Source organism: Juglans microcarpa x Juglans regia, chromosome 5D, assembly GCF_004785595.1.
Source record: "Juglans microcarpa x Juglans regia isolate MS1-56 chromosome 5D, Jm3101_v1.0, whole genome shotgun sequence".
Taxonomy (NCBI): Eukaryota; Viridiplantae; Streptophyta; class Magnoliopsida; order Fagales; family Juglandaceae; genus Juglans; species Juglans microcarpa x Juglans regia.
In genome coordinates, this window is record NC_054602.1 from 14692993 (window position 1) to 14837171 (window position 144179).

Below are 144179 nucleotides of genomic sequence, written 5' to 3' on the forward strand. Positions count from 1 at the left end.
GTTTTACGTATCGATTGAATAAAATATCTCTTAATTTTATTCAATTTATTTCTTATAAGTTAAATTGAAAACTAAGTTATTTTATAGATAGAGTTGTCCCATTTGGATTAAAAGTTGATCTCAATTTATCTAATTTAATTATTACAATTTTCTTAATTTTTTACATAAAATATAATAAACAGTCCAACTTTCATCTCAATTCATCTCATTTCAACTCACTATCTAAATCTCACTTTAGGTGCGCTTTGAATAGTGAGATGAGATGATATATTTTAGATGAAAGTTAAAAAATGAATAAAATATTATTAAAATATTATTTTTTAATATTATTATTATTTTGATATTTGAAAAAATTAAATTTTTTACTATAAGGCCCCGTTTAGAAAAGTTGTAATAATTAGATAAAATAAAATATTTTCACTATCCAAACAGAGTTTTATAATAAACAATCTAATTTTTTTAAATCTTCAAAATAATAATAATAATAATATTAAAAAATAATATTTTAACAATAATTTATTCAATTTCAATTTTTATCTCAACACATTATATCTTACCCAACGGTACAAACGGTACCTAAATATCACACGGACACGTTCTGCTTCAAATCCTTATAGAAATTAGAATAGGATCTTAATTTGTGAAACCAGCCACGCTGAAAAAGGCAGAGCCTTTCCGGCAAAAAAGAACGTCTTCAAGCTTGGAGAGGGTTTCTTTTTTATTTTGTTTCATCCCGTCGCCTAAGTAAAGTCAGGTTACGATTATTGCCTTCTCCTCGGTTTTGACGCCCCACCACTAGTTCTTAGAACATTCTCTAAAATTTAAATTTTTGTAAAATTTGAAGAAATTAGTTCAATATACTCTATCCAATAGATTATGTATTTATAATTATTATTGAGTTTGTTACAATACCATTTCTACATCTATGGTATACTATTCACACTTGTATAAATATTTAATTCATTTATTTTTAGTTTTTACTCTTATTTATTTCTTTTTCTACTTTTTATTTTTTATTTTATTTGAAATGAATAAAATATATTAAAAAATATAATATTTAAATAATATAAATAAAAATTAGATAAGCTGATGTATGATATATTGTAAAAATTTATAAAATAGAAAAAAATAAATTTTGGTGATTTATATTAAACGGATGAAGAATCCATTGGACTGCTCTTACTTTATTTGGCTCTATATCTACTCACGCTGCAGCTTTCTCCTGTTTCCACTCTAGCATTAGATTACCAGGCCGAATCTATGCCACAAGGTACTCTCCTCTTCATTTACCTTGATGGGTTTACCAATATAATTTTGAAATCCAGGTTTGTTTTGGTTAATGTTATTAATTTTGGGTTCATGTACATATGACAGATCTTCCCGTGTTTTATTTCAATGCGGAGACGAACCAGTACTTCCCAATTGAAGACCAAATACCCGGCTCTTCTCGTCCTTCTTCGTCGGCTACTGCTAAAAATTCAGCCCAAAAGTCCACACGGGTTTGGCTTAAAGAGTTTTGGGTATATCTATGTCTGCACTTGTTTAATGGGTTATGCTACGAAAGTCTTGCATATCAACGAATGTGTTTGATTTTCCAAATTTTGTTCAATTTGCACTTGTTAAAATCTTGAATAGCATTGATGCTGTGAGCTCGGTTGGGGTGGATTAGCTACAGTTTGATAAATTAATGTAATGGCATGCATGCATTGAGGGAGTGCTCTTCATTGATTTTCCAAATTTTGTTCAATTTGCACTTGTTAAAATCTTGAATAGCATTGATGCTGTGAGCTCGGTCGGGGTGGATTAGCTACAGTTTGATAAATTAATGTAATGGCATTCATGCAGTGAGGGAGTGCTCTTCATTGGAGTGATAAAAAGAGCTTGTAGGCTGTATTTTGAATCGTTTTGCTAGTTGAGAAAATTAGACGTATTAAATTGTTTGTTATAATATTGAGTCATATAATTATGAAAAAATGATATTAAGCCTGTTGATGTCGTATTTCGCAGGCCTGGGCGACTTGGTGTTGGCAGTGCTGTAACCTGCATAGTAAAGAAGGGAGACCTCGGGATCCATTGCACTTCCAATACTCAAGTTAGTTTTGATGTAGGAGATAAAGAGAAAATAATAATGAAGATGAGTGTAAAAGCTAACCTCCTTGTTGGTTGCAGGTGGTATCTATTTATATTTGCCGACCTGGTCTCCATGGTAGTGGGGTGTTGCATTGTAGGAGATCGTATACTTATGCTGCCTACTCGCCGAGCTATACTTATGATGTCTGCTCGCCGAGCTATATAGCATTTAGGTTCGCTGTGTGTAGCCCGAATTCTAGGTTGCATTGAATGCGACATGCTTTTTGCTCTGAGTTCCTCCTATCTCATTAATGTGGCGTGTCTTCCTCTTCAAGCTTTATTCTCTGCACTTGAATGTGGTGAACCTTCTTCCCTAACTTTCTACTAGTTCATTAATGCTCGATGTGAACTGTCTTGAATATTTTTGAGTTGCATTGAATGCGACATTCCTTCTTCCTTAAGTCTTTCATGTATCTTCCGACTAGATTTTTTATGTGAACATGGCCCGACCTGGATCTCATACCCAGGTTCCGACCCAAGTCTTCCCAGTACGTTTGGCCCTGCCCAGATCCATATTTGGGCTCTGACTTGGGCTTTACTTGTAGCCCATCCTTGAGAAATAGATGGCGTAATTTGGATTGGTCTTGATGTTGTATGGAAAGATCCTAGACTTTATTATTTAGAATCTAGAGTAGGGATTTCACTCAAGGTTGAGAAGCTTTAACATGTCAGGGTAAAATTTATGTTGAGTTGATTGGTCCCATGTAATACAAACTTATAAAATTCTCAGTGGAACTTAACGGAAACTCGTTGAAGCTTTGAGAGGCATAAACTCAACAAAGGGTTCATGATTACTTGATTGTGGGTTAGGCATGTACGGTAATAGTTATTATTGAAATTGTTTGACAAGTTCTAGGAACAAAAATATTCTAGCTATTTAACTTTATTTTTTGATAAGTAAGAAGATATTTTATTGTTATAAAGATATGCATAGTCTAAGTACACAGGAGGTATACATGTGATTACACCTATTTAAGAACTAGAAACAGTTATAAGGAAATCATCGAAACTGAGACCATTTAAATCTATAGCAATGGTCCACATAAATAAAGTCTTCCAGAAAAAACTCTTAAAATCTTCTAAGGAGCGCTTACGATCCTCGAAATTTGTTAAGGGATTGCAACTAATAAAACTTAAGCATAATGTAGTGCATAAGAAGATTAGATTACCTCATGTTAGAAGTAGAAATCATCTAGAATATGACTTTTGTTGTGAACATAAATAATGGTCTCTGTTGGTTTATATTAACTAGGATAATCATTTGATGGCATCCCTGGAGGGTAAATCTGGGGGCTTCTGAAGGGATATTATAGAATATGTATTGACATAAGGAGCTCTATGATAGAGTTCTTCGTTCTAACTAACGTGGGGGAAACGTGGTAGAGAAACAAGTGAATTTAAGAAGGAAATTGTTTGGTATTTAGTGCTTCTTTTTTCATAGATCCATGTTTTAGTTTCTATTTATCTGATATATTTTATTTTGATATTTACTAGCTCAATTTTAGAAATTCTAAAATGTATAATTTTATGATAAGTTAGATAAATGAATCTTAAGCTAATCATGTTTGGGGTCCGACAATGGTCTAGAGAGAGATATATCCAAGTCTGATAATCAGAGATAAGTTTAAAATTGAATAAGTGCAAATTGAACAAAATTTGGAAAAATTGGAAAAATTGTATAAGTTTGAGCTTTAAAGTGAGATTTATAGATAGCCAATATCATATATCAGTATAAGATCAAAGGGAAAAGTTGTAATTTCTGCCCCAGAAGCTAGAGAGGATATCGAAGGTTAGGGTTCCTTCCCCATAAGAGATATCTTGGAAGATAGAGTTGGTTTCAGAATTAGAGAGGGTAATCTCTCTTGAAGAGATCTCTTGGCGCCAAAAATCAAGAGCATTGTGGTTAAAAGAATGAGACCGAAGTACGAAGTTCTTCCATAGAGTAGCTAATTCCCATAAGAGAACTAATACCATTGAGATGTTACATATCAACGGTGTGGATTGCACGAAGGCTCTTGTGATTTGGGACCATGTTGCTGATTTTTTTGAATATTTGCTTACAAAACAAGAGGGGTGGAGACCAAAGCTTGGTGGACTAGGTTTTGAGTTTATTGAGCCGCAGACTGCTTCCTAGTTGGAGAGGCCTTTTGAGTAGGTAGAGGTTTATAGTGTGGTCAGAAGAATGGTCAAAGACAAGGCACCAAGCCCAAAGGGCTTTTCTATGAGATTTTTCCAAACATGTTGGGAGGTTGTGAAAGAAGATAAAATTAGTGTGTTCCAGGAACTGTTCTAGGCCGGAAAGTTTGAGAAAGGCCTAAATGACACTTTTATTGTACTGTTTCCTAAGAAGAGTGGAGCAACGGAGGTAAAGGATTATAGGCCCATTAGTCTCGTCAATGGGGTGTACAAGATTATTTCCCAAGGTTCTTGCAAATTGCTTAACAGAGTTATTGGGTAAGATCATTACAAAACCACAAAATGCATTTGTAAGGGACAGACAAATTCTAGACTCAGTTCTTATCGCCTATGAATGCTTAGATAGTAGATTAAAATCTGGTTTTGCATGGATGTATGTAAGCTAGATATGGAGAAGGCCTATGATCACGTCAACTGGGACTTTCTACTCTATTTGCTGGGGAGATGCGGATTTGGGGAGAGATGGTGTTTGTGGATCAGATGGTGCATCTCAACAGCAAGATTCTCAATTTTGATAAATGGCAGTCCAGCTGGCTTCTTTAACAGTTCCCGAGACCTAAGACAATGAGATTCATTATTCCTACTGCTCTTTGTAATCATTATGGAGGCATTTAGTAGGATGACATCGGCGTTGGTTATTAAAGGCTTTGTGGCTGGCTTGTCGATTGGTGATTTTAATAGGGGTCCTATTAATATTTTTCACTTACTATTTACAGATGACACACTAGTATTTTGTGAGCCAGATCCAAACTAGCTACGGGCATTGAAGGCACTACTACTCTGTTTCAAAGAAACGTTTGGTTTAAAAGTGAAATTTGATAAATTAGCATTAGTGCTAGTTGGGAATGTAAGCAATATTCGGCAATTGGCCAACACGCTCGGATGTAAGGTTTCCTCTCTCCCTATGGAATACCTAGGACTTCCACTGGGGGATGCCTCAAGGGCTTTATCAGTATGGGATACAGTGATCAAGAAGATAGAACAAAAATTAGCAGGGTGGAAGAGGTTGTACTTGTCAAAAGGTGGCCGGATGACTTTAATTAAGAGTACTCTCTCTAACTTATTAACATATTTTTTGTCTCTATTTCCAATTCCAGCTTGTGTGGTGGCCGGATCGAAAAACTTCATCGTGATTTCTTATGGAGTGGTGTTGGGGGATGAATTTAAATTTCATCAAGTCGGTTGGGACAAGGTATGCAGGCCAATCTCCTCTGGTGGGTTGGGTATTCAAATATGAGAACCTTCAATCAGGCCTTACTGAAAAATGGTTATTGAGATATAATATGGAGCCGGAAGCCCTATGAAAGTCAGTGGTTGACTGCAAGTATGGAAGTTTGTGGGGTGGCTAGCATACTAAAGAGGTACGGAGCTTATGGAGTGGGATTTTGGAACTCCTAAATTAATTTAGAGTTTTGGATTGGAACCCTAAACTAATTTAGGGTTCCAATCCAAATTTCAAAACCCTAAAAAATAAATCCTAGTTGATTTTCTTTTGGATTTAAGTTTGAATATAGCTGCAATAACTTCCATATATAGTCACAATTAAGTACTTGTGTGCAAACTATATATAAAAACCAGAAAAATAATTATAAACCAAAACAAAATAAATAATTTGCTACATTTCCTCATCTACTTTTGTAATGTAAATACCTTCCACCATGTCAATATAATCAATTTGCTACAAATCTTATCCTCTGCACTTTTCTTGAGACTTGGTTCATGTATGTACCATGTACCTTGTAGTTTATGATCTCTACATTGCCATTCAAAACTAAATTCATTTTCCTAGATTTTCTGGAGCTCAATCCTTTCCTACCGGCCCACGTGATCGAGATTTCTGATCTGTAAATTTTCAGTTTGTTGTGTATGTAAATAAATTTGAGGCAGCTTGAGATGTTTTTCCTTTCTTTGGTAAAGCCGAACTAAAGTCTTTCATATCAGTGACCTTTTCAGAAGTACTATTGACCATGGATGGTGATGGACTTACTTATACAAAGCATTGAATCAGCTAATTTGTATCTCAGTTACCCAAATCCCATTAACTCTTCTCAGAACTATGATTATATTCATTCTTTTGCTCTGGAACATATGTTTTTGGGTAAAGACAACAACTTATTCCACTACCTTGACATGTGTCTCTTTAAGCTGGCCTTTTCTCCTACCTCCTTACTCTTGATAAATATACGCTTATAATATTTTGTGGTTAAAGAATCATACCATCATGGTAACAAGAAATATCTTAAAGTAACTTGATATTAAGATTGCAAGCAAGAAGTCTTTGCACCTGAAAATTAAGAAAAATAAGCAAAAAGTCTTTGAAATTATGTGTTATTTTAAAGGCTCTTTGCATTTATATGAAGTCTATTTTGGTTGTGCATGCTTATTTTATAAAACAAATTATAATAATGAAAATGTTAGTGGCATGTTTTGATTGTTAATCTCTGTGTTGATTGTTGATGTCAGTGGTATGTTTTTGCTTTAATTTCATATTTGTTGCTTGTTTTGGAGAATGTCTTCATCTACTCCCTCAGATTTTAGTCATAGTTGTCCTGCCCCTACCGGGCCTACGCAAACACCTAACCCTACACCCAACACTAACCTTACAGACCCTAGTCCTAACCCCACGGAACCTTTCCCTGCTCCTAAGCCCACACAAAGCAAGAAACTTATTTCCATAGTTTGGTCTCACTTTACCAAATTAGAGGATGGTGACTCCAATAAACCTCAAGTAAAGTGTAACCACTGTGGTAAATTCTATAGATATCACTATAGGAAACATAGTACATCACAGTTAAAGGTGCACTTAGAAAAATAATGCAAGAAGAGTCCAATATTGAGATCCTTACAAGAGAAGAGTCAATCTAGATTAGAGATTTTACTAAAAAAATGGCAGACGAGAGTAGTGAGGATTATACGTTGAAGGGGTATACGAAGTATGACCTCGATGAGTGTAGAAGAAAGTTAACTCGAATGGTTATTATGGACGAGTTACCTTTTCAGTTTGTGGAGGGGAGAGGGTTCCAAAAATATTCTAGTTGCTTGGAACCTAGGTTTAATATTCATTCTTGCCACATTGTGGCAAATGATTTTAAAAAATATTACCAAAAGGAGAAGATTTGTTGAGGGGCTAATTGGCGGGTCAAGTTGTTTGTCTCACTACTGATATTTGGACATCTATCTAAAGTTTTAATTTTATGTCTTTGACTGTGCATTTCATTGATTGTGATTGGACACTACATAAGAAAATTGTGAAATTTTGTCTAATTTCTTATTACAAGGGTGAGACGATTAGGAAGGTCTTGGAAGCCGCAATAAAGAAGTGGGGTTGGCACGAGTTTTCACGGTTACAATTAATAATGTATCGTCTAACGATGTCGCATTGGGATATCTTAAGATCTATCTTAGAAAGACGAATAAGAGAATCTTGGGTGCTACAATGAGTGCGGGCATAATATCCAAGAAGAGCCTTTGTACTGATGTTCCTACAAGATGGAACTCAACCTTCTTGATGTTGGAGGCGGCCCAAGAATATAAGGCAGCTTTTGAATTATTGGGTGATGAAGACATTCAATATGTCAGATATTTTGATGAGCACTGGGGATTAGGAAAGCCTATTGATGATGATTGAGAGGTGGTTGTTATCTTTGTAGATTTTTTAAGGTTTTTCTACGATGTGACATTGAAAATATTTGGTTTTTTATACCCTACATCCAATAAGTTCATTCAACAAATATATAAAGTAAAAGAAGAATTTGATGAGATGTGTATGAGTGACCATACTAGGATGCGGGAGATAACATTGATGATGAGGGTCAAATATGACAAGTACTGAGGGGATTTGAGTAGGCAAAATATTTTGTTATATTTGGCTGTTGATCTTAACCCCCAGCTCAAGATTGATGGCATAACATATGGTTTGAGACTTGTGCACGAGGCTGCATGGGCGGAGCTTATTGGAGGCATAGTTAGAGACACATTCAATAGATTGTTTGATGAGTTTACCCTGATTAGGGGTGGTAGCGCACCTACTCTTACACTAGTGCCCTCCTCCAGAAGCCGGGGCGGGGAAAAGGCATAGGTTGGTGCAGGCTCCAATAAGTCGGAGGTAGACCGATATTTGGCAGGGGATCTTCTCCAATATACAGAAGGGTTTAATATATTAGCTTGGTTGAAGATCAATGTCGTGAAGTTTCCCATTCTTGGAAAGATTGCCCGCGGTATTTTGGTCATCCATATTAGCACCGTAGCCTTAGAGTTGGCCTTTAGTATCTGAGAGTGCATGTTGGATCCATTCCGAAATTCTTTGTCCCCTACCACTGTGGAAGCATTGATTTGAATGCAGAGTTGAACCAAAGGGACTCAAATTCATGTTCTGGATGTTTTTGACTTTAATGAGGCTGACAAGGAGAAGGGTGGTGATCTACCTGGATCTGGTAATCGTTGATTTCATTTTATTATTTTGATTTATTTTATTTATATTCATTTCATCGATATTAATTTCAAATTTAATTGTTGTAACCATACATGATACAACATCTACCTCTGTTGCAGTATGACTTCACCATATTGGACCCCGACCCACCATTGCCATTTTCCATAGGTTTGTACATACTACAATTTGTATTGTCCCTTAATTTTTTTTTTCGTTTTTATATAATTTTTGGTATCTAATTGTTTTTATAATCTTATTATCATACAATCATATGTGCACTTCAAGTCTCAATCCTAATTCCAAGCCGAAATTCAAATGATATATTCTCAATGTCGCATCTTGATCCCCATCTCATCTTGGTTAGTCAGATTTTAATTTGTAATTTTTTCATTTATTTTTTGTTTATAATTCTAATTTATATTCTTATTTAATTGTTAATGTTTCAGATTTTATAATCTCATGACTCATAGCAGGCAGTATTAAATTCTATTTTAACCCTTGGCCACCCGCCTCAAATGTCAAAGTCAAATTCAAAGTTTCCCATTGTAACTTCTATAATTTATGTTCAATTGTATTTAGATTTTACATATTCACTTCTTTGCAATGTTGATACAATCACAATGCCCCTTTTATGTTTGTAATTTTATAATTATTCTCTCTCAATTTGTATTATTGTAATAGTTTAGTTATTATAGTTTTATTATAAATTCTATTATTGTAAATTGTAATAGCTTAGGAGTTAGGACTTAAGAGTATTATACTAATAGTAGTACTTTTTTAATTTTTTTCTCTTAATTTGTATTTTTTTTTGTAAATTCAATTTATTGTTACTTAAAAAAAATTATAGTATTTTTTTTATTACTGGCCCAAAATGGCCCAGAAATACTTTTTGGCCCATTTCAGTGTTTTGGGCCCATAAATAGCTTCTGGGCCCATGGCCCACACCCCGGTATCTAGGCGGGGTATCCCACCCCCGCACCACGGGGACAGGTGCCAGAGGCAAAAATCATGCCCCCTCAATTGCGGGGCAGGGGTTAGGGAGGGGTGCCCCCGCATTGTATGGTGCGGATAGCACCCCTAGGAAAATAAAAAATTTCCGACATCTTCTAAAAAATGCCTCAAAATGTTATTTCGAGAACTTTAACACCATTCTAGACGGTAAAAACCGCCATTTATTATCGTCGAAAAAGCAATTTTTCTTGTGATGACCCATGACGTGTTTCAATATATCGGATTCCCCGCATGTGCACTGTGGATTTACAGGCCATCAGGTAACAGTGAGGAAACTCACCCCGGCATAAATATAGCTTCTTTGCATGCAATGAACAGGTGACAATTTCAACTGCCAACTGAAACCCAATGTTTTCTTCTTTTCTAAGAAAACCACAAGTTAGATCCTTCGTTTTATGAGTAGTGCTAGGGACCAAAAGGCAAAATCTTTAACAAACTTTTTTACACCTTTCTTTTAAATGTGGCAATTTTATAAAATAATAATACTCCTCCAACTGTGGTTTATAAAAATACCTTCCACTTTAAATAAAGTTATACAAAAGGGGTATGTTTATATCATTGCACCTTTTCATAATAGATTTAGTTATTTTCTTTTTTATAAAAAAGTTCAAGCCCAAAAAATAATTAAGAATTTGATTAGGGAAAAAAGCTCACAAAAATTTTCATTGCCGGTGATCCAGAATTTAAGTAACAAAATCTCCAACACAAGCCAAGGCTTTTAAATGCAGTTACAAAAATTATTCGGAATTAACTCGAAATATATCTGAATCTAAATAATATAAGCAGAGTAGTTACCAGACAAATCCACAAGAAAATTCATCTCATCGCCATAGCCTACTTATGAAGCCCTTCTTGTCTTTCTTCATCCTATTTTCAAGAGATGGGAACTCGATAAAATTGTAGGCAAGGTCAAGAACAATGGGATTGCGTGGGATTGCTTGGAAGGCAGGAGGGAAGACTTCAATGCGCGGAACACCTTTCGTATTCGCATCACCAACTGCAGACTCATAGGTATCGAGTTTCTCCACAAGGAATTTCTCCGCCTGAAAATAATATAAGCCAAATCATAATTGTCACGACAATCTTAGAATATATCGATGTACACAGAGTTTGTAAAAATACCAAAGTGCATCCTGTTACATGGAGATGCATGCGCACGGGCGTGCAAACAAGCAAATATAAAATGAAGCGAATCATATCAATTTCTTTTTTTTTCTGACGAGGTTTTTTAGGTGTGTGTATATATATGTAGCATGTATACATATGTATATATATCATATACATATATATACATACATATGTATATTTCTGATTAGTAACGTGATTCATATATATATATTTTTTTTATAAGGATCGTAATACATATTACTTACTAGAGCAAAATGCTTATATCCATCTCAAAACGAATGCAAATGAGCTTGAATCAAGATTTCTTCTGTACAAACCCCCAAGTTATAAAAGGATAAATCTCCTCCCGAGGCAGCATTTTGGTTCTGAGGCTCCTTTATTTAAATGTTGAGAAAGAGAAAAATAGAAGGCATAAAATACCTTCTTGTCAGCTCCTGTTAATGAAATATTAGAAATTCTTTTTGAGAGATTCTCTGGAGCCTTCATCTCCTCCATCATCCCCTTTGCATGCTCTATACAACTGTTGGATCTGCACTCCTCGCACAATATCTTCAACTGTTGGATTCTCTGCAATACGAAAGATGGATGCATTACAGATATAAAAAATAAATAAATAAATAAATAATTCCTTTGTACGCAAGCCATCAGTAAACAAATCTGAATCCTAACTCAAAAGTCATCAATGTTCTAATTTATTATAAAGCAGCACATCATAAAGAGGACTATAATGTGCACACACAAATACAGAAGTAGATAGATAGCCAGAGATGTTTATACAAAAACCTGATCGCTCCCATTTGCAATTTGGAAGTTGTGAAGGGCTTCCTCGGCAAGAGACCGAGCACGGCAGTATAATGCATATGCTTCTGCCCTCTTTCCAGACAAGCTGTAAGATTTTGCTAAGTAGAAGCACCTACAAATTACCAAAATCAAATACAAATCAAATCTCTGGTATTTGTTGGCGAACTAAAGACAGCCTGATCATTTTGAGGAAACCCTCAACAAGATAATAGCACAGAATGCAATATCTTCCAATTGGTCCAAGAAGATAAGGACATTTAGATATATTTGATTCCATCATTAGCTGAATAGGTCAAAGTACCATCTGCAACAAAATAGTACAAAGAATTGGTTCCCTGTCTAATCCGTGAATATTACCCTCTGATCTAGGCAAAGGTAGAATGGCACATGTTTTTAATATGGCATTTTTTTCAAAACAACTGCTTGCAACTAAATCCAAAAAATGTTGCATTTTCGAAAGGTCCTACAAAAGCATGACAAAAGATGGCGGGAATTTTTTAAGACAATAAACAATTATGGAAGATCAATCTAACATCCAGACCCAAAAATTAAGGGCTTTATAAGTTTGGGCCAATTTGTTGAGGCTGGAAGGAGGATTATTTTATTGGGCCCATTGGCTCATACACATTATTTGAGGATCTAGTATAAGGAGATACGATTGGATATGAAATTATGGACCTAGATTCAAAATGGAGTAGGTTTGGCCCATTAGGCCCATAAATGGATGGATAAGCCCAAGTATTTTCTTACTGAGACTATAATTTTTGTTGTTTGTTTTTTTAGGAATTCATTTTCGATAAATTAGGTATTTTTATTATGTTGGGTCTCTTTACCAGGCACAGCTACAAAAGTATGTAACACTCCTAACCTACTGGATGGGGGCGTTAAAATCAATTTAAATATAGATGCACCCTTCTAATAATTGCATGGGAAGAAATTGAACTCAACAAAGCATGTTCAAGCTCAGTAAAATAGAAGGCTCAGAATTCAAACCTTTCTGCTCGGAAGGACAAACTTTTAAGCGCGCACTCTTCAGAAAATGACAGTTCTTCTGGTTTTCTATCTCTTCCAGAATTAACCAAGTCTGAAAGATCAGTCGTATTCTGCAAAACATAACAAACAGTTTCAAGGTTTTTCTATTAAATCAGAGGCTGGCATCTATCAACTTTAGTATTTCGTCAAAATATTGTTATATGAAGAAAACCTAGTAAAAACCAGACGGAGATAGCTAACCTGCAGTAAAAGATCATACAGGCGTACAAGTTCTTCAGGTTTGGTAACTTTCTCACTTTTGTCATCACGTCGCCTAGTAAGTTTACTCTTTGCAATGCTAACCAACAACTGGTTGCGCTCAATGGTTCTTTGTCCTAAGACAGCACTAACAGCCTTATCAAGACCATTTAAGTCGTCTTTCACATTTTCAGCATTACCTGAACTGGCCTAAAACATACACTGCCTCAGGAAAGGAGTCTAAAAGATGTAAAGTAGAACATAAAGAAATCCTACAGATTAAAGAGGGAAAAAATGGATAAAAGATACCAATACATTGAGGGAAAAATGCAACATAAATAAATGGACCTCACTTTTTGGTAAAACAATGATAAAATTAAGTCAACTTTCCCTACCAAGTCACTACGAATGCAGCTCCTGGCCTCATGATATGCAGTAAAAATTTTGTCAAAGATGGCTAGTCTTCTCTCTGCCGAGAGTGAATCTGCAGAAGGACCATGCAAATCTTTCTCCAATTCTTGAGCTGAACAAGTTTGTCCCAAAAAAAAAAAAAAAAATTGAGAATGTTGTGGACTTAAAAGCAAACAAAAATGGGAAAAGGAACAGTCAACCTTATTTTGCATGTCTATATCGTATATACTATAGATATAATTTTCATAGTACAAAGCTCTACTTTAATGGAGCCGCATAATCAACTATCTCAATATATTACTATTAAATGACAAGTGTAATAAAGCAACATTATCCACTCTCCATTTGTGTTGTTATTAAATAAGAATTAAATAATACATAACATTAAGTTGGACTTATAAATCAATATATAACATATCCAATTAGATTTTACTAATTTTTGTTTAAATTAAAATGATTAAACATAATATATTTATTAAATGAGAAAATACACAGACCCCACCCAAAGAAACACTACCATACAATTTGTAATGTCCCCCTTCCAAACTTCCAATTTCAGCTACGTCCACTCCCCCTTAACTACCAAGAACTTGCAAGGCATCTCCTTTCTCTATAAAGACAAAAGTGCCCCTAAGAATCTCTAATAATACAAAATACCCCTATTAAATTTAAATAAACTAAATGAAAAAAAAAAGTTTGAACAAAAATTGTGAATTTACTACATAATACCTCAAGGTATGATAACTTAGTTATATGGAGTAAATTTTATTTAATAAATTGAGTTATTCTTGTGCGTTGCACAAGTCTACGAGTAGTTTTATAAAAGTTGCAAGACACCATCCGCCACCTTCTTATAATCAATTCGGGCTATTACATGAAGAATATCAAAGACCCCTATTAAAGCTTAATACAGTAAAAAGCAAAAGATGCAACACTAAATTCCTCTTTGAAAAACTATCAGCATGTTCCATGTAAAACATTCATCAGCCTTACAAACTAAACCTCATCAAAATCTACTACAAGGCTTAGTCTTATACCAAAATTTAATCTTCAATAAACTCCTTTCCAAACATGATCGTTTCCAACAGTTCCAAAGATTAAAAAATAAGATTTGGCAAGGTTGAATAGGAATTTTTGCCTATGGTGCTCTAACAAACAGAGTCATGGGCCGAATAGCAACATTGTAGGCATTACTACTTGGCAATGCAGCAATGTTAATGGAAACTTCTGATTAGGACCATTCATTTGAGCACTGAATTAGGCCTTCTGGTTCAGAAACATTATCAACTAGACTTATCGGTTGTCAGTAAGTGAAGATGGGCTAAAGAAGCAAGCATAAAAAACTAGTCATAAATATATTTTACCAAATCATGAAAAACCCAATTCATGCCGGAAGTTTGATGAGGCTAAAAGATTCTTCATAAGTATATACCAATTCCTTTACTCCAAAATTATGGTGCCATTCCAAATTTCTACACCAACCTTTTAAAATGGCGACCCTAGTTTTCCCATTGGATATTGGAAACCTATGACCAAGCCAATGAAACTCTGTCATGGACGCAGCTTGTTGAGATCTTGCCTCTGCCATAACAGCCTGAAACCAAGACAACCAAAGAAATCATCAAGAAACCAAGACAGCCTAAATCATAAATACTCTCTCATTTAGTTGAGTTGCTGACTTTCATCACAAAAATTCGCTACAATCTCCCATTTATCTCAAGGATTTCATAGCAAATTACAGCTCTCTGCTCATCTCGGCAGAAATTGAAGGTAACCATCACTAAACTTTATTTTTTCTGGTAGATTCTTGCATCTTTGATGAAAAAAATTGAAAGAAAATAAGTTGGGATGTATTTATTTTAGAATATAAAACAGTTAGTGTTCTGAATTTTGAAAAGAAAATTTTAGATGATCCCTTGATTGGTTGGCTGATGGTCAATGGTGTATATCCTTAACAAGTTTACATATTGTGTTTACGTAATGATTGCCAATGATAACTTAAATAAGATCTGAATCTACCGGATTTGGTTCTATTAAATTGAGGGGCGTAGAAGGGGCCTGGATGTAGAAGGATTTATTTTTACGTAAAATAGAACCAATTTCAGATGGGATAAACGGAAAACACCATGTCCAGCAGTGTGTTATAAATTTAGTATATTGTGGTCCCCTTGTTAATCTCATTAAATATGTACGAGTATTCCCAAATTAAGTTAGAGGTTGTCCAACTGGCTTTAAGGCTAAATTTATAACACTTCACTGGACATGGCTGGCTTTGGTTTAGGTAGGAGTATTCCCAAACCTATTCCCATTGTAACTAATATCCATATGTTGGCTTTGGTTTAGGTTCCAAGTAATTACATCGTAAATTGAAGGAGCATTTGGTTGATGGTATTGTGAATGCAGTAACTTCTTAATGAGATTTTATAAAATCTAGTTACTCTTGCTAATTTAAGTTCGTGCACATTGGGTTCAAAATTTCTGCATGCTATTAAATTCTGTTTGCATTTATCTTTTTATGCTACTTTGGATATGCTATAGGAAAATGACAAATTGTTTTTTCTATTGGCACCAGGTGTCCGGGAACAATGTCCAAACTAATCCCGAGGGTGCACAGGCCCTCAGTAAGGAGTTTCTCACAAGTGCACCTTGGGTAATTCAAGGGAAAAATCCTCCGGTTCGATGGCCCCTGGATGCACAAATTTTTGTGAACCATATACGCTGGTCATACTTCAAATGTTCTTGTATAATCTGTTGGGATTCTATTTTGGGAGCCAAGTGATATATTTATCCATGTACCTATGACCTTGATGTTTGTGTGATATATTGATGCCTTTGTGCATCTATGATGTCTATATGGCATATAGATATATGTGTGATATAAACCCTCTTCATGGTATCGTCATATCTGTGTGGTATTTTAGATGTCCTCGTACATCTATTGATGATTTCCAATGTAATGTGGTATGGATAGTGTTTTGGCTTAAATTTACTATTTGGGAATGATGTTGGATCTCTTATATTATTGTGGTCGTAGAATATAGGTATCATTAAAATTGTCATTTTCCCAACCCCATTAATTATGTTACTAAGCGCATGGTAGTTTAGTTTTTGTATTTCTTACTCTTTCAGAGAATTCATCTACTTGAGGTTTTTGAATAGGGTGTTATCAAATTGTTCGGCAAGGTGGAGCTACTATGTGACGACCGAGGGTTTAGATAACTAATGATTTGATTTTTTATCACCTAAATATCCTTATGTTATTATTGAAGTCATCGAATTGTAACGCTCCAATGGAAGGCCCAAATCACATGGCCTATACTCCAAAATGATTAGTCAATGATACAACTAGAGCCCCATTGAAAATTATAAAGAGCAAGAATTTCTCATTCTCAAGCAATGTGGGATCTCATTCACCACCTACCATTATCCTTATCATATGGGGTATCACAATCTTCCTCCCTTAAATTCCCGGCGTCCTCGTTGAGCTTGTCCGTTGTAAGTGGCACGGCTCAAGTCCTATATTTCTGGTTGGGATAGGCTCTGATACCATTTGTAACGCCTCAATGGAAGGCCCAAACCATATGACCTATACTCCAAAAGGACTAGTCAATGATACAATTGGAGCCCCATTGAAACCTTATAAAGAGCAAGAACTTCTCCTTCCTAAGCAATGTGATATCTCATTCATCAACTACCCTTATTCTTATCGTATGGGGTATCACACGAATTGTGCTTTGGATTTATGTTATGTTATTGGATTATAGTTGCTCTAACAAATTCTTTGGGAAGTATCATATTGGAGTATTTAACTTTAGTCAAGTGTTGTTGAGAATATTTGCACTGAAATTATCGCTTGAGAAATTTGTAAACAAAGCATAGGTCAATATTTCGGACAAGACTCCATTCGTTGTAAAGTTGAGGCGTTACAGTTTATCCCACAAAATCAAAACCATGTAGCCCTTGCTTTGGTTGCAAACAGGTTGGGAGTGGTTGGGTTAGGTCTTACTTCCATTCTTGAAGCATGAAAAAAAATGGAAGTTTTCATACTAATAGTTAGAATCATAAGTTCTAAGTCAACCAGATCATGAGAGAAACTAATCTCCCTCTCAATTAGTTAACATGATTTTGATATCATGTTACTGTAAATTATTTCTTACAATTCCTTCTAAGAATGAGAAACTAGAAGTGACTAAGTTCAATTTTCTGAAACATCAACAAAATAGAATCATGTGCATCAAGTCCTTTAGTTGAATTTAACAAAAACAGGATCACTTCCCACTAGAAAACTCAAGTTGGGAGTACTCTACAAAAGCCCAGGGAAGATGCTTAGAAACACATTATTTGAAGCAGTTTCACGAAGACAGACATGTTGGATCAACTTATCAACCAAAAACCAGAAAAAGTGTCAAACTGTCTGGAAGAGACCTAAAGAAAGATATATGCATCCTGCAGGAATTGCCTTTGAAGAGAATAAAACTCACCTCCAATTTAGCTTTGAAAAGGTCCAGGGCAGGACCTTCCATCTCATCAATTTGCAGAAGTTCGGATGCCTGTAGATTTGATTCGCCTATTTTGTGGAGGCAGTAACGAATACTAGGCTCTAGCTCCTCAACACGCTCTCGACACAAAACTTGATTCTCTAGGTCTCCATATTTGCCTAGTTGCTCGTAAACAGCCCTATAATAAGATTATTATTTAGGATAACTAGCCACATGTCCATCATTGCAACCAGAATATGAATGGTATAAAACTTGTGATCGACTTAAGGTATCCCCAAGGTAAAGTTTAGCTCGGCATCAATTTATTCCATGTTAAAACCATAATTTATTGAATGAATTTTGAGGAATAAACTAGTTTTTGACAACAAAGTAGCAATAGTAAATGTTAGCATACACATTTCTGACAGCAAAATAGCAATAGTAGATGTTTGTATATTTATATAGACAAGGATGCACCTGGCACTTTTGAAATTCATCAATGCCATGTCCCAGTTCTGATCTCGTTCAAACAGCAAGTTCCCTTTCATATAGGAGGCATAAGCCTACATACCACAAAATTAAACTTAGCAAATGAAAATGGAATAATTCATGCACTTGATTAGAACATGATAGTTCTCAAACATGGTCCATAAACTGGGCAACGATTAGAAGATGGAGAGAACATGGCAACCAATTATACACAAATGGGCAGACAAAGCATATAGTTTTGAATTCCTACATGCCCCAACACATAATACTCACATCAGCACTACATTTTCAAATCTTTTTTTTTCTCTTTCTAAAATTTGTAAGCTTTTAATTGCTCACAAGAAACATTTTGAGGAAGCTCGACAATGAAAATATACTATGGACAGACCTCAGATTCTAATGAAGTTCTGGAATCTCCCTTGATTGCACACAAATGAGAAAACAGCGTAGCCCATTTAACTGCCTTCCTCAGCCTACCAATCAAATAGATGCGCTGACGAGCAGTTGGACCATCTGGAAGCTGTCTTTTCTCCATGGCATGGCTCCATGCTCTCTCTGCCGTATAAAGAACGAGATGAAGAAACCTATTTGAATCCAAATACTGTAAACAGTTAAACTTAGAAGGTCAATAAAACAATGACAGTTCCTAATGTTTAGAGCAGCCCAATCCCCAAAAAAAAGTTGTTTTAAATACCAATTTCATCTACGTTGTTTGATATTAGCTTAGCAAGCAACCACCATCAGCCGACTACATTGATTTATGTACAGAACAATTCCATTAGCACAGTCTCAAACAACTTAATTTATCCAAATAGTTATATTAAAGTCGCTTAAATGTTAATGATTCTGTTTTAAAAATTAAATTCCTTCTTGTTGCATACTTCTACTCATCTCAACAACCAATAGACAAGATTTGAAAAAAATAACAAATTTAGAAAAGAAATCATTTAAAGCATGTGAAGTCATATAAACTTGGTTTGACGGGACAACGGATGCACACCTAACTTCAGTCACGTTTGATTCAGTTACGGCTCTCCGCGTGTATTTACCACGACCATGGGTGAATTTGAGTGATTTATACAACCTCCTCAAACGTGCGGTGCAATACCTTCTGAAAATCAAAAGTATCACTTTCGTTACCAACTATACGGGATCAATTAGTGAGGAAACTAATTAAACAAATTAAAAAATATATATATTGGCATAGACAATCAAAATGCATAATTAAATAAGTTTAAAATGAAGGTACCGATAGCGAGTATAATCGCCGTGCCGCAATCCATGCTGCATCTGAGCTGATTTCAACAACTGCAACACTGAACAATACAATTCATATAGGTTCAGAAATTTGATAATACGTTATTATGCGAATGGTTGTCGAGAAAATCATGGAAAATGAAAGGAAAAAATAAAATTTCGGACGTGATAATAATAAATTTGTTGATTAATAATGAAATAAAAGTACCTAAAACGCAAAGAGAAGAACATACCGTTGATTGAGAATTTGGGGCTGACTTGATCGGGAGCATTGGGCTTTGGATGGTCTATTTCCATAGTCAACATTTCGATCTGCTTCCCAACAAGCTCTAGAAAAAAGTGAGAGAGAGAAGGGGGACGGAGAGAGAGGAGAGAAGAGAGAGAGTGCTACAGGGTGACGAAGAGAGAGAGGCGGACGAGCAGATTTACCGGTCGCTCCGCAAGGCTTGGGCTGCGGCGGTCAGCAACAGAGAGATGGCTGAGAAAGATGAGGGGCGTTCGGCGCAGGAGGTGAAGAAGCCTCGATTTTAACGCACTCTGCACACCCACCTCCGTGTCAGCATATTTGAAATGCCGATTTTGCCCTCACTTAGGTGCCACTGGATTACGAGATGAATTAAAATGATTTATAAATAATAGTAAAATTATTAAATTAATATAGATTACGAGATGAATTGAAATGATTTATAAATAATAGTAAAATTATTAAATTAATATCAGATAAGATGATTTTTAAAAATTTTATGTGTTTAGATTGAAAATGAGATAAGATGGTTTTAACTTTTTAGAAGTGAGATAGATGTGAGTTTCATAAATTATTGTATAGTGTTTATGATGATTTTGTTTTATTTATAAATAATTAATAATAATTTATAAATTACCTATCCAATTTTAATTTTTTATAATATATTTCATAGTAATATTATAAAATGACAATATTTTTTTCTAATCAAATTATTTTGTAAAATATCAAATGGAAATATTAATTATTTCTAAAATTGTTAAATAATTATTTTTTTATATATATAATATTTTTTTATAAATAAATTATACTTAAAATCATTTTCCATTTTCAAGTACTAATGGTCATTTTGCCCAGCTTTTGACCGTTTCGATTATGGTCAATAATAATAAATTAGATAAAATTACACCATTAATTCATAAAATCACTTTATTTTATAATTTTATTATTATAAAAATTACGTATGGACCAATCATTTATTAAAATAAATTTACGTATAGACCTTGTAAAATTTGCAACGCTAATTTGTAAAGAAATTTGCTACAAACTTTCTCATGTATGTAAATAAGTAATCTATCGCGACACCCATATTAAAATCAAATTGCTTGTATGATATATCATCAAAATCTTAAAACAAATTTTACATAAATCACAATTAAATTCAAAATGTACTTACAAAATTGTAATAAGTTTGAATAAGCAAACTACATCCTTACAATCCAAATATTTAGTATATACATCTCACCATGAGCAACTTACCATTCAATCATCCCCCATGTCTGCCCACATAAAAATGACAATGTCATCCCTAATTGCAGCCATAGCTCGGGCTGATTCTACGATCATGTCAGGATGATGTACTGAAGCTACGGCTTCACCAACCGCACGACCACTTGGACTAAGCTGCTCGGTTCTCCAATAGTAGAACAAGAAATCGTTTAACGTCGTCATTCTAATAAAATTGTATAACATACAACATGCAGTGATCAGGAGCCCTTGCATCCCAACTAAATATGTGGGCATGAGTCTTAAAATTTTAAATCGTAACTTCAAGTCCCAAATGTACATTTTATTACGTTACGAATGGTTGAATGACGATGATTAAAATAATCATTATATCCCATAAATTCCTGCAAATCCTAATGGTCACTTCTATGATATCTTTCTCTGAGATAGGGGGCATAAATCCTCAAGTACATGGGAACGCCGAATCGACTAGATAATAATAATCTGTTTTCCCATAAACAACAAAAAAAACTAGTTACTTACCAACCATTTCCAGAGATGTAACAAAATACATATAATGACAAATAATTTTTTAACAAAAACAATTAAATAATATTAGATATTCACCATCCAGAGGCCATGGAAATTGGTTGCGGGCTTGACTCAATGCATCGATGAATATACGTGCATCATGCATGGTTTCCTTCCAACTAGTGTATAGAAATGTGAACTTCATATCTAAGTCACATACACACAAGACGTTTTAGGCAACTCGTCCATGCCGGTCGCAAAATGCCACACGTACCTCTTCAGGTACAATGGCACCAATGTATCGTTGCAAACGAATAACCCATCTTATTATGCTTGTGTACGTTCAAATAATTAATTTAAGCAAAATTACTACGTAATCAAAATTATAAGTTATTATTTATGATAAAGTGCTTCCTTAAACTAAGGATAATTTCTCGGGTTGGCTGCGATTGTTGGGTGCACTATGGATGTGCGTGTTGGGTGAATAAGATGTGTCCCAAGCCTACACAGGGCCTGTGTGACTTCCCTTACATGCCAATTAATAGTTTCTGTTGAATGTTGAAACCGCTGAGCCACGATGCGTTGTTCTTCTTCAAGCACCACTACTGAACTGAACATGCCTACATGTTCCTCGATGGTCACCCCTTTTCTAGTATCCCTCAAAAACTCATTGTTCCATAACAAGCCACATTGTGTGCGGAAGGCACCAACCTCCATTTGGAATAACTGGTGACAATTCGTCGAATTTCCATTCAAAACTTCCAAAATATATTGATGTCCTTAAGGCCGATATTATGTTGTGGCTGTCTAAGAGTCTGTTGCTCTCAAATACCGAGATTCCCAAAGAAGTCCATGATCTCAATCGTGCCTTCTGCAAATTCATCACTACTATCAGTCGCACCCCCATTAAGGAAGATGTCATATACATTGAGGTTTGAGTCCATCGAGGAGGTTCCCACTGACCAATTTGCATAATCAATGTTATGGTAGGGGTGTTATCCGCATGGTGCGGAGCCATCAGGGAAGATGTCGTACGCATCTAGGTTTGCGTCCATCAAGGAGGTTCCCGCTGACCAATTCGCATCATCCATGTTATGGAATGGGTGCTATCTGCATGGTGCGGAGTGGGGGCACCCTGGTTTTCAACCCCGCCCTAAGGAGGCCAGGGCGGGGCCTCTAGCCCTGGTACTGGAGGTGGGGTTGAAACCGCACCCTGCCCTGCCCCTGCTGAACCTAGTAATTCATTGGGTCTATAATTTTTTTTTGGGTCTATAATTTTTTTTAGACCTAAATTATAATATAATATAATTATAAATTTTATTAAAAAAAATATAAACTCATTTGAGTTGTATTTTGGATTGCCTTTGCCTTCTAACCCAACCTTTATATAGGAGGTCAATACAATACAATAGTCATTTTTAAGCAATGTGGGACTTACTGTCTATTAACTTGAATTCAAGCTTTTAACAAATTGTATATATCTATATACAATATATTTATATAAATTATTTATCTAGGATGATAAAAAATAATATTTTTTATTATAACTATGGAAGGGTGCGGAGCAAGGTGCAAAGCGAGGCCCCGCTAGGGTCAGCCTGCCCCTCTCCCTCGCTAGGAGTCCTTCATGCAAGGCGAGGGCCCCCGCCCCCGCATTGGCGGTGAGAGGTAGCATGCACGCCCATGCGGGGGGCAAGGAGGATTGGGGCGGGGTAGCGGGGGGAGGCCCCCGCTGCCCACCCCTATGTTATGATCAAGTTCTAATATGCTCTACCACGGTCACTGTTCGCAAAAAAGGTTACAAATTATAATCTATATAATTCCAACATTATATTTTAATACAGAAAGCATAACTATATTTCTATTCTTATTCTCATCAACCATCCAAGATATACTTGTCAGCAAAAAATATTTTTAATAAAGGTCGCATTAATACCAAATGCATGTTATGGAAAAAGTTGAACACATCACAACTACCAATAACAAACTGATCAAACTATTACAATAGCAATAACATAAATTGATAAAACTCATACAGTAGCAATAACATAAACTCATCAAGTACCAATAACATACATATGGCCTCATAAAAAAATAAAGTAGCAGTCACAGAAATAAATAAATGATAAAGCAATTATCCTAAATACTCCGCAACAATTTCAAACCCAAAGTTCCCTCCCATTTTCGTCCATCGACAAGAAGGCTCGCTGCATAGTAGGATCAAGTAACTCTTTCATTGCACGATACCATATTGGCCCTCTAGTCTCGAGAAAATCTCACTGAGCAATTTCGTATAATGACTCAGTAGATCGTAAGCTCCATCGCTGCCCTCAGCAGGCTCTGATCCTCTATTGCACTTCACTGAAGACATAACACCAACCTCCTCATACAACTTACATCGCGTGATCTACATGCATTTCACCTCCTCGAAGGCCGCAAAGATTTCTTGATTGAGCTAGCTCATTTTCTTCTTATGCCTACGTGATGAATGTGTTGATATACCGCCTGAAGGTGACCTCATCCCATCAACTCATTCATGTCATCAATCTCAATGCGCAATCCCTGTCGATTGCCCAATGCAGGAGGGCGTCAAGCTTGCATCTCTGAATCAAGCCACCGCTTGTCGTCACTATTTGGGGGCAGTTGTGTTGACGCATGTTGCAAAGTCTTGTATGCAACAGAAGCGCCGAATATGGTGCACAACTCCTCGTACTTTGGGTAGCTGAAAGTACAAAACCTCCCCCATTTCGATTTAAGCTAACATTTTCATAATATACACACATGTCAATAATAAATTCTATAGTGAAAAAACTTGTTTGGTGATATAAAGATGCTTAGTAAGTTTATTTTTTCCCTGATGGCATTTTCTCAGCACTTATCGCTTGCCATTACCGTTTTCGTGTTGGGATCGCAATCCATCCCAGTTTGGCTTAATAGATCGGTAAACAAACGTTATAGGCCCTTCAACCTCTGGAGTTTGCCGCGAATCTGGTTCACGTCAAACACCTTTACACCAATAGCAGTGAGCCGCTCAACATAAATTGTATGCTCTCTATTAGTGATCTTTTCAGCTCTTAATCTACCTTGAAGAGCGTCTTGGTAGAGCATGTCAATGAGTACCTTCTCTATGCCATCGCCCCAAATTTCATGATCTCAGATTGCATTTTCTCGATCATCCATTTTGAATAGCTAAGGAATTGGAAATATAACATAAACAAGTATTTGTTTATAAAATATGCAACGTTACAAGCAAAGTCAAGTAGTCTAATGGTAGTGTAAACATGAAAAATATAAATCCTCAAATAGGAATGAAAGAATTTATTGAACATAACAAATACTTTGCTATGAAAGCAACTTTATTACAAATATTCCTTAATAAGAGTAATGATCCGGAATTAAAATAGTTCATACCTATTGAGATGGAGGATGTCTGCCATAGGAGCGTAAGTAATACCGCTAGAAGAATAGAAAAGACGGAAGTTTATTAACAAAATTAAACTTTAATTAAACTGACCCCCCAACAAAATAATTACTAATTCTAATAAGTTATGCTTTAAACAAATTTTGCTTCAACTATGCTTTTGTTTCTTTCTTAGTAAAATAGTTTCTACCTACGCTGTAGGAACCTTTTTTTTTTTTTTTTTTTTGCTTAATTAAGAAAGAAGTTTTATTAATAGCTTTTTTGAATGCAAAAGGAATGATTGTCATGTCACCATATAACCATTTTGGATTGCAGAACTATCTTTATGTTATTTTATCTGTTTGTATTGCCTGAAACTTTTACTTAGTCATTGTCAATTTGGCATAAATCACATCTAGCAATATTTTGTTGGTGGGATGATTATGTATTTTTCTTATAAAGTGCAAGTTTGGTTAAATTTTTTTAACTAAGTTGAATTTCTTACAATGAAATAAGTGATTAAGCAATTCTCATTTTACTTAGTTAAAAAATAATTGGTTAAAACAATTATGGAATTTGCAAGTGAGGGATATTCCTTGTGGTACTATGAGATAGATGTAGATCTATGAGATAGTGCTTGTTATTACGTTTGTAAGCTGTCTAATGTCTGGCATTCTGAGTTTATATGGGCATGGGCTATGATCCACATCTCAGTAATGTATATAGTTTTTCTCAACTATAGGGCACTATGTATGGTCCTGTATTGTGGCCAAATTAAACTACCTACATGGTACCATATAGATATATAGTGGTTGAAACTTGAGGTTGATACTTTTATTTGTGCATGATCTTCTTTAGATATGAATTTAGATCCCTATTATCTTTCTTCCTCGCAAACATCAGTGTCTATGCAGAAAAGTATGATCATACATATATATGTGCAACCATCAATGTCTGTTCATTCTCACCTTGACATGAGTGTATGCATATATGATCAGTTGTGTTCATTATAGTGCCCTTTAGCAATGCATATCATTCGTCTTGAGTCTTTTCATTATTCACCCATTGTCCAGCAATAATAACACAACACATGTTTCAGAAATTGTGTTCATACATCATTTTTTTTTGAAAAGAAAACAAAAACAGAGAAGCAATGTTTGATAAATGTAGCAGTGTTTCTTATATAAAAAACGCTTTAGTACGGTACGTCTGCTTGTAAGGCTTTATTAGCCACCAATACAAGCCCACCATGTCAGCCATTTCACACAAAAGTCATAAGAGTGATCACACCGAATAAAATCACAAGTCCTTAATCTTTCTTTCTCACTGCAAAATGTGGAGTCCCTGGAAATTCCAGACCCTGTCTCTCTCTCCTCAAGCCCCAAGTCCCATGAGCTCTCCATTAAATTCCTTTCTTGAGTTTCTCTCCCTCAGTCACTCCCTCCCTCTCATCTCAAGCAGAAATAAAACGAAAATTGGAAAAGAGTTGGGGAGCTCATAAACGATGAAAGTGGCGTCTAAGCGGCAAATTCAACAGGCAAGTTACAATTTTTCATCCCCAAACTTCATACATTTAAAGCCCCTATTTAGTGCCGCACAAGTACACCATTTAAATAGCTTCACCATGCTCACGATATAAAAAAGAGACCTCTGCAACTCAATGACACTCAACATTGAAGCCAATTGAAAATTAACTTTTGACAAGTTAAACCCAAAAAGCCATCATCAGGGTCCACTATGAGGATGAAATCCATAGTCAGAGGCACTTTTGGCCTTCTGGGTGTGCTTGTTTGCTTTGAGCTACCATGTCTAGACCATTCAAGCTTGAGATGAGGAGAGAGCAATTGATAAAGGAGAAAGGGAGAGCTCTTGGGTCTCAGGCTTAAAAGAGTGTTTTTCATTTGAATCTAGGCTAAATTCAGTGGATTGGGTTTCAACGAGAGAGTAGGAGGGTCAACAGGAGGGAGGCTTTGGAAAAGGGGAAGGGTTATGGGAGGAGAGGTGGGGCAGAGAGGGAGGGGAATTTTTTTTTTTCCCCGTTATCAGCTATTGTGTAGTTATATGAAATATGAAATAGAATATCTACGTGTCAAACACATATTGGAGGGCTATTATTTGAGGAAGAACGGATCAACCGGTTTGAAGATTTTCTCTTCCTATATTCTTTAGTTCCATGTACTTGATTTATTTGTGCTATTGGTAGTTGCTTTCAATACTTTTTTCATTGTTGTTCTTTGATATTTATTTTACAAATTGAAGTTCTTTTTTTTTTTTTAATCTCTTTGAATTGGAATGGACATATTACAAGGTGATGGGTTGGGAGCTATGCTGCTTCTAGAGGCATTTTGATGTTGTAATATCTTGGACAATATTGTGAATTTTGATCATGTTGCTCTTTTTCCTCCATTTTGGATAAACTATGTTGGATTGGTTGTGAATAATATTGAAAGAGAATGATCACTCACAATTCATATCATAACCACATCACAAATTTCATCACAACTCAGAACATCACATCACAACCCAACCCAAAACATCATAACCACATCACAACACAGAATGTCATAACCACATTTCACCAGAACATGATAACCACATCATTTATCAACACATAGGATCATCAAAACACAACATAGAAATTCAGTAATTGTAGCCTAATAAAATCACCAAAAAATCAGATTTACATACTTAGAAGGAGCGTGTCCTTGGAGACGTTGTGGTGACAGAATGAGACCGAGGGAGTCCTCGTCTAGATCTGAGGATTGAGGTGCGGTGTTTGCAGGGAACTGGAGGGCTAGGTTTCATTGTGTTTGGCATCCTCTATTTGTAATGGGAAATGGCACCCAAATGTGTCAAATTGTAAACAATAGTTTCAATAGATTAATCAAATTTGTTTGAATTCACTTAAGGGTAAGGGCAGGGGAATCTTTGTTACATTTGGGTTCAGGCCACAATAACGTACAGAAGGCCTTCGATGGACTGAGTTAAGAAGGGACTTACCAAGCACGTGATGGCAGACTAACGAGTTTCTCAGGGTCCTTGGCTTGCCTTCGCATGCTCTATACGACAATCAACAGTTGACTAGAGGGGCTATATTGAAGGAGTAGAACCATCTGAAAAAATGGGGGCAACACCGTATGACTTTCCCAGTTGAATCTTGGATCTCTCTCAAGAAGGCCTTCAATGGACTGTGAGGAGAGAGGGAAAAAATTCACGGAGATGAGTTTCTGTGAAGACGACGATGATTTAAGACTCACTACAAGAAGAAAACTGGGAGGTTGTTTTTCACAGAGGAGCTCGATGCATCAATCGGTCTTACGGTCCTTCATGCTTTTTCGCTGGAAAAGTACTCTGCAGGCATTGTTTCTTCTGAAAAAATATAGAGGCACAGTTATTTGTCATCTTGTAGAATAAATTGAGATCGTCTTCATACCCATGGTTTGGTTGTTTGGATAAGAAAGCATTCCTCTGTACAGAGTGAAACCATCTCATCTTCGAATCCAAACAAGGGCTTAACAATCCTTTCTTTTTCGAAAGACATTTTATGCAACCTGGAGGTGAAACCGTTGCCCCTGTCGGAAATGAAACAAGGCGTTTTGTATTTTTTTTCCCTCCTGGATTTCAACACTCGTCTCCCTCCATTTGATTTCAACCCCCAAACCCCTTCAGCTTCTCCCTCCATTTGTTTTCAACCCATAAACTCCTTCAGAGCACTCCAATCTCCCTTCATTCATCTACAAGTGATCCGCCTCCTTATCGTCATCTTCAGCACTCCAGCCTCCCTATGAAATCGACGCCGAAATCTCCCATTCGTCTTCCCCAAGCAGCCAAGACCCTCTACTTCGTCTTCCCCACGAAATCGAAGCCTGAAGCTGAAATCCCTTCATCTTCCCCACGAAATTGAAGCCCAAACCTGAAATCCAATCCCTTCGTCTTCCCCACAAAATCGAAGCCCGAAGCCAAAATCCCTTCGTCTTCCCCAAGAAACGAATCTCTGAGGACTCACAAGAAGATGACGAATCTCTGCCTCTCCCTCATATTCCCCACATCTTCCAAGCCACAAAGCCCTCTTCTGAAACCCTAACCCTAAATCTCGAAACCTAACCCTAACCCAAAATCCCGAAACCCTAACCCTAATAAAAAACTAGAGTTTATGATATAGATATTTGTTTTTGGTGCTGAGACTAATTTGGATGTGCCATTTATTATTTGAAGACCTCTTCATTTTTACCACTTAATTGACCACTTTGTTTTACTTGTTGTTGTAAGATAGAGAGGCATTAAGTCACTAAAGGAAGTATCTCCAACGAGCCTTAATGTTTCTCTAGACTTCTTTGGTCGCGTTTAAGATATTTCTTGTGCAACACCCCACACTACTATATTCTTATCTAAGAACCCTGCTGTTTATCTTCATAATGTTGTTAGCATTAGGTAAAAGTGTTTAATTATGTGAAATGAACCTTGGATTTGTGATTTGTAAGTTATAACTTGGATTTGTAACTTGTAACTTGGATTTGAATCTTGGATTTGTAACGTGTACTTTGGATTTGAGCTTGTAACTTGGATTTGAACCTTGGATTAGAACCTTGGATTTGTACTTTGGATTTGTAACTTGTAACATAGATTTGAACATTGGATTTGAACCTTGGATTTGTAACCTTGGATCTTAACCTTGGATTTGAAAACCTAAATCACCTTGTGATTCTGGTTCATGTTAAAATGTCATCATCATCAATATCTTCTTCATCCTTTGTTAAACGTACTTTTGGTCAACCATTATACTTCTGTCAGGTTAAAGCCACATTAAGATACTCAAACACTGCAAGAAATCCAGGACGACCCTTCTTCAGGTGTCCAAAATATAACATAGAGGTAACTACTTCATTTGAAATGTAAAAGGTTTAATGAAATGATAATATTATTTGCATCTAACATTTATTTTATATATAAAATGTTCAGAGATGACCATATTGCAAGTGTTTCAAGTGGACAAATAGTATTCATACATAGAAGTAGATCTCCAAAAAGAAAAAAATGAACTGTTAAAGAAGGAGAAAGAGTTCGAGAAGATACTCAAAATCTAAAAGAGTGAAATTGAGCTCCATAAGAGAGCGGATGATCCAATAGAAATGATGAAATTTTGAAGGAGTTGGTGCTTCTTGAGCACCAAGCTAAAATAAAGTGTTCACGCACACTGCTCCAAGTGTATTGGGCTTTTGTAGTTTTTGTTTCATGTTACTTGGTAATATCTTGGGGATTTCTAACTAGTAGTTAAATACTCTATTGTTTGGACCATATAATTACAAAACTGAACAATATTTATTTTCCTTTTTCCTCATATTTCTTTGCTTATGCATGATTAATTTATCTATAAAAGTAGGTATTCGTGTTATTAAAGTGATAGCTTGTCAATGAAAACGAATATTAGCCTTTGAAAGTTTTGTCAGGTTTTTTTTTTGAATGCTAAAGCAGGTAATGATGGAAATTATTATAAAAGCTTTCAAAAACTCCATAAATGGATACGAGTATAGTATCAATCATCATTTTTATATTTAATGAAGTATTTTTTTATTTTTTGGATTTGCCATGTGCTTGAATAATAATATTAAGGTTTATTAGAAAGGTGAAGGAGACTATAGATATGGCATATAGAACCGAGTATTTATTTTGATTTGAATGATTTACTCGCACCTTGCAAGTAGCGAAATTGCTTCACCAGCTAGAACCTCATTGAAGGTTTCGGGTCCTTGGGACTGATAGAGTTCACCGAGCAAATCTGTCGAGGATAATTTTCAGATTGCATCTAAGTGTTAGAATTTGCAAGGGACCATATTTTGCTTCTTTTGGGATTAAAGGAAATAGAATTCTAGAGGTGGCCTTAAACCCGGATTTGGTGATGGGATGATAACTTTTCTTTGTCTGTAATACATTCAATACACAAAAAAGTCTCTAAAAAAATTCAATACACAAAAAATATTCATTACACAAAAAAGTCCCTAAAATACATTCAATACAAAAAAATTCCCTAGAATACATTCAATACACACAAAAATATTCAATACACAAAAAAGTCCCTAAAAAACATTTAAAAAAAAAAAATTCCCCTGGAATACATTCAACAAAATATTCAATACACCAAAAAGTCCCTAAAAAACATTCAATAAACAAAAATCCCCTGGAATACATTCAATACACAAATATTCAATACGGCCGAAATGTCCCTAAAAAACATTCAATACACAAATTGAATCATATCATTACAGCGGTTGTGATCCATCCAACCCAAAGTGCACCAGTTGTGATCCATCCAACCCAAATCGTATCTATAAAGAATAAAATGCAAATATTAATATCATATTGATATTTCTATTAAAATATCAAAAAGTTGGGTTCCACTTACACTTTCTTGACTCTAATCAAAATGTCAAAAGCTGCACTTTCTGGAACAGCCTGGTTATAAATACTCATTAAAAAACAGCCAAATACTGTAATTCAAATATCAATATATAACTATTAATATACCTGCCCGTGTCCAATATTGGACATATTCATCTCTGAAGCCTGAAGGGCCAAATAAATTCCTGCAAGTGGCAACCACTAGTGTATCTCCTCCATCTCGCTAATAATCAAGTAACAAATAACAACACAAATTTATCATATTTGCATTAATAAAATATAAATAAACATGTAAGATGGCCAAAATGTGCACCTGTTTGCATTTCCCCTTTATTGGTGTTTTCTTCGTCTTTGCTTTAACTTTTCGCATATTTTTCTCTATCCTGAATGCTCACCTCAGATGGGGGTCAGCCTTTCCCTCTCACAACAAGTGGACTGAGTACTTGCTTTGAACTACCAACTGTAGTTGTGTCCTTTGTCGTACAACCAACATTGGAACCTGTTAGAGTCATCGATGGGAGTTCTTGGTTGTCATGATATAAGTCAATCGTTGCATATAACTTATTAGTTGCATCCTCAGTATGCTCTTTCGAATCCGCCGCATGAGTAATCATCTGATAACAGACATTCAACATTCTTGAATATCTATTAGCATCTGCCTGGTGATCCTCTGCGTCATAGCTGCTGTGGATTAACGTGTATCTCCTTTTGATGTCCTTCCTCCATCGATCTAAAATGTACCTATCTGGCAAATATTTTATCTCATTACATTTAAATATAGCCAAAATGTGGCTACACAATATCCCACTCATCTGAAATAGCTCACATGAACACTTTGCAACTGCATCTTCCTCACTAAAGTCCACATAATGTAAACTAGTTTAGTGAAATCTTCCACACAAATTTCATCCTCTACCAGATAGGTCTTTACTGCACCATTCCTCTTAAGTAAAGCTGGATCCATATCGATAATGCTGATAAGTTGCTGCTGAACTTCCCTAAATTTAGCATTCGTGTACAAATCTTGAAATCTCTTTTCAATTGGAGATTTAGATATGCAAGGAATTGTGTTGTTAAATGAGTGGAAGTCCGCGCTATTTTCATTTTCAACACGTTGTCAAACTGGTCGACAAACTCTTTCAAGTTTGTCTTAGCATGAACATAACCATCGAAAAAGGCATTCATGCTCTTGCTCTGCTGCGTTGTACTCATTCTAGCCCAAAAAAATGATTTCAAGAATGCCTGTACCCAATGCTCACGCTCAACGTATAAGCTTTGCAACCAGGCATTCTCATGCAAGTTGTATGTGGTGATTAACTGATCCCAACATTTCTCGAACTCTTCAACACTTTGGGTGTTGTACACACATTTCATCAATGCATTTTTCAGCCCATTTTTATAGGAACCATGAGAGCCAAAATTTTCGTGAACTTCGTTCAGTATATGCCACAAGCAAAATCTATGTCGGCTTTCTGGAAAGACAATAGCAATTGCATTTTTCATCGCTCTGTTGTAATCAGTGATAATAGCTTTCGGAGCTATACCATCCATACACTGCAACCAGGTCTGGAATAACCACACAAAGGTCTTTATATCCTCTTTGGAAATCAATCCTACTCCCAACAGAATTGATTGCCCATGGTGGTTTACACCAACAAATGGTGCAAAGGGCACCTCATATTTATTCGTCAGGTATGTGGTGTCGAATGTGACCACATCACCAAAATATTGGTAAGCTGCCCTACTACGGGAGTCTGCCCAAAAGACATTTTTTAACCTCCCATCATCATCTAAATCCATTAATGCAAAAAATCTAAAATTTTTGTATTGCATCCTACAAAAATACTCTCGAAGCGCTCCAGCACCACCTTTCCCAAGTCGTAGATGTCTTGCATTGTCGATATAATTACGACAATCCTTTTCCAAAAATGGGAGGTTCTCGATTCCACTAATGCCAACGATAAGAGATCCGAAGCTCCTATTCATTCGGATGCCAGCCAAATCATTTGTATCTAGGACTTTTTTTACAGAGTCACTCACTTCTCTATTATATCGAAAGAAGCGATATTTCTTTGGACTAAGGCTGTGGTTATGGATATTATGAACTGTAGTCAATCGAAACTTTCCCTCAATTTTTAAGGCATTAATCTTTGCCTTACAATCCGTCTTTCCTGTAGGACGTGGTTTGACAACATTCATAGTCCTATTCCGGGCCTTCCCACCACGGGCGCAACCAAGAGTGACATATCTAACAGTCTCATCCTCTCCCCTCTCACTTCTTCTTGTCATCATCCCAAACCCGCATTTCTTAGCATATTGCTTATAATAACTCATTAAATCTTCAAGAGAATTAAACTCCATCCCCGACTTTGGCTCCTCAATTATATCACCACTATCCATTTGCACAAACTGAGATGTCCCGGCACTGCCATTCTTGGTTTCCCGTGAATTTGGTCTATCCTCATTACTTTCTTCAACATTAGAGGATGTACATGGCGCTTCAGTTGCCCTACAATTGGGTGTATTATCCTCTGTACCAACTATTCCACTCGTAGTAGAGCTTGTATTGATCGGATGACTCGAAGGTTCCATGCCATGTTTAAATAGGTAATCAGCATTCTGCTAAAAGCACAAAAAAAAAAAAAAGTGCAATTAAACTCCCGAAAAAAGCCAACTTATAATAAATAAATAAAAACACGTAATCACCACATGTATGTTGATTGGATATTGGTTGCCATCTAGATATGGCAAAAAAGCTAGTGACCACGCAGGCACTGGTCTAGAGTAACCATGCATGTAATTTGCAATGTTTGGACAAGTTGATAGCATGTCCTAACATGTTATTGGATAAGTTATTGATGTATTTTGAAAATCAATACCAACCAACTCAATACATTCCAACAAATTTTTAAATAATATAACATACCGCGGTTGGGGGATTTGAGCTAGATGGTACTAGCGTTGATGGGTGTTCTTCCCCGTTTCCCATGCTGAGAGGGAGACACATGCATTGTCAATATAAATATCTTAAATAATATTAAATATTGTATAAATATTGTATAACTCGCACATTAAAATATATGACATTAAAATCCAAGTAAGAAATATAACCAATCTCAATCAATCTAAATTTGCACCATAAAAAAAGTATGAGTGATACCATATGTGATCAAAATTTGGTTACAAAATAGTGCATTTCAGTACCAATTAGTGCATTTATATATTTATTATTTGTTCTGTGAAGTAGAGAGAGAGATAAAATATAACATGGAACTTTAAAAAGCTGGTCAAAAATTAACCAAAGGAAGAAAGAATGACACAATTCTTCCAAAAGAGAGATTTGTTTTTTTTTTTAGTCAAAACTTAATCATGTTAGCATAGTTTAATCATAAAGCCATTGATTCGATACAAAGAAGAGAACATGACAATACTTTTAACGCAGAAAGAATAAAAGGAGATTCAATAAATGTTATCATGCTTCTAATTCAAATGGTACTAACTACCATTCTCAAATAGCTCCCATTCCAACTTACTTCAGCTATCTCCTTGACCCCAATTGCACTTTCAAACCTCCATGAGCTTTGTTTTATTCTTGTATTCTATTGAAATTTGCCCAGGATAATAAAATAAATAAATAAATACATGCTTAATCTGCATAGCCAGTGGCAACCACAACAACTTCTAGACATCATATGAATGTTCTTAAATCAATATAGCATAGACTCGCAGAGGAGGTAAAGACATAAAGATGGTTCTTCCAGCTCAACATGCTCATTAAATTCATCACATATAACTTCTAATTTCAGGTTAAAGGAAAAGAGATGGATAATCAATTTATGGAAGGGCAACTTACCCTAAAACAAGATCAAAATTCGCAACCCCAGAAGTCATATTCCTAAAACAAGATCTTTCACGTGAACCGACAAACCTAGCCTGAGCTGGAAGGAACACAAAATTCTCAAAAGCCAGAAGCCAAAGCCCCACGAAATGGGGCGTTCGACACGAACAACTTTAGAGTCTAGACCCAACTCTTAAATTAGACAAAAGCCAGTTCTGAGAGACAAACCCAAACCAAAACCTTGGCTGTGCCGAAATTCAACACTGTAATCTCAAAGTCTACAAAACAAAGAACCCCAGAAGCGAACATTTTACATCAACTACTCGAAACTAAAACCTACAAGACAAAAGCTAAGCTTAAACTTAAACAAGCCAACTTACCATAACCCTCAAAAGACTTTCTAGTGAGTTGCTCCAAAGAAAAACTCTGGATGCAACCGAGGAGATCTGGAATATATGACGATGGCGACCGCAACAAGCAGTTTGGTCCTACCACGACGGCGACCACAGATGGAATGTTGGGATCAGATGAAGACGCCACTATCTGGTTTCGTTTTCAAAAACACAACGACCACTCTGTTTCAACCGATTTCCCTCCATTTTTCTTATGTTTCAGTGGATTTCTTTTTCATTTTTTTAATATATCTCAGCTGATGTGCCACGTCAGCCGATTCCCCAGGGGTTCCCCACCCCCGGTTGCCTATAGCAAAACTGTTCTTTTTCACCATCTCTTGAGCTACTCAAGAGGTTTGAATCTGAATCTAAGCTAGGACTCTTGCTCAAAGTGGGTCTGTGTAGGGGTGGGCTCGACTCCGATGGAGTCGGAAAGCCCACCTTTGACTCCAACCAGAGCTAGGAGTTCTGATCATAATGTAATTGGGCCAAGGCTCACTTCTAGAGGAATCGAAATTAATACAATTCAAACAAATTAAACAATAATAAAAAAAAAACCCCAAATTTTAAAAGCCCTAAAAATTGAATTTGATGGAAATATAACAATGCATCAACAAATCAAAGTAGGAATCCAACTTAAGGCGTCACAAAGGCTGAGGAGGAGTAGGCTAATGTGGGGTTGGGCTTGTGACAGCATTACAGCAACAGGAAGATGGTAGACGGACACAAAGATTGATACAGCGAGAAAGAGATCGAGAAAGGAAAGAGTGCAAGGGAGCAGAGAAGAGGGGGGGGGGTCAGTTTTGGACCCTCTAGCAGAAAATGACTTCATTCCACTTGAAATGGAACGATGTAGTTTCACGTTAAGGTTGAAATTTAATTAGATGTAAAACGACACCGTTTTACATCTGATCTTTTTTTTTTTTTTTTTTTTTTTAAGTTAGAGTTTGGAGTCGGAGTTCAGAATCCATACCGGAGTTTGGAGTCTATACGGGCTCCGACTCTGACTCCGAATTTCGACAACTTTGACTCCATTGGAGTCGAAGCCGGTGGAGGATTTACCCACCCCTAGGTTTGTGGGTGAAAGCAGCTAACTTAGGGCCAAAAATGCCCATCCCACACAGCCTCACTACGCCCTTGAAGTCACCCTTTTCTCTTATATTTGGAGATGGAAAATTGAGGATTCTCACCAATTGCTTTTTTTTTTTTTAATTTAATGGTTAATGAAGTATTTTTTTAATAATTTTGTGAATTTTTTTAAAATGTATAAGGGGTTTAAAAAAATGTTTGAAAAAAAAAACAAAAAACAGAAGAAAATTTTGGTTGTTCGGTGAGAATTCTCGGTGGTCATCACCCATTTGGAGATTTACTTTAGAATTTTAAGACAAATACAAACCATTTATCTCTTCCAATGCAAACATTTTTAAGGGATTATTAGTTAAATTTTAGATTGCATAGGCATTTGGCTAAGCCAATGCCATTGCTCTTATTTGCTGTGAGTATTGGTTTTTTTTTATTAATATAATAAATCAAACTCAGCAGGTGTGCGGTGTGGTGAATATAAAGTGGCTTCCTTGTAGTACCATTGGGAGGGGAAAACAGAGAGAGAAGGGGAAAAGTGAAGGGGGGAAAGGAATTAGAGTTTGGGGTTTCTTGGATCCAAAACCACGTTGTTTTGAGAGGGATGTGCAGGATTTTCCCTAAGGCTTTAGGCCTTGCTGTGGGTTGGGCTTGGATTTCACATCCTCCCCTCTTATAAAAATTTCGTTTTCAAAATTTGCTTCTCATAACTATAATTAATCCCCAAGGACTTAAAAGTCAACAATTTCTAGCTCTACTTCCATAGGTTCTTCCATTATGACTATAACTAGTTCCTCCAATAGCACATCTTGTCTAAAATCAAATCCTAAGGCAGGGCATACAATCCAAAATCTCCAATTCCATAAAGACATATCCTACAATACCTATGGATCCAAATGATTATTACCTCATAATTTAGATTACATTGTCCAATGTTGATGCTTAAGCTTCAACTTTATAGACTCTATTGTACTCAACACTTTGGTGACCTATCAGTCTCTTCTTAAGTTAACCATTAATGACCATAAATTTGCACTGCAACAGGATCAACCCACAATAAACTGTGTAGACTCAAATTTTAAATTTTTAAGTGATCTCAAGTCACAACTAATTCCTCAGGATCATCGTGAAAGTTCACTCCAACCCATCAAATCATAAGTACCACGGTGGTGTGATGCCTGGCTTTAAGAAGTTTGGTTTCTCGAAAATATTTTACAAAAAGTGAAGGAAACCCCTGATTTCTAACTATTTTAATGTGTAACAACTCATTCCCTTAGGTTGGGAGTGTTACGTACTTTGCCAGTAAAGGAACTCAACAAAATAAAAATAACTAATTTATCGAAAATATTCTCATGGAGATAATTGAGAGAGAGAGAGAGAGAGAGATTTTTACTGTGAAGTTGAGGGCTGGTGCAACCACTGACTTAGGGTGGCACAAACAGTGTGGCGTTGCAATGCAAGGGGAGGCGGCGTGGTTCATAGCCAACTAGGCAACCGTGCGTGCTCTGGTGCAGCGGTGTCTCGGCTTGTGCCTTCCGTCATTAGTCCTGTCGGTTGCCTGGTCTTCAGAGTCTCACATGGGTGGCATCCAGAGACGACAACAATCTGTTTTGCAGTGTATAAATACGGGCTGTTTGAAATGCAACGGTAACTTGGGGCATTGCAATGAAGGCAGCAGAGAAGCAACGGAGAGGGAGGCGGTTGTTGACTTCGTGCGATGCAAACCTTGGAGAACAGAAAAAGAGGGAGGGCGTGGACTTGCCGTATGCGGGACTTCAACGTGGCTGGGTTTCGGGGAGGTTTTCGACGGTGCTAGGGTGGTTGCTTTTGGCAGTGGTTCGATGACCATGCGGCGCCTTCGATGGTGGCATCAGGTTGTAACGTGGAGGCCGTGAATAACCAAATAGGTTGTGGTGCTAAAGAACTGTGGAGGCTGTGACTGGAACCCTAGACCCACGAGAATGGGGCTTACCGGTTTTGATTGGGTCTGACGGTAAATCGGATCATGGGTTTTTACATTGCTTCCACGCAAACAAAAACACATCATGATTCGTTTGTACTCTTTTGAATATTTTAGCATGAAAAATGTTATTTTTTCTATTTAATTTTTCTTCTCATTTTGATATTTTATATTTTTTTTATTTATTAATTAAGAAAGTGACTATTAGTGTATTAATATTTTTTTATATTTTTTAAAAATATTTTAAAATGATAAAAATATATGAATAAAATATTAAAAAGATAAAAAGATCAATTTAACCTAACGGTCACTTGGATCAGGCTACTCTGAGCGGCAGAGTAATATCGCTCTTTCAGAATATTTGGAAATAGTATTAAAATAGTTTGTAATAGTATTGAAATAGTTTATAAGTAGTGATAAAATTATTTGAATTATGATGTTTTATTAGATTTCACCTCTAAAAAAAATAGAGAAAAAGTTTAATAAAAATATTATAAAGTTAAAAAAATTGTTTGAATATAATTTTTGTTTTAAAACTTGAAATAGTTGTATTCTTTTTGTATTTTGTTTGAAAATTTGAAAAAATTATATTGATTAGGTAATGATTAATGAAAAAATTGAAAAATTAAGATTGCAAAATATTTTATGTTTAACTATGTTTAAATAGAAAATATATAAAAATATTTGAAAATATATAAAATTACCTTGTTACACAAATAATGCCTTGGCATTTTCTCTTTGGTCCTTATTGGGACTCTAATAAATGGGTTGACTTATTTATGTTTGAGTACCAAGAGTATCTCATGTATTCTCAGAATATTTTATTACTATTTATTATTTTATTATTATTTTTCATATATTTTTTACTACTATTTATTACTTTTTATCATTATTTAATATTTTATTATTTTTTTTATTACTTTTTCAATACTATTGATAACTCTCACTACCCAAACTGCCTTGTTTGGATTCATATGTGAGAAGATACTCACTCTGTACAATAAAGCTCACTTCTATACAAACACTTGCGCGACGTGAGATGATTTTTATGTGTTTTCAAATAAAACATTTAGGAGTCGTTTGAATTCAAAATACAACTTATCTCATCTTATCATTATAATTATTTTAAATTTTTACATAAAATAAAATAAATAACTTAATTTTTTTAAATTTTTACACAAAATATAATAACAATTTAATTTTTATTTTATTATTCACAAACCATCTCAACTAATTTTTGAATCCAAATCACCCCTCCCTCATATGACTGTTGTTTTTGGAACTTTTTCAGAAGCCCAGGCCACTCTCCTCAAATTTTAATGATATATGAGGCGAAAAATTTTATCTTACAGTGTTGTAATAGATTACTTATTTTTCAAATTTATACACAATTTTTTTTAATAAATTATTGCTTGATACATACTTTTGATGATAATAAAAACATAAAATAAAGTGATTTTATAAATATTCCATAGGTATTTAAGAATGCTGTAAATAAAATACATTTTTATTTGATATTTTTTTTATAGAATTTGATTTTATAAAAATATTGTCATCTTATAATATGATTATGAATTACATTATATAAAAAAAAATGGATATTTAATTTAAAAAGTTATTATTACTTATTTATAAATAAAACAAAATCATTATAAATACAATACAATTATTTGTGAGACTCACATCTATCTCCGCTCTAACAACTTAAGACCATCTCATCTCACTTCCAATCCAAACACATAAAATTTTTAAAAATTATCTCAACTCATAACTCACAAATCTCATTATTATTTACAAACTATCTCAACTCATCTAATCTCATTTCTCAATCTCAAAAGGCCTAAATACGCTATTAGGCTCGTTTAAATCCCAATGAGCCATATCATGAATCCAAATAAGTTCAACTTGTCAAATAAATAGTTCTTGGCTTTTAAATAAATTATTGGGCTTAAAAGGTTTGTTTGTAAATATAAACTATTTCATCTCATTTAAAAATTTTCATTAATTTCTAAATATTATTCAAAAGTAATTAACGTAAATACTTTTAAATTTCAAATCTTAACTCTTTTATCTAATTATTACAATTTTTTAAATTTAAAAAAAAAACACAAAAAATAATATAAATTTTTTAAATTTCATAACAAAAAATTATATTATAAGAATATTTTAATTTTATAATATATTAAATGAAATGAGATGAGATGATATGATATATTTTATTGAAATTTAAATAAAATATCATTATAACATAATTTTTACTATTATTTTTATTTTAAAATTTGAAAAAATTAAATTGTTTATTATATTTTGTGTGAGAGTTTGTAAAAGTTATAATGATTGTATAAAATAAGATAATTTAATTTTATGTCACCAAACCAACCCTAAATTCAATAATTATTCACAAACTATTTTATTATTATTTACACTCATCTAATTTCATTGACCAAAAGATCCCAATATGAACTGATTTTCTCACAAAAGATGCTTGCATAACAAGATCTTCTTCGTCCTTATTCTTCATGAAATATGACAGATCTTCCCATGTTTTATTTCATTTTCACTGCGGAGAAGAACCAGTACTTCCCAATTAAAGACTCAATACCCGGCTCTTCTTCGTCCTTATTCTTCATCGGCTACTGCTCAAAAATCAGCCCAAACGTCCACACGGGTATGACTAGTTTTGGGTATCATGGAGTTGCCGGTGTTGTTACTTCTTGTATCCATGGCAGGGTACTGGGTATATCTCTTAGAAGGGCGCTATGTCTGCACTTGTTTAATGGGTTATGCTACGAAAGTTTTGCATGTCTACGATTGTGTTTGATTTTCCAAATTTTGTTCGATTAGCACTTGTTAAAATCTTGAATAGCATTGATGCTGTAAGCTCGGTTGGGGTGGTTCGGCTACAGTTTGATAAATGATAAAGGCATGCATGCATGCATTGAGGGAGGCTGTATTTTGAATCGTTTTGCTCGTTGAGAAAATTAGACTTATTAAATTGTTTGTTAGAATATTGAGCCATATATACATTTTTTTGTCTATGTTACTTAAAAAAAAAAAAAAAATTTTTTGTCTTTGTTTTGATCGGTGAAAAATGAAAAATTGTGAGAAAAAGATGGCGCAATTTGGATTGGTATTGATGCCGTATGGAAAGATCCTAGACTTTTTATTAGAATCTAGAGTAGGGATATCACGCAAGGTTGAGAAGCTTTAACTTGTCAGGGTACAGTTTGTGTTGAGTTGATTGGTCCCATGTAATACGAAGTTTTAAAACTCTCAGTGGAACCTAACGGAAACTCGTTGAAGTTTCGAGAGTCATAAACTCAACAAAGGATTCATGATTATGAATCACTTGATTGTGGGTTAGGCGGTAATAGTTACTATTGAAACTGTTTGACAAGTTCTAGGAACAAAATTCTGGCTACATTACTGAAAGCATCTAGGTGAACGTGGATGCTATTTGAGAAGGGATTGCAACTAATAAAACTTAAGCATAATGTAGTGCATAAGAAGATTAGATTACATCATGCTAGAAGTAGAAATGATCTAGAATATGACTTTTGTTGTGAACATAAACAATGGTCTCTATTGGTTTGTATTCACTATGATAATCATTTGATGGCATCCAGCTTGGAGGGTAAATCGGGGGGCTTCTGAAGGGATATTATAGAATATATATTGACATAAGGAGCTCTATGATGGAGTTCTTCATTCTAACTAACGTGGGGGAAACGTGGTAGAGAAACAAGTGAATTTAAGAAGGAAATTGTTTTGTATTTAGTGCTTCTCTTTTCATAGATCCATGTTTTAGTTTCTATTTATCTGATATATTTTATTTTGATATTTACTAGCTCAATTTTAGAAATTGTAACATGTATAATTCTATGAGAAGTTAGATAAATGAATCTTATGTTGATCATGATTGTGGTCGGACAATGGTCTAGAGAGAGATATATCCAAGTCTGATAATCCAAGATAAGTTTAAAATTGAATTTCACATTGGTTGTTAAGTTTGAGCTTTAAATGGAGATTTTTAGACAGCCAGTATCATAAATAAGTATAAGATCAAAGGGAAAAGTTGTAGTTTTATCATGATTGTGAAGGAGGTAAAAGAGGAGGAACAAAAAAGTTCAAAAGCAAGCAATTATTACCTTGATTCATTTAGTGAATCCTCTCTCCTTATCTAGGATTTGCTACACGTGGGTGTTGTCACTATTTATAAAAGGAATTTACTACGTATCATATCCATTATTGATATCCTTTAATTTTACCAGTGTAGGCCATATGAATTGAGAAAAAAAAGATAAAAGAATTACAAAGCAAGCACTGTGATCTTTAAACATGAGATAATAAGACATGTATTATTGTATCATAAAGTGTTCCAAAACATTACTAATTTAAACAAGTTTTTTGAGCCCCTAATTTCATATTTTCCTGTTGATCTGAGTATATATAACATAAATTTATCATAAAAAGCTGACTTCAATCTGAATGTAGCTATGTCCTTGTCATGCATTGCCGGGTCTGGCCTTGGTATTAAGGTGATGGTTTGAGTAGTATTTTTTGTCAAGAAAAGGTGTGGACCCACGACAAACTAGTTTTCTGGAGGGAACATTTCCCCTGAAAACTTATATTGCCTTTGTAATGAGGTAGTGCATCATGATTCATATGAAAGCATGAGACAACCATGAACTTTTCTTGTAAACTAAACAGTTGAGTAACTAATCTTTCATTGACCACCAAATGGAGTATCACTAAAGGGTTTGTGAAGTTGTAGATCGATCAAAATTAGTATGCGGATTACAGAGATTTATGGTGGCAAACAACCCTGTACCCCCCCATGCCAATGAATCCTGCTTATATGATGTGGGTTCTAACTTCAAGGGAAAGAAATGATGTGTGCAGTTAATTATTCGAACTTACTGCATCAACTATATCTCTACCTCTAATCATTGGCACAAAGGTCTAAGACCTTTCCTTTTAGTGAATATTTTATTTGATTCTTTTATTTTTATGTTTATGAATAATAATGCTTGCTTTTTAATGTGGATTCATGACAATTGTTTTGTATTCTCTTGCCAGAAATTGAACTTGCATCCAGATGTCCAAATTCAAAGCAGCCTCTGCTCTGCTTTTTTTTTTTTTTTTCTACATGCTCTTAGTAATTGTTATTTCTTCAATTTTACTGAAAATTTCCCACACTTGGTCCGACTAATTTTATCACAGGAAATGGACTTATGTTGGGAAACTTGTGTAAGAGCTTCAAAGCTGCTTCAGGTTAGGGAGTTATATGGTAATGTTATTCCATTCAAAAAAAGAAAGCACAACTTCATGTTGTATGTTCTTTGATGATAGGCTTGTATTTTTGAATGTATTGCTTTTCCAGTTTTTATTCTCCATGTTTAATTTTTTATTCTCACTTTGAAATCCTTTTTTCTGAGTTTTCTTCACTCGGTAACAAGTGGTACTTATCTATGTTTTGTCATGGACTAATTTATGATGGTTAAAAGTATATCAAAGAAGAAGGCCTTGAGGTCTTTTTTGCTGTTCCTTGTGACGTCGAAACTTAAGCTATTGCTTTCCGTCCATATGCACAACGTCAAACAGAGTCGGTCATCTTCCACAATGTCTTTAAAAGAATCATAAACATTGTCTTCTAAGTTTAGGACTCTTAAAAGAACCTTCTTTGTACTAGATGACAATAGTTCCATTTTGTCCGGTCAACACCAAAGGATATGAGGTAACGTGATATGATTTTTTTTACTTCCCTTGTGAACCCACTTTTGAGGTGACAATTTGTACATGATGTGGTAATCGTTGCAGTCCTTCATGGCCTTAGTGAAGTTGGAATCGTTAAGTCGTCTTAGCGACGATTATGTATTATGAGTTGTGGCTATCCTCTTCTTCTTAACTAGGTGTCTTCTCTTGTATGCATCATGTATATTTGGGCATTGCCTATACTTCTATTTATAAAATTTTTACTTATATATATATATATTTATAAATTTATTACTTATGTGTGTGTATGTGTGTGTGTGTATACTAGTAATAGGGTAACGTCCAGGGGACGTTTACCTAATTTAGTTTTACTTTTTTAAAAATATTTAACAAAATTTCATCATTTATTTAATAATGAAAGATTAGTATTTTATAAATTAAATTTGATAGTTTATTTATGATATGATATTTATATTTTAATTATCTATTTTAAATTAGTTTAAATCAGTGTTTAAATTTCTACCATTGGATCAAATTTAGAGACTTATGATGAAGGGTTGGATTTAAATCCCCAAAACTTTCCTTTTCCCCTCACTTTCCCTTTCTCCCTCTCTCTCTCCTTCCGCTTCAGCAGCCATGTCTTCCCTCTCTCTCACCCGATCTCCTCCCTTAAGCGGCCGTGTGCCACCGTGCTGCGTCACCGACCATGTCACCGGCTTCCCCTCACGCTGGCGACCAAACCCCACCGTCGAAGCCCTTTGGCAGCTCCTCCCTTAGCCGCACGCGAGTAACCCGAAATGGGTCTCAATGCACAGGTTCTTCACCCTTGCGCCATCGTGGCTCAGCCCCAGCTCCACCAAGCACCACCACCGAGTTCCCCTCACGTTGTGGACCACTTCCATGAAACTCACCACCCGTAGCTCCTCCCTAGCCCCACCATGCAGCGCCTCTACACGCACGGGTTTCTTCCCGTAGCGTTGCCGTTAGCCAAGCCTACGCCACCGCACCACCGCGACGGCCTAGATCCGCCGCCTACAACCCATGACACCACCACCAGCCTTCCACAGCACCTCCCCTGCTCCTCCATGCCCAGCCAAGCCTCTACCTCTCTCATTTTGTGATTTTGTAAATTTGTAAATTTTGTGATTTTGTAGAATTAGGATGATTTACGGTGAGTTTGTGATCATCCTATGGTGATTTTGAGATGATTTATGGTGAGTTTGGTCTGTGTTTGTTGTGCTTGCTGTGATTTTGTGATCTGTTGTGGTGATTTTGTGAAGAATATTGCTGTGAGGATGTAGAGAGAGACGAAGAAGAAAAGCGTAAAATAAGAGTGCTGTTCATTACTGTTCATTGGGCGATAGACGCTTTTAAGTATAAGGATATATATATATATATATATATATATATATATATATATATATATAAAGAGTTGTGAGTCTTGTGACAGATGGCCTCAGTGACAATTTGCTCTATAATGAGTTGTCTCATGAAGACGTCTTCGCTACCTAATAAACTGAAAATAGACTATGCGATAAAGAAGTTAAGATTAGATGAGACATTGGTATTAGATTTTTGGGTTAAGTATATAATCGGTCCCTGGATTTTACACCTTATCTTTTTACTCCTTTGGTTTTCAGTTTTACCATTTCAATCCTCGAATTTGTAATTTTTTTTTATAAATAAGAACCTTCTGCCAAATTCCCGTTAGAAAATCTGACATCTAATGTGGCACACCATGTGGTTAAAAAATAATTAAAAACGAAATAATAATTTTAAAAAGCTAAAACTATTATAAAAACACGAAATCATTTAAAAATATAAAATTAAAAATAAATGAAAACCTGAAAAAGAAAATCTAAAAACCTGAAACAAATTAAAAATAAAGCCACAAGTCATACAATAGTTGTAAAAACTGAAAAAAATTAAAACAAAAAAAGAGTCATACTATATTTTTAGGAAGAAAAACTTAAAAAAGAAAAACAAATTCAACTAAATTTTTTTTTAAAAATCCAAGAATAAAAAAATATAATAATTAAAATTAAAAATGACAAAGAAACTATAACTTTTGAAAAACAGAGAAATATTAAAATAAAAAATGAAAGAAAAGGGGTGACTGCGTGGCCACCCTTGCTGAATGTAGGTGCACCGAGTTGGTCTACCCAGGCATGCACCCGAGTTACCTTAATCTGGGCGCCACCTGAGTTGGCCAACCCAGGCAGCACAACCTAGGGAAACCCAGGGACTTATGTACTTGAAAAATTTTGTGCGATTCGTGGAGTTGTAATTAATGAGTTGTGTTAAAAACTTTACCATGTTTTAATCATTATTATCTTTTAAACATTGCAGGTTTGGAAGTATAGTGAAACAGATATGATTGCCGATGGTGCTTTGGAAAAGATACATGTTGATGTACAAACACCTGAAGGCCTAACTGAAACAGATGCTTTATTAACGGGTGGTGCAAAAATGGATGCTTGAGGTATAATGAAAATGTAATGTGGTGCACTTATGCCTGTATGCCCTGACAATTATGCAATATTTATAGGACATTCCTTAACAATTGAGGTTCTGCAGTGAGTTATGGCCACTTGAATTAATAACTGGTCTTCTGGATTCTATGGTGCTATGATAGGAATACTTCTCAAAAGACTCTAGGAAGAGTATTAAGTCATACAAAAATTGAAAACCCATGCACTGTTTTTGTTTATGGAGCATTGGAAAATGAAACATGCTTTTTTAAGCAAATGAATATCATGACTTATGTGAGGCATGCGACGTGTGGTTCAGGTAACTTACTTATTTTTCTAGGTGGGAGAAAAAATCAGAAGTGTCTTTCTTGTTGGGAGTATTTCATATTAATGGAATAATGCATCCGTCTATTGCCTATTTTTTCTTCCATGTTAGGCTAGTAATATATTGTCCAAAGAGATAGAGTGACCTATTGGATACAATTTAAAGAAATTCAGATGCTAAATGCAGCCTGTGATCTATTATCATGTATAGTATAAGATTTTTTTTTTTTTTTGGCAAGTAATAAGATTTCATTAAAAGGCCCGAAAGGCACACTTTAAGTATACAGGAAGTATACAAGAACTGCACCTATCTAGAAGGGGAAAAAGTAACAAGAAAATCTTGGAAGTTAAGCCTTTAAGGTCTATCAAGGCTGTCCAAAGGAAGAGATTGTTGAAGAAGAGGGTTTTGAGCTACTCTAGCATTTGTTCGCGGTCTCTGAAGCCTCATTCCTTCCCTCTAGATACACCATGTGAAAGAAATATGAGGGTTGCCGCTAGCCTTCTCCAAGAGTAAAATAGGTGCACTAATCCTGAAGGCACAACCCGAGCCATTCCAACCCAACTGAAGAAGTCACTCCACAGGTCATAGCAATCTCACAATGGAATAAAAGATGATCCATGGACTCCCTGCTCCTCTTACACGTAGCACCAGTTAACCACCACAATGTGTCTTCTCCTTAAGTTGTCAATGGTGAGTAGGCCTGCTACTAGGGCTGGGCTCCGACTCCGACGGAGTCGGAGTGCTCGTTTTCGACCTCCGACTCCGACAAGAGTTGGAGCCAAATTGGAGCTCCGACTCCGACTCCGAATTGGAGTCGGAGTCTGACTCCGATCGGAGGTCGGAGCTCCGACATAAGATCGGAGCTCGACGTGCGCTCGACGTGGCGCTCGAGCGGAACTCTTTCAAAGAGGTTCGCTCGACTTCCGCTCGACATGTCGCTCGAGCGAACCTCTCTGGAAGAGGTTTGCTCGACTTCCGCTCGACATGTCGCTCGAGCAGAACTCTTCCAAAGAGGTTTGCTCGACTTCCGCTCGACATATCGCTCGAGCAGAACTCTTCCAGAGAGGTTCGCTCAACTTCCGCTCGACATGTCGCTCGAGCCAATGTTCAATATAACGTGTGCTCGACTTGCGCTCGACACCTCGCTCGAGTGCAAGTGTATAGTAAAAAAAATTTCGGAGTCGGAATCGGAACTTCTTGGAGCTCCGACTCCGACTCCGACTCAGACTCCGAATAGATATTCGGAGCTACTCCGAATTCCGACTCCGAATTTCGATGACTCCGACGAAGTTGGAGTCGGAGTCGGAGCTGAAGTCGGACGGAGTCGGAATTTTCAGAATTTTGCACACCCCTACCTGCTACCTGCCCTCGGCCGGTGGGCAGCCCGCCACCCTGCCCCCTGTACCTGCATGGATAGGGGCTGAGTTTGGTCCCCGTCCCCTTCCCGCATGGGTTGGTGACCCCACCTAGATGCCAGGCGGGCGGATTGGCCTAAGCACTGTCCACCTAACGTTATAGTGGTATGGGAGGGAGGGAGGGCAAGATGGAGAGCCCAAGAGATCGAGCGGCAATGGCTAGAGACCAGCGACGACGAGAGAGGATGAGGAAAGAGAGAGGTGTGTGATGTCCCGGGGGGGAGAGGTTATATGTAATGTAATATAATATACATAAACCAGGGCGGGCGGGTAACACTCGGGCGAGGCGAGTGCCCCACTCGGCACTTGCCCCTGTTTCCCAAGTGGGGCTAGTGCCAACCCACTGGATGTGGGCGGACTATCCCGCCTACCTTAGGTTGGTCAAGCATGAAATGCAACCCTTGGAGGGGCCTTAGTCCTCCAAATGCTTTTCCATGGAAAGGGATGGCGATTGTTATCATGAGAAGTAAGGACATTACAGGAGAGCAGACAAAGAACATCCCTCTCTTGTTAAGAGTCAATTAAAGCTTGTCTACATCTCCCTGTCTAAACCTAGTAGAATATAGTAGATTAAAGAATGCATCTCTCTCCCAATCATAAGCCGCTCTGACAAAGTTGACATTCCACATAATAGAATCACTAGATATCTCCGTATAATCCATCACAAAAGTATCCTTAGCTCATGCAATGCTGAACACCTTAGTAAAAGCTTCCTTGAGAGCCCTATCAACGTAGCACAAATTTTTCCAGAAACTAATGCTAATGCCATCTCCAACCATCAATCTACTATGATAAGAAAACTTCCCCCATCCCTTGTGAATTTCTATGCTCCAACTCCATGACACCCTCCTACCTCGTAAGAGCACCAATTGTTTTATAACTCAATGTAGAAGCGTGCGCTTAATTGCAAAGTACCAAGGCTGACGCACTTTGCATAGCGCTTCACTTACAAAAGTGAAGTTCTTTGCTTACCAAAAACAAATGATGTTTACATAAGTGTGCTTTTAGCTCTTTTTATGCGAGCTTAAAGAGTAGAAAATCACACTTTTGTCTCCATTGGTTGATTGTAATTGATTTTAATGCATGACCTTTCTAGAATTTATTGTATCACTAAACTAGCATGCATAGGAATATGTCCCATATAATTAGGCTCTTGCCTATTCTTATGATCAATACAATTTTGTTTACCTATAAAAATAGGTAAAACTCGCTTTTGTAATTTTTAGAACTATATTAAATTACTTAAGTCCCAAAAATTAATATTGAGAAATATTCTCAAGTATTTAGTTTATATTGAAGATCATTTACATATCATGGTGCCACATGTCATGTGAGGTGTATATGCTTTGAGTTAATTGGCTAAATATGTTACCACCTTGCTTTTGAAACCTTTTTTTATTGTGTTTGATGGATATTTTATTATACGTCATCTTTAATAAGGTGTGATGTACTTCAATTAGGCATGCACTTGTGCTTTATGCCTAGGCTTTAGATGATGTTTGCACTCAAGTGTGCCTAGCACTTTCACCAACACTGACTTAACTTCCACCATAGAACACCATAGGGCTTCCCTTTCCATGTAAAAAAGCCAGCCATTTTCCCAAAAGAGCACAGTTAAACACTGACAAGTTCCTTGACTCCCAACCCTCTTGAGGGGACCAGGGTGCAAATCTTGGGGCACCTGAAAAGATGAATCTTTGCTGCATCCTCCATAGCACTCTGCAAGAAATCCCTTCGAAGCTTCTTTAAGCATTTTGCAGTGCTCACTGGGATAAGAAACAAAGATGAGTAATCTATTATCATGTATAGGGTAAGATTTTTAAGCATGTTGTTTACCAGCGTCCTGTGTACTAGGGACCTTATGATATATTTTCCCTTATAAAAAAAAGTTGTTTACCAGCATCATATAAATACTGAGTATTGGTTTGGGACCTTAAGCATACACATCCAGTAGAAGGAATGTTGTTTTTCTTAATCCTGCCCCTCCAAGCTTAGGTGCAAAAGCTATATCTGTGCTATCGATTAGTGCTTTGGAGATTCTTGTGGTATCATTTAGTGTTTGGAATAAATCTATTTGCAAGCCTCTTTATTGACACACCTACCACACTGTTGATGTGGAAGTCTACGACATCAACTTATATGAAAAGGGTATTAATAGTTTGACTCATTTTTATGAATATAAAGGGTCCTGTAGCAAGAAGTGTGCTACACTCCAGACTTTTACTCTAGTGTTTAACATATAGTGTATTAAGTGTGCCATATTTCTTTGAAGTTTGGGGAACCATCGTAAATCGTGGTAAAAGAAGTGTGAAATAATTACCCATCAAGATGTGTACTTGGGCTCTACCTTTTTATCTCTTCTCTAAGGTACTTGAGTTATGCCTCTTGCGCTTATCAATAAAGATTTATTACTTACAGGAGAAAAGAGTCTCTTCTCCAAGGTTCTCTTTGTATAAAGAAGTTTTCCATCAATGGCCTTGTGGTACTCTAGTCCTGCAAATTGGTATCTGATGCATGTTTTTTCTGCCAAAGTTTCAAGTTTTCATTGGTTTTTATCATCTTTATGTGAAATTTATACATAATAAGTCCATTACATGTTATTGCACATGAAGTTTGGTACTCTTGCAGTTTTGTTGAAGTTGGAAAAGTTAGACCACATTTTGATTACGAGGTAAAATGCATGCCAGATCGTGCTTGACCTTTTATCAAAGAAAACCAAGCAGAGTATGGTACAATTCCTGGGCCAATTCGCAGATCTGCAAGAGGTTCACTTCGAATGGGATCAGATGTGTCTTGCATAAAATTGTTTGGAAAGCAATCTACCACAATAGAAAATGATTCAAGCATCTGGGATGCACTGTATCCTTCCATTGTGTCAGGCTTTGATAAGCTCTAATTATGTTGCTTCTTGTGTTGCTGTCTTAGTGCAGCTTGTTTATTCCACTAAGGCCTCGTTTGGTTACACGGATGAGTTAAGATGAGAAATCTGTGAATAATAGTAAGATAATTTGTGAATAGTAGTGAAATAGTTTGAGTTAAGATTTTATGGGGTTTTGGGAAAAGAGAGAAAAAAAGTTGAAGAAAAAAATTATGAAGTTAAAAGAGGGTTAGAATATAATTTTATAATATTATTTTTGTTTTGAGATTTGAAAAAGTTGATTTTTTTGTGTGTTTTGTTTGGAAGTTTGTGAAAGTTGTAATGATTGGGTAATAATTAGATAAAAAAGTTAAAAATTTGAAATTGAAAAATGATTGTGTTTGAATGGTTGTTTGGATGTTGAGATGGGATGAGATGATTTCAAAGGTTTGTGAAACCAAACTAGGCCTTAGTTTCTTGGAATTTGCTGTATTTGATAAACTCTTATTATGCTGTTGCTTATGTTTCTGTCTAGCTTGTTTATTCCAGATGTCAATCTTTTCAGTTTGATCCAAAATTTTTGTCAAATTTGAGATCTATTGGGGGTGATGCTGCCACCCTTGGATTCAGAAATCTATTTCTGCACTTGTAGTTCCTTGACATAGGAAAACAGAGTAAGTAATTTGGGATCAGAGACATCACATGGATCTCTTTCTATTGTTAAACTCATTGAACCGTTAGATCTCGATTGGAGTTTTCCTGCCACACGTCGAAGAATGCGTGATGTTGCTTCTTTCAATTGTACCGTCTGGACTGCAGATTGCAATTTTAATTGGAGTCGAGCAGTAATTGGCAAGTGTTTTTTGTTCTCTCTCTCTGATCTCTCTCTCATATGGGATAATATTTTTTAAATTTAACTTCATGTTTCTACTTTCCATTGTGCTTGTAGCATAAGTGTAATCAGTTAGTTTTTTATTCTTCACATAATTATATATACTTCATTTTATAATCTTCTATGAGGTAACAATTGCATCAACTTGCAATGTAAATTTTTCGTGTCCTGAAATGTGAACTGGTGGTGAAGGAAATTTAGTGAGGAAATGGAAAAGGTAATTTTTCACTAGCATTTTCTTTGTATAAGTGCTGAAAGTTTATTTATCTTGGTTGTCACAGGTACTAATCTAGGGGCTGCCTTGGTGGATTTGGAAACTGGTGATGCATCATGGGTGTGTCGAAGTAAAAGTGATGTTTTTGCACTACAATTTATTCACTCGGTAATTTGTGTCATTTGAGGTTCACAAAGTATGCATTTGATTTACCTTATGATATACAATTTTACTTCAATGGATAAAGCCTTTGGATCATGCTGGTTTTATATTTCATTGTACTATGTGCAAATGTGAGAAATTGAATGGACATGATATTGTATATAAAGCTTTCACCATTTTCATAATAGTAGCACGTATGTCTGAGGAGGATATTTTGGCTTCTGCGATGATGTAATTTGGAAAGGTTCTTATAAGAACTGAACCAACTAAATAACTGGTGAATAGAGGGGGTCAAAGTTTTAACAGGGCTTTGACTTTGATGTCAGTATGATGTGATAAATGTATGACAGATAATAAAATATGTTTTTGGTTATAAATACTGCTTAATTGGTAAAGTGAAAAATTTGATATTTGGAATGATGATTAGGTAGAATATTTTCTTTTGTCCACGCGTGATTATTATTATTTTTAAATTTCTTGCAGGGAAATGCTCTCTTATGTGGACTCAGGGATGGAGCAATTGTGACAGTGGATGTTCGTGAAAAAGGGGAAGGGAGTTCTGCTGCACTTATTAGTCATATACCTTACTCATCTTCGGATAAAACTCTTGGAAGTTCTAGTCGACAAGTGTTTGAGGTATCAAGGATTTTTATGGGTTGCTGAACTAATTGCATTGCCACACTAGTATATTCTTATTTGATCATTTTGAGAATCAAAATTTCTGTTACAAATATTGTTTTTGAGTGTGAACATTTTGTGTGAAAAAATTGTGGATTTTAATTAGGTCTCTTTCCTATTACTAGGTTGCGTTTTGATGTTGAGGCAATCTCAGATGATTTGAGTTGAACTGTAAATAGTAGTGTTTTGTAGGTCCCATTGAGATGTGTTTGAATGTAAATAGGTTGAGATATGTGTTTGAATGTATAAAGTCAGTTGAGATGAGCTTAACTTTTTTATGGAAGTTGAAAAAGTAGTGGGTCCCATCAATGATTGGTTTGAGATGGATTGAGTTGATTTCAACAACCAAACATAGCATTGCTGTGTCTTGGAGTATGCATGAAGTTTTCTATAACAAGTATTTCCATACTCTGAACTGAGTCCACTTTTTCCCTTCCCCAATTTTTTAGTTTAGTTTAATCTTTATTGTTCAGAGTTTGAGAGGTCACTGGCAAAACTTTTGGTGCTGCAGTGATTCTGTTTTCTGTGGCTGTTTACCTAGGTCTCCGTATATTTAAAGAACTATCATCATGATGAGATTTCGGATATAATAGAATTGATATCTTGTTTTGCAGCTCTTTGGAAACATATATCCATCATATACCGTAATAATGCCTTCATCTATTTCTTGGTTAGTGGGCTAAACACCTAATGGACATTTTTTCCCTTCAGTTTGGTATCACTTCAGTTCGATGACCATTACTTCTTGGCAAGCTCCATGGATGGATCGGTTAGTATTTGGTTTCCATTGTAATTCTTTTTAGGGTATGTATGCTTAACAAATTTTTGCTAGGAGCTTGCAACAAATATTGAATTGTTCTCGTATTACTTGAGTGCTTGCATTTAAGCATTTAATGTGTGTAGATCATATTGTCTGTTAATCAGTGTGTGAATATACAAAGTGAGACTACTGCTAATCTATAACTACAATTCCAAGTTGTTAGAGGACATGTTTGTAATTAGTATAAGTGTGTGAGTGTATAAGTGTCAATTGTATGTAGTGTATATATACATTTGTACATCAATGAAAGTAAATGTGATCTTTCCAATATGAATCTACATGGTATCAAAGTGTAGTGTACGTTGGATTGATCGTGTACGGTGGTTCACGCCCAAATCGATATGGTGGTTCCGTTTGAAGTGGTTTCCAGCCACTCTCTGGTGTCTTCTCAGGTACTGAGCACCATGGGTGGACTCGCCGGCCTTGTCTGTGGTTACCGGAATCGTCGTCGCCGCTGGAATCGATACGGTGGTTCCCTTTGTCATCGGGACCGAAAGTGTTTGAAGTGGTTTCCGGCCACTCTCTAGCTTTTTCTCCAATATTGGGCACCAGGGGTGGACTCACCGGCCTTGTCTGTGGGTACCGGCATCATCGTCGCCGCCGGAAAGGGCCTCCGTCGCTAGCAAAAGGTTGAAGCCCGGAGTGTTTCGTTGTAGGGATAAGCTATCCAATCCTTGAGTTTGAATAGCCAAAACTTGGAGTAAGAGTATATTCCTATCCGAAATCACACCTGTTTGGTAACACCTATACGGTATTCTTATCCTCGTTTAGGATAGTTTATTCTTGTTTCAGCTCAGTTTTAAACCGGTACGTCAGACCCGAAACACAGCCAATACATCCCGAAATAACCTGTTTTAGACCCGAAATAGGCCGGTTCAGACCCGAAACATCCCGATTCAGAACCGAAACAGTCCAGTTCAAAACCAAAACAGTCCGGTTCAGACCAGTTCAGGCCAATATAGGACCGAAATTGTGGTATTTGGGTTGTTTTTTTGGGTACTTGGGCTAAGTATCTACATTTCCAGATTGTGTTTCTTGGATTTTTTAAGTTGAATTGTGATTTTTCTCAGATATTGTGTGGAGTTTCAATCTCCAAGTTCAGTTGTGATATTGTGTGGAGTTTCTCAAATATGACAATTAAATTGAGTCACAGTTATATGATACGGTTACCTCTTATGTTGCTCCTAGTGGGCATGGAGGCCGAGGTGGTAGAGGTGCATGTGGGGGACGTGATGCCAAAGGTAATCGCACTCGAGGTCGAGAACCTCATAAGTGTACCCATTGTGGTCGCACTAACCATTCGGTGGACTAATGTTGGGATCTACATAGTAGACCATCTGGGTCTGCTAATCAAGCCATTTGCCAAGATACTACTGCATCACAGTTAACTAGCTCTAACTCAGGTATGATTAGTATATCGAAAGATGAGTATGAGCGGTTTTTGGGTCACACATGAGCTTCATCCACCACAGCTACTCTTACCCACTCAGGTATAGCATCCGCATGTCTTGCCTCATCCATTCAAGATCCGTGGATCATTGATTCAGGAGCTAATGAGCATCTGATTGGTCTGTCATCTGTCTTATCTAAGTTAGATACTGTGACATCTCCAAAAAGTGTTACTCTCGCTAATGGTTCTCTTGCTATAGTTACAGGCATTGGATCCACTAAGCTCATTGACTCTATATCCTTGTCATCTATTCTATATGCTCCTAGTTGTCCCTTTAGTTTGTTGTCCATCAGTAAAAGTACTCAAAGTCTTCAATGTTCAATAACATTTTATCCCTCTTCATGTGTCTTTCAGGATCTCAAGACGGGAAACAAGATTGGTACGGGGCATGAAGCTGGTGGCCTGTATTATCAAACACATTTAAGTATTTTGTCACATTTATTGATAACTACTCTCGTGTGACATGGGTGTTTCTGATGAAGGCAAGATCTGAACTCATTTCCATATTCAAAGTGTTTTGGCAAGAAATTAAAACTCAATTTAAGAAAAAGGTTCAGATTTTGCGTTCTGATAATGCTAGAGAATATCTATCTAGTGCCTTTGCTACTTAAGTAAGTAGCAAAGGAATTGTTCATCAAACTTCATGTTCTTATACACCCAGCAGAATGGGGTGGCTGAACGCAAAAATAGTCATTTGTTAGATGTAATCCGAGCACTTTTACTGCACCTGCATGTTCCTAAACGTTTTTGGAGTGATGGTGTTCTTACTGCTTGTCACCTTATTAACCGTATGCCTTCATCAATTCTCGATGGTTCCTCTCCTTTCTTCATCTTGTTTCCTTCATCTCCACCATTTACCCTTCCTCCAAAAATTTTTGGGTGTGTTTGCTATGTTCATAACTTTGGCCCAGGTTTTGATAAGCTTGATCCACGTTCTACTAATTGTTTTTTTGTTGTTTATTCTCGAACTCAAAAAGGATATCGTTGTTATAGTCTTGTTCTTAGACGCTACTTCACGAGTGCTGATGTTACCTTTTTTGAGTCCATACCCTATTTCTCTGACACAGTTTCGAGTGTTGAGTGTGATCATCTACCATTACCTACTCTTACACTTTCTCCTCCTATCGTGGGTCCTCCACCCCCACCCCACCCCACCCCACCCCACCCACCCCCTCCCCCAGTTCATCTACAGGTTTACTCGTGTCGCTCACGACTACCCGCTTCCATGCCTTCACCAATTGTGTCTCCATCTTCGGATCTTGAGTTACCTAGTATTTCAGAGACGCCACCTATTGCTCCCCGCAAAGATACTCGATCTTGTGTTACTCAACATCCGATTAGTCAATTTGTCTCATATCACGCCTTATCTCCTTCATTCTCATGTTTTACCTCTCAACTTTCAAAACTTTCTGTTCCTAAGACAGTTCAGGATGCTTTATCTGATCCGGGATGGAGGACAGCTATGAAAGATGAAATGGATGCCCTTCACCATAATGAGATATGGGATCTTGTTCCACTACCACTTGGTAAGCAACCTGTTGGCTGTAAATGGGTATATACAATCAAATTTCATTCTGATGGTTCTGTGGAACGTCTGAAAGCCCGCTTGGTTGCTAAAGGTTACACTCAAACATATGGCATTGATTACGAGGAGATTTTCTTCCCGGTTGCCACAATCTCCTCTGTTCGAGTGTTAATCTCTCTTGCTGCTAATTTAGACTAGCCCTTATTTCAGTTGGATGTTAAGAATGCATTTCTGCATGGCAACTTGCGTGAAGAAGTTTATATGGAGCAACCACCTGGGTTTGTTGCTCAGGGGGAGTATCGAGGTACTATATGCAAGTTAAAAAATGCATTATATGGTTTGAAACAATCTCCTTGAGCATGGTTTGGGAAGTTTTCTGATGTTGTATTGGCATTTGGTCTCCATAGATGCCAAACAGATCATTCGGTATTTCACCTACATAGCAATGCAGGTCACATTTTGTTGGTTGTATATGTGGACGACATTGTAATTACTGGAGTGGCTCTGCTGGAATTGCTAGGCTGAAACAGTGTTTACATGATCAGTTTCAGACAAAAGACTTGGGCAAGCTGAGATATTTCCTTGGAATTAAAGTTAGTAGATCTAAAGAGGGTATCAACCTATCTCAGAGGAAATATGTACTTGATCTTCTGGAAGAAACCGGCATGCTGGGTGCACGACCTATTGACACCCCTATGGATCCAAATCGTAAATTCTTGAAAGAGGAAGGTGAGTTGTTTGGTGATCCAGGTAGGTATCAAAGACTTGTTGGGAAATTGAATTATCTCACTATCATTAGACCAGACATATCTTATGCAGTGAGTGTATTGAGTCAATTTTTACAAATGCCTAGGGTCTCACATTGGGATGCTGTAATTCATATGCTTCGTTATCTTAAGCGAGCACCTGGCCTTGGATTACTGTATCGACCAAATGGACATCTTAGGGTTGAAGCCTTTTTAGATGCTGATTGGGCAGGATCTGCTTCAGATAGAAGATCTACTACTGGATATTGTACCTTTGTAGGAGGTAACTTGGTTACATGGAAGAGTAAGAAACAAGCAGTTGTAGCTTGGTCTAGTGCAGAAGCTGAATATAGGGCAATGGCTCACACTACTAGTGAGCTGGCATGGTTGCAACACTTCCTTCAAGAGATTGGGTTTCCAGCTCCTACTCCTCTTCAATTATTTTGTGATAATCAAGCTGCAGGCCTTTTGTGAGAGGACTAAACATATAGAGATTGATTGTCACTTTATTCGAGATAAGATACTAAGTGGTGACATTGCTACACCTTTTGTGAAGTCTGCAGATCAACTCGCAGATGTGTTTACTAAGTCTTTGTGTTGGAGTCGGTTAAAGCTTTTTTGTTTCAAGCTAGGTTTATATGATATATATGCCCCAACTTGAGGGGGAGTGTTAAGGGACATGTTTGTAATTAGTATAAGTGTGTGAGGGTATAAGTGTCAATTGTATGTAGTGTATATATACATTTGTACGTCAATGAAAGTAAATGTGATCTTTCCAATATGAATCTACACAAGTAAACTTAATTAAGCCTTGAACCCATCTAATTGTCTCAGCAGTATGAATCCTATCTCAGCTAGTTGGTTAAGCCATTTTTATTCCCTTCATTGTTATGTAAGGTCGAAAGCACTAGTCTCCCAGCTTTTAAAAAGGAACTACGTTTGACAAAGAACATAAATTAAATGGAGAAAGGGAAAGGGGTTGATTGAAGGTTTAAGGCCTAGTTTGTTTTCAGAGATGAGATGAGATGAGTTGAGATTAAAGTTAAAAAGTTGAATAAAATATTTTTAAAATATATTTTTAAATATTATTTTTGTTTTGAGATTTGAAAAAGTTGAATTGTTTATTTTATTTTGTGTGGGAATTTGAGAAAGTTGTAATGATGAGATGAGAGGTTTTCAAAGTTTTAGATTTTAGTCTTGAAAGCAAACCAAACCTAAATGTGTTTGACTATTCAAATAACGAACTAACAGACGGAAGGACTCATTTTCAATAACGAAAGGATGGACATATTTTCTTAGCCTCTATTTATATCCTCTTTCATTTTTGTGCTGTACTGTATTTGTTCCTCTGGTCACATGGACCATGATTTTGGTTATTCTGTGAAATGATCATCATTTACCCATAAGTCAATGCTGTTGTCTAAGATATACCTTTTCATACTTGCAACAGCCTTTAAAGATATATATATATATATATATATATATATTATAAGTATAGGCTTTCTGACAAGTTTTTTTTTTTTTTTTTTTTCTTGAATCTCTTTTCATGTAAGTTGGATTATGTTTCTTGCATTGCTCTCTCTCATGTCTGATGACGAAGCAGTTATTGTGGCTGGTTTAAAATAATGTTGATCTTTTAGTTCAAACTGATTTCAATGTTCAGTCTCGAACTCTTGTTATGGTTGGTCATCAGAAAAGAGAGGGAGGGAGAAAGGGAGAGATTTTCATTCATAGGCTTCCATTCTTTTCCAGGTGAAATTATACGATCATCGTCTAATACAGAGAGGGGCTGTGCAATCTTTTGAAGGTCATGTTAATTCCCGTACTCGTATACAGGTTGCAGTTGACCCATCCGATAAATTTGTTATGTCAGGTATTGGAGTGCTAGCTATTTAACTGGTGAGGGTCTTAGAAATACGAGCTTGTCTGACGTTATATTCATTTTAGGTGGGGAGGACTGCAAATTACGGATCTTGAGTATCAAGACTGGGGAATTGCTCTTTGAGGATAAGTTCTCCAATTCGGTCCCTTCAACCGTGTGCTGGCATAGAGCTGAAAGTATGTGGATTTTTTCTTAGTTTCTCATTCTATTAATTTTATCATTTTTAGATCCTTATCGTGGGTAATGGATATTTTGTAGGGGTAAAGGCTCGTTTGCTGTGACTTATCTAGACTGTCCAATTTATAAACTAATTGTATTCAACTCCTGTGCAGGATTGCTGGGTGTGCAAGATGAAACGCAATGGTATAAAGAGTGTATACAACAGCAGGGCTATGGTTTAAAAGCTTGGCTTGGATCTCATAAAGGACTGTTTTACATGGACTGGTCTGGAATTTATAGTGACGCACTAATGTAGTTTTTAAGTGTCTAACAGATAGATTCTGGTTCTGAAAAGCAGTTCCCCTTGAACATGCAAATCACCAATTGCCGGTGGATGGGCACAACAATGACAATACCAGCAGCAAAGGGGGCTGCTTTTTTTTTTTTTTTTTTAAATGTCGGGGAACCTCTCCAAGGCAGGGCCATTCAGACCCACCCCTGCAGAGTAAACTCCGGTCCCATGCACCGCACCGTTGAAAGTTTTCCTATACGGAACTTGTTAAATCGCTAGCTTTTCACCAGGAGGTGTGACCCCAAATGATTGTTTGCATCCAACAGGTGTTGAACCTTGGACCTTGAAGGGAGTGATATCCCAAGACCAAGGCCTTCATCAAGAGGGCATTTTTGAGCAAAATCACCAAGCGATGCCATGTTTTGGTGCCAAGAGAGAGCTATGAATGTAAGCAAGGGTGTAAGAGTAATGACTTGGCCCAATTCAACTGAGTTGTTCACTTAGGGTCTGGATTGTATTAACAGATAGCAATGGTTATAAATGGCTAAAAGTATCTTTCTAATCTCCAATTTTCCCACTTCTTTTCTTATTTATATAAGAACAACTATACAATATCTTTCTTTTTAGGTGTCTGTTTGCTTTTTTGTTCTACTTCTGTGATATGTTTCTTTAATTAAAGAGTTGCTTTGCCTTTTTCACCTAGCATATGATCTCATTAATTGGGCCCAATTTAAGTAGGTCACAAATTTTGTCCTGAATTTGATCAGATTTTACCCCAACCTTACAGTCCAAACATACTGTCAGCCTCGCAGACTGTGATGGTAATCACTAGTCACAAGTTTTTCGCTTTTAGTACAGAAAAGCTATGGAGACCCTTTAATCACTTTTACCAGGAAGGGAGCTAGGCAGACAGTTCTTTTCATCTCTTTCTGATGACTTTAGACTGCTGGTGTTTTTTAGGAGAGTTATTTATTTATTTATTATTTTAAATCTTAAGGCTATGTTTGAATGTCAGATGATCTCAATCTATGTCAAATCAGTTATTGATAGAATTTATTATTTTTTGAATTTTCTATAAAAAGTTAAACTCATCTTAAACTACTTTATATATTTAAACATATATTTCAATCTATTTACATTCAAACACATTTTAATGGAATATACAAAACACTGCTATTTACAGATCAATTCAAATCATCTTAGATCACCTCAACATCCAAATGCAGTGATCTAAGCCTACAGCTAACAGCAGTATCTCTCTCAAGTGGCAGGTCAAGTCATACACTGCTGCAGGATCGGTTGAGTGTTTGTTACAAAAGTTTATTTTGTGTTAAGAACTGACTCAAAATCAAAAGTTAAGACAGAATGATGCTTTGGTTAATGCCAAAAGCAAACCACCACCTTACCCTCCTCTTCTAGACATCTAAAACCGAGAAAGAGCGATGGAAAAAGGCAAAGACTATCAAATTTTAGGTGTCTCTGTCTTGACTAATTAAAACATGCTTTCGGGAACGTTTTCAATATGATGGAACTGGGTGGATCGAACATAATCTTGTTATTTGAAACTTTTTTCTTTTGCTTTTAGGCAATCCGCGGGGATGACGTATATAATTTGAGGAGTGCTTATGTAAAAGTGAACTTACATAATATATAATTACGTAGTTTAATGTGCTATATTATATATATTTTATAATTTAAATTATTTTATAATTTAACGTGTCACATCAATAAATGTTAGTTTATAAGTTTGTTTTTATAAAATTTCTGTGTAAATCAAGCATTTCTAATAGACAAAGAGGAAAGCTCATGTTGCCTTGCATAATCTATTCTCATTGTAATGATTATAAACTTGTTAATTTGCGTCATTTTTTCAAAATTGATACATGAATTTCAATAACTCGCAATTGGGTAACTTTTTAGTCTTTCGTTAAAAAATTAATAGAAGGATATGTGTCAACCAATTAAAGATTGACACGTGGCATCAATATGCCACATCACCCAATCAAAGGCTGATACATGTTGCAGTATTACTGATGTCACGTGAGAATTTTATCACTAAATTCAGAAAGCGTTTCATCTTATCTCATCATTATAACTTTTTCAAATTTTCACACAAAATATAATAAATAATTTAAAATTTTCAAATCTCAATTTAAATTTTTGAAATCCCAAAACAATAATAATATTAAAAAAATAATATTTTTACAATATTTTTTTTAACTTTTATATAAAACTATATAATTTCATCTCAAAATCCAAACCAACCCTAATTTTCAAATTAGAGATTGACGAATTAGGTTCTTAATTAATTGAAAATTTCTTAAAATTCAATATCAATTTTATAAAAATTAAAAATCGACATCTCGAGTACTTATAAAAATACAAAGAATTCAAGCAGTGAATTAACCCTTTTTTTTTTTATAATTGAAAGTACACTACATAATTATAGGTGTAACAGGTGAAATAAAATTTGCACGAGGTTTAATTAGTACTTAATTCGTACAAAAATCATGTAAAGGAGCATCAGTACTACGGCACGTACACCAAAAATCAAAGACACGTATCGCTCGTTAAAATCAAATGGACAATGACAGCCTTCCAACTAGTTTATTATAACCAATTTACAATTTATAAGATCATAAAAATATTTTTTAAAATTATTAAATGCTTTTTTTTTTTTTTTTTTGGCTTTCATGATGAGTCGAAGTTGTATTCAATAAGTAATAATAGTTTTATCAGGGAATAATTGTATATTATAAATTGCTGTTTGTATCAATATTTCAATTCCATAAATCCCCCAAAATGTACAACTAATTATTAATTCCTTTGATCATATATCTTACTATATATATGATTTTGGATGTGTAAATAATCTATATAACCCATATATATATATATATATTTGCATTTAGAAACTCAAATTTCAGGCCCTTTATTTTATTTGCTTTGTTAGTCCTAAACAACAATGTTGTATAGTTGTTTTAAAAAAGAGTAAAATTTATTATTAAAAATTAATTTTTTTTATTTGAGTATCTTATGTATTTATTTTTTAAAAAATAATTATATAATGTTTACACATTTACGAAAATATCCTTTCTAGATTAATGAGAATGAAAATTAATAAGGTGGAAAATGAGAAAAGGATCAAAGAGACGCGACTTTCCTTTGCATGGATGCCAGCTCCGTCCGTATATATATATTGCTTTGCACGCAAAACAATGCATCATGTTGTTATCTTCCCCCAGCTTTCATAATTGCATGCAGTCTCGTCCTCAACAAAAAAGCTTAATACCCACACATTTTCGAATCATTATGTCCCTCCTTTTCTTATGTTTTTTTATTTTTTATTTTTTTTATTTGAAAAAAACTATATTTCTCACGGCCCTTCAAACAAACACTATTCTTAATGGTTTTGCTAGCTAGTGAAAAATTAATGGTAAATTGAAAGCTTTTAAGTTTCAATTTTTTTATATATGTACTGAAATTAATTAATAAGAGTTATTCATTAATCTCTGTTTGATCTCTATTTAATTTCCACCTATTTTTCTTATTAAAAAAAGTATCTTCTTGTTATAATTTGCATGTGTTTGACATTCATCTAATTTTAGCCTAGCCTGCTCGATCATCAATATCATGCCGTACATCATCGATATATCGATACTTGAATGGATTCAAGTCCACAATACGAAGTAAAATATATATTTGAAATATTGCAAAAGTATATATATAGAACTCTTTAAAATAAAATACCCCAAAAGTGGTATAAAGAATCTTTGAGCATCAAACTCTTTATATATATATATATATATATATATATAGAAGAACTCATTACCACCTGCATATATATATATATATATACATATAATCTTGTTTGTTTGGCCGACACATTTTCAACATTCTAACTTGTCTAAGACTTTGCTTGTGCATGCGTGATTCCAAAGTTATTGATCAGAACCGATAAGTTTGCACGCATATGATCTTACACACAAAAAAAAATCATATACACAAAAAATCTCTACCTAGAGAACCAAAGTTCCACATACCTAGCTCAAAAAAGGAAGACTCAAGTGATGCCTGCCATGGAATCATGACATGATGATCAGTACGTACGTACATGATTTGCCAAGATCATTAAAGTACAAAGAAAAGAAACTCTCAAATATCATCATTCTATAGTCATGACCAGCTAGTCATTATGAGTTTCAAATCTCTCTTTTTGGGGTTTTGCCCTAATTGCCAGTTTATTTTTAATTTAATTTTGCATGTCTTTTCCTTTTGTACTAGTAAAGAACACCCGTCTTTTCTTCTTTCGGTCATCACGAAGTCGTAAACGAACAAATATATATACATATAAAGTAATGGAAACAGACCTTGTCTTGTCGGCTAGCAGTCAAACAAGTGTTTCTCACAATCATATAATACACAAAATCAAACAGTCCCAGAAATCAAGAAATACCATATACACATAATATTGCATATTATAATCATAAGTACGTAGTATATATAAATCCATTTCATATGCGACAGAGAGAAGGAGAAGGAAACACATGATAGCTGAAGGAGGGCGGGGAGGCATAATGATGACTATTGCACAAATGAAGAAACCAAGGATCAATACTAGAATCTGATATACATATCCTCATGTTTAAATGATTGGTAGGTAGGTAGGTTCTGTTTGGAAAGCAATAATAAAAATATACTGTAGAGATATTTCACTATTGTAGTAGTAAGCCTAGCTAACTGTATATAAACTGTAAAAACCCGAACCACGAAGATGGAGGAAACCAATTTTTCAGTCTTTTTTTTTTCTCTTTTTGGCTCTCTGTATCGATCGCTCTCTCTTCTTCTTTTACTTTGTTTTGCTTGCTTACCTATTCGAAATGGGGTTTGGACCACTTGGAACTTCATGTTCACCGGCATAGAAGGTCTTTTCTTGCCACGGAAATGGCGATCTGCTAGCTTGGAATTGGAACCTACCCCTCCTTGGACCCGATGAACGGACATCATGGATGACTGTCGATACGCTTTCGCATGTCGAATCGGTCTTTGACTTGCCAACGCCATGTTTTCTTGAAGAAAATCCCATGGTGTTTCTCTTCATGGCTCCATCTCTAAAGGAGGTAAGAGGTGGGAAGCTATCATGTTTCATGTCAGCCACAGTGGTATCAGAGATAAGTAACAGAATGAAGAAGAGGCCGGCGAGAAAGTTAAGATAGGGAGAGACATTAATGTTATCAGTAGCCATGCAAAATGAAATCTATATATAAAATCATCCAAGAGGTCTTAAGTGATCAGCATCTAGCAAGGTATATATAACTTGGGTTGGTTATGTGAAAGCTCAGAGCTCAAGATGGCAAACATACCTCATCTCATTTTGAGACTAATGCCTTGTTCAGCTTATTATAAGCATTCAAATGAGAGAGAGAGTAGTTCAAAAGTAAAAAGTGGAAAAGCAAGGGGTGGTGAACTGCTTTAACAATACTTTTGAGGTGATGAGACGACATATTGCTTTATTATTAACTACATGAGAGAGACGACATATTGCTTTAACAATACTAAGGTGTAGTTTGGGCAGTGGAGTATATTCTACTCATATTTATTATTTTATTATTATTTTTTATCTATGAAATATTATTATTATTTATTATTATTTAATTATTTTTTTATTATTATTTACAAAATATTTAAAATCATTTCACCATTTAAACGCAACTTTAATAACCCTGCGGAGGTGTCTGTGAGGAAAAAAAAGTTTAGAGAGAGAGAGAGAGAGAGAGAGAGATGATCTTTAGTTGACATTTCTGACAGGGAGCGCACCCTTGGAAGCAGCCCATAGTCCCCCAGGAGGAGGACCAGGTAGAGCCCACATTCATACAGAAAGGGTCCGTTTCTGCAGACACACATATGGAGTCCTATAAAATCAGCTTGTACCTGTCACACACACACAGAGAGAGAGAGAGAGAGAGGAACAGAAGAAAACAATTATCATGTTAATCTTGGGGATCATGTGTTCAAATGCTCAAGCATTTTAATATCAAAATTAGAAACCAGTGACAGCTTCTTGCTCAAGCTTTACATATAATTTGTCTATGGAATCTCAGGTAAAAAATAAAAAATCTACTCAATCGCCAATTCGTGATTTATATGTAGGATTGTATGTGTAATACTGTCTAGGGTGCATATTAGAATAATAACTACAGAGATGAACTACACTTATTCTCTTAAGACTTATGAAGAACAAATGATAATTTAACAATATTAGTCATGTTTTGACTAGTTTTAGATATGGTTTATATAGTTTTTATTTTCGAGAATTGATGTTACATTCACAAAGAGATTTTATAAAAATAAATTTATAAACTGACATAATTTTATATAATACGCTAAGTATATTTTATAATAAAATTAATTTTATAATCTGACGCAACATAATATGATACATCAATTTATAAATTTACTTTTATAAAATTTCTGTCTACTAAAATATTTCTCCTCTCAATAACAAAGGAAAGCAAACCTAAAAGCCCAGAAGGGAATAATGGCTTCCTGAAGCCCAAGACCATTTTATGCCCAAAATGAAAAGTCCCTAAGAGGGTCCTTTTTCTAATCCTTAAAGAAAGCATTCTCGTAGAGATTGCTATCGGCCTAGTTAAGACGTATATACCAGTTGTGGAGAAACACAAAGTCCTCTCTAGCTGAAGGGTAACTAGTAGTATTAGACAATTTCAGTAGTCAATTATACTTGTCTCAATTTTAGCTTGTACCTTGTCATGGAGTAACGTCTCGTACCAAAACTCATGCACATAGCAACAACGAACAAGGTGATCGATTAAGCAACAATTTGCATTTCTCAACTTAAAGACTCCAAAAAAAAAAAAAAAATGGAAGACGTTATCATTGAAAGCAATACGGCCAAGTCTATAGTTATTATTCTACAACATTTTGAAAATGATGCCTCTGAATCAATAGATTCTTATGTGGCAATCCCACGTAGAGCATCAATAGCAATACAATCATGTAAAAGAACCAAGTTAACCAAAACAAAGCTTGATCATCTGCAGGCAGAAAAGAGATTATTGACGCGAGTTGACGAAACTGCACTTGGTTCGAATTTCGCCTTCATGTGGGCCTGTGAGGACTTGGACATTCCCAAGCTTGGCCATGGAAACCCCAAACTGGTAGAAGAAAAGATCAGAGGGTTGATCAGCCAATGCGCTAACAAGTGGTGCAGTCCTTGAATCGATATACAGCTTTGCATCTGTTGATAAGAGTCCCATATTCTTTGGAAGATTAGCATAGTACTGAACATCAAAGGTCCTTGGGGTTGTAGCATCGAGGTCAACGTACTCTGATGCCCATCTGCATTTTCTTTTTAAGAAGTTCAAATACCGTGCATTAATGGATGGATCTGGTTTTCCAGTCCCGCTGTAGTTAAAGATCCTGTTTTGTATTGAACCGCATGAAGCCCTTCCAATGGTGTGTGCCCCTGAAGACGAGCATGATTTTGTAAGTGATATATAATAATTTTCAATTGGAAAAAGAGAAATGATCAATCTGTTTATCTTTTATCAGCTTTATATGGGAGAGTTGGTTCACCTGAAAGAATAGCTAAATCAACAACATTGAGACCCTTGAACTGGAAAAACTCGATGAGAGAAGTAATGCTTTCGTGACCCATTATTGGAACCTCTTCAGCTTCTTTGGCAAGAGAAACCAGCCCATCTTTCCTCCCGTATTGGACCATCCAATACGGGCCTCCAGCCAAAACAGTGGCATCCCTTGCAGCTGCTGTCAGAATATCAGCGCAAGACACTGTTTGTGGGCACTTCTTCTCTATCTCCGCTTTGATATCATCGACCACTTCGAATCCTCTTAATGTCTTACTGACTTCGGCCCACCTTTCACTTCCCTCATGGTCTAGAAGTATGGAAGCGTCGCAACCCTACGTACGTACGTACGTTGCATATGTGACAAAGAAAAATGAATGAATATTGCAGATCACATAGTACAGACATGATTAACTTGACACCAATATTCAACATAACTTTATAATTATATGCATATCTAACAAATTAAGATGAAGCATTAATATTCTCTCACCCTAACAGAGCAGTCATGAAAGTGCAGCCTAATGAGACTGGCAGCGAGGGAGGGATCCTTCGCAATCCATTCTTTTAATTTAGCATTGATAATGGCTTCAAGATCTGGACATTTCTGACGATAATAACCAAAGGAAAGGCAGTCTTCGGAAGGCAAGCTGGTCTCTGGCAACTTGTGAATCTTCAATAAATAATCATGATGATCACCGTCGTCGAGCTGGGCAGAGGCCGATGAAAACAAGTACTGAAGACCAATTAGGAGGCCGATGAAGACAAATGAAACTGGTGAGGAATTCATGATATTCACTACCACTTCAGGCAGTACTAATTAGCCCCAGGCCAGGTAGGAGATGATCAAGAGTACTGTACTAATTAATTATGTATCGATCTAAGCGAATAAGTATATATAGCATATTTAAGGTAAAAGAAAGATGTGCATGGGATTTGTGTATAATTTATACCAATCATTCAGTAGTAGATCGACGACGTGAGACGCACATCTGCAGCTCGATCCCTTAAACAAACATGACATGCTAGCATGTACGTACGTAGCTAGGTTTGACAATATTAATTCCATTAATTGTTTGTTAACAAAATGACATTGACGTCGCATTTCTTTGTCTTTATGTCGCATTTAAGAAATAATAATGAGGCCAATGACTGTTTTTTTTTTTTCGTGGAATAATAGGCTAAAAAGGGATCAACTATTAATGTTTTATAAATGTCTGGCGTCTGCAGATCGAACTAATTTCTTTCTCACAATACATAACATGATATATATTATATATATGAGAGTGAGTTGGAACGGAATAATTAATTAATTAAAAAAATAAGCACATTAATTAATTAATAGTATTCAAAATTTCAAATTATTAGGTTAAAGCTGGGCCTGTATATATATATATATATATATATATATATATATATTTATTTATTTATATATATAAAGTGACTATGAAACGGCAAATCTTGTTTTAACAGTTTTTATTGTTTTCCCATTAAATTTAATGCCGTTCGTCCAAATCCATTCGTCTACTGTGAATATAACGGGCGTATGGAAGTTATTATGGATCGACTATTATATTTGAATTAAACTTCATTAAATATTGTATTTTTATTGATAATTTCAAAGCAATAATTTATTGGTTGTTTTATGACCATTTAAAAATAATTTATTGATTGTTAATTTTAAATGACAGCATCTGTACTATTGATAACTTAAATTATCATCTGAATTTGAAAACAATAATTTATTGCCCTATTTATGAAAGAATTTTCACTCATTCAAATTATGAGAAATGAGACAAATCCATTGAAATTGTTAATTCTAAACGACGCAATGTTGATGCCCTATTTATGACTCATGAAACGACTATATTTTCACTCATTGAAATTATCAGTTTATGGATTTATATTTAATTCAAGTCATATATATTCAAATTTAACAATAACTTAAACTAAGTATTTAAGTCCATCAAACCTTTTATCTGTTATTAATTCCTGTCAATACATCTGCATGCATATGCATTCTGACATTTATTGTATTTACTATATTAGACATTAATCTCATCTAATTAACGTTACAATTCTCCAATTGACAATTACATATTAAAAAAAAATACAAATGAATAAAATTTAAAGAATAACTCATACAAACATATCAAGTACACCTTCATAGCCAAAGTAATCCCCTCTATTTCTTCTTAAGTTTGTATTCATTTTTGTGCTGTTGGAAGCTACTAGAGATTTACTCTGGTTGAAAGTATTGATCTATATTAATCAGCATTTTTTAGTTCTTCAAATATATGGTTTATGTTTATCTTCTTTTCTAAATCCCAAAATCAAAATTCTCCCCTATTTTGGTTTCAGATTGATGTTGGAAGGTATTCAAATTTTATTGGGTTTAAGGTAATCACCCTATCTTTATTAATTTGTTTTATGTTAATCTATTTTATTAATCTGTTTTATTAAATTATACATACATAAATACAAATATGTATGCATATACAGATATGATTCATCATTCATTATTTTGTGTGGGCTACATATTAGTTTTTTCATAGTACTTGAATTATTTTCCTTTTATTTGAATATAGTATACCAGAGAGAAATAATCATATAATAAACCCATTTCAGAAACATCCATTGTAACCTTGAGCACCGTGTGTAAAAAATATGTAATAATTTTTATCATAAATAGCAAGATCTTGAGCAGAGAGAGGAAGAAGGATGAAGCTTCAAGAGAGGGGGGGCAGGGGGAGTAGGTTTGAGAAGAAACAAAGAGTGAGAAAGGGATTAAGGGATGAAGACTGAAGAGAGAAGAACATAAATGAGAGAGAAAAGAGCAGGCTTGGAAAATTGAGAAAGGAAACAGAAAAACTGAAAAGTATCCAACAAGACAAATACTATCATATGATGTTCTCAATCAAATGATAAAATATTGTTGTATGTGATATTGCAATATGTTTTTGCTAGATTCCAATTTCATAGTATTTTATCATTTGATTATTTATTTAATTGAGTGAAAGAAATTATTGTTATTTATTTCTTTCATCTTGCTTGTGTAGAATAATATACAATAGTTGAAACAATCATTTTCTTCATTAACATATTGAGATGTGGTAAGATTCTGTAAATAACTTTTTAAAAGAATTTAGAAACGAAAATATAAATTTCTATAAAATTTAAGTTTGTAAATTATTTTTTGAAGACCATGGAAAACAACCTGCAAAAGGAATCATGTATAGAGATTTACCAGAAGGAAAAAGGAAGAGATCCATAGAAATCAAAGAGAAAGATATGCTAAACAACGAGTATCCAAAAACGACTCGATTCATATAAATGATTTCACATAATTTGGTGATGATGTTTCGATACATTTGTTGGCGATCATATGACTACGTCGATTGCTCGATATTCAAACAATGATGTCCAATATACAGAAAACATTCAAGACTTTAGTCTTGTTCAAAGAGTATCAAAGAGACAACGAAATTCTGATATTCATATTGACATCATTGAAGAGGATTCGTCTCATGAAGTATGTATTCTTCCTGGTGTTGATATCTGTGCCATTAATTCAGAGACAAATTCATCCATAAACAATGTCTATGAATCTTCTAATAAACTCTTTATCTAGCAGATTCTCTAATCATTTTTCTATATTTCTTATTCAACAATCATTCTATTCTTTTTCTCTGAGATTTCGGAATATATTATACAAATAGGATCCATATGTTGTTCGAGAGGAGTCAAGTTACTAAATAAATATACCGACACCTTGTAGGGGTAAGAAACAAATATAAAATTAGTTGGTTCTTTTAATTCAGTCATTAAATCAATATGACAAGTTTGTGTTTGTTGCCTTATTTTCATTTTTTAACAAAATAGGTCAGTCGCATCACCGTTCTACTGGATTTAGACAATTGTTGAAGGTAGTGCCAGCTGAACCATATTCTCTGCCATTACTACACAGCTGCATACATTGTAAAGCAAAACGATTCCACCATGAAACAACTGGCTTTTGTTGTGCTAATGAAAAAAATGTTTTAGCCACAAATGATGTTTTTGATCAGTTTTATACGTTGTTTACCTCAAACACAGATGAATCTATACATTTTAGGAGATACATTCGAACTTATAATAACAAGTTCGCTTTTACATCATTTGGAGTGAAATTTGATAAAGATCTTTGTAGGAGAAATAGATAAATTTATACTTTCAAAACTCAGGGACAGATTTATCACTACATCAATGATTTGCTTCCTTCAAATGACGTCCTTCTTATCTACAGGTGTATTTCTATGATACAAAGAATGAATTAGAAAATCGCATTTTGATTCAAACAGAATGAATCCATCAATTGCAACTCAACTCATCGATATTCTTCGCATCATTTCATATTCTATTTTCTTCACTCTCTTGGTGATTTACCAGATTTGAAAAATCAAATAATTCATATAAGATCAGATGCTGGCTTAGATTAACGTGTATTCAATGCCCTCACATCCTCACAAGTTGCAACAATATGGATAGAAAATGATGATGGAGATCAATTAAGAAAACATGACATTTTTGCCTTTAACAATTCTGGTAGAAATCATATAGTTCAGTACTATTTTAGGTGTTATGATCTATTACAATATTCGTTATTATGTCCTTTTGGCGATATTGGATGGCATTAAGGGATTGAAAGCGTCAGTAGAGGAAGCAGATATACATATAACGAAACAAACTGATTAATAAATCCTCAACAATCAGTGACTGCAGAAGAATTACTTGTAAGAGAACAACGATGTTAGATTGCAGTATTAATATTCAAAATTTTCATTTAGTATGTACGTCCAATTTAGTAACATTTCACATTTAACTTTTGTAGCATTAAACTGACAAATGAATGGTCCAATTATTTCATGTCATGAATATTATTGCTATAAATTACAAATAAGGGAAAATATCAGATCAATTTTGCTGCTTTCTGATCGACTATGGCAACAATTTGTAGTAGATATGTATATTAAGATCGAGACGTCAAGATTAGATTATTTTAGAAACAAGTAACAATATATTCGATTAGAGTTATATCAAGGTATTGTTAATACCATTACGCTTGTAGAAACAAATGCTTCTAATGTTGGAAAACGGATTATACTGCCTTCGTCATTTATTGGAGGTCTAAGAGACATGAGAAAAAGATATATAGAAGCAATGACTTTAGTTCAGCGTTTTGACAAACTAGATATTTTCTTAACAATAACGTATAATCCAAACTGGTAAAAAATTACAAATGATCTAAGTCTGCATGAAGAGAGTCATAATTGACCTGATTTGGTTGCTTGAGTCTTTTATGCAAAATTAGAAGAATTAAAGAATTAATTATTCAAGAGGTAAATATGATAAAATCGCAGTATATGTCTACGTTATTGAGCACTAAAAAAAAGGTCTTCCACATATGCATTAGCAGATATATCTGATAAAAATACAAACTTGCACCTGCATAACACTGTTATTAAGCATATGATGCATGGATCATATGAAGTCTTGAACCCATCAAATGTTTTTTTGAAAAAAATGGTTGTTGCAAAAGTAATTATCTAAAGAATTATGCATCTGCTACAACTATTGAAAATTATTACTTCTCAATATATAGGCGTTCAAATAATGGAATACCTATCAAAGTCAAAAGCCAAAATTTAGATAATCGTTGAGTTGTTCCATATAATCCACATCTGCTCGCAACATTTGACTGTCACATTAATGTTGATATTTGTTCTACAATAAAAGCAGTCGAATATTTTTATAAGTACATTTATAAAGGGCATGATCGTGTTGCTTTCAACTTGATTTTTGAACTAAACTATCAACTAGTTGAAGAGATCTACAATTCTAAATGGCTCGATGGATTGTTCCCCCGAAACTATGTTGAGAATATGGCTTTATTATTAATGAAACATATCCAACAGTGTATAGTTTACATTTACATCTGGAGGATCAACACCCAGTGACTTTTTGAGCAAATGAAGATCTAATCAACGTTGTCAATTTATATCGTTCTAGAAAATTGATGTTAACAAAATTCTTAACATTAAATCGAGTAGATGGTAATGCAAAGAGATTACTAGATAAAAAATTTCCAAAATATTATGTTTGAAGCCAACAATACAAAGAGTGAACTCCTCAAAAAAATAAAACAGTTGTAAGTCGTATTATTATAGTAAATTCATTTGAAGGTGATAAATATTATTTTCTGATATTGCTAAATCATGTAAGAGGACATTTGTCCTTTGAAGATCTTAAGACAATTGATAGTGTTGTAATCCCAACATTTAGCAAGGCAGCAACAATGTATGGTTTGCTACAGAGAGACAATAGTTTAGAAGATTATTTACATGAAGCATCTCTATATCACATGCCGTCCAGTTTGAGACGGTTATTTGTAACAATATTAGTTTATTGTAATCCAACCAATCCGAAAAAGTTTTGGAAATGTTTTGAGTAAGATATGTCAATTGATTTCAAATCAACAGAAGATTCTATATCAAATGTAAGAACCCAAGTATTGAGCTAAATCACTTTTACAATTGAATTAATGAGGAAAGATATTAATTCCTACCATCTTCTTGATGACAACTTTTTTTTTTTATGAAGAATAATTTTAATCTAGAGAAATCGATGATGAATTGACTGTTGAAATTTCAGAAGAAAATATTGCTGCATCAGAATCTCCTAATAGTGAACAACAACATGTATATAATGCAGTGCTAGACAAAATACTTGCAAACGAAAATGCTTCTATTTTTGTATATGGCCCAAGTGGGAGAGAGAAAACATTCCTATACAAGGCACTACTCGCAATAGTACGATTAAGATAATTAGTAGCACTTGCAACTATTTAATCAAATGTTGCTGTATTAATTCTCCGGGAGGTCGAACAACACATTCACTTTTTAAGCTTCCACTTGATATTAACAAAAGAAGCACGTGTTGTGTCAGCAAACAAAGTGCCCTGGCAAACCTACTTCGTGCAGTAAAATTAATAACATGGGATGAGGCTCCAATGACAAGAAAACAACACATAAAAGTATTAGATAAAATGCTACGAGACATTAATGATTCAGATGTAACATTCGATGGAAAGACTGTTGTTTTCGATGGAAATTTTCGACAAGTTTTACTCATAATTCGTAAAGGAATAAGACAAGAACATGATAATTTCAGTTTAATTTATTCATATTTGTGACCTACATTGACCACTTTCCAATTAATTGAAAATATAAGAGTAATATTGGATCCAGTTTTTTTATATTATGTGTTAAAAAAAGGCAACGGAATGACACCAAACACAGTTGATGAAATTATAAAAATTTTGAATGAGATGCTTGTTCCCTATGATGATAACAACACTTATTTAGATCATTTAATAGAATACGTTTTTCACAATATTCATGAATATTCAATAAATATTTCAATTATGATGAATCGGGCCATATTAACACCAAAGAACGGTTATATAGATAAAATAAATGCATTGTTAATTCATAGGTTCCCAGGTGAATTTCAACGATATTACAGTTTTGATGAGATAATATATGCATCTGAACAATCAGTTATAGAAGATTTCTTAAATACTCTAACCCCTAATGGATTTTAGCCTCATGAATTATTACTCAACAAAAATTGTCCTATCACTACTGCTTAGAAACATTAATTCTTCAGAAGGGCTATGCAATGAAACCCGTTTAATTTCTCAGGCTTTTGATCTAAATATCATAGATGTAGAAATTACAGGTGGACACCATATCGGAAAAAGAGTGTTCATTCCATGGATACCATTCTTGCCAAATGTTGATGAAGATAGTAATTTTTCATTCAAACGAACTTAATTCTATAAGATCAAGTTTTGCAATATCTATAAATAAGTCAAAAGGGCGGACATTGAATTATGTTGAGATTTATTTACTTCAGCCAGTTTTTTCACATGGTCAATTATATGTAGTTTTATCAAGAGAAAAAATAGCATCTACAGTGAGGATTCTAATACGATCAGTGTCCATTGAACAACGTGAAAAAAATTACACAAAAAATATTGTGTTTACAGAATTACTAACATTATCATGTTTGAATTAATGTTATATATGTAACTAGATTTAATTGTATAGTTTCAATTTATTGTCTATTATAATATTAATCTCTATATGACTAATAGTCTGTCATTTAATTAAATGTCTTCGTAAATTGTTTTGGAAGTTCATGAATTTAAATTAAGATTTGTTATACTTATGCATATGATATTTTTGTATTTGAAAAGAGGAAAAAATGCGGATAGTGTATACATCCATAAATGATATCACTCTAAATACAAATAACTGAAAAATTAAGATGATCGTTGCAGAGAAGTCACCTAAGCGAATAAGCTAACGCACAATAGTGAAGTACCAAAATCTGACATTAATTGCTCACTTAAAGAGGTAACGACATCATTTGGATCAACAACAATCCAAGAGATATATGTTATTGATGAAAGGTAAAAAATTCTTATAACTTCTCATTTCTTTTAAAATTGAATTCCAATATTAATTTACAAAAATTCTATTAATTCTTTTAATTATTTCAATTTTGTAGCTTGAACCCCATATGTTTGACTATGTGGAATCGATTTGTCTAAGATGAATGTTAGAAAATATAAAAAATTATTGAAAATAAACCAATAATACTTGAAACAAAAATATCTGTTCAATCAAATTACTGTATTTATAATAATTTAGCAGCTTAGATATTTTTTCATATTGTATATACTTGTATTAATATTGATCTCAATTTCAACAAAAGATTGTCTCTGTCATCACATCCGTTAAGTACATTTACAATCAATCATCTTCTTCATAAGGCAGCTACAATGAAGCAATGGTAATTCTCGTAAATTAACAATTACATATTAATGCATTTATATTAGAGTTAATTATGTGATTTATGTAATTTACCTTTATATTTCATTTCCTTATATTATTCTTCATTTCTAAATTTTAAGGGCGGATAATAATGATTTGATAATTAAAAGTATTATTGCAAGATACTTGATATTCCCATATGTGCCTCTGTCATCTGTTGGTATTCAAAAAATTGTAAAGAATTGCAATATCGCAGAGTTGATGAAAGGTTTGCAATCCATGGCGGTAAATATTATTTTATTAGTAATAAATTAAAAAATTTACACAAGCATTTATTCTAAAAATTGATTATGATTTAAGGTAGAAAACAAAATTCTGGATAGAGGTGAAAATAAATGTGATTGACTTAGTCCAAGTATTTTATTACATGTCATGTGTTGGTTGTAATAAAGAAACTGGATATAAATACAATGAAAGTTTCATTTGTATATATTGCAAAAGTCAAGGGGTTTGCAAACCATGGTATGTGTCTTACAATTTTAATTTATAATTGATATCCAATTTAATTTAGAATTTAACACCATTCAAATTGAAAATAATGTATTCAATGCATTTAAAGTGCTAGGGCATATGTTGAACTAGACGATAGTACTGGAAAGTTAGCTACTACTATGTTTGGTGAAGTAGCAGAAGAGGCATTTGGTTGTTCAGCAGTTGAGTTGATGGAACATGCTGGAGAGGTATCTCTTAAAATTTTTATTCAAAAATTGAGTTGGTTATAATGAGTTAATTAAAAAAGAAATTGAGTTTTTATTAATTATGTAAAGCTATTCAAAATTTATTTTGTAGGAACATCGACCATATATTAAAAGTGTTGTGGAGAAATTATCAAAAAAAATTTGGATAATTCAAGTTTATGTAAATCCAGAGAAACTAACGGAGAAAAAATATAGGCATTTTAATGTCCTCTCTATTGAGGCAATGCAAGATAAGGAAAATGCTGAATCGTCATTCTAAAATCAAAATTATCTCAAAAAACTTTCATAAAACTATGAACGATATTTATTTATAGGACCATGTTATAGCTTCTATTAATGCTCTTTTTTATAATATATCACAACGTGTAATTATTTATAAATTACATAAATATTACATCGTTATTTAATTAACCAAAAATATTATGTCCTTATTAATAAAAAATTAGTTCTTAACAAAAAACATTAAATATAAACTAAGCAACCTTGCATTGCATGTTGCTTTCACCTAGTAAATATATATATATATGTATATATATATATATATTTTCATCTGGCATGTGTTCTAATTCTTCATAGCCCACATGTAGGCCAATCCTTTTAGACGGCTGTTCGTCTCTAATTAATTAATGAGGAAAGCCAAAGGCGTGTGGCCTGCATAATCTCCAGCCTCAAAATGGAGGTATGGGGTTCGAAACCCTTAAAAAAGAAAAAAAAAATAACAGGGGAACAATTACGAGGGTTTCCGCTCTCTTCGTCTGAAGCATTTGATCACTAGGGTAATTAAGGACGTAAAGGATGAGAGGCCTACCACTAATCTTTAGGCAGCCGATCTGTTTCGCACAGATAAATTATCAAATAGGAAAATGATAGTTCTTATCGCTTGGTGTTACAAATTTTTTATTTAATTTTTTTTTACTTATTAATTAAGAAAATATTTTTAATAATATTATAAATTTTTTTATTTTTTTTAAATATTTAAAAGTGTTAAAAATATGTGTAAAAAAAAGACTATTCACAAAATCTACTTCAACTCATCTTATCTTATCATTACAATTTTCTCAAATTTCTACACAAAATATAATAAATAATTCAACTTTTATTTTACTATTCACAAACCATCTCAACTCATCTCTAAACTACTCCTGATTATATTTAACGTAGCTCCCTGGAGCGGTGGAAGTATGTAGCACCATCCTTATCAAATAATATTAATGAAATGACTTTTCCTATAATTTACAAACTAGGTATATATATAATTGGATTCGAGACATAAGGGGATGATTTTACGAGAGAGAAACAGAGATGTAGATCCTAATTATTGGATTCATTTATCTAGGATAGGGTGTAATCGTGTAAATTAGTTGAGATCCAGTACGCCAAGATGATATACATGAGAATTGCGATAGATGTTGTTTCAATTCAGAGTATATATTGAATGATTTGCAGACTAACCTGGGTGAAGAACACCAGCTTTATAACGTTAACGTGATTTGAAGCCAGCGAAACCAAAAACCCATAAATTCCTACAACGACGCGTTGATGCATCAGTTCATCCAAAAACCCATAAATTTGCTCTCAACTATTGTTTGAAGCCAGCATTCGGAAAACCCATCGATCTAATTCTGTGAGTGGGTTTCTTATAATTTATTCACCGCATATCCATTAACCCACATAGCTGTAAATTTGTAAGCAAGCGGTGATATTTGGCATTTCCTGTGCCATACATGCTCATCGTATGTAAAATCCATTTGAGATTGCGGCGTGGTAATCGAATTCACCGCATGTTGAAGAAAAAAAAATTGCGGGCATCTCGATCTTTCATCGTATGTAAAATTTCAGAATTTGCGACGTCTACAAATTCACCGCAAATGGGAAGAAAGCTTCTTTCCGCCAGCTCCAAAATCGTCTAATTTTGGATTTTACGGACCTGCAAAATCGCCATAAATGGCCCCAAATTTGCGACGCCTCCTCACCGTAATTGCTCTTCTCCCAAATTGGCAAGGCGATTTTGCTGCGAGAGATGACATGGCCGAGTTAGGTGCAGCAATTGTTGCCACCCATGATTTATCACCGAAACTCCACTAAGCAGACGTTTTACTTTCAACCGATTAGCGAAAAGTGATTCTCGCAGTTTCTGAAAATTTGCTGCGAGAAAACAGGGGAAATGCGGGGATTTCGCTCCCCGCGAGAAGGGAAATTTCCTGTAATGAGTGAGTAGTGTGTAGTTAAATTATAATCGTTTAGTTTTTATATATTTAAACTTGAGTTGAACTCAAATTTATTATTTTTTAAGAGAAATGTCATCATTCATTCATTTATCAAAAAAAATTTACATCCATGACCTGATACATGCAGGGATATTCTCATATCAATCATTTGGAGCTCTACCAGTATACTACTTGGCTGGTTTAGACTTCACTGCTGATACTTTTTACAGACAAACGTTCGAGAGACAACACTCTGCCTAAACAAAGATTCAACCTCACCCTTCATAGAAAAGAAAGACTCAACCTTTATAAACAAACCGTCCAAGAGACGAATTTATTTTTTATTTTTACTATACAATAAGGAAAACAAGAACTCAAATTTATTATTGAGTCATATTTATAATGGGAAAGAATTGATTTATTTATTGAATAAGTTAAAGCTTATTAGTGAGCTATTTAATTTTAGTAAATATATTATTTATATGTTATAATATCCTATACTGTTATTGGAAAATTTTGATAATTAACTTTGAGTTTTTGTCAATAACTCATTATAGTTTATATATATATATATATATATATATATATATATATATATATATATATATACACACACACTCTATTATAATAAGTGGCTATTTAACTGTGAATTATAAATTTTCTTGTTTTTCTGTTAGGTCTTGTTTTACTAAAAGACTCTTAAAATCCTTGACCATTTGACATATAGTTCTCTTGTAGAATTTAATAAAAGATCATGTTTTACCAAAAGGTCATTAAGATCCTTGATCATTTGACGAGTAGCTCTATTATAGAATTTAATAAAGGATTATGTTTTACCAAAAGGCCCTTAAAACCCTTGACCATTTGATATGTAACTCCCTTGTAGAATTTAATGAAAGATCATGTTTTACCAAAAGGTCCTTAAGACCCTAGACCATTTGACGTCTAACTCTCTTATAGAATTTAATGAAGAATCGTGTTTTACCAAAAAGCTCTTAATAGAATATACTAATGATTAATATTAATATTGAATATTATTAATTTGATTAGAATATAATTATTATTAATATTTTAATTAGTAAAACTATAAAATGTGATAAAAATAAAAATTAAAAAATTAAAAATATTTTATTATTATATAGAGAGTAAATAGATAATTCAATATGGATGCAGACCAATGCTCATACTTTGCTGAAGTTTAATATTATTTTTTGTCTTTTTTTAACCTTGTATTTTCTTTTCCCATACTAATAAATTACTGACTTTTTCACTTTTTTATTTATTTAAATCATTATATCATGTACACCACGAGGCTAACGCACCCAAGACCGTTTCCTAGTGTGTGTGTGTATATATATATATATATATATATATATATATATATATTTATATAAATGATTAATATATTAATGTGTGGGAATGCATAAGCAACTGTATCTCCATCTTTCTCTTTTAAAGCCATCACATGTCGAGCTAGTCAGAGATCCCGATTGGTGAAAATTATTATCTACATGCGGAATATATATGAGTTAGTCTCCTTAATTGATTTTAGAAACCATTTGCCACCCTCTTTAATCATCTTTTAGAATATTTTTTTTTCCGTTTATATTGTTGGAATCATAATTAAAAACCTTTTAATAAAAAGTGTTGAAGAAATAAGATATTCACAAGACTGATGGAAGAAGAAGAGATGATCACAGTCAACAGAAAAAGAGAGACGTACGTACGATAGATTAAGGGGGCTTCAGCATCGTATTCTTCTTTAATTTTCTTCTTCCTATATATATATATATATATATATATATATATTATATATTTATATTCTTCTTCTTCTTGCCACTTCCTTGTAGCTTGTAACAGCGGGTCAAAATTGTAACGTAGGTCACAATGCTCAACCATGTTAAAATTAATGGTACGTTAATGTCTATTTTACTTTATGCATATTAATTAGTTGGTGTGGCGATGGATGCGTCATCCAGTCTTGAAACTGATCATGTGGGACATGATGAAATCGGTAAAAATCTCCCAAGTTAATACTGATCTATCATCTATTATCTGATCTTAGGAAGTTTCGTTGGTTTACTTTTCAACAAGAAGAAAGCTGAACCAGTCCTAGCCCTATCCGGGAACAGCACCCACCCCCAACCGATCCCAGGTCATGTCATGTGAATGATGAGCATAGGAGTTTGAAGCTGATCGATCGAGCAGGCCTAATATTATTGCTAAAGCTAACAGCTTAATTGGATATTCTTGACTCTGACAAACTGCATGTATGTCTCTATATGTCACTTGATGATTCTAAGTGAGGGAATGCATCAAATCCAAACTTGGTACAAGTTGAATAAAGCCGGTTGTTGTTTCTACGGCCAGTTGGAAGTCTAGTCTGGTTTAATTTCACCATGTGAATGGCGAATCCGTGGGGCCAGAGACAGTGAGAGCTTTCTTGTTAAGGCCTTTTGTTTTCTTGTCAAGGCCTTTTGAGTGTAAGTTCTTTAAAAATTTGTAACCTTAATTCTTTTATTAAAATCTATTTCTTAAAAATATTTCATACAACTTGAGTCCGGCCTAAACCTTAATCCTGCTAATATATCTAGAAAATATTTCCATGATGTTTTCTCTTTCTACAAGTGTTTTCTCTTTCCCAAAACCTTAATCTGCAAGTGTAAATCATGATCATACAAGTGCATGTTTCCTCTTTACCTAAAACACTTGCATATTAAAAGTGGTGTTATGAAACTTGTAGATTTAGCCTCCAAGACCCACCAAAGAAAGAGAAAACACTTGAAGTTGGAAGAGATGAAATAAGATGCTAAAGAGAGAGGAGAAAGGAGAACAGAAAAAGGGAAGGGGATTTGAGTCATTGACTTCAAAGTGGTCGGGGGCAGTTTTGGCCCTTTTGGGTATTGGCCGGTAGGAAACTTTTTGGGAAGAAAGACCTTTTTTTTATCTCAATAATTATGGTTTGCATTAAAATGAGACTAGAGGTAGAAGAGGACGTAGTGAACCGCTCCAAATAAAAAACCCATCGTAGCATGGGTAATACTAGATATAATCGTGAAGTTTGTAAATATTGTACAATCATTTTGAAAAAGAGTGAGATCCATTATTAATTTTTTTTTTCATGTGAATCTCATATTTACTCACTTTTTTCAAAGAGATTGTGCGACGCTTACGCATTTTACGACTGTAAATATAATTTCTCATAGAATATATATGTTGTAGTTTTATAAAATAAAATAAAAAAAGCAAAAAACCAAAGGTTTAAGCTTTTTTCCATGAAAAAAATAAGGAGAGAACTATATATATATATATATATATATATAAGAAGAAGGCAATTTGTTATGGTTCGATGGGTGGAATACGAAGGTTTCGATTGGAAGCTAGCCACAATCGATAAGGGGCATGCTAAGGACGTGTTTCGTACCCTGGCTGACGAACTCAATCAACCTACAATACAAGAAGAGTGAGGGTTCGGTGATTAGGTGACATCTCTGATGCCTAAGTTTATATGAACACTTGAGTTTGAGTTATACCTATATTTAGGCTGTTATATCCCCCTCTTCAGGTTGGCCTGATGTTTTCCTTGTGCGTGGAGTTTCCTCCGATTGTTCTGGATGTATTTAATTCGACGACTTCTGTCAGAACCTTGGGTCATGTTGCCCACAGTAGGCAGTGAGGCACTATCCTTCTTTGGGTGCCCTGTCAGGGATGAGATTTTTTGCATGGATCTCCTTCTTGTGACTCATATTGGGTCATTTAATGCAGCGTGACTCTCTACGAATTATCTGAACAGTAGCGTGTGTCTCTATGAATGTTGGCCCATCTTTTTAAGCCAATCTGGGCCTTCTTCTCCTTCACCATTTGCTGGGCTAGTAATACTTGGTCTTTGGGCCTTTCAACGAGGTGGACCGGGCCCAGCCCGGTGGTGGATGAATATGCCCCAATCGATTATTTTGGCACTTTCATGAACGAGTTTTACTTTCAATATTATAACTTTGAATAATTGTTCGATCGGAGAAAGTAATTAAGAACATATAATATAGAGGGTAACTTAGTAAGATAGACAGAATCAGACATTATAGATTTTCAATGGCTTCCTTGCGTCTCTCGTGACTATCTCAATACGCGTATCACATGTGTAGACGAATATGTAGTATTACAGAAAATAAATCTTAGAAAATGTAGGCTGGATTGGCATGCATGTAGCCTCGAGCTGGGTCCAGATCAGGATTTGATCAAACCGGAGAAACGGGGAAAGAAAAAGACAATACCGATTTCTTTGCCATAAAGGTTGATGATCACATGCATGCGCTAATTTTACATCAAAACATGAAGCACATCTAGCAGTACCCGATCAAAGTGGATATATATATATATATATATAATAATTTCTCTTCAAGTTAACTTATTTTAAATTATGAACGTACATCATGATCACAAGATCATATTCTCACTCATGAATAAATAAAGCCCTCCCCCCCACCCACCACTAATCCCCTATTAATTAAGTTTTTTAATATATTCATGAGCTATATATATATATATATATATATATTAGATTAATAAGATGTTGAACCACGAGGGTACGATTATTATTCGACAACGCAAAATGAATTAACTTGATCGATCGGCCGGGGACTATTAATTAATTAATTAATACTTCATGTCCCTCTTGTGCAAATCACTCTATCTAATTGGAGTAGTCATTCACTTAATCTCATATCAATCAATATCTGTCTAATTGTGAAGGAATTTTTTGAGTTGATTGAGGGTCCAAAGTCTTTTAAATATCGTCATGATCATCGAGTAATTTGTCTCATTCTCTTGGACAAAGCATCATTAATTCAAAGTTTAATATATAATTAATATCATATAATTAATTATATATAACTAATACCCAATTAAGCCAAAGCAATAATTCCTCCAATTCCCTCAATATCTCATAAGATTCGATCCACTGCATTATTATTACATGCGAGCTAGCATATATAATTGCTTATGGATTAAATTAATTCTTCATGGGAATCTTGGTTGCTAGCAGCTGCTTGTTATATATATATATATATATATATATATATATATATTATCAATTAGTTGAAATTATATATATATATATATATATATATTGAACATTAATCTTTGGAAAAGAAACCTGCTACAAAATATCATACAGGAAATTAATTTTTGTTGCAATATCTTTGAAGTGTCACGGCAGAACTTCTTACCATAATATGAACAGGAAATAATAGGGTCTTGATCAGACAAAAATGCTTTGTCATTTTGTCACTATAGTCATGAAGCCAAGCCCAATGTGAACCTATTCTCATAGGTTCATGTGGCTAAAGGAATCTGGACCCATCTCCAAGCAGACAATATTAGTCAATATATAGTGACAGATCAAGAGTGAAGTAAAATTTGAGTATTAATTCTCATAATTTTAGAATATAAAATGATATATATTAAGCCTTACTTCAATACTGTATAGTACTTACTACGTGTTTATATCTGACTTCTATTTTACTGTGTTAATTTAATATCCTATGAATAGGGGTTAGCCGTCAAATCAATTGCGGTACGGTGCTCAATTGCATGTGGATTATTTTAGGTGGAAAGAGATAAGAGATGGGAACAGAGAAAGATGGTAGGAGCAAGACAAAGAAGGTCAGTAATTGTTGGCAAATTGGTATTTGTCAGCTTAATTGAGTCATCATTAGTTTTTAATTAAGCCGTAAATCCCAGGAAGAAAGTATCATCATATACTGATGCATGGGCTGAGCACCCTTTTAGGGTTGGAAGGACAACAAATGACAGCTACACTTTACAATTAACGTACGTCTCAAGCAAGAAAATGTAAAAAAAGTAGGAAATCAAATTGAAAAATATTATTTTTGCCATCAGTCAAACATACTCTTGATCATATATTAAAAAAATACTCTTCATTTTCAAAAAAGAAATATTCTAACTATAAAATAATAATTATATAAAATTAATTCTATAAAATAGTTTGATATGATTTTTCATATTATAAAATTATTTTTATTATAAAATAAATTTAACTGATCATAAAATTACTTTAATTTATTATTTTTCCGATTAAGTATTAGATCGACTGAGCTATCCTCACCATTATCTGTTGAAGTAGGTTGGATTTGCTTGCCCAAAGCAAGGAAAGAGTATAAGAAACATTAAGAACATAAGAAACATTAAGAACTTATTATTTAATAGCAGAGAAGTCGATAATTGAGTGGGCAAAACAGAAAGCTAATGCATTTTGGAGTAGGCAATAGGGTTACATGCAACCAATCAAACAGTTTTAAGGGCCACAAAACAACACCAGGATTTGGTAGCTTAACTTAACCCAATACTATACCCAAAAGACTCTACCTACAAAAAAGCTTGAAACAACACTATTTTAAAAGAGTAAGTTGGGAGTTTGGATGGTTTTGTGCATACGTGGGGAATGACAAAGGTTTGTGGGGGACTCCATTGACTTTGTAAGAGCTCCATGCAAACTACAATATTTTCTAAACTGCAAAATGGAAACTCAACGGCTCACTTTTTCTTCCTTTCTTATCAAAGGGGGGGTCTCTGTTATTTTTGAGCTAACACACTATTCCAAGCAAACCCACAAATATCAACCCCTTGTCGGTCACCCAACCACTGTATCTTCCTCAACGTAACCCCTGTATCACCATTACTTCATATCTAATGTGAAGGCTCTCTGTTTTCTCTCAGTTGTAGATATCTGACCATCTCGTTTATTGAAAATGTTCTTCTTTTGACCCATTTTGACGTTCACATGTTTAAGTCTCTCTCTCTAAATAGCACAGGAGAAGTTGTGCGCTCATTAATGTAGATTGCTGCTGTTGACAGACAGACTTGTGCTCTCATTCATAGCTATGCTCTTATCTCTTGTTATTTCACCCATTTTAAGGCCACTTAAATACCCTGAGAATACCGCTTACCACCGCATGCAGCTAGCCATCAATATACCTGTGTGCACAGTTCAAGAAACATAGAAATAGCCCCCATGCAGTCCCAGCTAATTACTCTCGATCTCTTCTTTTCGACGCGTCTTCTCTCTCAACCCGAGAACTACAATCCAATCCTGTTGTTCGTCTTTAATGGCTAGCAGACCAAATTAATTAAGCTCTCCGGCCCACTCATCCAATAAGCCAACTTCAAACAAATAGGATCCAGCTTTCTATATATATAGTCGTAAGCCATTTGCTTCTCTTTCAAAGCTCTTTGTTCTGAGCTTCTTTACTCCTCCAGAGTCCAGACGGTTGATAGCTTGATATTGTCATTGAAATGGCTACGTTAGGACGATATTTGTCGGTTATTTTTGTTAATCTTTTCATGTGTTTTACATCTGGTTGGGTTGTCTTGTGCGTGGAGAAGCTTGATGGCAGCTCAACTTTGGCGGTTCTTTTGGAGGTGAAGAAATCATTTGTGGAAGACCCAGATATAGTTTTGCATGATTGGGCTGAAAGCAACCCAAATTTTTGTACATGGAGAGGGGTTTCTTGTGGCTTGGACTCGGTGGATGGCTCAGTTCAAGTTGTGGGTCTAAACCTTACTAGTTCGTCACTCGCCGGTTCAATATCACCCTCCATCGGTCGTTTGCAAAACCTGCTCCAACTTGATCTTTCCTCTAACCGCCTCTCGGGTCCCATTCCACCTAATCTCTCTGACCTTTCTTTCTTGGAACTTTTGCTTCTTTTCTCCAACCAGCTCACTGGCCCCATCCCAACTCAGCTCGGCTCACTGACGAGTCTCCGAGTCATTCGTCTCGGGGACAATGGACTCACTGGCCCGATTCCCTCCTCATTTGGTAAACTTGTCGATTTAGTCACTCTTGGCTTGGCTTCATGTGCTCTCTCGGGTCCGATACCCACAGAACTCGGACAACTCGGCCGAGTTGAGAATCTGATTCTCCAACAGAACCAACTCGAGGGTCCGATCCCTGCCGAGCTCGGAAACTGCTCGAGCCTCACGATCTTTACTGCTGCTCTCAACAGTCTCAATGGGTCAATTCCAAATGATTTGGGTCGTCTCAAGAATCTTCAGCTTCTTAACCTGGCCAACAATAGTCTCTCGGGTGAGATACCGAGCGAACTCGGTGAACTGGGCCAACTCGACTACATGAATCTCATGGGGAACAAGCTTGAGGGTCCACTTCCAAAGTCTCTAGCTCAGTTAGGCAATCTACGAACTCTCGACTTCTCAATGAACAAGCTCAGTGGACGCATTCCGGAAGAATTAGGAAATATGGGTATGCTAACAAGCTTGGTTTTGTCAAATAACAATCTGTCCGGTTCGATACCAAGAAATATATGTTCCAACACAACCAATCTGGAGCTCTTGATGCTAGCAGAGACTCAAATTTTCGGTGAAATCCCATTGGAATTGAGCCAGTGTCCATCCCTAAAACAACTGGATTTGTCCAGCAACGCGCTCAATGGCTCAATCCCAGATCAACTTTACAGTCTGCTTAGTCTAACTGATCTGTTGCTCCACAACAACAGCTTGGTGGGTTCAATTTCTCCATTCGTTGGGAACCTCAGTAACCTGGAGACACTGGCACTGTATCATAACAACTTGCATGGTACTCTGCCTAAAGAGGTTGGTGTGCTTGGGAAGCTTGAAATCTTGTATCTTTACGACAATCAGTTGTCTGGGGAGATACCTTTGGAGATTGGGAATTGTTTAGGCTTGCAAATGATTGATTTTTACGGAAACCGTTTCAGTGGGGAAATTCCCATCACTATTGGGAGGCTAAAGCAGCTGAATTTTCTTCATCTAAGGGAGAACGAACTTGTGGGTGAAATTCCCGCCACCTTGGGTAACTGTCATCAACTGACTATTTTGGACTTGGCAGACAACAATCTCACTGGTGGCATTCCTGTGACGTTTGGATTCCTTCGAGCACTTGAACAGCTCATGCTTTACAACAACTCACTTGAAGGTAATCTCCCTGATACACTGATTAATGTAGCAAATCTGACCAGAGTGAATCTGTCGAAAAACAGATTGAATGGTAGCCTTGCTGCATTGTGTAGTTCACGTTCTTTTCTTTCTTTTGATGTCGCACATAATGAGTTCGACCATGAGATTCCTCCCCAACTGGGAAATTCACCCTTCCTTCAGAGGCTCGTACTAAGGAACAACCAGTTTACGGGGAAGATCCCATGGACGTTGGGAAAAATCCCCAAGCTCTCATTGATAGACTTCTCTGGAAACTTACTAACTGGGGCAATACCAGCTGAGCTTTCATTGTGCAAGAAGCTTGCATATATTGATATGAACAATAACCTTCTTTCTGGACCGATACCGTCATGGCTTGGAAGTTTGCCTCTGTTGGAGAAGCTGATCCTCTCTTCCAATTTATTTCTTGGGCCTCTTCCTCGAGAAGTTTTCAACTGCTCTAAACTGCTAGTTCTTTATCTGAATGGCAATTCGCTCAATGGAACTCTCCCTTCTGAAATTGGGAACCTGGAATCACTTACTAACCTCAACCTCGACGGAAACCAGTTTTCTGGGCCAATACCTCCGGCAATAGGTATGCTAGGCAAGCTGTATGAACTTCGGCTTTCACGCAACAGCTTTAGTGGTGAAATTCCAATTGAGCTTGCTCAGCTCCAGAATCTTCAAACCATTCTAGACCTCAGTTACAATAATCTCACTGGCCATATCCCACCTTCAATTGCAACACTTTCAAAACTCGAAGCACTTGATCTTTCTCACAATGAACTTGCTGGAGAAGTCCCTTCCAAAGTCGGGGACATGAGCAGCTTGGGAAAGCTCAATCTCTCTTATAACAATCTCCAGGGAAAATTGGACAAGCGATTCTCACACTGGCCAGCCGAGGTATTCCAAGGAAATATACAACTTTGTGGAAGCCCTCTTGGTGTCTGCAGTGGTGATGTTAGCAACCAGCAGTCAGGCTTAAGTGAAGCGTCAGTGGTGGTCATTTCTGCAATATCGACTCTGGCGGCAATTGGCCTATTGCTACTTGGGGTCTCCCTCTTTCTGAAACACGAACGAGAGTTCAAAAAATCCAATGAAGTGAAATGTACATATTCATCAAGTTCTTCCCAAGTACAGCGAAGACTACTTCTCTTCCAAAATGGTGGAGGAAGGCGAGATTTCAGATGGGATGAAATCATGGAAGCCACAAACAATCTAAGCGAAGAGTTCATGATCGGGTCTGGAGGTTCTGGAAAGATTTACAAAGCCGAATTGTCCTCGGGAGAAACAGTAGCAGTAAAGAAGATACTGAGGAAAGATGATCTTCTACTAAATAAAAGTTTCACAAGAGAGTTGAAGACGCTTGGGAGGATAAGGCATAGGCATCTAGTGAAGTTGATGGGTTGCTGCAGCAACGAAGGAGCGGGTTTGAATCTGCTGATATACGAGTACATGGCTAATGGAAGTGTATGGGATTGGCTGCATGGACAACCGCTGAATAGCAAGAAGAAAACTATCCTTGATTGGGAGGCAAGGTTAAGGATTGCTGTGGGATTAGCTCAAGGAGTGGAATATCTTCACCATGATTGTGTACCAAAGATTATTCACAGGGACATCAAACCAAGCAATATCTTGCTAGATTCCAACATGGAGGCACATTTGGGCGACTTTGGGCTTGCGAAAGCACTAGTCGAGGATTATGATTCTAACACAGAATCAAATACATGGTTTGCTGGGTCCTTCGGCTACATGGCACCAGGTATATATATAAGAGTTCATGCTTTGAGTTAATGTTATATGATTCTGATTTTAACATTACTTGGTGATGATCCTAAAAAGAAACATTTGCTGTGTATTTCAGAGTATGCATATTCATTGAAGGCAACAGAAAAGAGTGACGTTTATAGCATGGGTATTGCGCTCATGGAGCTCGTCAGTGGAAAGATGCCTACAGATGATGCTTTTGGTGTGGATATGGACATGGTGAGATGGGTGGAGACACAGATTGAGATGCTAGATTCTGCTCGTGAGGAATTGATCGATCATGCATTGAAACCACTCCTGCCTGGTGAAGAATGTGCAGCCTTCCAAGTGCTTGAAATAGCCCTTCAGTGCACAAAAACTACCCCACAAGAAAGGCCATCTTCCCGGCAAGCATGCGATCTCCTTCTACATGTGTTCAACAATAGGATGGTCGACTTTGGAAAGATGAATACAGATCCTTGCATATAATTTTATGACCAGCTTGCGCATGTACATTGCCTACATGAATATCAATTTAGCACTCTTTAAGATTGGTGGATTGAGAAAATTGGAAATATAAATGTAGAAGTCCAACATTCTTTATTGGCTTAACATAATTTTGTGACAATACATCCACTTTTAAGTAGTTGGTTGACATGACATACTTCCACATGAGTATGTCAATATACATGATTGCAACTAGCTTTTTTTCTTTTAAAATTTTTGCATCACATATTTGTCAAAGAAAAGCATTACAACTACAAAAAAAAGATCTCATAAAAATAAATCTATAAACTGACATGAATTCATATAATACGCTAAATCTAATTTACAATAAAAGTAATTTTTACAATCTAACGTATCACATCAAATCACATTAGTTTGTGGCTAAAGCAGTTCTCTTTGTTAAATGCTATATAAAAATTATGAGTTCCACTCTGCCATATATATATATATATATATATATATATATATATATATATATATATCTGAGAAGTGGTCTACTGTTGCTAACATGAAAGTGTGTTGAGAACTCCATCTAATGTTCCGTTGGCAATGTTGAAACTAACCATTAGAGAAGAATCCTAATAGGTGAACACAGTCCATTCGGCTCAGCGTCAAAACCAAAATTAGTGAATTGATAAATCAGAACAAAAAACAGATGATGCACTTAGCTCTTGCTATCCAAACTATGCATGCAAGAAAAATCCATTTCACTACCAATGTCCCCAGCTACTTGCGTCTCCCAAATTTAACAATAGTACATAAACTATCGCACTGCAGTCACAAAAGCTTCATCATTGACTGGTAGAAGCCTGGCATATGGCAACCCTGATGTATAACAATTTTATAAGAACTTCATAAAATCCCCGAAACTAATCATTCTTCACTCTCACTCTATGCCTGCGATTTTTAAATTCGAACTTTTCCATTGAAATCTTGAGCTTCAAAAATTATCTATAGTATGACCTCTCTTAAGTGGCATCACAAGACTTGGTTTACAAAACAGTTTTCCTTGAAAAAGCTAAGTGTTGCCATTATTGATGAAGATTTTGCATTAGCCAGTCTGCAAGCATCTCAAAGATTTTGCATAGCAAAAAGTAAATTGACTTGGAAGAGTTCTCTCAGCCTTAAAACAGACCACCATTGCAAAGTAAACAAACATCTACAACTTGAAGACCCTCAATTTCTGTGAACAAGAATGCCTTGTCTGAAGACACCACATCCATGGAAAGGCAAGCTAATCATCATCTTCATCTGAAATTGACAGCAAAAATCACAAGATAAATAAAGAAGTTACAAAAGACAGAGAGGGGGAAGGGGTGCTAAAGATTTACAAATACGCACTTTCATCTTTGTTTTCTGAACTAAAACATTTTATAAATCAAATTGTTGGACCATAAAATGTCCAGAATCCACACTATAGTAGGCGTACCCAATGAAACAGACAATAATTGAACTTCCAAGTGATTGAAACAGTTAGGTTTATAGGGTGGACAGTAATTTCCAGAGGTATTTCAAGCTTCCAGAAGACGGCCTATTTTAGGCAATTAAGAGATGGAAGCATTAAATTGATAGGACATAAAAGCAGTTATGAGTTTACACTCTGCTGCGATGTCTCTCGTACTTGCCATGTTCTATTGGAATACACAAAAACAAGTAAACTTCTAGGGCCTCTGTAGTCTGTATGTTTATTAGCAAAACTTACCGGATGTAGGTTTGAGATCATGGGTTAGCACAATACATGCAAGACCTTTTGGCATCATATTAATTTACAAGTCTAAAATGAAAATAAAAACTACAAATTGTTTTAAGGCCACGGAAGTGTCAAAGGCAAAATGCATAATAATTATGGAGTATAATATGGAAAACTGAATACATAAGAATGTTGCGAGGTACCAGAAGAGCGCCAAAAGTAATATGCATTTCACTTTAAGAGTATAGAGTTAGGCCATGAATGCCATAACCTCACCCTCCACCTCTCACTCAAGGAGCAGGTGGCACCATTTGGTCCAAGGACCACTGAAGCAGGTATAAACATCAATTGTATCTTTTAGTCTTAATAAAAAAAAGAAAAAGAAAAGAAAAACACAGCACACTCTAGTGATCGACATAAAGTATGTATAACTTTTAAAAAAACTCAGAAGTACCATCACCACTAACACCAGAAGAGATTCTGGAGTTGCTAAAAAACGTAGATGATTTTGAAGATTACTTCAAAACACTTGAGAGCAGAACAAGAGTGAATTGTAACTTTCAAACACAGGTCTTCATTAACCTTCTATTAGCACAATGAATCAAAGACTGGTAGACACTAGTCTATCGGAAAGAATCTGAAACACGACAAAAATTTTATCAGCTAGAACAAACCATATCTACCTAAAAACTAATATTGATTTGAACTTGAGAACAAGCAAACAGCACCCGTAGTTGCTGAAACATAGGCATTCTATATAAAACTAGAACACCACCGAATCATAATTATAACATTTCTCACGGTAGGGAATCAAAGTGGGACTAATTGGAATGCTGAAACTTGCAGCTATTAAGACGGCATGATTCCCCCAAAAAAACTCTTTTTTTTTGCCAAATTCAAACACCATCCGAGCATGTCAAACGTGACAGAAACATTATCAGAGAACCCAGTAATAAAAAGGCGCTTTAGATGGTGAGGCTTCTAGCAAGACACTGTGATGTGAGAACATATGACGGCAATTCAATTCTGTGATGTAAGAATATGCAGCATCGGGTTTAACCCATAGGAAATTAATTGAAAAGAAAATCTAAAATAGCAATAAAAAAAGAAATTACCGAAGTAGCGGCGCTCGTTGGCGGCCTTGGCTTTGGCGAGCATCTTGTCGAGGTCCTCCTGTAGTTGAGCGTCCCATTTAACGAGCTGGTTCACGAACACGGCCCCGAGTCCCATACCCACCACGTGTTCCCATGGATCTAAAACACAAACATCAACGTTATCATCAGCCCCGGGATTACCGATAGAAATTGAAACAAACGGGAGAGAGAGAGAGAGAGAGGATGGCTAGCGGGAATCGGAGACTCACGGCGCATGTAAGGAAGTTTACGGAGAGCGTTGGAGTACATCTGGGTGCCCAGTCCCAGAAGCGCTCCGACCATCGTCGCACTCCAAGCCATTTCTCTCTCTTTCCTTTTCTTTCTCTCTCTCAGCAAACACTACGGGCTTCGTCTCGGCTTACCGCACCAGGCACCACACCCACTGCACGCCACTTGACTAGTCTCTATGCCCGCACCAGATCTGGACTTGGACTCGGATCCTCACCCGAATCCGGGCCAATCAATCTTTTTTTTTTTTTTGTTATAGAAAACAGAACTCTATTTACGATATAATTTGTACTTATAATTGTAAGTACATAACCATTGTATGCCAACGTGTTAACGATTAAAATGGTAAATATTTAAAATTTAAAATTTAAAATTTAAATTAAAAAATAAAAAAAAAAAATTGATAAAATGAGATTGTCACTTAATATATATAACATGTATAATATTATATGTAAATTTGGGCGTATATGTAGCACTACTAATAATGTAACGATTCAGTTGAATAATATTTCTCAGAAAAATTTTACTGAGCCAATAATTGGTTTTAAAAGTCCAAAAATATTTAATTGGGCATATGTCAGACTCAAGACAAACTCGTTATAATTACTAAATTGTTGCCCATGAAATGAATCCAAACTCGTTAGGTCCAATGCCTTTTTCCACTTTCTACTAGAATTCATGTCCAATTCTCTCCCGAAAGTGTTACAACTTTACAAGTCTTAAATTTCTTAAACCAACTCCTTTGCATTTACTCAGCCTCATGCATGGTATGTGCATCTTATTCTTCTTCAAGCCCTAGTTTTAGTCCTCTGTTTACCTTCAGCACACCGCAGCCTCCAAGGGACCACATTTCATGCATATGTTATCTCCCTTAGCTAGGATTGCCGCAGTGTATGTATATGGTCGTTCATCCTCACGTTAATGCCACACATTTCCTGCATAAAAGACCCCGCGCTCATTCACCAACAACCATGCCCAAGTGCATTCACGAAACCACAAAAAAAAAAAAAAAAACCATCACCTTCAACGTAGGACTGCTGCTGTCTCCACCAAAGTCCACACCGAGCCTCTCAACAACTACCATCAACCTCCGTTATTCAATCCACACGTTGCACACCCAAACTGTAAGCCACTTTAATTTTCACCGAGAGCCAAAGCAGCCACTAAACCTGCTCACGCAATGCAGCTACACCGCAAGTCAACCACACGGAAAACCACCCAACCCCGTGTGCGTGCAACCCTGCACAGAGAACCACCAAGCTTTGCACTGTCCAAAACTCAGCCCTTTCCGCCACACATAACCGACGCAACCCATGCATGAACGCCCCCTGTTTTACAATACAAAAATAGAGCAACGTTTCCCAAACCGAGAGCAAGCCAGCTGCATGTCTCCCCCTACACAAAAAGTGCCGACCACCGTGTGGGTGGCCTCCGTGTCTCAACAAGCTGCCGTTGCACCATGGTTTCGTTGAAGAATTAAACAACGCTGCCACCTGCTTCTAAGACCCAACTCCATGGGCTACCAATCATAGTGCCTCCTTGCTAAAAAACATGGCCACAACTCCACCCATAGTCATGGCCAACCCTTCTCTCGGTGAATCTCTACACCTCCCTTTCTCTCTCTCTCTCTCGCTCTCTAACTCCGTCGGCATCGTAACAGGCCAGATTTTATTTTTATGTCATCTGCCGCCTTACTACTCTCAGATTTTATTTTTTCTGTATTTTCAATATCACATAACACCCTGAAGCGCCAATAGATAGCGTAGTCACACCGACGAACCTAACCGATTACCGCTCCGAGAGTTGTTAAGGTACTCTCGAACTCTTGCCTCGTTACCTTTGTTAAATTCGTAGCTATTGTAATTGTGCCCATTGGAAGTTTGGGTTGCCCGTTGTATGTGTTTGATGTTGGGATTGGTAGTTGAATAATTTCATGATTTATTGGTATTTGGAGATTCCTGAATTATGATGGTTGTGGTTGGAGGAGGAAATGAATGTGTATTGTGACGTGCGTTGGGGGTGAAATTTCAGCGATTCGAGGTTGTGCTAATTTATTTGTGGAGTAGTTCAATGGATGTTGTGATTGGGCCTTAACAAAACCAAGGCACCATGAACTATTTTGGTTTATGGTTGTTTGCTAGGCTTGTATTGGACTATAGTGTGGACATTAGGATTTTATTAATAATATGGCTCTATGTTAAATTCAGATACTTATATATTAGTGGTTTTGGATTAGGTCAAGACACAAATTTTGTTCGAGTTCAAAGCTTAGATAGTATACTGCAGAAACCAGATAAATGGTGTTTCTATGCTAAACTTTGCCAAAAATTGACTGAGGTCAATTTTGTAAAAATCTACATATTTTGTTATAAAAACAGCCTTAGTTATTTTCCGCACTAGCCTATTCTAAACTTTGACATCTGACATTTTATTATGACTAGAGTAAACATGAGTTGATTTTTGCACTCTATTTTTCTACTACATAAATCGTGAATATGAAATTTGACATAGTTATCCGATTATATTATAGTATCTTATCAGTATACTATTCCTATTATTGCATCACATATGATATTATCTGATGTCTGATTTTGCCATGGGTGTAAAATGGTGGCCTTCGATCCTGACCTCACCACAGGTGTAAAATTTGTGGCCTCTGATTTCTGAGTGCAATCACTTTGTTAGCTTAGTGATGTTCTATTTGGCTATCCGCAGAATGCAAAACCCTACCATGGGGGTAAACATGGTCTTTATGCTATCTCTGATGTTGTTCAGTATATTTGCACTAAATGTCTCTACTACATATATATGTAGAATGATTATTGAAATAAGATATTTCTCGAAATATTTCAACTATTTTGATAATTGTCTGTCTTATGCATTTTATAAATAGCTCATGTTTACATACTAGTATAGGCTCACTGCTTATTGAGTTGATAATTCACCCAATTATCTTCATTATTTTTCAAATAATTTGAATGTTTCAGCCGAAGACCAAGATTAGAAATCATGGACGAAATTAGTTGAAGGTAGTGGAATAAGTGATAAAGGTTACAAGAGTTTATAAAGGGATTTTATTAAAGAAACTAGTCATTTTTTTTTTGTGTTATTTCGGGATATTGATGTTGTTACTGAAACTTGGTGGTGTTCCTAGTTAATTACGTTGGAGTAGTTCATTAATGTTCATGTAGATGATCGTATGAGTGGCACTTGGAGCCGGTCGGGTGTGTAATGTTGATTTATACCAGCCATTAAACAGTTGTCACGTGCAGATTTCAGCTACATTGAGAATAGAACAACATGCAACAGATCAAATATTCACAGCAGATCAAGTCACAGAGAACTTGCAGCAAACTGCTTATCTCCACTAGTTTCTTTTATCTCCCAAAAACTTGCAGCAAACAGAGAACTTTCAAAGTCACAAACTAACAATTGTTTAGCAAACTAACAAACTACTTCCAGAAACAAAAACTAGAGTGCTATGTATGTATGTATGTATGTATGTATGTATGTATGTATATTGAAGCTCTTCCTTCACACTAGCACCTCCTTCATATGGTATTGGTTTTTTACTAAATTTAATTGTTGTAACAATTTCTACTCATCACATTCACGAAAATGCATGCAAGCTCCAGATCGTAATGGCTTTCCTTCTCACCCCATGATACATTATCAAGCCTTTAACTAGTATTTCTCCTCCTTCCCCCACCATGCTTCACAAATAACTACGAAAATCCCTTAAGTAAAAGGAAAATTTGCACAACACTAACCGTTTCAAAATTCAGACCCATTTTCTTGATGTCATTGAACATCCCACCCCTCTTTCAAAATCCTTAGGATCTTTTATAATACTTCTATAGATGATAATCTTCCGTAAAATGATAAGAAAATACACGCACACGCATGCCAATAAAACCAAGTTTGTATGATCAAAATAACATGAGATTTTAGAAGTAAAGAATTTCACTTTCTGCCCAGATATGAAGATTTCGAATCTTAACATCTTGCAGTACTTCATTTGCTCAGCAATCAAACAAAGGATTAATAAAATCATCATAGACTGCAAAGGTTTTACAAACTATAGCACGTCCAGTTGAATCGCTCAAGAACCATATTTGGGCCACCAGCATTCGGGTTCTCCACCGATCAAGAACCATATTATTGCCTCTCTGTATGCAACTAGCAGAGAATCACTCTGTGGGAGAGGATAATCGGGAGGGGAGGGGAGGAGAGAGGCAGAGTAGAGAATCGAGAGGAGAGGGATAGAATTGATTCCGTGAGGTAAGATCCATTGGAGGAAAAATACATTTCATATATGTTGCAATCCTATTGGCCGGTCTGAAAATAAGTGTTACACCCGACCGATTTTAAGCTTTTCCTTGATCATATATGTTGGATTGAATCAATGAGTTATACGTGTTATTGAGACTTTAGATCAGTTTATACCAGTATTGTGAAATGTGACTTTAAGTGATATGAAGTAACTCCATAACCTCAAGGTACTGGGTGTTACAAATAATCTTTTTTGAGAAATTATTAATGCAATCTTAGAGTGCGTGAGTCTCACTTATCCCTTTTAAAAAAGTAGAAAAAATATGGAACTCACATAAAAAAAAATCAATTTTTTCATAGTGGATCGTATTTTTTTAAAGAAAATGCTAGAGTATTGCACACATTATGATTGTATCTAGCATTACTATTCCCTTTTTTTTTTATGTTATTTTCTCAAATTAAAAATTTCATCCCTGCCTATTTTACCCCTAACTCCAGCCTCCACGAAAATATTTATTTGTTTATCGTTTATTTATTTAAGTACATCTGTTTCGCCTCTTGCATGCTAAATTATTTCTCGAGATTTTGCGTCTAGCTCTAACCGTGCTGTCAAGTTTTCAACGCCCAGAGGACACAAGACAATCAAAATTAAAGTATTTAACTGTAGAAGTTGGAGCATTTCAAAGAGGGCTGCCTTTTGTTTTTTGTTTCTTTGTCTTTTTTAGCAAGAACGATTGCTACTATATATAAATGATCACGAGGGAAAATGAATTTAATTTATATTACATTATATTAAGATAATTTATCATCATCTAACTAATTTTTTGTTCTTTGTGTTCTTCAATTTGGTTGGGAGATAGAATTGAGATGATTTTGGTACACTGATGCTACAAAAGATCAAATTGATACATCCATGTCGTAATTTTTTTTTACCATCGTGTTAATTTATCTGATACGGATCATCTCCATTTCACTTGAAATAAAATATTAAACTCCGCCAATTATAATTAGTTGACATTATTTTATATGTTTTTGGCCTAAAATTCTGCATATTTGCATGCAACTTGGGATGATTTCCTGTAGTTTATTCTCAAAGATACATCTTCTTTTAGTGTTAATTGGATGTCATTGAGTTGGCCGATGGCACTGTTTGGAAGTTTGCAAAGTGGAGAAAACTAGCATTGAAATTAAAAAATTAAATTACTTATTATATTTTGTATGAGAATTTAAAAAAATTATAATAATAAGATAAGATAGATTGAGAGTGTTTATGTATTTAAATAGATCATAAGACTCTCGAGACTCTATCATAATTCATAAAAAGACCTTATAATTTATAACAAATAATGATGTCTTCTCGCATTTAAGAAAAGTAGAACTATTAATCTTTCTTAACGTGTAGAATTATATTAAGATATTGGAATTTAAAGGAAAATATTATGATAATAACCCTTTATCCTTTTCCCTTTTCTGACATAAAAAAAATCGAACTTTTCAGTTTAGAAAAGTTAAAATCCTTTTTTCTTTTTTTTATTGACACCTTTAATTAGCTCATTCTTTCGTCCGTTTTTGTTTGGGAAAATGGAAGACATGTTTTTATAATGTCGTGTGCTGTATTTAAAAAATTAAAAATTAAAAATTAAAAAGTAAAACTAAAATACAATATACATCAAATTAACTTTTTTTTAACAAAGCAAAATTTAAAAACGAAGAAGAAAAAGGATGGAAAACCCTTTACTACCACGTCCTACCCAAACAGCCCACGACTGCAACGGTGTCCATCCTCACGCACCATGGAGCCCCTCCCATGAAATGAGAATGTTTTAGGGTTCATGTTGAAACGTTACTAACCTAGAATGAGAAAGATAGTCATATGGAGTGATTATATATTATTCATTAGTAATGCCAATTTTATGTGTTCATCTCTCACTTATTCTAGGCATAAATTTAGATAATAATATTCTCGTTTATTTTCATAATTATTCACAACTTGTTTCATCTAATTTTTAAAACTTTTCTAAATTCACACACGAGATAAAATAAACAATTTAACCTTTTTAAGTTCTAAAACAAAAATAATATTAAAAATATATATTTTAACAATATACTTTCAACTTTCATCTCAGTTCATCTCATCTCATCTGTAAAAATAAACGAGATCGAATCTAAACTATCCTTCCTAATTTGGTAAGAGAGCATGATATACTCGTATATTAGACATGAAATAATTAGGATTAAGTCTAGAGTTAGGCAAGCGGATATATTTGCCTAAATATATGAAAATATTTGTTAGTATAAGATCCTCTATAGTTTTATGTCCAAACTCTCCTTTAAGTTTCAAAACAAGGTAGACACAATACGTGGACCTTACATCATCCCTATTGTAGTTCAAGTAGAAAACTTTAGATGATTTCCATATTCATCATTCTAAATTGTGCTTCTCCTTATTCATCAAGTAGTTTAAACTTAAAGCGGTATATGTCAAAATTAATAGTTTGTTAGTGGTTGTAAATTAGATGGTATTTTGAGGAGAGTTTTTGTGGTTTTTCCCTATTTTCCTTCATAGGCTTGATGGTTGAAGTGTGATTAAGAGCCTTAATATGGTCTGATTTGGATAGTAAGAGCTTTCCGTCTCATCTCATCTCAATATTCAAACACTACAAATATAAACATTTTTCAATTTTAAAACTTCAACTTTTTCATCTAATGATCATTCCCTATCATTACAGTTTTATCAAACTTCCAAACAAAATATAAAAAATAGTTGTAAATTAGATGGTATTTTGAGGATAAGTTTTGTGTTTTTCCCTATTTTCCTCCATAGGCTTGATGGTTGAAGTGTGATTAGGAGCCTTATTACGCCTGGTTTGGATAATAAGAACCTTCTATCTCATCTTAATATTCAAATGCCACAAACATAAATATTTTTCAATTTCAAATTTTTAACTTTTTCATCTAATATTACCTAATCATTATAAATTTCTCAAACTTTTAAACAAAATATAAAAAATAATTCAACTTTTTCAAATCTTAAAATAAAAATTATATTCTAATAATATTTTAACTTTATAATTTTTTTATTCAACTTTTTCTCTCTCATTTTCCAAAACACCATAAAACATCTAAACTCAAATAATTTAACTATTATTCCCAAACTATTTCATTATTATTTATAAATCATTTCATCTCATCTCACTATCCAAACTAAGTCTAAGTCACAAGTCATTCTTTAACAAACTAAGACCCATTATTCCTTAAATTTATATTGGAAAAGAAACCTACCATTGTAGTTTGGTCATGTGACTATTAAGTGCAAATACAGAAGAGGTTAAGAGCAAAAAAAGGGGGATGGATAAGAATGAAAAGGAGTTAGAAATATGGAAACCGCTTGGAATTATCCCTAAGGTGATATAATCACTATCTAATTAAACAAAAGAACATATGCAATTGAGTGTGTGCATATAGACTCCTCATTTTTTTAGAAATGATATTTGCAAGGTTAGTTGTATAAGTCTCGCATACTCTTTTTAAAAAAAATAAATAAATTTAAGACTCATATGAAAAAAAAAATTATATTTTTAATGATAGACCCAAACTCTTTTTCGAAAAAAATTTGTAAAACTTTGCATAATTTAAGGGTACATCTAGCGTTACGCTTTTCTTTTTGGCATTTTCTTGCATATTTAGTTTTCTGCTACAATCTATTGATTGTTCCTGTGACCCGACATTCCCAACCGCTCATACCCAACGTCTCTTGCCCGAACTCTCGCCCGAACTCTTTCACTATTACATTATCAAGAACTTCTCGGTTTTTGCCCACTCCAATAGATCCACGTGTACAGCGAAAATTTCTCGAGGCTGATAATTTGGTTTCTTTCGTTGAAACAAACAGTCAAACTCCAATTTAGGCCTCAATCCTTGCAACGATCTCTCTCTCTCTCTCTTTGTGGGGGGGTTTGTTTCTCTCTCTACGCGTTTGCATGGAGTTCTAAATATAGGTATATGCAATTGAGTATGAGCTATTCTTAAGTGGTTTATATTTATATTTGCCTTGGACAGCTCCTCTGTTTTTGTGCAAGAGCGATTGGTTCTCCACTCCTCCTGCTCATCTCTGCTTTCTCTCTGTCTATCCTTCTCTTTGTGCTTCTTTGGGATTTTCCAATTCTGAAAAGAGTGATCTTGCGGTAGCAAGGATCATGAGCCTGAGTTTGTTTCCAATCTGCCCATTCATTCTCTTATGCCTTCTTTTGGATTTATATGTGCTAAAAAGGATTTGATTGATTTTGAGAATCTGGATTCCAAGGAAAATGGCGTCCTCGCAAGTCGACGTTTCTTCCTCTCCGCCATTTGGTTGTGTTCTAAAGGATCACAATAGGCATGACAGACGTATAGAAAGCAATGCCCATGCGACTTTCCAAAAAAGCCTCAAGAGCTTGGTTAGAGGTCACCTCCATTCCTGCATATCAATCTCTTCTGGTTGCTCTGAGTTCGACGAGAACTTGAGGAATCAAAACAATCATATTGATTCTTGGGTCGGCAATGGAGATAGCAAGAATCACCAAAGCCTTCGATTCATGAGTAATAATCTTAAGAACAATGATAGTCTGAGGAGTTCGCGAATTCTTGATCGATGGGCTGCCCAAAAAGCACGAGAAATGGTATCGACAATTGAAAAACAAAGCGAGGAGGCTGAGCTCTTGTCACCATCGAATTCACCCACTACTAGATCATCAAGCACATCAAGTTCTAGAAGGGACGATTCTCCAGCTCCATCGGATAGTTCTGTAGGATCCTTGAATCTTGGCGCATCTTCCCTCGTTCGGATATGGGAGAAGAGGCTAAATCAATCCAACAGGACAAAATCTGGTTCTTCAGCCTCATCTACAGGGTCGAATTCTGGTTTCATCTCTAATGACAATGGTTCTTCTATAGATGATGAAAGATATGATGTTCCACGTAATCAAGAATCGTTTGCAGATTGGGAGTCGGATAGAACAGCTCCTAGTGACCCATCTTCTTCAACACAAGGCCAAAACTCAGATGTAGGAGAGAGTGAGGGGGTCAAAGTTGCGGATATAATTCAGAAATTGATATCTTCAAATCAAACACAGATTTCATTACATTCTTCTTGGAGCAGCGGAGAATATGATCACGGGCTGTCTAGCTTGCATGGATCGCCACATTCAGAGCATGAGCGTCTTCCATTATGGGATAAAGTGGAGCATAGAGTTCTCCATAAGGTTATGATTTCACCTCGGATCAGAGGTCGACAAGCATTCAAGGATTTGCTCATGCAATTACAGCGCGACAGGCATAGGGAACTAGACACATTGGTTGAGCGTCGAGCAGTTTCAGGATTCCCACAAAGAGGCCGCATTCAAGTAAAGCATTTAAATATATCCATACAAAATTTCATTGTGATAAACATAATCTAGTAATAATTTCTTGCTTACCCTTTGGAAACACATTTCTTCAGCTTAATATAATGCTTGTTTGCAGTCATTGATTCGGCTTAGATTACTGCAACGCCAAGCGGCAATTCAAGATAAACGTTCCTCGCCACCAGCATCATCTGAAATCAACAGGCTACCACAAGGATCTTCCATCATTCAACTAAGGTATGCTGCTTTTCCATTGTTGGATTAACATATGCAACTGATGAAAGTTTTTTGAAAACATTGCTCATTATTGATTAAGGATGGTAATATCTATTTGTTTGAGGGTTTGAAGCATGTTTTCTATGGTATGTGGAAAACAATAAGAATGTTGTTTGCTATTTCGTTGAAAATTATTGCTTTAAAGAAGGTGGGGGCAGCTCATTCAATTGCTTAAGATTGGATAGAATTGGATAAATTTGATAGTGTTCAAAGTACGTTAATGGAACAAAATTACTTCGGTTGGCTTATGATGACATGGCACCCAAATCAAACGTAGGGACAGATTTAGAACAGGAACAGAGCAGCTTGCAACAACCCAAGTAACTAATACAAGAAGTCCTCGTCAGGAGATAGTGAACAACGCTGCTGATTTGGACATTTCTTTGACCCCTACTCAGCCTAGTGACCACACTAATAATCAGGAAGTTAGTATCACTGAGGAGCACAATATTCCACTCGAGGCACAGAACTCATTGCCACACACAAGGGAAGATGTCCATGAAGAATCGAGTCTAAATTCAAAAGAGACATCTCAAGGAACAAGCTCAGAGGCTAGAAACATTGACTTAGAAGAAAGTACAGATCCAACTACTCCCTTGAGTTTTTGGGATGAGAATGAGATAGTAGAAGACCTAGAGGACAGCAGCCACGAGTATGTAGAAACCAATTATGACTGGATTGGTGACATCTCTCGGCCACAAAGTTACTGGGAAAGCTGTAGAAAAGCACGGTACCAGGAGGTGCTTAGCACAGACAATGGAGATATGCGTCAGCTACTTGAAAGGTATACAAGCTTGTTTGTTTTCCTTCTTTATCTTTTCAACCACTACTTTATCTTGAAAGGAAAATGGAAAATATGCATGTTAGGTACCATTGATCAAGACCTATAGGGATGTCCTTGTGATTAAGAAAACCGTTGTTCTCTGCATTTAGAAAGTTCAACTTATAGACTACATTTTCATGTTTCACAAATTTTAATTTTGAATTTTAACTATGCAGAAGAACAGTATCAAATTTTCTTGCTAGCGACTTAAGAGAGAGAATTGACAAATTGATGGTAGCTCGTATAGAAATACAAACTCACGCAGAGGAAGAAGATGAGGATGGCAGCCAAGAGAGAATGGAACAATTAATGTCCTTCTTACAACGACACACATATCCATCCAACAGTCATCGAGAAGAAGACGAAGAAGAAGAAGAAATAGACGAAGAAGAAGAAGAAGAAGATGAAGATGAAGAAGAAGAAGAGGGTGGAGAAGAGGAGGAGGTGGCGGAGGAAGACAGAGATGAGACAGAGGAAGAAGAGGAGGAAAGTGTCATTAGTAGAGATCATTATCGTGAAGGCGGCGGTTATTTTGATCAATCCTCATCATCGCTTCAAGAGCCTTCGCCATCTCCACAATGGGCATGGACTTATCGGGATAATGAAGTTGGTGATAATTTTGAACGCATTACAACAATATCTCCATCCGAACATTTGTCATCTCAAACTCAGTCTCAGAATACTCAGCAAAACCCATCCTCCATAGATCGTAATTCAACAGTGAGTTTTACTATATTTTCCTATGAGTTATCTAAAGTTATTCCTTTTAGAGCAATAAAGTAATACTCATGGTGAACTTATTACAGGAAATGGACCTCATATACAATTTGAGAGGCCATATGGAACAACTCTATCAAGAGATGTCTGAGCTAAGAAAATCAATAAAGAGTTGCATGGACATGCAAATGATAATGCAAAAATCCATGAAGCAGGAGGTTCATTCAGGTTTGTGCTCAATATTCCTCTAAAAATATACAAGTTTTGGATAAATCCCTCGTTTTCCTAGTGAGGTAAGAGCAAAAAAACAATGATTATAGTCTATGAAATTATTGTGACAGTTCGAGGGGAGGGAGAGAGGTCCCATGAGGGAGCACCAAAGACAGGCAATTGTTGTATTTGCTATGAAATGCAAGTCGACTCACTGTTGTATAGGTATATCATATCCTTTTTCGTTTAGGATTTTGTCAGTCATGTAATATTTATCATCTAATATTCATATATATATATCTTGCAGATGCGGACACATGTGTACCTGTCTCAAGTGTGCTCATGAACTGCAATGGAGTAATGGAAAATGTCCAATATGTCGAGCTCCAATCATGGATGTCGTTAGGGCATATGTGGGTTCGTAGAGTACTTCTGGTAAACCATTTTTTGCTCCATAGGACCTTCCTTAGTCCTACAATTCAACTTAGTAAAGCAAGAATTGGGAAGTCCAAATTCTTTTGTTTTCGCTTTTACAGTAGGTTGTCTCATTCCAACATTATATTCAAGGTTTCTCTTTTTCAAAATGTACTGTGTATGTTTTTTTTTTTTAAGGGAAATCAGATTTGTGAGTCTTTGTAATGTACAAATTACAGGATTATATATATGTTTCTTCCAATATTGTTATGAAGAATAAATGTCACCAGTCACTACCTCCATTCGTGCTTCTTTCTTTCTTCTTAATAGGACTGTACAAAAATCTAAAAATCTAATTTCAATTTCGACTCCAATAAGTCAAAGATGGAGTTAGAGTTTTTTTCCTCCAAAAAGTCAGAGTCGGAGGTGGATTCAAACCGACTCCGACTCCTACTTTGCCATCCGACTCCGACTCTGATATTATACATATTTTATAAAACTATGAATTTTTTATATATTAATCATATATATTTTATATAACTATAACTTATATAGTTAGTTAAATTCAATAATATTCTAGTATGAGTTAATTATTATAAATTAATATTCTTCTACTATAATATAAATTGACTAATAATAGTTTAGTATATATAAACACTATACTATTCCTACCATATAACACTAATATATAATAACATATAATACTAATGTATAAACACTAATGTATAATAAATAACATGTAATATTAATGTATAATAATGTATAATAAGTAAAGTATAATAACATGTAATATTAATGTTTAATAACACGTGTACTTATGTATAATAGCACTAGTATAATAACATTTAATACTAAGTCTAGTATATAATTAAATTAGAAATAAGTTAGAAACCAATATAATAACTTGTAATTAAACACCATAGTATAAGTCTATAATAGAAATAAGTTAAACATTAGTATAAAATATTATAATGTGTTAATATTTAATAACATGTAATATTAATTTATACTATAATAACATGTAATTAGACAGTAATTAAAATTTAATTGTTAATAATCAATACTAACAATTAAATTTAGTGATAAAAAGATTATAAAAACCATAAATTAAAAAATTTATAACTAAAACAAAGATTAAAATTAGTTTGGAGTTTGATTTAGGGTTTAGGAAAAAAAAAAGGCCTAGAACGGGTTTAGGAGCCCAATAAAAAAAAGAAAAAAAAAGATTTTAGTTATATCATATTTTAATTTAAGTGATATATATATATTTATTTATTTATGAAGAAAACGAAATATTATAGATGAAAGAAGACGACAGTTACAAATAAAACAAGAATAAGCGTTTTCAACTTTTAAAATTCTATAACCTTTCAAATTATTTCAATTTATAGTCATTTAGTACATGAATAGATGACGTGATTCAATCGAAAATTCCATGGCTTTTAGAATTATTTAAATTCATGATCAATTATTTAAAAAAATAGAAAATGAAGAGTATTTTGAGAATTTAATAGTCATTTAATTAAATAATAGGAATTAAAGAGTTTTTTATATATTAAAAGGTCATTCAAATATCAGTTAAATGAAATATAAAAAATGCTTGTAAGAAATTAAAACTATTTGAATAATTATAATAACATTAATTAGAACCATGTTGATATGAAACGATAGAAACTAAAGATATTGCTTTGAGAATTATACAGGAAATATATATATATATATATATATATATATATAGAATAAAAAAAATTCTGGTTACAACCGCGGGGAGAATCGCGGCGTAACTGCATTCCACGCATTCCACGTGAACGAAAAATGAAAACGGTGCGTTTCCATTTCCCTTGTTGTAATAGCAACTCCTCTGTTGTGAAGATTTTGCCATATTATTTAGAATTATTCAACCGAAATATTTGGAGAAACTCGTATCCAAAAATGAGTATAAATTCGAACGCGGATATCCAAATCTGAGTATAGATCAAGATGCATATATATGGATCCACGTATGTATTCACATCCAAGTAAATAACCGGTTATTTACTTGGCTGTCTTGAATTTTTTATGCTTTTTGTTTTATAAAAATTGGATTTTAAAAAAAAAAAATAGTAAAAATAGAATTTAAACTTAAAACTAAAACAAGTAGAGAAAAAAGCCACCCATGAGGTGTGGCCCTTGTGGTGGCCACCTTGTTGGGCGGCCCGATCCAAGGAGTAGCCTCCGTCGACCACTCGAGATGGCCCTATGCAGGCTGCCCACGTTGGCCACCACGCAGTGGCTCTTTGCAAACCAACCCGTGGCTAGACTAGGCCCTAAGGGGTGGCCGATGGTGCCGTTCAACCAGGTGGCCACCGTCGGCCAGCCTTTTTTTTTTTCCAATAAGATTTAGAATATATATTTTTTATATTTTATTTATTTCTTTAAATTTTTATAGGAAAAAAAGGCGGGTCATATACTTGCTTTCCGGTTCACCAATCCACTATATATCTGCCCAAAAGTATATTGGGCTGGGTATCCATCACGATTTTGGGTATGGACCTGATAAAATTCAGCCTGAGTGCATGGGCTTAATATTAATGGTAGAGAAGATTTTGAGATCCTCCATGGTATTGATGGAAAAACATTTTTGGGATTGCAAATGAAAAAGAATTGATTGGTGAATCTTGAAGAGATTATTTGTTACATGTACTGCACATGGTAGAGGTAGCACCAAGCAGCATAACATGAGAAGTATTATTATAAAATATCATATAAACGTAACACCATTTTACAAAAATACCATCATTTTGTATCAAATATTATAAAAAGTGTTGTGTGTGTATCATTACTGTTTGCTAACATTCCCACTCTGAAAAGGAAAAAATGGTGCAAAAGGCCTTGGCCGTAAAAAAAAAAAAAATTACAAAAAAAAAACCTTGTAATTTTTTTTTATCTCACTATAAAAACATTAATGGTTTTTCAATTCTAAGCTGGACCTTGTATACTTATTGTGGGCCTTTTATGTAGTCACTAGAAAGGCATTCCTAATTTGTGTCTGGCCTGATCGCACAAGACCCACATCTTCAAAATAGAGATCAAGAATTTGACCTATCTTTTCCAATGTAAGAGAGAGAGAGAAAAAAAAAATCCTAAATTGCTATTTATGTGGTGACTCAGTAATTGCTTAAGTTAGGATTGCCCTTTCCATGTGGGTAAAAAACACTTTGAATGGATGTATCAGTGGTACAGCATGCTAGCTGTAATGGATGCCAGCAGCGAGGTCCACTTGTCAGGGATAATAAGCTCACACATAGAGACAGTGACAAGGGTAGCACGCCCCTTTCTCTTTTCAATGTCATTAAGAATGCCCCCTTGCTAACAGCTCACAGTGAAGGTCCAGCAATATTAATACCAATTTATTATATGAGAGATACCAAGATATATCCAGCAATATTAATACCAATTTATTATATGAGAGATACCAAGATATATATACATACATATATATATATATATAATTATGTTGATTAAGTGAAAACTTTAACAGCTTTTATTGCAATTAATCACCTCAAAATTAGCAGGAGAGGTTAATTCGAAGTTCCAAACTCCAGCAAATGTAATGGCACTTGCTGACAAGGATTTAATGCCTAAAAATTCAATAGAGTTAGCAAGGTTTTGGATCTGCAACTCATAATTGAGGCATTATCCAGGCGAGCTCTGTGGATTGTAGCATGAAAATGAATGAATCAACTAGCTTGTCCCATCACCGATGGGGTAGCTTACTTAGCTTGTGCGACCAAAAGGTGTTTCATCATGTTGGGTTTCTCGTGACTGGCTGTTTGAACATTTTGATTATTTTTTGTAAATAATACAAGAGAAGTTCAGCATTTTGTACGTACAATGATGCATTTCTTTGAGAGGCTCCTTTGTGTAGAAGATGTCAAGGAGAAGTGGCCATCAGTAGCTAAAATAAAAAGATCATGCCCCTAGCTCATGTTTATGTACTGTCTGGTTTACATGAATAACTCCTGTACAACGGCGACCTATCTGTTCTTGGGAAAAAATGATTTGTACAAGTCTTAAATAGACAAATCACATATAAGCTTTTATAAAAAAAATAGACTCATCTTAAAAAAGTGTAAAAAAAAATAATTTTTATTAGCGGGACTCACTCTTTTACAAAGGGCTCGTTATTGAGAGTGTCATATCCGTAGTACTATTCTTTACGATTGCTTTAAAAGTGAGCATGTGAAGTGTAACGTCAAATGTCATAAAAGATTTGAGTTTTTCTCTATTACCAATTAATTTTAGGTAAAACATACCCCACGAGTAGATAAGTGGTATCAAAATTAGAGATCATTGGATACATGCAATATACAGTTCGAACATCGTCAATTTTACTCATCGAGTACGTTGTTTATCGGGAGATGGAGTTCAACAGGATGACATGACCTTTTTTTTTTCTCTCTATCAAATGAATAGGAAACTTGAGTTATCACTCCCAAACATCTCATTAATTTGCTCAAGTTTGTCTTAGAAATGCCTCTCATAATTGACGCAAAAATGTTGGAGAAACACATGGTTTGCTTTTCGTGGAATCAAGATTCTAGGATGGCGTCTAGTGTTGGCATGGATTGACTAATTCGCAATTGGACATTGAGATGTCATTGTTACCTCTAATTTCTTGCTACTATTATTATAATATGCTCATCCATGTGTGTGTCTATTATTATTATATACTTTTTGTACTGTTTTGAGCACATGAATTTGCTTGAACTATATCCTTCTTATGAATTGTCTTCTTCTAGTGTTACAAGTCTTAAAAAATGATGCATGTCGATTTTAGGGCCCGTTTGTTTTCAGAGATGAGATGAGATGAGATGAGATTAAAGTTAAAAAGTTGAATAAAATAATGTTAGAATATATTTTTTAATATTATTTTTATTTTGGGATTTGAAAAAGTTGAATTTTTTATTTTATTTTTTGTGGGGATTTGAGAAAGTTGTAATGATGAGGTGAGATGAGATGAGATGAGATGAGATGTTTTTCGAAAACAAACAAGGCTTAATTGTCGAAAAAACGATATAGGTTAATTAGCTGATTAGAGGCCTTAACAATAGAATAATAGCTCATATCAGACAGACCATGCTTCATCTTGACATTTAGATTTGATATGTTTTGGGGTTATCTCTCATGATCAACTATAGATCATGACATGCATATTTAGAGCCTTTTTCCATACTTTATCAACAAAATCAACTGTAGATGACTTAAAATATATGTTTCTTATTGTCACCATTAATCCTAACTGTATCAATATTCCAGCCATGCATATGTTTGATTGCAAATTGCTTGCCAAGCAAGATGGTTTGTGAACATAAAATAAATGGATAGGCATGACTACATTGTTCTTTGCAATTTAAGGGACCCAAAACAGTGTGGATCCACAATCTTATGCAACTTCCTCATGTCCTGATGTTTCTTATTTTTGGTACAGTTATGAGGGATTGTCTTTGTCTACCAGTTGTGCATGTTGCCTCTGGCAAATCATTCTGGGAGCTCCGGATACCCCTTTTTCATTTATATTCTTTCCCATTAATGTTGGCCACTGGAGATTTTCATAATCCAATTCCCTTTTTACCCAAATACTTTTAAGTAAATGTTGAATATATTTTGGAGCTTTCAGTTTGAGATTAGAATCAGGTAAAATAAAATGTTTCTGTGAGTGCTTTCTCTGTCAGGGAATAAACACCAAAGATTTCTCACTACTAATGAAAGGTACTGAAGAGATTACGGCCCCGTTTGGATTCGAAACTCACCTCAACTCTTCTCATCATTACAACTTTTTCAAATTTCAAAACAATAATAATATTAAAAATAATATTCTAACAATATTTTATTCAACTCATTTAAAACTATCTCAACTCATCTCTGAATTCAAACGGGGCCGTACATCAACATTATTATTTGGATGGCCCTTTTCATGCTAACATTTGGGAAACCAATTTCAGGGGTGCATGAGATGTGATACAGCTCAATTAAGCTTAGTAAAATTGAGAATAATTTGACATCAGTAGGCTTGCAAATCTATGTTAGTTCATAGAGCTTACAGATTAAATAAGATCAGATTTTCTCACCTAATAAATTGACCCATATAGAAAAAGAACAGAAAAGAAAATAGAGGTATGTGCCCTGATTTAATAGGTGTCAACAGTCTTCAATCTCCATAAAGGCCTTTGGAGACTTTAAACACTATTATGTGATTAGTTCAACAACTTATAAACTGGAGCTAATACCTAGCAAACAACTTAGGTTGGCATGATCTTGAGATTTTCATTGAGCTGTAAAGAGAAGCAATGATTGGTATCTGTCCTTGTCCCCTGTCCAGCTTGGGATTAGAGAGGATCATGGACACTTGGGCAGTAAATACACAAAAGATAGTGAAAGAGGGGTCCATGAGAGGGCTGGCAATGGCACCACCACCATCCCTACACTTTGTTTTTGCTTCACAAAAAGTGATAAATTCTATCTATCTTGACCTAGTTTGGAGGGATGGTGTCCTTGTCATCCATGCCCCTTACATTAGATAAAAAGCAATAGCCCCTCATGAGAGGGGTGTATGGCAGACCCCAACCCCCCCATGTTACAAACTTCCCCAACCCTTGTCCCCTGTCCCCACTTTCCAACTTTATAAAACCCCACATCATTCCTCAAATCCTCATTAAGTCCAACTTCACCACCTTCATTGGCTCCTCATGCCTTGCTTTCAAACACATCCTTTCTTCTCTGGTTTCTCCCAATAATTTGTTTCGCCCCAAATCATTCATTTCTTCCAATACCGAAAAAGAAAAGGAGCAAATAAGATGTGTTCCTCTAATAAGTTGAAATTGCACCGGGGGACTAATGTTGCCCCAACTATAGCTCAAATCAATGGCCGTCCTGTCCTTCAGCCAACTTGCAACCAGGTTTTTAGCTTAGAAAGACGCAATTCGGTTAAGAAGAGTTCCCCCACAAATGCTCCTTCTCCAAAATCTACACCTTCAACTCCGCCAACTGACACTGCTAATGCTAGAGCAAAGCCTTCATTGTCACCACCAATCTCTCCCAAGTTAAAATCGCCAAGACTGCCAGCGCTTAAGAGAAACAACGGTCCTAATGGGCTGAATTCTAGAGCTGAAATCGTCTTGGCACCACCATGCTCAAGCAAACCGGCGACTCCAATAAAAAGGCCTAAAAAAGCTGGTGGTGCTGGAGCTGCACCTCCTGTTGACACCTTCACATTGAAATATCGTTCCTCTATGATAGTTGAGGCCCCAGGAAGCATAGCAGCTGCGAGGAGGGAACAAGTGGCAATGATGCAAGAACAACGAAAGATACGAACTGCCCATTATGGAAGAACAAACTTTGCCAAGTATGAAGGGAAGGTAGCTCCTCTTGATTCATCGAGTGGTCAGGAGGAAAAAAGATGTACTTTTATCACACCAAACACAGGTATGGAAGCTTTTACCTTTCCTGCACACGTTTGATGTGAATTGGTTACAAAACTTTATGATTTTTTGTTTATAATGAGTGCAGATCCCATCTATGTTGCTTACCATGATGAAGAATGGGGAGTTCCAGTCCACGATGATAAGTGAGCTCTCTCTCTGACACACTCTCTCTCTCTCTCTCTGACACACTCTCTCTCTCGAACAGAGTTTCAAAATTAACTTCTCTGAATTATATCTATGCAGGCTGTTGTTGGAATTGCTAGTGTTGACTGCCGCACAAGTTGGATCAGATTGGACTTCAATCTTGAAGAAACGGCAATTGTTTAGGTTGGTGTGATTTAGAAGCCAATGATTTTCCCTTCTTTGCTTTTAGAAGTAAATGAAGTTACTAGCTGATCATGCTTTCCAGTTACTCTGCTTTTCACCGATCAAGTGTGATTGAATGGTCCTAGGAATTTCTTTTTTCAGGGATGCCTTTTCCGGGTTTGATGCAGAAATCATCTCCAGATCAACTGAAAAGAAGATAATGTCAATCAGTGCCGATTATGGAATAAACTTGAGCCAAGTTCGAGGAGTCGTGGACAACTCTAACTGTATTCGTGAGGTAATAAAACAAAAGTTCCAACCTGGTTGCAACTTCCTCCATTACAAAAGAACTCTACCAACCCTATTTTGTATCTTTAATATTTACCATAAACTTCAAGTTGTACCTTTTCTCATCTTGTTTTATGGACTGAACCCACTATGAAAAACTCACAACCTATCTTTTTTATGTCAGACTTATCATAAGCTGCAAACTGTAATATTTTCTTATCTTTGTTCGCAGATTAAGAGAGAATTTGGATCCTTTGAAAAGTATTTGTGGGGATTTGTGAATCACAAGCCAATTTCCACACAATACAAATCATGCCACAAGATCCCTGTGAAGACCTCCAAATCAGAAACCATAAGCAAAGACATGGTGAAGAGGGGTTTTAGGTTTGTTGGCCCCACTGTCATTCACTCATTTATGCAAGCCGCTGGCCTGACCAATGACCACCTCATCACTTGTCAGCGACACCTGCAATGCATGGCCTTGGCAACCCATCTTCCAACAGCAGCTCCAGCTTTATAGAATCACATGGCAAAAAATGACTAAATCAATACTAAACCATATGCAGTATTATATGTGTGTCAACAAGAAAAAATAGTTCAGGTGATTTCAAACTATAGGTATGGCTTTGTAATTTAGTTGTATAGTGATCAGGATATGCAGTAAGAGTTTTGATTGCACAGATGGGATATTGAGTTCATTAGAGAGATGATGAATAATGGCAAGTTTGAAAGGAGCATCAGAGGAGCAGACAGCATGTGCAGAAGGGCAGGCAATTGCATGTGCATAAGGGCAGGCAATTGCATGTGTGGGGTGGGGTGTCAATGGCTATCATTACTTATGACCGCCACCACACCCACACCTTTATTCGTTTCCCTTATCTTCTCCTTTTCCTTGGACTGAACTATTCTTATCCGAGGTTAGACTATTTTCACATTTCTATATACACAGATGACAGAACTCCCATCCTTTTGAGGCCAAGAGGGTAGCATGCCACCATTTCTACTCGATTTCAACAAGGCTCCAGGCCAACAAGTTCTGAGTCATGATACCCTTTTCTTGTTTTTAATCAATTTCTAACCTGTGGGGATAAACAAAGTTTGTTGTATTAACTTATTTCCGGTTTGAATGTTCTTTGCCTTTCCTTATACTAAATAAATGATATCAGCGTTTGCAAAGCTTATTCTACTTGCATTTTTTTTCGTTTTGGAAAAGTCCCCCTTAACCTTCTATTAAGATATAAAATAAATAATAAATCTACCTATTCTCATCAATTTCAGCTTTCGGGATAAGAGTACAATAATTTTACATACTATCAAAACAGAAGTCTTGAAGTCGAATCTTGATTCTACACTTCACCCCCATTCATAAAGTATTCCATGTTCTAAACCCACTCATTAAGGAGGAGTTTGACCTGCATGAAAAAAAAAGGGGTTAAGATATAAAATAAACAAAAGTTTCACACCCTCTCAAACTCCCATTTTATTATTTGATCACCAAACCAAAAAAGTTTCACAAATTTACTTCTTTTTTAAGATCAAACCGTTAAAGAAAGATTCTATCGCAGCATCCCCTCCTTTCAGTTTCTTCTCAACGATGAGATTTTAACAAGAAAGTAAATTACAACTTATGTTTCAACTTTTAGTAGTTTAGTAGTTTGGTGTTCGAATATATACAATAAAATCTCGATCATTCTTTTACGCGCTTACATGTTAGTTGTCAAGCATATTCTGCATTTGCTAAAGAGGGATTTCTTTACCACATATATATACCTTTTCTCTTTCTATTTCCAAGTAGATGTATGATGACAGTTAAGTCTTGCCTTTAGCTCCATGTAAAGTGACCTTGGGGAGGGGAATCTTAGGCTGAGGAAACTTTGCTAGATGACCTTCCCAAGGCTTGTTATCGTATAAACCAGCAATAATATCACTGGATTTCCACAATATTCCCTGTGAATGCAATCATACAGGTCAGCTCTCTTCTTTTGCTTTAGGTGGGGCATAGGCAACAGGTTTGCTTGCTGGCATTGAAATAACATTTTTATTTCAAAGTGGGGAAAATTCTCAGAGCCTTTGTTTAACCAAGAATCGATGGAAATATTAATCCAATTCATGATTTCCCAAGCACAAGAATTAGGCCCTTTTTTTTAAAAAAAAATCAAAGATGTATTAAATAAAAGATTAATGCTAGATATAATTTTAAGAGTGCGTAAGTTCCGAGCACTCTCTTTGAAAAAAAGTGGAATCCAACATTAAAAAAATTAATAATTTTTTATGTAAATTCCAAATCTATCCAATTTTTTCAAAATGAGTGTATGGAACTTATACATTATAAAACTGAAAATATCATTTTATCATAATAATAGTATAAGAGGAGGGAGTGGGGACTGCTTTTTATAGGCAATTAGTGAATCTTGGATGGTAACAATTCTTGGCCTAGCGTTTGTGGTGGTGAGTGGCTCAAAAATAGGAGTGGCAATATGTGACACAATTTGTGAATTAAACACGAATACGACATAAAATTAGTGGGTCTGGATTTGATATAAATAGGTTTGGGTCAAAATTGTAATTTTAAAATGAAATTTAAACGGATTATTGCGGGTTGACCAATTGCCCATTATCAAAGAAATCTACTTGAAATTAAATCCCACCTTCCTTAAGACACCTTCCAAGTAAGCCCACTATGCTTGATCATAGGCTTTAGACATATATAACTTTAAAGTCAAGCCACAAGTTCTTCGTTTTTCTCTAGCCTTCATTGTGTGGATAGGCCACCATTATGTGGATAGGCCACCATTATGTTGTCACCAATAGGCCTTCTAGGGATGAAGACACTTTGATTTAATGAGATTATAGCATCAAGCACTCCTTAAGCTTGTTTGCAAGCACTTTTGAAACAATCTTATACAAGATATTACATAAGCTAATTGGTCTAAATTCACTAACATGCTCAAGGGTTTGAACTTTTGAAATTAAAACAATGTGAGTGTGATTCAAAGAATGAGGGAGAATATCACCATTTAAGACACTCAAAGAAGCTTGATAGACCTCTTCTCCCATAGTGCTCCAATGACTAGTAAGAACATGCCCCATATCTACTTGGGTCAGGTGACTTTAGTGGAGCCATCTGATTAAGTGTTGCCTCCACTTCTAATCTTGTTAAGGGTTTTGAGATTATATCATTCATTTCTGCAGTGGTTTTATCCACATGTCTCAAACACTTTTCTATATCTTCTTTGGAAGATTTTGTTGAAGTGAATAGCTCTTCAAAAAAAGCCTTAAAAGCTTCCTCTATCTCCTCTAGCCTTGTTAAGATTCTGTTGTGGGAGTCACTAATCTACTGAATGGTGTTTTTCCTCCTCCTCTGGTTGGCACATGCATGAAAATACTTGGTATTTCTACTTCCATGCTGGTTCCAATTCTTTTTTTTCCTCTGTCTCCATTTTAAATCTTCCTTCTCCAATAGTTGGCCCAGCTCCCCTTGGATCCTTCCAATCTCCTCAATGTCATGGCTCCCTTATTCTATTTGCAACTTATGGATACTTGCTGTTTTATATTTGATTTCTTTTTCCCTATCCATTTCAAACTTTATGCTCCACCTAGTCAAAGAACCACTGCAACAGCTTAGAAGATCTTGCACTTTAGAGACTAGATCCAATATAACTGAAATTATGCTCAATTCTTCTCCAATTACTCTCTCACACTCATCTTCAAGTGCCGAACATGCTTTATATTTGAAACCTTTCTTCTCGTGTATTACTCTTTGCCTGAACATACTCAAATATAACATAATAGGTTTGTGGTAAAAACTTCTAGCAGTCGAAATGTCCAGACTTCTTTCTTTATAAATATCAGACCACTGTGTATTAGCCATTACCCTATCCAGGCGTTCTTTAGTGAAACTTTCATCACCATGTTTGTTGCTCCAAGTGAATTTGTCCCCACTCCATCCAATATCATGTAAATCAGCTTCCCCCAAAACTTCTTTAAAATTTGACATCAGATTTTCCCTTCTTAGCCTCCCCCTTCGTTTCATCATTTGAGACTATCTCATTAAAATCTATCATTACACACCAGCCATGGGGAATGGTAAGTTTGAAAGAGGATAAAAAACACCAAACCTCCTTCCTTTTATTAACATCTGGTTGTCCATAGAAACATGTTAACAATCATCTAATATAAAGTTTCACCTTCAACTCCTCTTTCCATAAAAGTGCTAAGCCTCATCTTTCCTATTGGGTCCACCACAAAACAATTTTCATATCACATCCTTCTGTTCAAGTAATCAAACTTCCAGCTTTAAGTTTAGTCTCCATGATAAAGACTAAATTGGACATCTTATCACTCACTAAAGAGCAAAGATTTTGAACTGTCCAAGGGTTCCCAAGCCCTCGGCAGTTCCAGCTTAAGATTTTTATTGTGACTGGTGGGGCTAATTAACAGCCACCGCCAATTCCTTGTCCAGATTTTCATAGTCTCTACTATTGCCTGATTTGGCTTTTTCCACCTCCACCATCTTTGAATCATCATTATCTTTTTCAGAGAGCTTACCTTTTCCTTTAGCTCTTCTCTTCCATGTCCCTATTCTTTAATCCTTCCTCTTGAATTCTCTTCATTCTTCTTTAAGTTGCCTTCTAAGCAAACCATATTGGAATCATGAGAGCCCATCACACTCTCTTTTTCTAATTTAACCTCAATTTTTGTCTCTGCACTTCTAAGCCTAACATAACTTCTCTTTGTTTCTTGGCTATCCTTCTAGTCTCCTTATCCACTAAATTCTCCTTATAAATTTTCTCCCCCACCAACTAGATTTGTTTGGCATCAGCCACCTCTGACTTGTTGATGACCTGAATTTTCATTAACTACATTATAGTTGATGGTTTCCTTTCCTTCTCCTCCCATCCCTTTATCCTTTTTTTTTTTTTATCCCTTCCCCCACTTGAATCACCTTCCACATTTATAACCTGCATTGAATCTAAGTTAGTATCAAACAGACCTTTTCATTCCCTACTAACCTCATTGCCCTCCTTTGTCGAGTCACAAAATCTATTCGCTTCCTTATACTTAGTTCTTATTCTTTCCACCCTTCTCAAATTGGTATCTGCACGAAACCAAGATCCAAATTGATTACTATTGCTAGATTGTCCCTCCATTTTTTTTTCCATTACCTATACAACCTTGAAGTTCATGGATGAATCTACCACATGTAAACCAGAAACATGGCAACTTGTCACACTTTAGAGGAACCTACTATCGATGTCCTTGCACCATAATTGTTCTACCTCTCGCAATTGTCCTTGCCAAATTCAAGACAATCTAAACCCAAAGGAAATTTCCCCGACCACATTCATCCTCTTGAACTTCCACATTTGTCAACCTACCAATGGTACTACCAATTTGTTCCCCACAGTCTTGCGTCATACAAGCCAATGGTAAGTTGTACATTTGAACCCAAAACATCTCCAACTTAAAATTCATCTTTTGTAGTCGAGTAAAACCATCAAATAGGTTAAGGAAAAATAAATTACAATCAAACAACCATGGTTTCCTGTCCCATACTCTTTGTTTATCGGTATGGTTTGCAAAGGTAATCACAACAATATTTCTTCTCACCTCCTGAAATGATGTTGGCTCGCTTACTCTCTATACCTTTGCCATAGTAGATTCAATAATCTCCATTCCGATTTTCCTCTCAGTTAGCATGTTCCCTACTAGGCTTCTATCACCCTTTTGTTTCACCTCATCCGAAATACCTTCATCCTCCTGGATGATCGAATGCTCTTCTTGCAACAACTATAAATTGTCCCACTTTATCTTATAGTTCCTCCAACCTGGCACCATGATCAGCTATAGTGACTGATGACTGCAACTCTCCCTCACCCAAATGGAATAAGGAATAACCATTTTACTTCATCTCTACCTTCTCTAGAGAGACGATAGAAAGAAGACTCTGCAGTGATAAGAAATTTGTTTTCACTTTCGAACGTTATTATTGCTGGATTGTAATATTAGTAATTCTTAATATAGTTTTTTTTATTGTTAGGATTGCAATTCTGGACATATGATTATATTTATTATTGTATTGTCTATAATATTGATTTTATTATAGCTTAACATTTGAAAAATATTGATATTTTTTGTTAGTGGGTAGTTTTATTTATTTTTAGATATTGTGGCTATTAATAAATATGAATTTTAAATTTTATGTAAAATTATGTTAATTAGGTCAAATTGGTTATACGTGTTAGTTCAACCCATTTAAATAAAATAGGTTGAAATGAGTTGTGTTGTAACACCCCGTATTTCAGTGTATTTTTACTGAAGGATTATTTTTTATTGTTCAAAAATTTATCCTCTTATTTTAAAATTGGTTGGATTTTTAGTAAGTTTATTTCTATGATTTTAATTTGGTGAAAATTATTTTTATGTGCTTTCCAAATATTTATTTATTGTTATGCATTTAAATTGCTTTTAATATTTAAATTAATTACCGTGGGATTTAATTATTTCAAGTTGACTTTACCATTACGTTTAAATTATTTTATTTAACTTGTGGTTTTAAAATCATCTCCGTTGGATCATTTTTGTGACCCAAATTATGAGGATTGGACCTCATTTCTTTTCCCTCCATTTTTCTTTCCTTCCTTTTTCTTTTCTTTCTTTTCTTTTTCTTCTTTATTTTCTCCCCTCTCCCGCGCGATCTCTCTCTCTCCTCTCCTCCGCCCGTTTCCATCGTCCCCTCCCAGCGCCGCCGTCCGCCGGCGGTGGTCGACACCGCCCAGCCGACCAGCTCCCCCTCCCTCCGGCGACCTCACCTCCCAAATCTCAGCCCCTACCTCGCCGCCGGTAGCCCACACGCCCCCCACGAAGCCGCGGGCCACCTTCACGCCAGCGCCGCCGTGAGCCGGCGGTGGCCCTCACCGCCCAGCCCGCTAGCTTCCCCAGCCGCCGGCGACCTCACCCCACCAACCTCACCTCCATCCGTGCCGCCGTTAACCACCAGTAGCTCTTCGAAGCCGCGGCACTCTTTCCGCCGTTGCGCCGCCGTCGCACCGCCATTGGCCACCATCTTCCTACCACTTCATCCCCGACCTCTTGGCAACCCATTGGACCCAACCCCACCTCCGATCCGACACCGGTGAAGCTCCACCAATTACATTTCCGATTTGGGCATTTTGGTCTTCTACCGCCCATTTCGCCGCCACCCACGGCAAACCACCGCCACCATTGGCTTCACCGACCTCTCTTGGCCCTACCCTACCATTTTTGGGTCTTCGTTTGTCCTCGTTGAAAAGTAGGTATCTGTGACCCACGGCCACAGTGTATTTTACACTGTGGTGTTGCTCAGAAATCACCACTTGCAACTTCGAGATCCTCCGGAAATTATTATATTGCACTGTAAGTATTTTCCTTAAAGAACTTTCGTGATTTAAATATATTTTTGCACTAACACATATTATCTGTGAATTGGTTTGTATTGCCGGACTGAGTCCGAGGAGTTTCGGGGGTCGGATGGATTGTGGACGGAGTTGTGTGTTTGTTTGCATTATGAATTGTGGTTGTTGGTTGTTGGTTATGACTTGTTCACGTACATCGCATATTGCATGCATGATCATGTTTGTAAAGAAAACTGGACTTTCGCATGATTGCATACATGTTCATGTGTTTATTGGAAATTAGATTTTCATATGAGTAAAAGGAAAAGAGACTGTAGGGATGGTGGTAAGCAGGGATGGTGGTTGTGTCCCGCCTGTGATTCCCGCCTACAGTGCTCTGTTAAGTATTCATTGTGTGTAAAGGAACTGTAGGGATGGTGGTAAGCAGGGATGGTGGTAGAGTCCCGCCTGTGATTCCCGCCTACGGTGCACGCGATAGGGATGGTGGTAAGCAGGGATGGTGGTTGTGTCCCGCCTGTGATTCCCGCCTACGGTGCACGCGGTAGGGATGGTGGTAAGCAGGGACGGTGGTAGAGTCCCGCCTGCGATTCCCGCCTACAGTGTCCGATAAATGGATTATTTGTGTGAATCATTTTATGAGAAAATGTTTTACGGTTATTTTGGGCCAAAATGGGATTTTTGGCGTGTGTTGGAAATAATCATTTTTCTGGAAAAAAATGATATTTTATGGCTAAATGTATTTTGCTATATTGTTGGTTGCATTAATGTATTTTTATCCCGAGAGTTGTTTGGTTTATACTTACCTGTGGTACCATTTTATGGTATCGCAAATTTTGATGCAGATGAGGATGACGAGCCTTAGTTTGGCTCCGGTGGAGGAGTGATCTGGGATTGCTCCTGTTTAGTGAGTTATGTGTTTTTATCAATTTATGTATTTACCTTTTGTATTATATTTGGGATGACTGTATATTTATTAATTTTTAAAGATAAATTGTGTTAAATATTTGTATTTAAATTCTGGTACTTATTTGACTATCCGCTGCGTTATTTTATTTGTACACTGTTGCATGTACACACACTGGCACTTCGTTGGGATGTGTGACCGTGTTGTCACCATCCTGACGTCACGATTCCCTTGTTTTTTTGTACGTGGGAGTCGGGGCGTCACATGTGTCGTGTTGACTTCTTACTAATTAATTATTAATTGGGTCAAGACAGGTGACACAACATGACCCGATATTTAAATGGGTTGGTTAGGGTTTGAAGATTTGACCCGTTAAGCTTAACAAGTCGGATTCGAGTTGACCTATATAGTCGAATGTTCATGACTTGATATGACACGAATACGACAGACAAACACAATTTGCCACTGCTAGTCAAAAGTATTAGATCATAAATTTTCCAATTTAGAAGATAAAAAAGCCAAAAAAAAAAAAAAAAAAAAACATAAATGCTAAGGACAAAAGTCTAGAAGGGTGATGAAAAAGGTGAATGAGAGAAGCAAAGAAAGGATGAATGAGGATGTAACAACTCAGCCCAATAATTTTAAGGTTGGAATATTGATAATTTTTATTAGACTTAAATTATATTTAATGGGTCATATTGGATAAGCCAACGAGCGATAAGTTATTAAGGCTAATTATGAGTTTTAATAAGGCTCAATAACTAGGTTAAATCACATTTATTATTTGCTGAAAGAGTTAGATTTCTTTTAGAATTTAAAGATCAGTCATTAAAAAATTTATTTTAATTTAAAATCATCACTGATTGAAGTCCCCTATGCACTACCAATCCTATATTGAATGAACTATTAGATCATGCTTTTAAATTCAAACTCTCTTTTTATATAATCATGATTGAGTGTTCAGTAGATTAGTGTCACGACATGTATTAACCGAGTCCAACTCAAACTAGTCGTCACCCTCTCCCAAATCTCTCTATAAATATCTCCCTTCTGCGTGTTATTTGAAAAAAAAAAATATAAACCTCCTAGTCCATCACCATGATTGATTTTGTATCAGAAATTTTAGGAAATAACACTACAAGGTAAGTAGTTTGATCATAAATTACGATTAGCATGTGTTATTACTGTTGGTGTAAATGAACCAGTCTGTTCGATAGCCTGCTTGGTACTTGCTCGATTAAACTCGAATCGAACTCGACTCGTGAAAAAAAAAGGTCGTTCGTGAAAGCAGATACCCACTCGAATTGTAAATGACACATACCCGACAAACTCGACTCGACTCGGCTAAGGTTCGTTAAGGCTTGCTCGTTTATGCTCGAGTCGACTCGTTAGTTCGACTCGATTATATGAGTAGTTCTACTCATGTGCCCATCTACTCTACATACACCACACACATGATGAAGTGGCATTTATTTATTTATTTTTAAAATGCATGCCTTTTGGTTCACATATCCAAAACAGATTTGATGGGATTTTGAATTTTTTTCCTTCCCCCAACATGTTCTTCCTCCTCGCTTTGCCCCTCCCCATCTTCATCATCTGGGCCGCCGCTAGGTTTACCCCTCCGTCTGGGCTGCCTCCAACTTGAATGAGTCAATTCCAGACGCCCATCAAAACCATCTTGGGATCTTCTTCTAGAAGATGACCACGGGATAGGAGACTTTGAATGAAGTTTGGAGATGGCCATGGGACAGGCAATGGCCATGGAACACGAAATCTGGATTCTATTGGAGATTTTGAATGAAATCGGGGAAGACCCCTTCTCTAAAAAGAAGAAAAATTCTTGGCACCTTGGGCAAAGTGTCCACCTACTCCCTCATATGCAGGTTGAGATAGTGTGAAGATGGGTTCCATAGCATCATCAAGAAAAACCCTCACGAGCTTCTCACTATGCCCCAGTCCAACCACTTCAAAAATTCTTGAGTCCCAATCAAAATGTATAGCGTCTAACCAACTAGGTCCTTCCTCTACCATGCCCAAAATTTCTAGGCGGGAGCTCTTCGTGTCGATAGGATTGAGGGATTCGACAGAGGGAGACAGAACAAGGGGGAGAGTGATTAGGCTACTAGACCGGGTTTGGGATGGACCGGGTTTGCCACCTCATAAGTGTGTGGAGTGTGATCCTTGGACCGGCTTAGGAATAGAATTTTCCTATATATATGTAGGAACTAATATATAAGCATATTAATTTTATAATTAAATATATAATATGTAATCTAATTACTTATGGCTATATAGTGAATATATTTCATAAGTATATTTATAATTTGTATAATAATTAGTATATAAAATTTAATAATTTCATATACTAGTATGTGAGAGTCATATATGAAATAGATATATGCTATCATATTAAGTGTATGTATTAATAATATATGTAGGCATATAATATATTGTTATTTTAGATAAATATCAACTAGTTAGATATTAATTACTTGAAAATTTTTTAAAATTTTATAATTCAATAGAGGTTCTACTTGTTAGTTGTATAAATTCAATATTAGATTATTTATTTATTTATTTTATTAATTATTAAATCTTATTCAAAAAAAAAAATACAGAGTTCGAGCTCGATTTCGGCTCGATTTGACTCGATTCGACTCGAACTCGTTTGTGGGACGAGTTTGAGCTCGAGCTCGAGTTGAGTGTTTAGCTTATCGAGCTGAGCTCGAACGAAGAATAAAAAAAAATCTCAAACTCGAGTATTTTGAGTCGAGCCGAGCTCGGCACGCCAAAGACCGACTCGGCTCGATTACAACCCTAATTATTACTTATATATTATTATTAAAACCAATTCTTTCGAAGTCAATGTTTACGTACCACGCATACCATGATATTTACAAGTACGTCATTTATCATATTTCATTCTGCATATTATATTTATGTATGTATTATGTATCTCATGCATCTCATGTTGTATAAGATACGTAAACTTTCATAATATCAAGTGTAAGATAAGCTCATAATAGTTAATCAAATGATTATTCATATGCATGGTACCAATGCGAATTTATGGGTAAACTTGCAAGCCACAGACCTAATTTTGGTCCACCACAGTATGCTAAAATACTATTTATAGCTCCCCTTGCAGCCGCGGGATGTGGGGCCGGTGCATAACCTTGCACACATGATTAAGTATGTCGGTCAGTATGCTAAGTAGGATAAATCAGATAAGCCAAGATATGTCATACATGCATGTCATAGCATACGTATGAACAATCGTGATTTTAAGTTCTCATCATGAAATATTTTATAAAAAACATTATGTTAAGTATGTTTACATTATGATGTCTTTTTTACTAAGTCATCGACTCATTTTAGTTTATTTTTATATTTTTAAACCACCCCAAGTCAAAATATTTATAAAAGTAAAATTATAGGACGGGACTTAGTCCAGAGATTCGTGACAATGACCTAGATCATATATAGAGATTTTAATTATGGCACAGACTTTGATAAATTTTAATAAATACTTCCATGTACTCTCTCATTTATAAATTTAGTATTTTAATAAAAAAAAACTTTATTTATTATAAAGAATATTTGTACTGGGCGCTTCTGTAAGAAAATTAAATATTTTTTCAAGTCAGGTTCGGTAGTAGCACTATGGCTTCTCCAAAAATTTCTAAAAGTAACTTTATTATTAACCGTGAAAAGCAGGTATTACAATTGGTATCAAAGACCAATTGAAAGATTCTGTAGACTTTTCAAAATTAAAGAGAGGAAAAGATTTTACAAAAAAAAAAAAGTAAATAAGAAATTTTTTGTTGGAAAAAAAAATCTAGGCCAAGGTCTTTTCGAGGCATGTTCTGCTCTGCAGTAAGTATTTGGAATTGTTATTATTTTGTTGTTTTAATTAAATTTCAAAGATATTTTTAAATGCATGCACCTATTATGTGAAAGAGCTTTAGTGCATGAGATATGGAAGTTTCTAAATGTGACGTTAGGAAGTTTTGCTTTTAAGATTAATGGTGCATATTTTCATGAGGAAATAGTCTTATATTTTGTAGAGTCTTATTTGAATAAATTAGGGATGAATTAAGTGGGTTTTTGAAGTTATGACATAGATTTATGTATGGTGTATGGTGTATGATATTTTATGATGATTGGTGGTACTCTTATGTTCTATAGGTAACGCAATGCTATCATCAAGTACAAGTTGTAAGAGATTTATAATCCGAACTTTGGATAGTCTGATTACGATTTATTGAGGTTCTTATTTTAGATGGAGAATTTTATTATTATTATTTCTTGTGGAGAGTTTTATTTATGTGAACATCGTTAGTTTCTATTGTATGTGGAGTAAAGATGATTGTTGGTGAATTTATTATTAAGTTTTTAAATCAATTTCATTGTTAAGGTTAATATTTGTTTAGACTTGAATTGAATTTGGAATATACGATGGTTGATGCGTAGCATTCTAACATGTACGCTTAAAGGATTACTGAGGCATCGGACCAAAATATGAGACAATTGGAATTGTTTTGAATATTAGGTTCGACTAAATGATTGAGGAGTAAAGAGACATGTAAAGCATGTGGCGGATAAATATGTAAGTTATTTAAAGTGTAGCAAATTTCTAGTACGACATTTTTACAATGAGGTGAGTTTGCAACGACCCGACCCAATAATTTTAAGGTTGGAATATTGATAATTTTTGTTGAGTTTAAATTATATTTAATGGGTAATGGGTCATATTGGATAAACCAACGAGCGATAAATTACTGTGGTTGATTAGGAGTTTTAATTAGATTCAATAACCAGGTTAAATCACATTTACTATTTATTGAAGGAGTTAGACTACTTTTATAATTTAAAGATCGGTCATTGAAAATTTATTTTAATTTAAAATTATCACTGATTGAAGTCTCATACACAGTCTCAGTCACGATCAATCCTAGATTGAATGAACTACTAGATCATGTTTTTAAATTCAAACTCTCTTCATCGATGATCACGACTGAGTGTTCAACAGATTAGTGTCACTACATGTATAACCAAATCCAACTCAAATTGGTCGTCACCCTCTTATAAATTTCTCTATAAATATCTCCATTTCACGTGTTATTTGGAAGGGAAAAAAAAAACATAAACCTCCCAATTCAGTATCTGATCGATTTTGTATCGAAAATTTTAGGAAACAACACTATAAGGTAAATAGTTTGATCATAAATTAAGATTAGCATATGTTAACTAGTTATATATATATTATTATTAAAACTAATTATTTAGAAGCCAGTATTTACGTATCACACATATCATGATATTTGAAAGCAAGTCATTATCATGTTTCATTCTACATATTATATTTATGTGTGTACTATGCATCTCATGCATCTGATGTTGCAAAAGACACGTAAGCTTTCATAAGATGAAGTGTAAGATAAGCTCAGAACAGTTAATCAGATAGTCATTTAGATGCATGATACCAATGTGAATTTATGGGTGGACATGCAAGTCACGGACCTAATCATGGTCCACCATAGTATGCTAGAATACTATTAGCAGCTCCTCTTGCGGTCGCTGGATATGAGACCGGTGCACAACTTTGCACACAAGGTTAAGTGTGTGGGCCAGTATGATAAGTACGATAAGTCAAATAAGTCAAGATAAGTCATGTATGCATGTCATAGCATACGTATAAACAATCATGATTTTAAGTTCTCAACATAAAATATTTTATGAAAAACTTTATGTTAAATATGTCTACGTTATGATAAATTTCTTACTGAGTCATCAACTCATTTTAGTTTATTTTTATACTTTTAAACTACTCCATGTCAAAATATTTATGAAGGTAGAGTTGCAGAACGGGACTTAGTTCAAGGAGGTATGATAATGGCCTAATCATGTACAGAGATTTTAATTATGGCACAGATTTTGAAAAATTTTAATAAACAATATATATATTTGCAACCGTGAATTGTGCAACCGTCATGTAATCTCTTTGAAAAAAGTAAATAAAATATGGGATCCTACATGAAAAAATTAATTTTTTAATAGTGGACCTCACTCTTTTTTCAAAGCGATTATAAGGCGATTATGCACTTCAGGATTGTATGTAGAATTACACTTTAATAAATTCTGACACGTACTCTCTCATTTATGATTTTAGTATTTTAATACAAAACGACTTTATTTATTATAAAGAATATTTGTACTTTGCGCTCTTGTAAGAAAATTAAATATTTTTTTAAGTCAGGTTCAGTAATAGCACTCTGACTTCCCTAAGAATTTATAAAAGTGATTTTATTATTAACTTTGAGGAGCGGAGTGTTACAAATGATAAATCATTTTTTGAATCAAAGAGATTTTGAAAATTTTCTCAAAGTATTTTTTAATTTTGTGAAAGTTGTTTTGGTCTTTATTTATTACCAAAACTGAGGTAAGATGTTCTAACATTTGGGATTGTTTTGGTGTAAAAGTATTTGGATTTAAAACATATCTCACAAAGCTTTCTCCCAAAACATATTATTAATAGGCTAAGTCACATTTTCACTCCCCAATAATAATATCTCTAAACAAGTTTTTAAATAGAAAAGTAATTTAATAAGACTTACCACTTTTATAAAATCCTATAAAATTCATAAAAGTTTTCTCAACAATTTCATAAAATTTTAAGAAAATCTTTTCAAAATTTTTAGAATTCTTGAAATTTTCAAAATTTATCATAATTTCATTTCCATACAATGCAGACATCACTCAAATGCAAAATATTTTTTCAATTTCAAAATTTTTATCTAATCATTACCCATTCATTACTCAAATATAAAATTAATACAACTTTTACAAACTTAAAAACAAATCTTAGAAATACAACTTTTACAATTTTTAAAATAAAAATAATATTCAAATATTTTAATTTTATAAACTTTTTATTCAATTCTTCCTCCTCCTTTTTCAAAACTTAATAAAATATATTCACTCAAATTATTTAACTATTATTTACAAAATTTTGAAATATTCCAAATGTCAAACATTCCCTAAACATCCCTTTTCTAGTTCTTTAGAAGAGTATATTTTATTTTGGCAATAAAGAGATTCACAAAAGTAAACACACAAACTGATGCGGGTTAATGCGGTTTATCAGATTGTAAAATTACTTTTATTATAAAGTATATTTAACGGATCATATGAAGCCATGTCAGTTTGTGAGTTTACTTTTATATAATCATTTTGTGTCTGTAGCACTTCTACTTGAGTTTTAATGTTTTAGAGAGAAGATGGTTTCCTACCCAACTAGCTGGTTTTTCTTTTTTGTTTTTGAAACAAGCATATATATCATTAACATAAGGAAAACGAGATACATGAGGTTCCCCAACAAACACCCCATTGTAACAACCATAGTGCAAAAGTGAAAAAAAAAATCGGGTTTTGGGACAAAAAACTTGGTCTCCACCCATACCCTGCAAAGAAGGTGGCGTCTTAAATGATTGCTTCTACAGTTTGCACAACTGTGCGAACGGTGATGGCACTACTAGAGTCGGTGGATATTAAAGGTGCATTGTAGTTGCGGCTCATCAAGTTTGCCTATGACGGCGCGTGGAAACTATGCTCCGATGATTGCGAGATAGAGTGGGTCAAATCTGAAAGATCTTGAGGTGAAGAAACTACTAGTACGACACGTGTAGCCGTCGGACGCATTTTGGCGTGGTGGCGCTTGGAAGTCACACACGAAACAAGCCACGCGTGAGAATCACACACGTCGAGATTTTAGCCAAGGTTCCACTTCATCTTGATAGATCGGAGACTAGAGGGTTGTGTGGTGGGGCACATGCAGATAGTCAGTCATTGGAATGTTGTAGATCTGGCCAAAATCGAGCCAGTGGAAAGGAAGGATTAAAAATAATAACAGAAAAACTTATGAACAGATAGGCACTAGAAAAGAAACGAAGAACTTTTTTAGAGAGAAGCGGTAGTTTATCTTTCTAGAAAGGAAAGCAATCCATCAACTATCTGATTTTTCTTATTCTCACAGTCGATCATTTTTGGAAAAAGTAGACATTTTTCAATCCCAAATTATTATATATTCTCATTTTACACCCTAAACTACTGATATTTCAGTTTATAACCTAAATTATTTATATTTCTTAATTGGTGCCCTTAGTTAAAATCGTATCATTAAGATAGAATGAAAATTTGATCAATACACATAATAATCTTAAGACTTCTACTGCATACAGTCACTTTTGCGTATTTTTTATGCACTTTACTGATATGATTGGCTAAAGTAATTATTTTATATTAAAAAAAAGTGATGCAGCCAATCACATTAATGAAATATACAAAGAGTATGTAAAAGTGATTGCATATATAATTTTTGTAATCTTAATAGTCATATCGTAATCAAGTCGTGCACAAGTTGTAAAATATGATAGTTGAGGGTGAAAATTAAAACGCATAAAAATTTAGAGCGTGGACCAAGCACAAGCGATGGTTTGTAGATGAAAAATGTGATTCGTAGTTCTTTTTTCATATACTATTTTCCGTTTAGAACATGAAAAAATCACTATAACCACCTTATTAAAAAATATATATATATTTAAAATATTTAATAATATAAGAAATATTAAACAAAAAAAAAAGCTAAAGAGAAGTTATGAACATCATTAAAAAATATAAATAATTCAATAAATATTTTTTTTAATAAACGACTAATTTTTATTTTCACCCTTTCTCTTCCTTTAACAACCCATATAAAAGCAATAAAGTTTATAAAAGTCCTTTTATTATATTAAATAAGAGAACATTTTTATTCACATGTACAGTACATAGATGCAAGTCCACTGGTTATCACATTGAGTGGGCCTGCTTGGATAGGCCCAACCCGAACACTATGATCCAAACACTTCCCATTACGTTAGGGTTTCCTCACAACAACTCTTATATGCGGCTATACCTCTTTCTTAATTCAAGGTTGGCTTTGCAGTGACGGAGAGCATAGAGAGAGAGAGAGCAGTGGAGGCGGCGGATTTGCTAATACTTTCCCCACGAAATGGTTTGCAAATCACTCTTCTTCTTCTTCTTCTTCTTCTTCTTCTTCATGTTGCTGTAGTTTGTGGTTTGTGGCCATTCGGAATGGACCAAGCTATCTTTTTTTCTTGTGCTAGTTACAATAAAATCAGGCACTGGCATGTACTTGAAAAACTTTGTTGCGCAAGTAGCACCTGCTGGGTCATCTGCATTGAATCTAAGAAAGATTTGTTACAGCTATATTCAATTGGATTGATTAAAGATAACAGTTCATTTTTTTATAGGTTCTCATGTTTGTTAGATATCTTACATCTTGACCCCCCGTCTCTAATTTTAGTTGATCCGAACTTACTGTTTGCGGAATATGTAAATCCTCAAACCCACAAATGGGCAGTGTTGTGGCTAAAATGTGAACTTTCTACCTGTTTGCGACATTTCAAAAGATTTATTATTAAGTTTGAGCAACTATGACAATAGAGTATGTTATCAAATGGCCCAAACACCATTATTGAAAAGATTGGAACCTGTCTACAGCTAGAAGTTAAGATTTTATCACCTATTTTTCTTTTTTTGATAGGTGAAATTCATCAACTATCTAAATCTCTCGACAACATCACTTAATTTCCACAACTCACTAATTGCAGAACTCAAGTTATTTTTATGGGAACAAATAAAAATTGTTTAATGTTGATTGTGAACGCATTTGATAATAGAATTACTTTTCCTTTACCTGGGGATTTTTCTGTTTTATTATACTTAATCTTTAGAAGTCATTTAACTCATTGGGTCTGGGAGAAAGCATAGACAAAGAATGGAGCATTTGATATATGATTATGTCTTGTAAGTGGGAATCGTTATTTGCCTATATGGCTGTGCGTGTTGCCCAACCATAAATTCAGAAAAAATAGCGTGGCCTTGTAGTGAGACATGTAAGCATATTGGGTGGATTGCCTTGCTGAAATATGCTGCATTTATTTGGTTGTCTAACTTAATCCATTTTTCTCTGTGCGTGTGTGCAACAGGCTAGAGGGTTGAAGAAGCATTTGAAGAGGCTCAATGCCCCTAAGCATTGGATGCTGGACAAACTTGGTGGTGCATTTGTAAGTAAAACTTTGTACCTGGTTTCCCCTGGAATGAGTTTTTTCCCTTTGTCCTATCTCTCATTTGCATATTTTTGGCATTGGTCATTTTTAATCATTTTATTCTTTCTTTTCTAGGCTCCAAAGCCTTCATCTGGACCTCACAAGTCCAGGGAATGCCTGCCTTTGATCCTTATCTTGCGTAACCGTTTGAAATATGCTCTCACATACCGTGAGGTCATTTCCATATTGATGCAACGACATGTTCTGGTTGATGGCAAGGTTAGGACAGATAAGACATATCCTGCAGGTTTCATGGGTATGCGCATCATAACCTTATCTGAACTATTATATTCATTTTTCTATCAATTTAGCACAGTAATTTTTATGTGCTTATTGAAAATTAATTTTTCATGGGGGGAATAGTCACAAGCACAGAAGTTGGTATGATGTAAATGTCTATGTTCATATTCTCTTGCGAGTTGTAGTTATATTTATCAGCAGATGCTATTGCCACTAGGCTAAAGGCATCTACATCATGCAGTTACTAATTGGTAGATGCTGTGTAAGAGAATGTTCAAAATATATTTATATATATAAACTTATATATATAAACACATTTTGCAATAGCATTTATTTGGGTTTTCAGTCTCGTGTGTACTATGTGTTATGCCACTCCTGGGAGACCAAAAGGTATCACGCAAATTTGCCATGATTGACCAATCTGATTGGTGAGTGGCTGAATTTATGTTCAGAAAATGGGGAAAAAGTGGCTTGATTCACAATGTGGTATTGAGGGTTATCATTGTTTCATTTTTTTTTTATAAGTAAGTTATCCTTGTTTCATTCCAACTTTAGTTGTTCAATACCTTTTTGCTTTTAGAATTATCTTCTCTGATGTAATTATTTTTCTTACATGCTGCCTTTCTCCGACAGATGTTGTTTCAATCCCTAAAACCAATGAGAATTTCCGCCTCCTCTATGACACTAAGGGCCGTTTCCGTCTGCACTCCATCAGAGATGATGAGGCAAAGGTTATTTTCTTCAGTCAAATAAATTCTCGAAATTATCTTTTGCCGCTGAGGAAATTAATCTAGATCTATAACAGATATAACAACAAATGGAAGTTGCATGATTCAGTGTGAATAAATATCACTGTTGTATGTAATAGATGAAAGTAATGTGTGAAACATCATCTGCCCAGCTATTTTGCATTCCAATATTGTTGATAACTGTACAGCATTTAACTTGGCATGGGTACAGGATATCAGGAATTTGTGTCAGATATTTTCGGAGATCACATGGTTTTTGTGAAATAATAACCAGTCTTTTGGTTGCTAAAAAATAATCAATCTTTTGGGTACGATCAACATGTTTCTACTTTTTTGTTCAATTTATTTTTGGGGTGAAGATGGGGTTCAAACGTTTTCTGTTAGGTTGATTCTGATCTGAAAGCATCTAATCTGCAGTTTAAGCTCTGCAAAGTCAGGTCTGTGCAGTTTGGGCAAAAAGGCATCCCATATCTGAACACCTACGATGGGCGAACCATCCGCTACCCAGACCCTCTCATCAAGGCCAATGACACCATCAAGCTTGACTTGGAGAGCAACAAGATTGCTGACTTCATTAAGTTTGATGTGGGGAATGTGGTCATGGTGACTGGTGGAAGGAACAGGGGCCGTGTTGGTGTAATAAAGAGCAGAGAAAAGCAGAAGGGAAGCTTCGAGACAATTCACGTCCAGGATGCCACAGGTCATGAATTTGCAACTCGTTTGAGCAATGTGTATACCATTGGCAAGGGGACGAAGCCATGGGTATCCCTTCCCAAGGGTAAGGGAATCAAACTGTCCATCATTGAAGAAGCCAGGAAGAGGCTTGCTGCCCAAGGTGCAACCACAGCTTAAATTCGATATGGTTGAAAGTAAATTGAGAATGTTATTTTCATGTTAGTCCGGACCACTTAGCTTCATTTTTCATGCTCTAATTATGTTCCCCCGTTTATCATGTTTGATACCTATTATCGAGTTTCTAAGATTTCTATCTTGAACATTATTTGACACACTTCTTTATGTTTGTCTGACTTGGTTTTGGTTTTGGTTTTCTATAAAAGCTCTAAATTGGGTTTTCATTTGATTTTGGTAATGTAAAAAGTTAAATTTGATATTTGGGTGATCCAAGTCATGAAGCCTTGCAGGTTTTCCATCTCCCGCAGAAGTAGGGTCTGGCCTTGAGTTAGAAAAAGTAGGAATTGCTCTGACAATCTACATTCTACACCCAAATTCACTTTGTGCCTGGTGTATTTTAGCCTCAGCTCTACTTGCATGCATGTTGATGCAGATCACAATTAGCTGATAATTATATTTTTACTGGAGTGTTAATCCTATCCAATTTTATTTAAATAATTACGATATCTGCACTGTAACAATAAGCTACTTAAACAATGCTGTAATTGTCTATCATGGGTTCCTACTAGGGGTGGCAAATCGTGTTTTTGGGTGGCGTTTGTGTCGTGGCAAGTCATGAATATTCGACTATATAGGTCAATCCAAACAAAACCTATTAAGCGAAACATGTCAAATCTTAACTCAATCCATTTAGATAACATGTTACTCAATCCATTTAGATAACATGTTGCGTCCGGTCATTTATTTTGATCTGTTTAATAATTAATTAGAAATATGTTAGCTCGATATAATTCATTTAAAAACTCGTTTGTTTTATGTAAATAGGATGAACTAAAATACATAATTCATTTTACTTAATTAACATAATTTTACATAAAAGTTAAAATAGATATTTATTAATAACCACAATATCTTAAAAAATATATATCAATATATTTCAAATTTTAACATAAAATAAAATTAATATTAGAAACTATACAATAACAAATATGAATATATGTCTAAAATTATAATCTCAACAATAAAAATAATAAAAATATAAGTATACTGAGAAATATCAATATTATAACTTAACAATAATAAAATTTTAATTTTGAAATAAATTCTAAACAGATCAAAATGTGTTGATTTTGTATTAAGGAGGTTAATCTGTTATTGACTCGTTTATAAATCGTATCTTATTGAATCAATTCATTTTGATCTGAAACCAACAACAACAAATTCAAATCTATTAATTTCATATTATATTATGTTGAGTTTAGAGATCGTGTCATATTATTAAGCTTAGTTTCCACCACATAAATTAAAATTACATAACCTAGTTAGCACACGCGGGGGCAGCTGCACCGTTTACGCTGCCTCCTCCACAGTGTGAAGGATCACCACACAGAAACGAACAAAAGGTCAAAGTAATTGCGACAACATAGCGGAATAGATGTTGTTCGAATTACAAGAAGCAAGGTGTCACTTCATACGTGAGTATACAATCTTAACTCTTACGCACGATTGGGGTGGTGGGTGAATGATTGATGAATTCGATTCGATTGAAAATAATTGAAATTAACTGAAGATATAAATCAGTTTGAATTAAAATGAGTTGATTTAACGAGACGCGAATCAACTCGAATAAAGTTATTTTTAAATTCTATAACCTTTTTGTTGTTAGGAAATTTTTTTTTTAAGTGATGTGTTGATCTCCTATTGGATGGTGTCAACATCTTAGGGTCTATTTGTTAGCCAATACATATGAAAATATATCTTCTAGAGTTGAACCGTAGAGTAGTTTTGATTATCTAAACATAATATTTCATCTCTTAAGTCTTGAAAATATTCACTTAAAATAACCAATAAATAAATAATATAAAACAATAAAAACTAAAATGAACAATGCGTGAACAATGTCAAACTGATATAAACAATACATGAATAATACATTAACAATACATTAACAGTGCACAATTTGAGTACTCTTGAAACAGTAGAACCCACACCTTTTTCAAATCTCAAAAATTAAAAACTACCTCATCTCACTATCAAAACATACATTTTTACAAACTATTTTATTTCATCTTAACTCAAAAAATTTCATTACTATTCAGCCCCGTTTAGATTGAGAAGTGATCTCAACTCATCTCATCTCATCATTACAACTTTTTCAAATTTTTACACAAAATATAATAAACAATTCAATTTTTTCAAATATCAAAATAATAGTAGTATTAAAAAATAATATTATAACAATATTTTATTCAACTTTTAACTTTCATCTCATCTCATCTCAACTATCAATTCAAACGGAGTCTTAAAATATCTCATCTCATCTCATCTTAACTGTCTATCCAAATCGGGCTTATACACCATATCCATTTTTAAGACTTTCTCTTACTATAATATATCAAACTTTTAAACTTTTTTTGTTAATATCTAATTTTATTATATGAAAATATTAATTTTCTTATATATTATTAGTTTGGATATTGATAATATTTCATCATGAAATCATTTATAATTATGAATTATTTATATAATTATTTTTGTATTATATATAAAATTTATATTGATTGGATTAAAAAATAAATATACTTGTTAGCTCAAATCATTTATATTAAACGGGTTAAATATGTTGAAACGGGTTTAAATAAGTTAAATGGGTCATGTTCAGATTAATCCAATAGAAGTTAATTACTAAATGTCTTGTCACTCATAATTTACATAGGCCGTGTTTGAATTTTAGGGTCTAATTGTTTAATTAAATGAGTAGTATTCAAATTGACTCATATAATTTAATACTCATGACTTGACACGACATGAACACAATCTATAAATACAAATTCCCACCCCTAATACTCATGACTTGACAAAACTAGTAATGTCACACTTGCATTTTCACTTCTAACCGATTGATATTTACCGGAGGCAGCTTAACAGCATCCCAATTCCCAAAAAATGTCTTGTAATTTTCGTAGGGTGAATTATAAGGATTGTTCTTTAAAAAGCAGACACTTTTTCCTTCTTTCTTGTGTTGGTCCCATTCAATTATGGCAGTAGAATGGATACCTGGTATAGCATGGGCTGGACCTAAACATCATTATTTCAATAATAAATACTAGTGTCACCATTCTTTTTGTAAATGCTAGCATAAAGTGGTTGAGGCATACTTAAACTTTAGTTTAGGGACAGCCTATATTAATCAGCAGCGTCCTTACATCTTATCCCATTTTCACTTATGTGTCCAAAACATTGTACATTTTTGTCCAAATTAAATGCTGATCTTTGACATTAAACTAAAACTTGAAATTGAAAATGTCCTGTCAAGAGTCTGATAGTACGATGATATATAACTCGATTTTCCAAAAAAATGTTTTGACCTCAAAATCCCCACCCCCTTTATAAACAACAATCTGCTTTAATCAATATCTTCTCGAGTAGGCAAATTCGGATGAGTTTAATTTTATTATGACAGGATAATTTTTAACACACAATTCTATTGCTGTTGACGTGAATTCCCAATTAAGATCACTATCGACAATGGATGAAAAATAGTTTTTATTCAGAATGAAAATTCCAAGGATAAAAAATCATTTTACACTTCCTTTTTTAGTGGGACTGAACTTGTCCTCCCAACATGGCTACTATATTTCTTTTTTTAGTAACGTTTTAACTTATAAATTAATATAATTTAATGTGGTATGTTAAATTATAAAAATTTTATTGTAAAAGTATATCTATCATCTTGTATGAAAATATATCAGATTGCATTTGTTTTAAAAAAGTAAATGATAAAATAAGATAAGATGAGATGAAACATTTTTACTACCTAAATGGGTGTAAAAAATTTTAAGCCATCTATTTTTTAAAATAAAATAAAAAATAAAATGCCTTACATATAGGTATACATAGAAAATGAGTAATTATCATATTTCAAATATTAGTCATATGGAATTTTTCACGTATTTTAAAGAAATATGTGATTTCACATATATATTTGTATGCTCCCAGAATGATATAACTATATAATTATTGCACATTTTTTTTTTAAAAAAAAAAAAAGAAAATTACAAAATAAGTTTATTTTTTTATTTTTTATCTTTTATTTTATAAGCATGTCGTTTGATATTTGTTTGGTAAATATATTTCGGTGCAATTTAAAAATGTCCAGAATGGGTAGTCAATTCAATTCCGTTTGATTGAACATGCGAGTCTAGATGGGGTCCAGGTGGCACAACTGAACACGCGTCGCACCGATATTGAATATAATTATTTTTAATAAAAAGAAGGGTTCCACCGGCGTTGTCGTTTTACTTTGTTTGTGGGCAAAGACGGACCGGGCGGTTGGACAACCAGACAGACGTCCCTACTCAGGCCACGTATCACCGCTATTTCTATTTGCATTCATGCCTTCCCCCACAAGCCCCCCCCCCCCCCCCCCAAAAAAAAAATTATTTTTATCGAAAATCCCAAAAGGACCTGATATTCTCAGTTCTGGCCCTCTTTTATTTAAAAATTTAGATAATGGGGATGGGATATTTTGGCCGTCGCCTTAAGTTGCTTTCCATAACATACCCGAAGGCCGATGGTAGAATGTTGAAAAATATTGAACAATGAAAGGGGCATCTTAGCAATGAATTGTTTGAAAACAGGAGACTCGGACGACTCCTTTTGGCGTGAACTTTGACACGGCTTTTTCTGTCTAAATGCAGTCACTTCTGACATTTTTTTAATCAGTAATTTATGCTAATTATTGCCTTTTCCTGTTAATGTCTCTTTAATTTTTTGTATGTTTTATTTATTTATTTTTTATAGGTTGAATTTTAAATTCGGATTTTTTGTTTGACAGATCGGATCATATGCTATGAGATTATCAGACTCTTAACTTATATTTCACTTATTTCAACAATAATTCTGTCCAACTTCACTGTTTATAATTTTATTTGATTAATTGTTAGATCCCACCAAAGTTCCCAAAGACATAAAGACATTTTATCAATCACATTCATAAAAACATTTAAAAATATATAACTTTTTAAAATCTCTTTGCTTAAAATGTAAATTAATTTTTTTTTATCTCAATAAACTATTTGTAAAGCTTCAATTATATAAATTTTGCATAAATTATTTAAAAAATGTGCATTATATAAAACTATTATATTGTTTTAATAAAATTTATTTCTTTAACTGTTAATTAGGTATAGACAGTTACAAATACTTTTTGCTATTTTGTTTTTTGTTTTTTTTTTTACATAAAAATATAATCCCAAACTAAAAATATAAAACACAGGGTAAGTTAAGGCTTAGAGAATTTGACAAATCACAATGCACCACGACAGGGATTAGGATTTACTCTGTCCCGTACGTCCCCAGTTATTATGACACAAAATACGATAATTAAACCCCAGAAATAGAATGTTTCAGAAACTGGAGAGGAAGAGTCAGACCGACAGATTCAGTCAGAAAAAGCGAGCAGAAGAGGAGGTTTCCTTCTCCGACTCTTCTTTATCGGCTTCTTCTTCTTCTTCTTCTTGTTATTCTTCTTCTTCCTCCTGATCATCTTCTTCACTGACTGAAATACATATCATTGAGTAAAAAAAATGGGGAAAGAGAAAGACCAGAAAGAGAAGAAGATGTTTGTAGTTGGAGTCTGGAGCTTTGCTAAAGAGGTTAAACTGTTGTTAACTGCACTTTTGATCCTCTGTACTTTTGCCACGGTTCTTCAGTTCCTTCCTTCTCGTTTCACCATTTCCACCTCCGATCTCGGCGTCTGTATCTCCAGGGTCATCTCCCCCCCCAACACCACCACCACCCAACTTGCCCCACCACCCATTGCTACTTCCTCATCAGCACTTGCTTCCCTACTGGCCCCGCTTCCTTCTTTTCCGCCACCGCCACCTTCTATGGCTCCGCCTCCTCTTCTCCAAGAAGATCGGACGCTCGAAAATGGCGTCATCAAGCGGGGCTTCAATCCTTACGGTGCGGCCGCCTACAGTTTCGTCACCATGGGGGCTTACAGAGGAGGCCTCAACACCTTTGCCATTATCGGCTTAGCTTCCAAGCCCCTCCACCTCTACGCCAAGCCGACATATCAGTGCCAGTGGGTCCCCCACCTTAACTCCTCCAAGCCCATCTCCGCTGTCGGCTACAAGATCCTCCCTGACTGGGGCTACGGCCGCGTCTACTCCGTCGTCGTCGTCAACTGTACCTTCTCACAACCCATCAACACCGAGAACTCCGGCGGAACATTGCTCATCCACGCCTCCACCTCCGGCGGCGGTGACCGCAACTTCAACGTGACGGACACCATCCAGGCCTTGACAGAGTCTCCCGGGTCCTTGAGTCTTTCTCTGTTTACTTCAAAGCCCAAGTACGATTATCTGTATTGCGGGTCGCCCTTGTACGGGAATCTGAGTCCCCAGAGAGTAAGGGAGTGGATAGCGTACCATGTGAGATTGTTCGGGGAGAGATCGCATTTTGTGATTTACGACGCGGGTGGGATTCACGAGGAGGTTTTGGAGGTGTTGAGGCCGTGGATGGAGAAGGGCTTCGTGACGTTGCAAGATATAAAGGAGCAGGAGAGGTTCGACGGATATTATCACAACCAGTTCATGGTGGTGAATGATTGCTTGCACAGGTACAAGTTTATGACCAAGTGGATGTTCTTCTTTGATGTGGATGAATATATCTATGTGCCTCCCAAAAGCACCATCAAGACGGTGCTCGATTCGTTTTCCGGATACACCCAGTTCACCATTGAGCAGATGCCCATGAGCAGTAAGCTCTGCCTCTCCGAACCTGCCGGCAGAACCTACAGGTACAGGCCATGCATCATGCTCTGTGTTCTTGAGAATTGTTTCTTTTAGATCTCTTAGCATGATTTTAGCTGAGAAATAACAGAAATTTCTTGGATTAATTAATAGAACATCTTTGAAATTTGGATACTGGAATTTTGATGATTGAATCGACCTGATATATATTTGCAGATGAGAATTTTTTTTCTAGATATTAAATTAGTTTTGTTGAAGTGGTGTGACCATGTAATAGCTCAATTGAAAGAAATTTACACGTATTAGAGTTTAGATTGTAGTTTATAATTTATTAATTTGTCGTATGATCAATTGACTGTTTTCCAGTGTTATCAGTTATTAGGAATTAATTTAATCTTACTTTGTTTCACATTATTATTATCTTATATATGGTGGTTGAGTGGTAGGAACAGTACTTTTGCATTGATGTTGAACATATTCAGGGACCAAGTTGTTTCTTTTTCCCCTTATTTATTTCGAAATATGGACACTTTCGTTTAGTCTTAGAATAGATTCTTCCGTGGCTTCATTGGTTTAGGGAAGGTGGAAATGGGGTGCATGGTTTTGAACTTTGTTCTAAAGTGATTGCATCTTATGATATACAGTATATTTATCATATATCTTTGTGCAAGACTCCTTTTATTTTTGGGAAGCTGGAGCCTTCAATCAAGGGTGCTCTCTTCACACGAAAGAGTCTATAAATGGTCAAATATGACATGATTAGAGTAAAAGAAAGCTTGCCAGGTGTAATGAAAAGGAAACTTATTTTAATGCTTATTGACAGCCACAGGTAATTGCGAGGTGGTCTTAGGATAAACCTTCCCATATTGTATTCTGTTACCGTTGGAGTGATATTGATGGATGATTTTAGCTGGATGGTTGATTGTTTGGTTCCATGTGAGATATACAGATCCAGTACGCAGTATCCTTAGTAGCCGTTGGCTAATGGAAACAACAGATAAGCCAAGAAGATGGGTTTTCAGAAACAATCTGAGTTATCAATTGTCTGCAATGTCATAACTGTTTTGTCAACTGCATTTGGCATTTGAAATAAAGCATCTTGTTCACATCGTTTTTTGTCTTGTAATTTTGGATGATGGCCGAATTTCAGGAGATGGGGTTTTGAGAAGCTTGTGTATAGAGATGTGAAGAAAGGGATTAGGAGGGACCGCAAATACGCCATCCAACCGCGCAATGTATATGCCACGGGGGTTCACATGTCGCAAAACTTTGCTGGTAAAACAACCTACAAAACGAATGGACGGATCAAATACTTCCATTACCATGGAACCATCGCGGTACGACGTGAACCATGCAGGAACCTCATCAACTCGACAGGGATCACTTTCGACAAAACCCCTTATGTTATGGACACCACAATGAGAGATGCTGCTGGGTTTGTGAAGAAGTTCGAGCTAAAAATGATTGGATCCAGGTTACAGAGGACAAGACAGTGACACCATTCTTTTTTTTTTCCCCCTTCAAACTTTTGTACTATTCTCTCTGTTTTTTTTTTTTTTTTGGAGGTTACATTAAAAGAAACTGATTAGGTGGTTTCTTTTTTGTAAGATAGCTTATGAGATACGGGTATAAATGAGCTAGCATGTATGAGGGACAGAAGAAAAGAGCATATATATTAGAGGTACTGATGTACTTGCATTCTTTATATATGTAAAGCTTAATATTCATTGTTTTATACAGAAGCATTTGAATAAGTTGTATGATTAATTTGGTTTGATCATCGGGTTTTGTCGGCAAGGGAGAATGGTCACCGTTCATCTAACAAAGTAAAAGGGACCACACACATCCAGCCTCTGAAGGTGGCCAATGTGCTGTGCTGTGCTGTGCTGTGCTTGCGTGCCTGCTACCTCACTTTATCATTTTTTTCCAGAACTTGTGCTTTCTTTTGTTCATAGGTTCCGAAGAAAAAGTGAGGGAGAAAGGGTGGAAAATGATGCTTTGTCATGAGAAAGGATTTCGATCGGTGTGTTGGGAATAATATGCGAAGGGGACAAAGTCAAAAACGGCATGTGGGTGACACCAAAGCCTAAAAAGCCCTCTTTCTAATGTCTTGTCATCTAAATTATAACTAACACGAGGAAAAAAGTGAGGAAAGGATGAGAACGAAAGAAGGAATCATGATTTGTGTGAAATTGCTGTGGTTCTTGAAGGCTTTTATCCATGTTTATTTTTCTTTGGTTTGAATTTCTCCTCTTACTTACTTGGTGATCTGCTACATTACAATCAGAAAAATCTCTTCAAACAACTTTTGTGGAACAGTCTTAAGTGAAAGCGATAAATTCCATAAAGCAGATCTTATAATATTTATGATCAATAGCATTATAAAATTCATTTTATGTGATTTTATTTCTCTATCATTAAGATATTAATATATACAATTATAATATATACAATTCTAAAATATATAAATTTCGTACAGGTCTTCTATTAAAAAGTGGACTTCATCATGAAAAAGTGAAAAAAAATTACTCTTTTTTTTTTTTTTTTTTTTTACGATATCTATTTTTTATAGAAAACGCATATACAAGATTTTGAAACTTGTTCTAGCGTTGCTTTAATAAATATGAGGTTTTGCTGAACTGTCCTGCCCATCACCAAAGTTCTTTCTAGTCTTTATAATTGATGTTCTTGTTGGGAAGGTTATTAATTTACCAAAATAAAAGATGTTATTGATCAGTGAGTGAAGCATGCCTTTGGCTGAATTTTATGGTGGTGGAATAAAGGGAAGGGAAAAATCGTAAAAAAATAAAATAAAAATCGGATTATAGAAGAAGGAAGAGATAAGAAAGTATCAGCAACAACTGGTTTTATTACGGGACAGCTCATGATGTTCATATCGATCTATTATGCGTCTCTGCATCTAGCATTGGGTAGACCTCATACAAAAACTGTACTAGCTCTACCGTATCTTTTAGGGCTGGTT

The 144179-nt window shown here is 35.2% G+C and overlaps 9 protein-coding genes, 2 long non-coding RNA genes and 1 pseudogene across 23 annotated transcripts; 8 read left to right on the top strand and 4 right to left on the bottom strand.

The window, feature by feature from the left end:
- The first annotated feature begins 8577 nt into the window (after positions 1 to 8577).
- LOC121264510 lies at positions 8578 to 9450 on the top strand. Its single transcript, XR_005940508.1, has 3 exons — positions 8578 to 8926; positions 9044 to 9117; positions 9205 to 9450. It is a non-coding gene; the product is annotated as an uncharacterized LOC121264510 (long non-coding RNA).
- Positions 9451 to 10410: 960 nt separating this feature from the next.
- LOC121264509 (signal recognition particle subunit SRP68) lies at positions 10411 to 20143 on the bottom strand. Of its 2 annotated transcripts, XM_041167723.1 has the most exons (14): positions 19993 to 20143; positions 19797 to 19892; positions 19556 to 19622; positions 19307 to 19417; positions 18695 to 18890; positions 18295 to 18380; positions 17821 to 18016; positions 14822 to 14933; positions 13324 to 13451; positions 12932 to 13138; positions 12692 to 12801; positions 11681 to 11810; positions 11318 to 11464; positions 10411 to 10812 (listed from the first exon to the last, which is right to left on the bottom strand). In XM_041167723.1, the coding sequence occupies exons 2-14, from the start codon at positions 19867 to 19869 to the stop codon at positions 10591 to 10593; spliced, it is 1785 nt and encodes a 594-aa protein (XP_041023657.1). In that variant the 5' UTR covers positions 19870 to 19892; positions 19993 to 20143; the 3' UTR covers positions 10411 to 10590. The 2 variants fall into 2 exon arrangements, with proteins under 2 accessions (XP_041023657.1, XP_041023656.1); XM_041167722.1 differs by having other exon boundaries at positions 19797 to 20079.
- A 10834-nt stretch (positions 20144 to 30977) lies between these two features.
- On the bottom strand, positions 30978 to 38683 carry LOC121264507 (protein FAR1-RELATED SEQUENCE 5-like). 8 transcript variants are annotated; one of them, XM_041167716.1, is made up of 8 exons: positions 38062 to 38683; positions 35577 to 36089; positions 35212 to 35296; positions 34285 to 34348; positions 31672 to 33980; positions 31485 to 31581; positions 31363 to 31412; positions 30978 to 31285 (listed from the first exon to the last, which is right to left on the bottom strand). In XM_041167716.1, the coding sequence occupies exons 3-5, from the start codon at positions 35247 to 35249 to the stop codon at positions 32286 to 32288; spliced, it is 1797 nt and encodes a 598-aa protein (XP_041023650.1). In that variant the 5' UTR covers positions 35250 to 35296; positions 35577 to 36089; positions 38062 to 38683; the 3' UTR covers positions 30978 to 31285; positions 31363 to 31412; positions 31485 to 31581; positions 31672 to 32285. The 8 variants fall into 8 exon arrangements, with proteins under 8 accessions (XP_041023650.1, XP_041023648.1, XP_041023649.1 ...); XM_041167714.1 differs by having other exon boundaries at positions 35212 to 35474; positions 38062 to 38682; XM_041167715.1 differs by lacking the exon at positions 35577 to 36089.
- Positions 38684 to 41139: 2456 nt separating this feature from the next.
- LOC121265713 lies at positions 41140 to 60795 on the top strand (annotated as a pseudogene).
- On the top strand, positions 42370 to 43934 carry LOC121264511. Its single transcript, XR_005940509.1, has 2 exons — positions 42370 to 43588; positions 43708 to 43934. It is a non-coding gene; the product is annotated as an uncharacterized LOC121264511 (long non-coding RNA).
- A 6364-nt stretch (positions 60796 to 67159) lies between the features above and the next one.
- LOC121264512 (peroxidase 7-like) lies at positions 67160 to 68628 on the bottom strand. The gene is made up of 3 exons (XM_041167725.1): positions 68332 to 68628; positions 67828 to 68173; positions 67160 to 67717 (listed from the first exon to the last, which is right to left on the bottom strand). Exons 1-3 carry the CDS (start codon positions 68626 to 68628, stop codon positions 67305 to 67307), a joined length of 1056 nt encoding a protein of 351 aa, XP_041023659.1. The 3' UTR covers positions 67160 to 67304.
- Positions 68629 to 86391: 17763 nt separating this feature from the next.
- LOC121264513 (LRR receptor-like serine/threonine-protein kinase GSO1) lies at positions 86392 to 91031 on the top strand. 2 transcript variants are annotated; one of them, XM_041167727.1, is made up of 3 exons: positions 86392 to 90411; positions 90514 to 90888; positions 90946 to 91031. In XM_041167727.1, the coding sequence occupies exons 1-2, from the start codon at positions 86994 to 86996 to the stop codon at positions 90882 to 90884; spliced, it is 3789 nt and encodes a 1262-aa protein (XP_041023661.1). In that variant the 5' UTR covers positions 86392 to 86993; the 3' UTR covers positions 90885 to 90888; positions 90946 to 91031. The 2 variants fall into 2 exon arrangements, with proteins under 2 accessions (XP_041023661.1, XP_041023660.1); XM_041167726.1 differs by having other exon boundaries at positions 90514 to 91031.
- An 874-nt stretch (positions 91032 to 91905) lies between these two features.
- On the bottom strand, positions 91906 to 94235 carry LOC121264514. Its single transcript, XM_041167728.1, has 3 exons — positions 93956 to 94235; positions 93708 to 93845; positions 91906 to 92153 (listed from the first exon to the last, which is right to left on the bottom strand). The coding sequence occupies exons 1-3, from the start codon at positions 94044 to 94046 to the stop codon at positions 92137 to 92139; spliced, it is 246 nt and encodes an 81-aa protein (XP_041023662.1). The 5' UTR covers positions 94047 to 94235; the 3' UTR covers positions 91906 to 92136.
- An 8190-nt stretch (positions 94236 to 102425) lies between these two features.
- LOC121264515 (altered inheritance of mitochondria protein 44) lies at positions 102426 to 106348 on the top strand. The gene is made up of 7 exons (XM_041167729.1): positions 102426 to 103627; positions 103746 to 103864; positions 104181 to 104687; positions 104903 to 105446; positions 105533 to 105671; positions 105785 to 105878; positions 105961 to 106348. Exons 1-7 carry the CDS (start codon positions 102554 to 102556, stop codon positions 106076 to 106078), a joined length of 2595 nt encoding a protein of 864 aa, XP_041023663.1. The 5' UTR covers positions 102426 to 102553; the 3' UTR covers positions 106079 to 106348.
- Positions 106349 to 112701: 6353 nt separating this feature from the next.
- Positions 112702 to 115300, top strand: LOC121264516. 2 transcript variants are annotated; one of them, XM_041167731.1, is made up of 5 exons: positions 112702 to 113531; positions 113616 to 113673; positions 113774 to 113857; positions 113999 to 114147; positions 114252 to 114365. In XM_041167731.1, the coding sequence occupies exons 1-5, from the start codon at positions 112904 to 112906 to the stop codon at positions 114317 to 114319; spliced, it is 987 nt and encodes a 328-aa protein (XP_041023665.1). In that variant the 5' UTR covers positions 112702 to 112903; the 3' UTR covers positions 114320 to 114365. The 2 variants fall into 2 exon arrangements, with proteins under 2 accessions (XP_041023665.1, XP_041023664.1); XM_041167730.1 differs by having other exon boundaries at positions 112719 to 113531; positions 113999 to 114134; positions 114357 to 115300.
- A 16030-nt stretch (positions 115301 to 131330) lies between these two features.
- Positions 131331 to 134662, top strand: LOC121264517 (40S ribosomal protein S4-1-like). 2 transcript variants are annotated; one of them, XM_041167733.1, is made up of 5 exons: positions 131331 to 131480; positions 132478 to 132555; positions 132673 to 132853; positions 133471 to 133568; positions 134004 to 134662. In XM_041167733.1, the coding sequence occupies exons 1-5, from the start codon at positions 131478 to 131480 to the stop codon at positions 134436 to 134438; spliced, it is 795 nt and encodes a 264-aa protein (XP_041023667.1). In that variant the 5' UTR covers positions 131331 to 131477; the 3' UTR covers positions 134439 to 134662. The 2 variants fall into 2 exon arrangements, with proteins under 2 accessions (XP_041023667.1, XP_041023668.1); XM_041167734.1 differs by lacking the exons at positions 131331 to 131480; positions 132478 to 132555; positions 132673 to 132853 and adding an exon at positions 133278 to 133350 and having other exon boundaries at positions 133384 to 133568.
- Positions 134663 to 139821: 5159 nt separating this feature from the next.
- Positions 139822 to 143440, top strand: LOC121264518 (galactan beta-1,4-galactosyltransferase GALS3). 2 transcript variants are annotated; one of them, XR_005940510.1, is made up of 3 exons: positions 139822 to 141243; positions 142347 to 142877; positions 142995 to 143440. XR_005940510.1 is itself a non-coding variant. In XM_041167735.1 (2 exons), exons 1-2 carry the CDS (start codon positions 140027 to 140029, stop codon positions 142690 to 142692), a joined length of 1563 nt encoding a protein of 520 aa, XP_041023669.1. In that variant the 5' UTR covers positions 139822 to 140026; the 3' UTR covers positions 142693 to 142931. The 2 variants fall into 2 exon arrangements, 1 of the variants encoding a protein (XP_041023669.1); XM_041167735.1 differs by lacking the exon at positions 142995 to 143440 and having other exon boundaries at positions 142347 to 142931.
- Positions 143441 to 144179: the final 739 nt, after the last annotated feature.

Bases quoted from the DNA above. Each gene is read 5' to 3' on its own strand.
- LOC121264512 (XM_041167725.1), bottom strand. From the start codon at position 68,628: ATGAATTCCTCACCAGTTTCATTTGTCTTCATCGGCCTCCTAATTGGT. The intron at 68,174-68,331 runs GTGAGAGAATAT...GTACGTACGTAG, and splicing joins TTCATGACTGCTCTGTTAGG to GGTTGCGACGCTTCCATACT. The intron at 67,718-67,827 runs GTGAACCAACTC...GCTCGTCTTCAG, and splicing joins TGATTTAGCTATTCTTTCAG to GGGCACACACCATTGGAAGG.
- LOC121264515 (XM_041167729.1), top strand. From the start codon at position 102,554: ATGGCGTCCTCGCAAGTCGACGTTTCTTCCTCTCCGCCATTTGGTTGT. The intron at 104,688-104,902 runs GTATACAAGCTT...TTAACTATGCAG, and splicing joins ATGCGTCAGCTACTTGAAAG to AAGAACAGTATCAAATTTTC. The intron at 105,672-105,784 runs GTTTGTGCTCAA...TTATTGTGACAG, and splicing joins GAAGCAGGAGGTTCATTCAG to TTCGAGGGGAGGGAGAGAGG.
- LOC121264518 (XM_041167735.1), top strand. From the start codon at position 140,027: ATGGGGAAAGAGAAAGACCAGAAAGAGAAGAAGATGTTTGTAGTTGGA. The intron at 141,244-142,346 runs GTACAGGCCATG...GCCGAATTTCAG, and splicing joins CCTGCCGGCAGAACCTACAG to GAGATGGGGTTTTGAGAAGC.
- LOC121264507 (XM_041167715.1), bottom strand. From the start codon at position 35,249: ATGACTTCTGGGGTTGCGAATTTTGATCTTGTTTTAGG. The intron at 34,349-35,211 runs GTAAGTTGCCCT...TCTCCCTCTCAG, and splicing joins AATTTTGATCTTGTTTTAGG to CATGGGAAACGGGGAAGAAC. The intron at 33,981-34,284 runs GTATGTTATATT...TTGTGCTTTTAG, and splicing joins GCTCAAATCCCCCAACCGCG to CAGAATGCTGATTACCTATT.
- LOC121264514 (XM_041167728.1), bottom strand. From the start codon at position 94,046: ATGGCTTGGAGTGCGACGATGGTCGGAGCGCTTCTGGGACTGGGCACC. The intron at 93,846-93,955 runs GTGAGTCTCCGA...TTTGTGTTTTAG, and splicing joins TAAACTTCCTTACATGCGCC to ATCCATGGGAACACGTGGTG.
- LOC121264517 (XM_041167733.1), top strand. The intron at 132,854-133,470 runs GTATGCGCATCA...TTTCTCCGACAG, and splicing joins ATATCCTGCAGGTTTCATGG to ATGTTGTTTCAATCCCTAAA. The intron at 133,569-134,003 runs GTTATTTTCTTC...TCTAATCTGCAG, and splicing joins TCAGAGATGATGAGGCAAAG to TTTAAGCTCTGCAAAGTCAG.
- LOC121264513 (XM_041167726.1), top strand. From the start codon at position 86,994: ATGGCTACGTTAGGACGATATTTGTCGGTTATTTTTGTTAATCTTTTC. The intron at 90,412-90,513 runs GTATATATATAA...TGTGTATTTCAG, and splicing joins CTTCGGCTACATGGCACCAG to AGTATGCATATTCATTGAAG.
- LOC121264509 (XM_041167723.1), bottom strand. From the start codon at position 19,869: ATGTTGACTATGGAAATAGACCATCCAAAGCCCAATGCTCCCGATCAA. The intron at 13,452-14,821 runs GTTGGTGTAGAA...AAACTTGTTCAG, and splicing joins TAGGGTCGCCATTTTAAAAG to CTCAAGAATTGGAGAAAGAT. The intron at 11,811-12,691 runs GTTTGAATTCTG...GGTAATTTGTAG, and splicing joins TTGTCCTTCCGAGCAGAAAG to GTGCTTCTACTTAGCAAAAT.
- LOC121264516 (XM_041167730.1), top strand. From the start codon at position 112,904: ATGTGTTCCTCTAATAAGTTGAAATTGCACCGGGGGACTAATGTTGCC. The intron at 113,532-113,615 runs GTATGGAAGCTT...TAATGAGTGCAG, and splicing joins TTTTATCACACCAAACACAG to ATCCCATCTATGTTGCTTAC. The intron at 113,858-113,998 runs GTTGGTGTGATT...TTCTTTTTTCAG, and splicing joins AAGAAACGGCAATTGTTTAG to GGATGCCTTTTCCGGGTTTG.